Source organism: Silurus meridionalis, chromosome 10 (genome assembly GCF_014805685.1).
Source record: "Silurus meridionalis isolate SWU-2019-XX chromosome 10, ASM1480568v1, whole genome shotgun sequence".
Taxonomy (NCBI): Eukaryota; Metazoa; Chordata; class Actinopteri; order Siluriformes; family Siluridae; genus Silurus; species Silurus meridionalis.
The window spans coordinates 7,868,087-8,012,265 of record NC_060893.1 but is presented as its reverse complement, the minus strand read 5'-3'; the positions used below and the strand labels follow the sequence as shown (position 1 = coordinate 8,012,265).

At 37.3% G+C, this 144,179-nt stretch overlaps 1 protein-coding gene across 1 annotated transcript; it reads left to right on the top strand.

Moving 5' to 3' along the window:
• Positions 1-25,367: 25,367 nt before the first annotated feature.
• On the top strand, positions 25,368-132,313 carry LOC124392509 (A disintegrin and metalloproteinase with thrombospondin motifs 20). The gene is made up of 38 exons (XM_046859613.1): positions 25,368-25,729; positions 25,931-26,298; positions 34,119-34,281; positions 51,106-51,350; positions 52,927-53,010; positions 53,563-53,687; positions 56,447-56,487; positions 58,560-58,665; positions 63,392-63,538; positions 66,792-66,933; positions 67,768-67,872; positions 79,346-79,491; positions 79,752-79,933; positions 82,094-82,230; positions 82,421-82,538; positions 89,517-89,612; positions 91,077-91,243; positions 91,380-91,509; positions 91,653-91,779; positions 92,787-92,997; positions 93,310-93,474; positions 94,557-94,721; positions 95,891-96,010; positions 96,134-96,241; positions 98,327-98,491; positions 98,600-98,863; positions 98,966-99,127; positions 100,160-100,336; positions 111,024-111,191; positions 116,084-116,257; positions 118,096-118,266; positions 126,581-126,790; positions 126,931-127,060; positions 127,885-128,074; positions 128,696-128,829; positions 129,087-129,178; positions 129,274-129,378; positions 129,520-132,313. The coding sequence occupies exons 1-38, from the start codon at positions 25,639-25,641 to the stop codon at positions 129,607-129,609; spliced, it is 5,721 nt and encodes a 1,906-aa protein (XP_046715569.1). The 5' UTR covers positions 25,368-25,638; the 3' UTR covers positions 129,610-132,313.
• Positions 132,314-144,179: the final 11,866 nt, after the last annotated feature.

Sequence of the window (144,179 nt, the reverse complement as noted above, 5' to 3'; positions counted from 1 at the left end):
TTGCCTGGATAGAACGAAACCACTGGAGCAGATAACTGGCCTAAAAGCCCTCAGACATGGTACTTACACATAGCATTCTCTAAAGAGCATGGCGGTTTGCACAACTTAACAATGGCTTTAAAGCTCTCTATCAATGGACTTTCTAGCAAATTTGATCTCCAATTAGTACCTTGCTTTAATCCCTGAGTCTTTTCAGTAAATAATAAAAGCACTTAGGAAAGAGGAGGGAGGCAATGTGTCTTGTTTTTCTGTCCTCAGCTTAAATAGGTTCATCTCTGGAGCTTAAGCTCCTGTTCCTAAATACTGTACTTGTTCAAATGTTCCATAATTGGTCAGTGCAATTCTTTTTACTGATGAGAATTTGGCTAAGAGGTAATACAAGTTTAATTTAGACCTGCTCACAGGATAGGAATTAGAGGAGGAATTAAAACTACACTTAAGGTTATTTCGAAAATGTTTAGCTTTCTATTTGTAAGGGTATGGAAACACTGTTGTATGGTTATAAATAAAACCTTAAGGAGTGACTCTAGGGGACAAGGCCTTGACAATAATCTGTTTTATATCTTTTTGTTCAAAGGTGTATAGACAAATTTGTGTTGCAGGGCCGAGCCTTACAGAGCATCCAGTGCACCAGCATTGCCATTAGATATATACTGGGGCTTCCTGTCAGCAGTCTGAACCTCACAGCTGACATAGATTTCATAAGAATCTGTCAAAAAGAGATGAAGCATTTTGAGACTCAAGAATTGTAAAAAGTAGCCATGACACCTTCCTGTTTTAGTGTCACAATGGTAAAAAGACCTCATGTCATCAATATTAGGGCTGTTAATTGATTAAAATATTTAATTGTGATTAATCACACGATTGTCGCGAGTTAACTCACGATTAATCGCAACTTATTCACACATTTTTATCTGTTGCAAATGTACCTTAAATGAATACCTTATAGGTTTTTTTTATACTCTAATCAACATGGGCATAGACAAATATTAATGCTTTATGCACATGTATGTTTATTATTAGTAAAACCAAAATCAACCTAGAGCATGAAGACAAAATATTCTTGTATATGTTTTAATGTAATTATGGTATATATATATATATATATATATATATATATATATATATATATATATATATATATATATATATATATATATATATTCAGTACACCAAATAGAACCTTTGCTGTTAATGAGGTGATACCGGAGAAACTGTACCTCTTCTAACTTTCATATGGATTGCATAATCAAAGAATATTTATTTTTGATGTGGTTTATTTAAAACTTGACATTTTGAGCTTTCCATTCACATATTTATTATGTCTGTCTGACAAATATTCAGTGAGACTCAGGTTTTTTTTTAATGTGTCTGTGAAGAGAGCTGACAGAGATGGCAGAGAGCGCCCCCCTGTCAGTTTTGCTGGCGCGTTTATCGACCCCAGAGATTTTAGTGCTTGATTTGAGACGCAGTAAAATAAATGTTTACAGATTAAAAATTATTTTGAATAAAATTTAAAAAAGAAATGTTCGCATTGAAGGTTTTAATTTAGCTTCTTTTGTATTAATTATTTATACTTTTAAAATGCGTGCTGCATTAATCACGCGTTAGTAAAATTTGTGCCATTACAATTAATTTGCATTAACGCGTTTTGACAGCCATAATTAACATACTAATTTAAATAATCTATTCATTTTAAATGTTGTTACCCAAAGAATGTATGTCCAGGCTGAACAACCACCATATAGAACACAAGAAGAAAAAGATGATGATGATGATCAGGAATGTCTCTGTTCCCAGTCATGTTTTCATCACAGACTCCCTCTGTCTCATCCATGTTAACCCCATACTTCTTGTTGCCCTCTGCCTTGTTAATTGTTATCTTTGTAAACTAATCTACGTCTGTGGTGTGTGAGAGCCAGAAAATGATACACCAGTGGTAGATTGAAAAAAACGTGTAAAGACAGGAAACGGGTTGATGGGCTGAAAATGGCGAGAAGAAAGAATATACATTTCACAAAATAGAACTCTTGAATAGGACTAAATTAATGAGCCTGGCTTGAAAATATAAGAAGTAGAAAGTAGAGATATTTGTGTAAAAAATGAATTTTAATTTCACTTGATGATGATGCCCTGGCAGGTGGCTAGCGGTAAATCCACCAAAACTGTGTCATTCATAGCCATGATCTAATCACCCACATTGAGTTTCCCTGAATGAGCAGCAGCATGCAGGTTAACTGTGGGCAGTATTGACCCCCAGCCAGACTCTACTATCACAACACCAAGAATTTTCCCTTTCTGCTTCTCTAGTTGTTTCTCTAGATGTAGCTACCAAAACAACAAGGTCATGTTAAGGTTAACAGGGAACTCAATGCACCACACTATTAATGAATACATAAACAAACAATGAAATAATATGTTGTACACTTTCTGTTTAATTACTGCAATGAGCTATGCTCTGGGGCTCTCTTTCTTTTTTCTATTTTTCTTGCTCTCTCTCTCTCTCTCTCTCTCTCTCTCTCTCTCTCTCTCTCTCTCTCTCTCTCTCCAATATCAATGGCTCAATTCTCTAATACTACAGGTAAAATGATGGCTTGAAATTGGCAACGGGGGCTTGAGGTGGGATGTGTAATAAGCCTATACACCTTTGGACCAATAAGACTAAGAATTCAACAGCATCAAGATATTCAAACCTTAATCTAAGTATCATCATCAAACACAGTTCCATAACTGTATACAGTGAATTTTATGTCCTCATACTTCTTACTAGTGATGATGATTTCTCAGAAACACACACCCCCACATAAAAGATACCAAACCTGATCTGGTCACTGACTCTACATCAGACTTTAAATGTCTCATATACAGACCCATGCATGTTTTTGCTTTTGCTCCAGGGTGTGCATGTCTACAGTTTCCATCGCTATAATGGTCTCCACTTAGATTGTTGTTTGTTCAGTTAGATGATGTCTTTGGGCTCTAAAGCATGTATGAAACCAAAGAAGCAAGCCGTTTACATAAACATCCATCTTGAATTGATGAAGATGGATATGGATAGAGATATACAGCCACCTGCAACCCATTTATGCAGATGAAGACAGGGACACGTCAACTTATAACATGCATGTATGATGTATTTGTAGTGTATTTGTACCAATATTTATTTCCTCCCCAAGAGCAGATTGCTTAAAAGATGCTGTATTCACATTAGTCTGTTTCTACATTATACGAAACTATGCATTTTAAAACTTTTTGTAATTAGACTTAATTTATAGAATGACCATGAACAAGTTTATCACTTACACTTACAGCTGCTTTTCTTTCTCCAGATTCCTCTTGAAATAAATAATAATAAAACAAAGACAATAAAACTGTAAAGCCAACCTTTGGTTTGCCTCTGGTACTATGATCAGAGCTGCTTTTATAGACAATTAATCAATGCCTTCTGACCATTCTGACCATTTTGGAATACTAATATTTAATTACATTTTTCTGATGCGTATATGGCTTTACTGAAAGGCAGCAAGCTAAGAAAAAACTTCGCTTCAGACTTCCTACAAGTGTCAAGTTTTGAATTGTTGTTTCATGAGTTCAAATCTCAGCCACACTAAGATGCCAATCCTGGTCCCCTCAGCAAGGCCCTTAACCCCATAGCTGCTCTGTGTATCTGTATCAGTGCTCTGGACATGGGCATCTGACAGATATGAATACTGTAAATGTATATAAGATACAAAATAATTATTTGGTCACTATTTCTATGGCATAGAATCCTCTTATTTCAAATGTGATTTTTCTGTTGTGGTTGTCACATTTTGAGACAAAATCTCTGTCTTTACTTCACGAAACCAACTCAACTAGAGGTGAAAGATGGCTAAACTTACTGCATATATTAAATAGTCTCATCCTGCTGATTTCACTTTCATCATCGTTTTCATCACTCATAAACCTTTGCTAATTTTAGCAATCCTTGCCTCCAAGATGGAGTTAATAGTTATTCCATAACCTAGCTAGATAACTAAAATAGCTATGAGGTATGTGTAAATAAAGATGAATTAGCTTTACTGATGTGTTTAGTGAGACACATTTTGGCATTTTCTCTTTACCAGACGCACACAGTCACACACGTTCTTAAGAATTTCACCCACAGTTCTTCTCCCTCTCCTTTTCTCAATGTTCTGACATCACCGAGTGCTTGCAACCATGGGAAGCCAAGCATGTGAGCTTCCCCAAGTCATTAAGGGCAGGCTTGAAAAGACTGTCACCAGGCAGGAGATAAGCCTACGAGTGCTGAAGTAATAAGTGCCAAATAAAGCCTGCACTGTGAAGAGCCTCCCTGGATACTGAGCCTCGGATTAGAGACAGGCTGAGAAGAAGAGGAAGTCAATGGACCTCCACAAAAATATGAACTGAGAGGGAAGGAGAAAACGGGGGGAAGGGGAGGGTGGTGTAAATGGCTAACTTATCAGTATTCTGGAGCTAGTTGGGTAACCCACTGTGCCCTGGAGGCTGGCTATGGGCTCTGAGACATCTCCAGAATGAAGATCGGGGGTATTATGGGTTTGGCTAAGGCATCAAGGGAAGCACATAGTTCAGTTAGCAGCTCTCAGCATCTGCAAATGGAAATGAATGGAGAAGTGCTAAACTCTGAGGAGAAAATTCCTGGCTTTGTCACAAAGTTGGTAAACTTGGTATAAAAGAGGGTTTTTCTAGCCAGAGAAGAAGAGAAGAAGAAAAAGAGAGAGAGTGTGTGTGTTTGTGTGTGTGTGTGTGTGTGTGTGTGTGTGTGTGTGTGTGTGTGCTGCATCCAGTTGAACCAGTCTTTTTTCCTTCCTGTGGGTTATTATAGATAAGATCATGGTCACCCAGTACAGTGGGGGTGGGAAGGAGGGCTCTTTTCTTCACAAAGTCTTTCCTCAGGGACAGGATACAGTGCTAAATTGTTTCATTAAACCTGGCTGATAAAACAGGATTTGGGCTTTTTTGGGGTATTCCTACTTACTTTAAACGCTCGAACTCTAATTTCAACAATTATGCAATTGTCATTCAAAAGACAATCTTCTTTTTCTAATTACCATAGATTTCATTTAGATAAATGTCACAAGGCTCAGCATTGAGATTCTTTCGTAGGTTTTTGTTTCTTTTATTCATTTCTTTCTTGAACGAATATTTTTTTTACACGCTATAGTACTGTTTTCATTTCTAAATGGTCAGAAGGTTTTCAATTATTTTCTACTGCAGCATGAACTTTCTTTAGATGATTAGTATTTAATTTCATACTAATGTGGGAAAACTGTAAAGAAAAACACAAAACTATATGGTGAGGCTTTCTGCAAAGAGACATTTGTTGAAGTCTTGAATGGCATTTGTTGTATATTGAATTAAGTTTAATTTCTTGAATATTGAATTTATTTGTAGATTTTCATACCAGAAGGTGTGTGTTAATTTTCTAGAGTGTCACAGCTCTGACAGTTGTTCCAGCATAATTTATGGAAATATTCTTGGGTATCAGGGCCTTATAATATTCAGTAAGTTTTCTGACAAAAGATTGTCTTAGAGAGTGAGAGGTTTGCAGTTTCCCATAAAACAGGTTACATGGCAAGTTGCATTCAATTTCTTATTAACTGCAAGGACTGGTGAACACTGTTCAAATACTGTTGGAAGCATAACAGGAACTAAATTTTCTTGTGGATGGTCCACCTACATAACTTGTAAGTATAACACACTGTGATCAAGGTTGGGCAGTATTTATATAGGATTAAGATTTTGTCATTTGTATTTGATAGTGTCGATGAAAATGGCTTTATATTTTGTATCAAAATACTTTTTTTTAGTTTTAAAATACTGTAAAATACTTTTGGTAAGAAGTCTACATGATGACATCATAAAAGTGCCTACTCAGCAGTTTACCCGGACTTGTTGAGATAAGAACAAAAAATCTATCCATATGGAAAAAGGTGGTGAAGGTAAGAAACATGCAGGCTGCCAGCTTTAAAATAGGTGTCCAGTGATTGTTAAATTAATATTTAATTTAAAATATTGTACCCTAATTGACGTAGCTGTTCAGTAGGATCATGATTTTGCATACCATTGCATGAATGACCATGCATTGATGAATGCCTGCACATAATATATTCTAAAACTTATGATTAACAATCAAATGATTGATTAGTTAGAAACTAGTTGATATGAATACAGGTGCCATCAGTTGTCTACTTGTTTGTTATTGAGTCTACATTGTAGTCTATTATGATTTTCGGAACTCAGACCCCATGGACACATCAGCTAATTGGCTCTATGTTTCTATGTTCAAATCAGTTCTAAACATTCACTAATTATTTACCAATAAGTCTTTATCTACAAAATATTATACAGCCAAACCAAATGAAGAGATTCTTCCAGTCATGAGATGAGAACAAGCAAAACACTATATTGCAGTCAATACAGCTTGCGAATAAATTCCATGCTCCCTTGTAAAAGTAAATAAAAAAATATAAAGGTATTTTGTTAGTTTTTTGAAAACAGAAAAATACAGCAGTTTATTTTTATACATAGTGTGGCTACTGTATTTTGTGGTTTATTTTGATGCACTTAAAGTTAAGGTATTTGGTATTTTATTTTAAAATAAATTTTTATGTATCTTTGCCTATCCCTGACTCAAATAACACACTTTAGACTGTGCTGTTAAGAACACACTTCCTATCAGTGTGTATCACATCACCCTGATATGTACTATTTTTGCACAACAGCACATTCCATTAAGTGTTTGTTCTTACTTATGGAAGGAGACTCCAGTGTCAGCGGTAAATCTATTTCTTTAGGCAAAATCAAAAACTAAAACGAAAACAAAAAATTATGAATGATTGGCAAATTACAGTGGTATAAGAAAGAGGTTCTTCAGTGGGATCCACAGAATTCCAAAGTCAAAAGGGGACCATCGACTGCATTTTATTAATAAAATCAAATTCAATGCAATGCAACGCGAAAACATAATATTACCTAAACATCTTCAATGGTGCTTCAGGAAACAGAAACTTGTGACATAAGATTTTTTCAGGGTTTAAAGGGTTCTTCTTTAAAAACTCTTTCTTTATAGTTAATGGATGGCATGCTATAAAAAATGATCAGCAGTCCAGTAATCATTTTTGTTTGGGAAGAACCGAGTTGTTGGTGGTTACTGGATTCAAGAAATAGTTAAGAAATTAGGTCATCCTGTTCAGCACACACTATCTGAACCCATTTCCGATTGCTTCTACACGGCTCCCCCTAATATAAGACACATTGAGTCGTGACATACACAGACATAATTCAAAGCAGACATGTGAGGTCCTTCTCAGGTGGGCCTTAGATATACATCTAAACAAAAGTGAGGGGCTTGAGGCAAGGTACTCCAATCATCTCTTTACAGAGTTACTGTGCTCTGTTACCTGGCCCATGACTCTTATTCACAATCCTTCTGTCGAGGTGTCAGGACTGATTAGTATTGCTAGTGATATAGCTGAGTCACCTTACTCTGGACAAAGTCCTGCTGCCTCCATGTGAAGGGTTTATTTTGTTATAAAAGGAATTCTGGTTAATTTTTTCGGCTGTTACACTAAGACCTAGACATAGAGCTTTGATGGCTTTTGGCATCCAGTTTTTTTCTAAATATCCCCTGCAAGTAGCTGATTTTTTTGGTATTCTTAATAATACTAGCTTATTCACTCGCTACCCAACACTCACCCAAAGCCCTCTGACAGGCATGCAGGTCACTAAAGAGATTTGAGGGTTGAATATATCACTGGTGGTCAGTTGTGTGACACAGTTGGACAGTGTAGACATGATGAATGCAGTTGAATGCAGGGCTCATGGAGCTGTCATTGTAAACAATAACCTGTGGTGGAGTGTGCAAAAACCCCCACCACACTCACACACTCATACTCACACACACAGACACACACTACACTTCTGCACAGCACACACGCCTCCTTCAAGAGTTCCTGTGGGGTTTTTTTCCAGCCACATCCAGGCATCTGTATGCTGCTTCATGGCTCTACATATAGACATGTCCTGGGTTTATCAGATAAAGTGATATATGTGTCTGACTCAAATTCTTCAGCTCTTATTTAGTTGCTGCTGTGATGTCAAGCACTGGATCGCAAATAGTTATTTGTGTCTTTCGGATCGTTTGTTTTTATTAAAACTAGTTAGGCAGATTATTGGTTAATGTTGGTCATTTCTGTAGAACTATTTTTCAAATGTTTTTTTATCAAAACATTGACAAATATAGATTTATAGGGTTTTATCTCCTGTTAATTCTTAACCATGACAGAACTGTTTTATACTAAAGTCATGAAATATTGTTGAAGCCAATAGACCTCATCACATCAAACAATCAATAAGTGCCTAATTCTCCATATTCTTATCAACTTCACTCATTTTGAAACATTTAGAGCAGGCCATATATCTCTAAAACTTCACGGTTGATAATGCAAAGAGGTACTTGATCATAACTGCGATGTAATACATTCAATCAGCAAGCTTTTACAGAGTTGTGCTAGTACCTCACACTATTATCTATCACAGTTATATACAGTATATTTAGCTTGTGTACATATTATTTATTAATACCTAATAATATATGAAACCGAAAAATGTTTCCTGGGCTCTATTTTGTCTTTTTTCCCCTAAAGTAATTTAAATGTGTTTTTGCATTTGCATGTGTTTTCATGTGTACTGTATTTTCACCTATATGTCTGAGCTGTTGCCTCCACACGTCTTTGCTTAGTTAGGGCTAACAGGAAAAAATGCTTGTACAAAACGCCAGAATAGCTGCTGGGTTTGTACGAACAGAATGAACAGATATGAATACCATAAGAAAAATAATTGTACCATTTTCATGGGTTTAAGGCTTTGTGAATATCTCCTCATGAGCTAGATCACGTCCTATGTAACATAAATAATGGACTTCTAATGTTGAGCATGAAAAATAGACTGTCAGTGAAACAAAGGTAAAAACAAACATTTTTATATCCATGAACCTTTACCTCTGTGCTTCAGCATTAGCGATATGGCCACATTAATCTATACTACTCTCTTTTTTTTATCTTGCTCCCACTTTTTCTTGGAAGAAGAACATAATTCACTGCTGTAGGGCCGTGCAATTCTTTGGTGACGAGCTCTCTTAATCCGTCCCAGACTACAGGCGGTGAAATAGAGTTTCAAATTTTTTCCTTCACTCTCAACCCCCTTTCTCTCTTTCTCTCTTTCTTCTTCTCTTTCAAGAGTTAAGGTGAACAGAGTGCAAGTTGAGCTGATGTGCACAGAAGCTCCATGTTGAGACAGCATAGTGGTAGGGGAAGAGGAGAGGAAAACAGAATTGGAGGAGTATGAGGTTGGAAATAAAGACCAATTGGGATAGTCTTATTCAAACCTTAATTTAAGTAGCAGCCACTAATTTTATTGCTTGGAGTAAAACATCTTGAGTGGCCTGCTGTAGAGCTCTGACCTCAACCCTATTGAACACATTTGGGATAAATTGGAACGCCCTACATGACTTGATTCTACATGACCCTTGTTTCTGAATAAACAGAAGTCTCCACAAGAACAATTTAAAATCTAGTAGAACATCTGCCCAGAAGAGTGAAGGTTATTATAACAGCAAATGGGACCTAAATGTGGAATGAGATGTTCAAAAGATTTAACAGCTTAAATAACAGTTTTTTTTTTTCTTCTGATTTTATGTTCAGATTTTTTTCAATTAATCTATCATTGTAAACATTTTTTTTTATCTTGCATAGAACTGACACACAGATAAACATGAACATGCACAGTGGTGCTCCAGTATACTCTGGAGACTGGCTATTGATATAATGTATTCTTGCAGCTGGTGTACAAAAAAAAAAAAAAAAACGGCACTGGAAGAAAGTTCATATCTGTTAAAAATAGTTTAAAAAAGAAAACAGATTTATCACAGGAAGCAATTCGTCATCAAGAAAGAAGGGAAGACTGTAACCAGTTAATATGTCCCTGCTGGGTTGGATTTGGAATTCATCAATCTATAAAGTGTCCAACTTATTACATGTATTGTGCCACTCGCTGAACTTTAACACTTCACCTGGTTTATCATATTTATACTTGTCTGATGAATGATTCAGGCCTATATGAAGAGACACCTTGTCAGTGCAGAGAAGAGATGTTAGACAGAATAATAGAACGAGTGAGATGAGGAATGTCCAACACCTCTCTGTGGATTAACTCTTAAAGTCACACCATTGAACCAGCAGTATGGCCTGCTGTCACTGCTTTACATCACTATACTTTGACATGCAGGGAACAAACACATGTGGAAACTCAACAAATCAAACGAATAGTTCAAGCAAATCAAATAATTAAATAATTAAATAATCATCATCGTTAAATTCATTAAAGCAGAGGGGGCAAACTTTTTTCTGTGAAGAGCCAAAAATCTAACTTGATTACCAAAAGAAAATGTAACTGTAAAACCTGTATATGCTAAATAAAACGAATAAATAATAAAACGAAATAATAAAACGAATGCTGTTCATTGACTTCAGCTCAGCATTCAACACAATCATTCCTCAGCACCTGATCGAGAAGTTGAACCTTCTGGGCCTGAACACCTCCCTCTGTAACTGGATCCTGGACTTCCTGACTGAGAGACCTCAGTCAGTCAGGATCGGGAACAGCATCTCCAGCACCACCACACTGAGCACTGGGGCCCCCAGGGATGTGTGCTCAGCCCACTGCTGTTCACTCTGCTGACTCACGACTGTGTAGCAATGCACAGCTCGAACCACATCATCAAGTTCGCTAATGACACGACCGTGGTGGGTCTAATCAGCAAGAACGACGAGTCAGCATATAGAGAAGAGGTGCAACGGCTAACTGCCTGGTGTGGAGCAAACAACCTGTCTCTGAACGTGGACAAAACGAAAGAGATGGTTGTGGACTTCAGGAGAGCACAGAGCGACCAATCTCCACTGATTATTGATGGATCCTCAGTGGAGATCGTCAAGAGCACCAAATTCCTTGGTGTTCATCTGGCAGACAACCTCACCTGGTCACTTAACACCAGCTCCATCACCAAGAAAGCCCAGCAGCGTCTCTACTTTCTGAGAAGGCTGAGGAAAACCCACCTCCTCCCCCATCCTGTCCATGTTCTACAGAGGGACCATTGAGAGCATCCTGAGCAGCTGCATCACTGCCTGGTTTGGGAACTGCACCGTTTTGGACCGCAAGTCCCTACAGAGGATAGTGAGGACAGCTGAGAATATCATCGGAGTCTCTCTCCCCTCTATCATGGACATATACACTACACGCTGCATCCGCAAAGCACACAGCATTGTGGACGATCACACACACCCCTCACACACACTTTTTACACTCCTACCATCAGGAAAACGGTTCCGAAGCATTCGGGCCGCCACAACAAGACTATGCAACAGTTTCTTTCCACAAGCCATCAGGCTTCTTAATGCACAGAAATGAAACGGAACTCTCACACACACACACACACACACACACACACACACACACACACTCAAATGTGTGTAACGAACTGTAAAATTTTTCCTGGACTTAACACTTAACACACTCATCACTCATCTCAATCCATTCCACCACCATTCATTTATTTATTTATTATTCTCAACTGTATCATACTCTCAACTGCTGTTTTTGCACATTTATCATTATCATTGTATTATACTGTTTACATGCTGTTTTTTGCACCTTCGACTGCTGCTGTATTATTTTGCACTACATTGTACTGTTTATACTCACTTCTGGGATAGTTTTTTTTTTTTTGTATAGTTTTTTACAGTTTTCTTGTACAGTACTGTATAATCAAGTATACAGTAGGTTTACTGGTCGGTGCTATATTGGGTTTTATGTCTTGTCTTGTGTCGTCTGTCTGCACTGTCTGTCTGCACTGTTTGCACCAGGTTGCACTCGATGCACTTTATGTAGCTTGTGTTGTAGCTCTATGTTGTTTTGTTTGTTGTTGTTTAGTGTAGCACCAGGGTTCTGGAGAAACGTTGTCTCATTTTTACTGTGTACTGTGTACCACTGTGTATAGTAGAAATGACAATAAAAGCCTCTTGACTTGACTTGACTTGACTTGTATTTTGTTCTTATTAAATTTAAATTAAAAGTTGTCATACTTCCTCTCATTTATTTCATAATATTTATAACTAACTATCTAACTAAATAACTAAATAATAAATAAGTAATTAAATGAAAAAATAATTAAATGAATAAATATAAAACATAACTCTGTACTATGATAAACTAATGCATTTTTATTTTCTAAGTTTTCTGGTTCAATGAAACTTATAATTAGTACAATACAAACAAAGAAACAATCCTATTTATAGTACATTAAAGTTCAATGCCATTTCTTTTTTACGTTTTCCAAATTGGATTAGTTCAAATTCACTCCTCTTTATTTCTCTACAATTCTCCTCTCTTTTGCAGCTTCAAAATAAAACAAAATATGGTATATTGAATATTTAATTATTAATAAAGATATGCATTAGTGGCTTTTTTTTTGCATCTTCTCATATGGGCCAGATTTGCTTCCATGTTTAAATGCAGATTAATAATCGTGAGGAAACAACATTAGATTCAAGGTTATACATTTTACATGTGATAAATTTTTTGCAATGATTTTGATATTTGTTTTTAGGTTTTTTTTTATAATTTCTTGGGTTTTCTAAACTCAGCATATAGTTTATTTGGTCATTGGAGAAATATATATATATGCTTGTACTACTTAAAATCAGAAAGCTTTTTATTGTAATACTTGGTTGCCAATACTTTGCAGTCACCGATTGCCTGATGTAAACTTCACCAGATGCTTGCTGGGTTTCTTTCCTAGTGATGATTTTTTAAGTCCTTGACTTGTTTGATTAAGGCATTTTTTGCCTTAAAAACATTTTAGGTTGCTTTTAAAAAATGCTCATTATTTGCACTGGGTGAGGTTTATTGCCAGATTTTATAGTTTAGATTTTCTTTTTCTTCCTGTTGTTGAGAATCCTGGTTGTTTACATCTTGTACTTAATCCGATGCATAAACTTTGGTGAAGTCTTCACATGACTATTGACTTTGACACAGATACACGTATCTCCTGATGGGTGGTCTTGATCTGGTCAACAAATTTCTAAAAACTGAAATATAAGAATACCTTTGTATACTCTAGCAGTCTAATTTACCTTTCCTGGAACTACAGTATGAGGCCTAAATCTTTTCCAGTATGACAATGCTTCTGTGCATCACACAAGCTCCATGAAGACATAGTTTGCCAAGGTTAGAGTGGAACCTGAGAGTCCTGCACAGAGCCCTAACCTCAACCTCATTGAACACTGTTTGATGAACTATATCACTGTTTGCATCCCAGACCTCCTTGCTCAATATCACTATGTGACCTCACTAATGCTTTGACTAAAAATTTAATCTCCACTTCTATGATCTCAGTCTTCCCAGAGAGGTTGAAGTTTTTAGAGCTTTTAGAGGGGCTAAATCTGGAATGGGATGCTCACCAAGCACATATGGGTGTGTTTGGGCAGGTGTCCACATACCCCACACTGTACATAGAATGTATGTATAGCATACGGAGTGTATAAATAAGAAGCAATGTGGTTATGTATACTGCACATGAGAAAATTACAGTTAGAAATAGATCTGACCTGCATCTCTATTCTAGCATTGATTAGCATACAGGAGCCAAAATGAGAAAATTGAATCAACTGATCGTGTATCATGAATAAACAGCATGAATAATAACTTAATGATAGCATGTGATTTTGCGGTATTAAGTGTTGCTGTAATTCAGGTATACTGATGTTTTGATTGACCTTGTTCTTTAACAGTTGACAAATATGCAGCTGTCAGCAAGCTGTGTTGACCGAATTATTTGGCCTTGATAATGTTACGCTGTTAAGATCAGATGAGAGAGTCCTGACTGGTCCTTTATAGTCAGTGATGACATTTCAAAAAGACCTTTTGCTCAAGCTTATTTGTTTTCTTGTGTAGAAACTGCTGACAACGAAATTCTTAGGGGTCCCTATTACTCTAATTAAAACTGTACCCAGTTTCTGATCTCTCTATTTATGTCACTGTCCAAAAATAGTGCTACAGTTGTCTCAGCAGAGGACTTAATTTATTAACTACTAGTAGTTACTTTATTAACTAGCGTTTCTCTCTCGTGCTCTTGTAATCGTAAATATAACATAAATCGTAAATGTCAAATATTTTGTATAAGCAGTTTGTGGTAAGTATTGACTTCGAGCATGAGCAGAATAAACTGACTAAGCTGCAGAGACACAAAGCCTTTTTCAGCAAGTTGTTGCATGTCAATGCACTGTCAATCAAAGACACTGGAAAAACGGATGCTTTTTGTGCCTTCCTCTGAATGGAAACACTGACAATGACAGCTACTATGCGACTAGAAAAAAGCAAGATGTATTGCCATTTGTGCCATAAAAAGGAGTATTCAATGTACTTTTCATTAGTGTTTATTTATTACTAAATTAACAAGAGTAAACCTGCTGAGTGTGACTATGATTAATATCATCTAGGTGTTAATTGTACATTATGTATATTCCCAGATGTAACCCAGCCATTAGGGTTGCACGAGCCAGTGCACTCTTAGTGCCGGTCCCAAGCCTGGATAAATGGGGAGGGTTGTGTTAGGAAGGGCATCCAGCATAATGTGCCAAAACAAAATTAGCCAACAGGGTACCGGTAAAAATTGGGCTAATGTTGGCCAAAGGAGGAGAAGGAGAGGAGGAAGACGTCTACAGAGACAGCAGGGAAAAGAGAAGTGTAGGAGAGTGGAGGTTTGGGTTGGTACTTTAAATGTTGGTACTATGACTGGTAAAGGGAGAGAGATAGCTGATATGATGGAGAGGAGAAAGGTAGATATGTTGTATTTTCGGGAGACAAAGTGAGAAACATCGGAGGTAGGTTTAAACTGTTCTATCATGGTGTGGATGAAATAGAAATGGTGTAGGGGTGATTCTAAAGGAGTTTAGTAAGAGTGTAGTGGAGGTGAAGAGAGTTTCTGATACTACTGATGAATGTGAAGCTCAAAGTTGAAGGGGTGATGATAAATGTCATCAGTGCTTATGCTCCACGAGTAGGTTGTGAGATGGAGGAGAAAAAAAAATTCTGGAGTGATTTTAATGAAGTGGTAGAAGGTGAACCTAGAAATGAGAGATTGGTAAATGGGGAAGATTTTAATGACCATGTAGGTGAAGAGAACAGAGATGACGAATAGGTGATAGGTAGATATGGCTTTAAGGAGTAAGAAATGGCAGTGGTGAATTCATATTTTAAGAAGAAGGAGGAGGCAAAGGGTGACATATAAGAGTGGAAAGTTGGTTAAACCAGATGACATACCGGTAGAAGCGTGGAGATGTTTAGGAGAGATTGCACTGCAGTTTTTAACAGAATTGTTTAACAAAATTCTGGAAGGTGAGAGGATGCCTGAGGAATGGAGAAGGAGTGTGCTGGTACCGGTTTTCCGAATATTAGGGCGATGTGCAGACCTGCAGTAACTACAAAGGAATGAAGTTGATCAGTCACACCATGAAGTTATGGAAGAGAGTAGTGGAAGCCAGGCTGAGAGAGGAGGTGACCATAACGTACAACAGGGTGCAGGAGTTGTGGTATTGTATGAGGAAGTCAGGTGTGTCAGAGAAGTATGTGAGGGTGGTGCAGGACATGTATGAGAACAGTGTGACAGCAAAAAAGTGTGCAGTAGGAACGACAGACTGCATCAAGGATTGCCACTGAGCCCTTTCCTGTTTGCAGTGGTGATGGACAGGTTAACGGACGAGGTCAGACAGGTGTCTCTATGGACTATGATGTTTACAGATGATATTGTGATTTGTAGTGAGAGTAGGAAGCAGTTTGAGAAGAGCCTGGAGAGATGAAGGTATGCACTGGAGAGAAGGGGAATGAAAGTCAGTAGGAGTAAGACAGAGTACATGTGTGTGAATGAGAGGGAGCGCAGTGGAGTGGTGCGGTTGCAGGGAGAAGAGGTGGTGAAGGTGGAGGAGTTTAGGTACCTGGGGTCAACAGTGCAGGTAATGGAGAGTGTGTTAGAGAAGTGAAGTCTCTTTCCTTCACATGCAGGCAGGGTGGAGTGGGTGGGAAGAGTGGCAGGAGTGATTTGTGATAGAAGAGTATCTGCAAGAGTGAAAGGGCAAGTTTATAGGACTGTGGTGAGACCTGTGATGTTGTATGGTTTAGAGACAGTGGCATTGAGTAAAAGAAAGGAGGTGAAGCTGGAGGTAGCAGAGCTGAAGATGTTGAGATTATTTCATTGGAAGTGATGAGATTGAACAAGACTAGAAACAAGTTTATTAGAGCAACCGTGCATATAGGACGTTTTGGAAACAAAGTGAGAGAGGTCGAGTTGGCGTTAACATGTGCAGAGGAGGGACATGGGGTATATCGGTAGAAGAATGTTGTGTATGAAGCCACCAGAAATAAGGAAAAGAGGAAGGCCAATGAGGAGGTTTATGGATGTGGTGAGGGAAGACATGTAAGTAGTTGGTTTAAAAGAGGCAGATGTAGAAGACAGGGTGGTATAGAGACAGATGATCCCGCTGTGGCGACCTATAATTGGAGCAGCCGAAAGAGGAAGATGTGTATTCCTAGATGATTAATATATGCAGGTATGAGCTAGAGTATACAAATACTTCTTAACAAAAAAATCATATATGTAGGCTGTAAAAACCTGTATTTATAAGACAGGACTATTTCTTTGTGCTTCCAAGCAGCTGAACACTGCATGTTCATTGCTTTAGTGACAGAAAGACAGAGATATGATGAAGGAGAAAAAAAGCTGTCACTGTTATTATGTTGTCAGCCTGGGAAAACGGAAGAAGTGGACAATGAAGCTTTTTGAAAACTGTGAGAAGGTTCAGATCAAGGCAGTTTGCAATTATGAGGTCATTTTTAAAAAAAAAAGCACAAATTCTGAAATTGACCAAGGAAGCCTGATGATGCAGAGGTTTTTTTTTTTCCGGACTTGTCATCAGATCCTATCAGTCAGTGCAGCTTAAAGCTGACAGCTGGTCATATCTGAGAAAGTGGACAGCTGTCCTAGCAGCAAAGCGAGCACTTACAACATTTACACAACTACTGGAATGCGTAGCTTCCAAAAACGAAATTGCATGCGTTCTTTAAAATCCGGGATACATTTCAATGATCTCTTCCAGCTGTGTGTCTTAAAGTCTTAACCTATTCTAAAATAAATACTATATCATACACAGATATCCAAGATCTGCATCTCTATCCCAAAACCAGGAAGTGATACCAGGTAAGAGAAGAGTAAGCATTTCTTGTGCTTGTGCTGAAAGCTTAGTGTTACAGTGTATTAGTGTGTGTCCCAGGTGAGCCTTGCACTATCAGTTGCCTTGTAAATGTTTCGTAACTGTCATGAGTATGAAGGTGGTGGGCCAATTGGCTGAAAAGAGAACAGCTGCTGCACAGATCCCTCTCTTTCTCGGTGAAACCTGATAAGATACACACATTCATGAAGCTGATATAGCTGGTATGCTGGATAGAGCTTGTTAGTGTAGCCACCACTCTTGCTGCCTGCTACCTGCTGAGATTGCTATTGAATGCTGATGTCATGCTTCTCTACTACTACGTCTATTACTACTACTTTTACAACTTCTACTACTTCATGGTCTAAAAATTATGTATTTTTTGCTGTTTATGGCCATTACAGTCAGGATGCATGCCATTTTGTATGTTCTAAGTACTCCACAAAAGAAAATGATGTCTGGAAACGGATATAAGAACTGACTTGACATATTTCTCAAAAAATGTATGTCTATCTAACATTCAACCTTAAGGAAAGTGACGTACCTTTAGGTCGTTCATGTGTTTTACGCTGAACAAACCACACAATTAGATTATTACAGGTAAAAACATTGTACTACCACATTTATCAAGGAAAATTATTCAGTGAACCCATCTACTTATTTCTGTTGCTTTAAAACAATGTCCATTATTTTAAAATTACTTCACAAATAAAACTAAATTGAATTTTTTAATATTAAGACCCTTTTTGCACACATTGCAACACTAATCAGACAGTGGGACAGTGTCCATAGCTGCTTTGGGACAATGTTCATAATTTTGAAAGCACTATACAAATAAAACTGAATTAAACTAAATTTTGTCATCTTTTTACACACTGTTGAAGTCCTAAGCAGAAATACACATTAATGTGGTAAATGATATTTTTTGAACTAATCACAAGTAAGGAGAGTACTTACCAAAAGTACAGTGATGAGTTAATTGCAAATGTTATAACCATGTTTCTATTTAAAGAATTGCATGCGCAGCAGGATTAAAAAGAAAATGCAAGCATAAGCCCAAGAACTATTATAAGTACACATGGCACACTTTGAATAAAAATTCAACAAGAAGGGCAACTTCAGTGAACAGACCATGCAATTCTGCACAAATCAAAAGAAAAAAAAAGGAAGATGAAAAGATAAAGTCTCTTTTGAAAAGCAGAGTTTTGAGATGCCTGCTTATATTAATTATCAGAATATCGAAAGTTATTTATAAAACATTGTAAAAATCTATTTTAAGGACTGTCATTAAGTTTATGCATGCGAAAAACAGCTTAAAGAACCTGAAAGATTATTGGCATCTAGCAAGAATAGAATGAACAGACGGCGGGGCAGAGACACAAAGCCTCTGTGAATGCTGATCTGTGAGGAACTCTTTCAGCAAGTCACTGCCTGTCAATGCATCTTCAGGCCAAGACAATGGGAAAAAAATAGATGCTTATTTTAAAGCCTTCGTTTGATCTTTCCAAATGGAAACACGGACAATGCAACTAGTCTGCGACTAGAGAAGAGACAAAATTTACAGCTGTAGAAGAAATTGTGTTTTTCCGTTTATAACAATACCAACACTCCAGATTGCATAGTTTCATAGTGTTCTTCTTACACATATACGCCCTACTTTTTATAACCAGTCCATTAAACTTGACTGAAGAGTGAGTGCGAGAATTTGACAGTGTTGCTAAAGCTGCCCACAGGGATAAGCCTGGTGAGGAGAAGGGCAGAACGCTTTAGTGTTTACGAGGCCATGGAATTTGTGATTTAAGGAGCAGAGCTGGTCTGGAAGATGACTAGGTCTTAATCTGGCATGCAAGAACATACAGGTCTCATGATTACATGCTGTGACAGTGATAGCATCTAAGAAATAGAGAAAAGGAAATGGAGTAATGGAGAGAAGACAAAAGAGAAAAGATGACAGGAGACTGGTGATGTCATATCATTAAACCCCACAGTTACCAGCCTTAAGGCTTCTTAATACTGATCTATTTGCTTTTTACCCTTGTGGTGTCTATGTGATTAAATGATTAAAACAGAACCATAGCATGATTAAAAACACTAATTCCATTAGGGGAATGTAATGGAGTAGATGGAGGCAATCCAATATTGACTCAGGAGCATTACTGATTGATTTAATTGAAAAGGTAGTACTTAAAGTGTACCTTCAACAATACTCAAACAGCTGATACTCATCAGAAACTGATTGTGTAACTGTAAGATAACATTGGCACCCAACTATCTGACACTGAGCACCTTCTCTACAGTAGACATTTACCTTGAGCACACATCATCATCAGGGACTCCTCACATCATCATCAGGGACAGAGTCACAAACTGTTTAACCTCCATCCGTCCAGAAGGTGATATAGAAACATTTGACCAGAAGCTGCAGGTTCAGTGTCAGATTTTTTTTTCCAACAATGATCACCCTACTAAACTCATCATTTTGCTCAAGTCATGTAATTTCTGTATAATTATGAATGTATATAACTGTGAATTCATATAATAATTTACATAAATCATGTACGCCTTTTACTGTATATTTATATATCTTATTCTCAACCTATATTGTGTCTTACACACACACACATTACACGTATTTGAAATTTTAGTTTTCACTTGTCGATCTTATGTACCCACATACTCCTACTGTACTTGCTTAACAGCTTGTTGAACATATAGTTATATATTTATTCACATTTGTTTATTTGCACAGTGCTACTATTTGCACTTCTGGTAGATGCTAAACTGCATTTTACATCCATCCATCTATCTATCTATCTATCTATCTATCTATCTATCTATCTATCTATCTATCTATCTATCTATCTATCTATCTATCTATCTATCTATCTATCTATCTATCTATCATCTGTCTGTCTGTCTCTGTCTATCTATCTATCTGTCTGTCTATCTGTCTGTCTGTCTGTATGTCTGTCTGTCTGTCTGTCTATCTATCTATCGTCTGTCTGTCTGTCTGTCTGTCTGTCTGTCTGTCCTAATTTTTTAAAGTTCATGGAAACAAGACGTGACTTTCTTTTTGCTTTTAAATTTTTTGTAAAATAGCAATAAAGAATAGTCAAACTACCATCCTTTATTTGATTAAACTACTCATTTTATTTAATATTCAGAATAAAATAAAACACTCTCTTATAGTTTGTCATGTGTTTTGGAGCATTTCTCGAATCATCCTTAAGATTTGCAAACCAGTAAGTGCATTCTCAAAACAATGTGAACAAACAGCACAACACTTTGGATTTCTTGGAAAAGCCTGAACTTTTCTTAAAATCCTTAGTTCATCTCTCAAAAGTAAGTATTTGTGTCAATGAACATCTCTTTGCCTTTAGAATTAAAAGTCCCTTTGCCATTGTTCACAAGCAAAATCATCAAAATGTTTAGTCATGTTATCAGTATGATGGTGCATACTTTTAGTAATTCTTGATATAAACTACAGTTTGGATTAAAATGGAGTGAAAATGCACAAAATTTGAATTTCTTTTGTACGGCATCTATGAATTTCAGCAGCACAAATTATTTTATTGCATATTTGATTTATATTGATTGCAAGAAACCAGACAGGATTCACACTGTTACTGTACTATACAAGTGTTTGTTCATTTCTTGGTTGTGTATCCATTTTCAGATGTTTTGTATACACTTTCCAATTGAAGGTTCACCTTTGTTCACCTTTGACCTATTGTATAGAACTAGTTGATTATTGGTTGATCTGATGCGTTCACTTCCCTTCATTAGTGACATTCAAGATTCATCTGCACAATTCATCAATTCAAGAAACATTTACCTAAAAAAAGTTTAATATAAAATTGAAGGTTGACAGATGATGACAACTGGTTTAACCATTTTACATTCAATGAACAAATGCTGAGATGTTTTGGGGGTTAAGACTATTTAGGTATTATATCTATCTTATCATAAACAACTGATAATGTAGAAACAGCAGACAATTGTACACAATTCATTAAACAAATCTACTAAAGCATTCACAATTTGACCAAAAGCAACAATAAATAGTTTTTATGATGTGCACAAGTGACTACATGGCATGGAGTTTAAACAACGAGTTTTGAGAATTTCATTTCTGATATAACGAATGCTCCAAAGCAACTGAGAAAAACTGTAAATGTTCAAGGAGAAAATGTACCAACAATGATAGCAATAATAATAACAGTAACAACAACAAATCAGCTTCCCACATATTCCAAAAACATTACTATCAGTTACTGTATGCAGTGTTATTCAGGTTGCTGGATTTAGTTTAGAATAAAGGTGAGGTCAGACCTACATGTCTTGACTGATATATCATTATATCTGCAGGTCCAAAAGAAAGAGAAGAAAAGTGTTTGAACCCTGATGGCCAAGCAGTGCAAGCTGTGGGATGAGAAAAGGGGTTAGTGCTTTAGACCGTAAATCTCTGTACTGTCAGTTGAAAGACTTGTCAGGCTTTTCAGTAGGAATAACTGACCACCTCCTTATGGATGCTCTTTACATGAACATAAGCATATTTCTACCACTGTTGTTCTCAAGGTCCATCAGTTTAAACTAAGAGAAAAGCAACAGTGAGTCTGAAGGAAGGTGCGTGAACATCCAACAGTGCAATAATGCAATTATGTACATCGAAGGATTGTTAAATGTTTCCTTCATCACCACAAATATAATTTATCCAGCAACTGTGGAGTGCTTTCATTTTATTTACTTAATTTTTTAACACAAATTGTACATATTGTACAGAGTATTACAAATCTTTACACTAGGTATTACATATGACTATATATACTACATTTAATATACATTGACTCACATTTGTTGAGAAAAATAACAAGAAGAAGACTGAAGAATCACATGACATTTTTTACACAATCTGTAGAATGAGAGGTCCTTTCATTTTACAGAGGTCAATTTAGTCTGTTCAGAGAAGCCGAAAGAAGAAGAAAAAGAATGTGTCATGTCTACTGACCATGGATTATCATTAGAAAGGAAAAGCAAACACATCAGAGTTTAGAGCTTGACATTTGTCAATAAGTTGAAGATTTATAATGATTTATAATGATTGGAGAGCAGCTTTCAACATTGGAATTTAACTCTGACTTAGCAGACAGGAAAAAGAATCCTCATGTATAAAAACAAAATACTAAATTCAGAACAAATGTGTATATAATTAATTGAATTAACCACTGCGGCTATAAACATTGTAAAGTTGTCACACTAGATCTGTAAACATATTTATTTCCTGGATTTGGCACTTGATTTGTGGAAACAATCTGATCACCTGTCCTTCTACAGTTCTACAGTAGAGGTAGCATGGTTTCATTGAGAACAACAATGAGGTGGTGTGATGTAACCACAGGTGAAAAATAGTTACCCTGAAGTGGCCTATTTTCTCAATAGAAGCACATTCCAAAATATATTATTTGTTATGTTCTGTACCATAGCAATTTGCAAACAGTTTCAATTCTTTTATTATTTAAATGATTCCAATATTCCACTGGCTGCTGAGGCTCACGTTAACACTAAAATTAAAGATGTACACATTTACCCACAGCATTTATTCTTAAATTGAAAACAAGCAACATGTGACCCTCATAGATTCTAAACAATACTGAACAGTGATAGACAAAAATGGCATTAAATTACAGGTTATGAAGCGTGTGTTTGCTAGTTAAATGTTAGAAACCTGAATAGAAAGTTTAAATACACTGTATTGCCAAAAGTTTGCAGACACCTGGTTATAAGTATGGTATGTGTTTTTTGACCATCACATTCCACATTTAGTCACAATTTACGTGAATAATTCCCTCCACTCTTCTGGGAAGATGTTTTACTACATTTTGGAGTGTGTTTATGGAGATTTGTGCATTCAGACAAAAGGGTGTTAGTAAAATCAAGTACTGATGGAGGTGAGGTGAGGTGAGGAGGTGAAGGTGGGGTGCGGTCAGCGCTCACATTCATCCCAAAGGTGTTCAATGGAGTTCAGAGCTCTATAGCAGGAGATCTTCCACTCCAACCCATGCAAAGCACATCTTCATAGAGCTGGCGTTATGCACAGGAGTATTGTCATGCTGAACCAGGTTTGGGTCTCCTTGTTCAAGTGAAGGAAAAATGTCATGCATCCAAAGACCCTATACAACTGCCTTCAGTGATGCAAGAACAGTTTGGGAAAGAAACACAAATGGTTGGGAAAGTTAAGTGTCCCAATACTTTTGTCCATAGTGTATGTGGCAAATAGAAGACTGTGTTCCTAAGTGTCCCATATTTGTTCTGGACAGTCATGAACAGCAATGATAAGCAATTCCATACATAACTGCTCTCAAAAGCAGGCTATGACACTGATTCATTATTAAGAACATCTGCTGGGGTTTTAAATCTCCTAAAGCATCTTTGACCATTTTTTTAATGAAGAGCTCCACATGTGTGAAACTAAGACTGTATTTACAGCCTCTATAGGCATCCTCATTGTTTGGAGACTGCATGATGCTGACTAACAGTGGCCTGAAGGAACCAAAGCTGCAGCAAATACCACAATTAGTTGACAATGGAGCGTTTTCTAAATAATACTGCAGAGATGAGTACAAAAAGGTACACTCTCAGCCTCGGAAGAGAGATTTGGAAAGGAGCAGATATATGTACTGGAAAACTGAGAGCTATTACATATTTTTGGTGGATTTATTATTTCAGAGTTTCCATGCACTAAAAATGATTGTTTTTTCTATATTTATACTGCTTACTTTATTTTTTATGAACGATGTAATAGTGACATGACAATTCAGATGTAAACTTTAGAACCACCCTCTTCCAGTCAATTGAACTGTATCATCTCAAGTTCATCTTATATGTAGAAAACATTATTCCAGACTTGGGAGGCACATTTCTAGAAGAGAAGAGAAGAGAAAAGAAGAGAAGAGAAGAAGAAAAGAAAAGAAAAACAGTATGGAAATGTGCCTCCCAAGTCTGGAATGATGTTTTTCTAGATAAAAGATGAAGATAAACCTGAGATGAGACTTCTTATCTCTTCTCTTCTCTTCTCTTCTTCTCTTCTCTTCTCTTCTCTTCTCTTCTCTGAGATTTTATGATTATACATGCAAATAACCAAAATCCCACAATTTCAGTACTTGTGCTTGAGTGTATGGCAATTTAACCACAGAAGATTATTCTACTCAAAATAAACAAACCAGAAAATTGTATATTACATGCATTATGAAGTTTATAAGATACAAACTCACACGTTGACAGAAGAGAGAATGACCTTAAAAGTAAACTGAAAAGTAGACACTTTAGACTTGTACAAGAAAATTTGTATTTTAAAAAATATATTTTACACTTTGATCAAAACTACGGTGCAGAAATATGGAAACCTTTGATCAGTTTGTAGACTGCAAACCACCAAACCCAGTTTCTGAGCCATCCCCAAATTGTTGGCACAAAGATGAAAGTACTTAGTTGTATAGAATGTCTAAAATGCTATAAATAAACGATTTTATTCAGTGGAATTAAGAGTCCCAACCATGTTTCATCATGGCAGTGTATAAAGTAAGACCCATGAAGACATGTCTTGTCTGGAGTGGAAAAATGTGAGAGTGCACCCCAAATCTCCTTATCTGGCCACATCTCACCAATGCTCTTGATGCTGAATGATCACAGATCCACATGGACATGTTTCAAAATCAAGAGGAAAGCCTTCACAGATGTTACAGCAAAGGCGATTTTGGACATGTACGATCAGGAAGCATATGGCTGTGATGATCAGGTGAAACAGTGTGGCCTGTCAGTTCCTTCTGAGTATTGTATATTGTAAAATGCTGGTGTTTTTGAAGATCCTTGCTTTGTCCAACTTCTTTCAGTCTGCTGCTGAAGAAAAAGTACTAGACGGAGAAGCAGACAACCCGCTGAATTGAGGATGCCCTTGCTGATTGGCTGAGAACTTCTTTGAAGGCGTGACCACGCTCTGAACTCCGAGCAGAGTTTGGAGTGTAGGGGGTGTCTTATGGATGGCCGAGGGAAAGCAGCCGAGTTGGCATCGACCCCTCAACCTAGACCGATCTCGGAAACGCACAACGAGTAAACGCTTGCACTTTTCCCCCACTTTTGCCGGAATCACTTGGCGATGAGGCCAGAGCGCTCGGCAACACTGGAGTTGCAGAAGAAAGCCGAGAATCCCATGAGCCGCTGCTGACAAGACGGGAGAAGGAGAGCAGAAAGCCGGTGGTGGGAAGGAAGGAGGCTGCGGCTTCTGCTTCCCGCAGGATAAACCATGCCGCTGGCAATCTGGCTGCTGGGACTCATATGTCACCTTGCAGGTCTCGCCTGGAGCCTGCACATGCATCGGCTGCACCCAAAGCAAGGTAGATCTGAAACTTGTCAATGAGTGATGCGTAAAAATCAATGTCCAATGAATGAGAAATGTAAGCATGCAAACTAGATTAAACTGTGATCTGTGTCTCTATACTGTGGATCGCTGCAACTGGTCTTTAGTAGACCAGGCTACGTTTACAGGTAACGTCCAGGAGTTGAACGAATGCGCATTTTTTTTTTGCCCCTTTCAGAAAGTTTCGTCAGGCAGTTGTCCGCGTACGAAATAGTAACGCCGGTCAGAGTGAACGATTTCGGCGAGGCGTTTCCGCAGCAAAGGCACTACAGGCGCAGGCGGAGGAGCGCGGAACCGGACCTTGGGGCTTCGGTGGCGGCTGCGGCGGCGCTCCGCTCGCACTACCGCGTCGAGGCGTTCGGCGAGCGCTTCCACCTGAACCTGAGCGCGGACGCAGCCTTCATCGCGCCCTCGTATGGGGTCACGCACCTGGGCGCGCCGCACAGCCGAGGACACGAGCCCGAGGACATGCGACACTGTTTCTTCCAAGGACACGTCAATGGACAACTTGAGCACCGCGCAGTCTTCAGCCTGTGCACCGGCCTGGTGAGTATATAGCGTGTTAACATGGGCTGGCATTGTTACAGACTCACTCTATGATGGCACCAGGTACATCTACCTTCATAATGCATCATAGGGTTCATAGTGTCTCTGCAGTTGATCAATATTATAATGACTTAGACATGGTTTCACAGTAGCACACCAGGTACTGTTACAGTGTTGAAGTGCAATCTCACTTCTCCAAACCCAGCTAAAGTCACTGTCATGTGTTTCCCTCTAAGTCTCTGTTTTTTCTCCCACCTTTTAAAAACAGTTTTCGAACAGAATTGGCTTTGGTAAAATCGACTATAGGCGGGTGCTAATAATGTGGATGTGTGTGTGCATGTTGCCCTGTAATGGACTGGCAAATCATCCAGGGTGTGTCCCCACCCCACGGCCATGTTCCTGGAATAGGCTCTGGATCCTGACCAGGAAAAAGTGTTAACTAAAAAACTCAGAGCAATTATCAATAGTCCAAGTTGTGATCAGAGGTCAGAGTTGGGCTAGTATTCATGATGATAAAGTTCTTATAAAAGGGTGGCATGTGCCATCATCTGCAATCACATGTCTTCCTGTGCATCCATGTGACCACAACTATATGAATCTGTTTTTTTTCATGAGAAACACTCAATCACACAGTGTCTCAGCTGACCGTTTCCGGTCTTGTCATGATGTTGCAGAGTGGAATGCTTTCCTCCTCACGTTTCTCCCAGGCAGTGCATGTGCCAGTAGATCAAGTCTACACTGAACAATCCAGAGTGAATGTTTGCGCTGGTCTTTTGTGCAGAGCTGAAAGGATACAGGGATATGATTAAATAGATACCTAAATACCGGAGATTGGCAGTAGGAAGCAGGTTACTTGTTGTGACTCTGCCAGCTGGCAGTAGTTTGACACTTGTTAGATAAAAATTATCCTGAATATTGCAGTGAAAATAGGCCAAGGCTACCGGATATGTATATTCTTCTGCCTCTAGAAATAATATGTAACATGAAAATATGGGTTGTCAGATATTGGCTTTAGAGAGAAGGCATCAATATGAAAATGTGAATTGTAAGTAATCTGAACAGACCAGAGTGATTTGATGAGTTATCACACTCCAACACTAGGATAGACTGGCATCCCATCTTAAAGGGTGTTCCTGCCTCATGAACCAGAATTCTGCCATGACCCTGACCAGGGTTTGGACCTTGATCTTTAGTCATTTCTCATCACCGTGTGTCATTTTCTCAGTAAAATACATGGCCATATCTGGACACACTTTGACACAACTGATTCTTCTTTTTTTAAAGGCGTCGGTTTGATTGTTTATGGGGAAATCAGATACACACTGAGACTGATACCTTCTGATATTATTTATACACTTCATATATTTTTTGTGAATTTTTTTAGGGTTAGATTTACTCTGATATACTCTGTCTAAATTGTTTAGTCCAGGGTTACTCCAGGAATTTCTCCATTTACCATTCATTTGTGTGTCTTGCTGGATTTAAAATGCCGGTCACTAGCTTTTTGTTAACTGGCACTCTGATGGTTGTACTTTCCCGTTCTTTGATCTAGGCCTTTCTCAGAATGTGCTTGAATGACCAATTTGCATGCACCCATTCGTTAATTAGTTATCTTAGTGAGGGGATTACTCATGCTGAAGAAAGTGGTAAATAGGAACTGTGTGAACTCCCTGTGTGCTACTGGCAGTACCACAGAGGACCCGAGTCATTTAAAGCTGTGAACTTCAATAGGCCATACATCATTCGGCTTTTTTAGAGTTTTAGGACTGGACTCTCAGATAAGCCTTACTGTTCTGGCTGTTGTATTATTTTGAGATTCAAACAGAAGCCTGTGCTGACCTGGATTTGTTGTGATGTTCTGTGTCTGTGCCAAAATATCAGGTTGCCTTGTGTACGCATACTTTACAATATCTGATCTGCACATTTTATGAATGATGCATTTCATTCATCATGTATTTTATTGATGCGGCAACAAAAAAGAATGTGGTTGGAGAGAACTCTGCAGTAAACTGTATTAATTATCTATTAATCGTTCCTCAGAAAGAAAATTGTCAGACTAAGCTGAAATGTTGAACAGTATAGGACAATATACAGTATATATCACAAAGTATACAGCTATTAGCTGATTTGTTTATATTGCTGTCACCTCTACACAGAGGTATTTATAATCTAATGCTTTTTGCCCTGTGAAAAAAAGCATTCCTTTTGGCAATAAGGGGTTTACTGTAAATAGCCTGATTTAGCAATTGCCATTTCTTTATCTGTATTCTCTGGTATTCTTATATGCTACTGTATATTTAAAAAATCTCAGCAGAGAGTAGTGAGGCTGCCATGGAGAAGCTGCATTCAACATTTCATTTCAGCACTCGTTCCTGAACAGCAGCATGAGTAAGCAAAAAGGTCTTTTACCAAGATTCCCCTTTTATCACAAGAGAGTATAAGAAACAATTTAAAGTGAATAATGGTCTTCATTAAACACACTGAAAATCAGTTTTAGATTAGATCCTTGATCTGACAAGACAAAGAGAGGTGTCAGAGATAGGGCTTTTCATTCGCATCTAGACCATAGGCGTTAAAGAAATGCGTTTGCGTTTAAACCTGTAAGAATTGGGGGATTTAAAAAATACAGATTGATCTGCAAGTAACTATAAAAAAGACAAGTAAAAAGAGGTTGAAATTTAAAGATAGTGTGCATATAAATACAAATCAAATCAGAGTGTTGCATCTTTTGTAAAATGACTCTCTTTAAACATATAACTTGATCCATCACCAAGTTTTAGGCAAAGGTAATAAAAAATCAAACCTTGCATACAAAGGTCAGAACATTTAAAAAACCATACTGTTAATTTGGCATTTTGTAATGTTTAATGTACTAAAGAAAATATTCCTACAGTTTAAAGAATAAACTTATATTAACCATATACTTAATCTGATATATGTTTCTTCATATAAAAAATATTTTCTTGAGATAAACTGTGTCTGGTATTAAGATACAGCCTATATTATTATAAATGAACAGTGACATCTTTTATTTATTTATTTTTTATATATTTTTTATAATATTCCATAGTGTTCGAGTTTATTTACAGCCCAAAATATAATTTTCAGCATAAGCCTACATCAAAGTGTCAGACAGTGGAGCTGAACATAATTCTGACCTTCATTAGAAAGGATATTTAGCCTCAAGAAATTGAACCACACCTCTGTTTTCATCACACTCCACTGTATCTGAGTAACATGAAATCTGTAGTTATATCTGACGTTTGAATGCTCATAAGCACAATTGCAGTATTACTATGCGCTTATAACTCATCTCTGAATATGGGCCCTTCTATTTCAAAACACAGCATCTAGAGATTATATAATCACCTAGCTTTCCCAGCAGCATTTCTGTCTCTTTCAAACCACAGATGACAGTACCTGTCTGCACGTTGATTTAATAACCCCGATTACAAGTTGTTTTCTGATGGCCTTGTGTGCAGATGCTCACAGCTATTCAGCAAGGAGATACCCTGTAACTAAAGCCTATAAAAAAAAAAACCTGGCAGTCTCAGTTCTTTCTATTCACTTCTGTTGTAGCAATGAACCAAACCTCTCTAAACCTCTATACCCTACATGAATATGGTGTCTTCTATAACAATAGGTGAGACAGAGAATATCCTGCATAACCTAAGGGGTTTCTGGCTTCAGACCAGAATGACCACAAGATAAGATAGGATCATTTAAGTTACTTTCTTTGCTGTGTAAGAATTCAGCCCATTTGTGACACAAATATGACTAGAGTCAATCTTCGTTTCTTTATGTGCATGTCTCAGTATCCGTGGTGTAGCGTTTTGTCAAAGTGGACGTGTTTTTACAGCACGTGCCTGGTTGAGTTATGTCAACTTTCCATCCCTTAGGCTGTGTCCGGATGTGTTCTGCTGTCAGAATTCCCCTCTTTGCTCTGAGTGGAAATAACCCTCAAAGAGATAGCGCTGAAAGCGACAATATCCTGTTTGAGTGAGCAAATCTAATGAAACACCACCAACACCGGCATGTAAAGAGCGACCTGCCTCTGATACCGTTTCTCTTTTCCGACATGATTATACCTAGCTAATAATTTGATAAAATCTTTCTCGATCAGATCGCTTATGTCACGCTTTGATCAAGAGTCGCAAACCAGAAAAAGAATAGGATGTTTATTAGCCTTGGGAAACAAACAGAAGCTAGGAAGCAGCATGTAGCGGAAAAACGGGTATATTCCTGAAACACAGGTAGTCCAGGGATGATCGCCAGAATGAACCGGACGGTGAGTGACTGCGAACAGGGGCCTTATGAAGGGAGGGTGTAGATTGGAAACAGGTGAAGGTGATTAGTATGAAAGCGAGGTGCTGCGAGTGTACTGAGTGCCGATGGGGGGCGTGGCCGGTGGTTCTCTTACAGCTTACAGCTATCTACATTTTAAACCCACACAACAGACAATTGGTTAACATTAGGTTTTTTATTGCTATAGGAACTGTGTGATTGTAAGAGGTTGTCATTTGTTGGCATGAAGTACACCGTTCCTATTCTTGAGTAAAAGTACACATCGCCTTCTTAAATATGACACCAGTAAGTGTGAAAACATTCATTTTACATTTCTACTTGCGTAAAAATACTAAAGTAATTTCGTTCTGAACAAATACAGAACAAAAAAAAAATTAAAAAATTCACTTGTGACACATGCAAATGTTTTAGTGACATCATTCTGAAAACACAGTGAACAATTTTACTCAATTTCAGACCCAATGTATCATCATTCACCAGGTTTTCATGAAATATAGAAGTGTCAATTATAAAAGTACTGATCTAATAGAAGTATATTTGGAAATGTTAGCAGTTCAGTGTTCCATTTTCCTGCACATCAGTTGTGGTCTGGTGACAGGTGGTCATTTACCACAATTTATGATTTCATTGAATTTATGTTTCAAATGTTTATGTTTTCAAGTGAGGTATTATGTTTTAATATAGTGGACAAAAAATGCCATTTGTTCAAGTGTATTAAGTTTAGTGAAGTAAAAGTTTTTCATAATGAACATACAGATACTTAAAAAACATACTTAAATAGAGAAATGAAGTAAAAATACAGGGGGCGATCAGCTTTAATGGAATTCAGCAGTTAGTTTTATTTCCCTGGTAAACACACATTACATTTAGTAATTAAGTGCTGAGTTTAATCAGGTGTCCCAGTGCAGTAAAAGTGGACAAACTGCAAGTGACTGCATTGGCTGATGTCTGATCTCAACATTTACATTTCCATTTGCGGCATTTAGAAGACGCCCTTCTTTCTCTGATGCCTGTAGAGTGAATCATTCGGATGCTTTCACGTTTTAATCAAACATCTGCTATTTTTCACGTGCCACTTTATGAATATTTTAAAAATATAGCCTTGAGAGATTTATCCCAGTCTTTAGTAATACAACGCAGAACAAAAAATAAATAAAAATTTACTTACGACACATGCAAATAATGTTTTAATTACATCATTCTTAAAGCACAGTGCTAGCCGCAAACTATTTCACATTTCAGAACCATGAATCATTCAACTGTTTTTCATTCATCTTTACTAATGCCTGCTCAGTGTTGCAGTGGATTAAGAGTCTATCCCAGGAACACAATTAGTGTGATGTGGGGATACGTTGTCCATTGTTTGGTCATTGTTGTAATGTGAATACATTTATAGACGTGTACTTGGGATGTGCAGAACGATAGCGATAACCAATGATATGATACATTTAAGATACATATGAAGCATCTACCTATGTGATGCGATATGATTCACCCCATTACAATTGAATTTTAATTAAATTCAACACAGTGCGATTCAATGCAGTACGATACAATGAAAAAAAAAAAGCTATGCAATTCAGTATGTTACAGATAGTTCACTTTTGTTTCTTTGGTTCAGACAGACAGCAAATCATAAATTTACTTAAGTGCTGAGGTGCTGCTGAGAGAACAGTTTAGCGAGGAGAAATATATTTACATATAAAACACATCATTGGTAATTTTCTAAATAATAAATGTATAGTCTAACTACTCATAATTATATATGTAACACTATTATTACACATTATTTGCAAAATGTAAGTATTTCCTTTTTTTTTTTTTTTCCTTTTTTTTTACCAAATCAAGGCTACATTTGATTTGTGATATCTTTGATGGACAAAAAATATGATTTCAGGTGTTCCATCATTTGTTAGAATTTCAGGACTTTCAAGCAATTTGTTCCAATATGTAATGTATAGGGTTGACCCCGTATAGTCGACAATTTAATGCTTTGAAAGGAGGAGCCTGATCCGACTACTATTCTCACATCTTAGCAGAGGATTTATTAAACAAGGATTGTGATATTTTGGTTATATGTCGGTGCTCAGTGTCTGCTTTCCCAAAGAATTAGGTTTTCTCCCTAAGTTAATACACAGCCTATTATGATAATGCTCTAGCTAACAATGTGAAAAGAAAGAAGCTTTATATTTGTAAATAAATAAATAAATGGATAAATACAACCCCCATGACAGATTAAAGTTTCACTTTCCATTATCTGTGACCGACACACAAGCATTTTGAGGTGGTGATTTAAATATTTAACAATGTCTGGGACATATTGTAGAGGTATAATCTGTTCTAATGTATATTCATTTCTGTTTGTTTTTTGGTGCATCGATGTTGTGCTGAGTGCTTTTCTGCAATCACTTATTTGTTATATTTTAGGTTTATTCATCTAAAATGTTTTTCTACATTTTCTCCTATATCTTTGTATGATGTTCTGTACATCGTGGCTTCAAAATCTTATGAGGAATTGTTTTTACTATTGTTTTTCCACATTACCTGTTAATACAACGTGAAAAAAAGTGCAAAATCGGAAAGTTCAAATCTGTCAATCGATTAAAATATTTAATCGCCATTAATCGAACGATTGTCATAAATTAACTTGTGATTAATCCCAGCCTAATTGCACATTTTTATCTGTCCTAAATGTACCTTCAATTAATACTTTTCCAGTTTTTAATACACTAATCAACATGGACATAGACAAAAATGGATGCTTAAGACAAATGTATGTTTATTATTAGTAAAACCATACTTCACTTAAAGCATGAGGACAAAATATTCTTGTAACTGTTTTTATATTACGTAAATCATCAGGACACCAAATGGAACTTTTGCTATGTTTCCACACGGACTGTTTTAATTGCCGGATGTGTGCATAATGGCAGATTTTATATCTTGATTTGAGACTTGGTGCATCAGTAAAACAAATATTTAGTGATTAAAAAAAATTTTTTTTATGGAGTTTATAATATTTTTTTTTTATGTCTGAGTAAAGAAAGGAGGTCATGAATAAATGTCTATTTAGCCTCTTTTATATTTATCTATTTATATATTTAAATAGAAATGGTCAAATAGAAATGTGACCTGCATTAATCTCGCGTTAATAAAAATTTTGCCGTTAAAATGAATTTGCGTTAAAGCGTTATTAAGTTGTTAATTTTGACAGCCCTAATAAAAACGCATGGTCAGTTTCGTCTATCAGTTGAGAGCTAGTTTTGGTTGCTTTATTAGAAAGTTGTTTCTGTGTGCTTAGGGACACTAATAATACGACAGACTTCTTTAAACATCCCTACTAATATTCTATTAACTCAAGGACCACCCTGGATTGTTAAACTTTATTATGTAGTTTCATGTCTCAACAATATTTACATAATTTTTACAAGTTATATATTTAATTTAAAGTATTAATGATTGGTTTCTAAATTGTATGTCGTTATCTAATGTTGCTGTTTCATTTGATCCTGCAGATTGGTACATTTACAACCCGCAGTGGAGAATACTTCCTTGAACCTTTAATGGCAGCTGATGACACGGAGTATGAGGAAGGACACAACAAGCCTCATCTGGTATACAAACACGACAGGAAGAAAAAGCATGATGGCGGTGCATCTGAGCCTTGTGCATCTTCAGGTAATAATCAAAGCGTTCTATACACTGTGCAAAGTATTTCTTCTTCTTCTTCTTCTTATTCAAATTATGCCTTCAGTACCTTTGTTTACTGTATAGTTATGGTGATGGAATTCAGCTTTGGACATTACTTGACATTATGCGTATCCAAAGTTTTGATATAAAAAGTTTGTGGACTGGTTTGTGGGAAGAACTGCATATTTAAGTATATTACATTTTAGCATTTTGGCACGAGTCTTCATGAGGGGATTAAAGCCGGTGAAATTCTTCTTTTACAGAGAAAAAACTGAATCTTAAAGACGTGCATTTTTTGTTTCTTAAGTATTAACACCCAAGCTGAAAATCAACAATATACAACAACCCTGACAGAATAGGAATCTTGCTATAATTACTATCCCACCCAAAGCCTCCAATTTAATTAGACGTTTTATGGCTTAGGTCTTTTGGTGGTGTCAATGCCTTCTTCAGAAAATTGACCCTGCAAAGTTCAATGCAACGAAAAGCCTGAAGGATCCCTGGCGGTCTTCCTAGTGGGCGGCCTTTATGTAGGCTCATATAAATCTTGTGTGTGTCGGTTGCTTGATTTGCTTGTTCTGTGAACTCGCCATTGTACCCAGCTCAGGGTCATTGTGCACGCTGAAACGTAGCGTGGTTTGAATGACTTAAAGGGTGAGGTTGATACCGCCTTAATATCCTTCCTTTTGATTGTAGTAGTCTGTGTGTGGTACAGGCAGTTTGGATTGTCTTTGCCAAGGTTTAAAAAAAAAAAACGTGATTTCTGAATGGAACCATACGGATCCAATTTCTTTACATGTGCTTTTCTTTTGATGAGCTAGAGCTGTGGCTGCTTTGGTGTCAACACACTTCACCTTTTATATGTTTATAAGGTTTTTCTGCAACCTCCATTTTGCATGTAAAGTGTAAAGGCTGAGTGTGGTATAATCCTGAGTGCGTGGAAAGTGTTAAAAGAAAGAGGATGCACACTGCCAAGGACTAAAAAGCAGCTGATACACAATGCAGCAGGATTAAAAGGAATGGGTGCTTACAGTTAAAAGTGTTTCAGGTGGTGGCTCTCATTATCACTATCAGATAACTGGAGTCACTTGGCAGATTTGGAGATAGGCAGTCTTTGAAGAATATTTCATGTTCTTGTTGCTCAGGATGATATTGTCAAAGCAAAAGATCTCACCAGTCACTGTCTGCAGGGACAGTGTAAAGATCTGGCCAGCCACTGTCTGTGTGAACAAAAGCATGTGTTCGGAAAAGATACTGCGAGTGTGGTTGAGAATCGTTGCTTTGCATGGAATGCTGTGATCGCATATGGAAGCGTCCTGCACGTAACTTTGTTGCGCACATTGCCCACTACACCGCCATACACCACTCGTGAGTCAGACGGTATACTGGCTGCATGCACTGCCCAACCTCCTACCAGCAAAAGCTAAATATGGAACGGCCTCACGACTTGTTTTACAGTTTTTCGCAGTTGCTTTGCTTTTCTCAGATCAGAAATACAATTCTCAAACCTGCTTGTTCAACCTCCAAATCATGCAGTTATTTGTGCTCATCATAAAATCGATTTCTCGTTGCATTGAACAAAATGTGAATGCTTTGGTACATTAGTTTAATTGATTGTGTACAATTGTCTGCTTTTCTCCCATTGCCAATTGTTTGTCATGTTGATCAAAATATACTTTTTTTACCTGAATTGTCTTAACCCCCAAAACATCTCGGCATCATTCCATCGCATGTCATTCAATGCTTAATGGTTAAACCAGTTGTCACTACTGTCAAGCTTGTCGTCTTCAGATTTCTGTTAAACTTTTTTGTTGTTTGTAATCATGTCTTGAATTGATGAATTGTGCAGATGAATCTTGAATTTCACTAATAAAGGCGAGTGTACAGCATCAAGATCAACCAATGAGCAACTAGTTCTCTAAAATAGGTCAAAGGTGAATCTTGTGAATCTTCAATTGGAAAAAGAATACAGACAGAGCAAAACACAGAATTACAATTTCTAAAAATTGTTGAACAACCAAGAAATGAACGGACACTATGACAGTACAGTAAAAGTGTGAATCCTGTCTGATCTCTTGCAGTCAATATAAATCAAATATGCAATCAAATAAATAAAGAAATTCACCCTTGTGTATTTTCAATCATAGAAATCCAAGCCGTCGTTTATATCAGGAAATTCTGAAACTGTGCGCCGTCTTACTGACAACACGACAACATTTTGACTCTCTTATATGTGATCAATGAAAAAAGGACTTGTTATTCTGATGGCAATGAGATGCTCAGTGACACAAATACTCACAAATACTGAGGAAAGTACAGGCTTTTGCAAGAAATCCAATGTGTTTGTACAAATTGTTTTGAGAAATGCAAATACTAAGTTTGTGAAATGCTCCAAAGCCACTAAGAGAAACTGTAAACAAGGGAAATTTGTATTTAGTGTCCATTTAATCTGTCTTTAGTTCATGCCAAAACTCTGCATGCCATATTACTGTTTGAGATCATGAGCTCTTTGGAAAGTTGTCAGATAAAAATATTTATCTCATGATGTTTTGTCATGTTACTCTATGTGACGATACTGGAAATGAATTTGCTTAGGTTAAGATTTAACACTCTCACATGATGTACAGAATGTTGTTAGGAGTTTTTTTAGCAGCTGCACAACTCTTGTGGAGAGACGCAGCTTATGTTTCCAGTATTAAAAGTGTAAACTCGTCACTTGCATGTCACTGTGTCCAGTGCGCGTTATACATTCCAGTTCAGGTAACTAATTGTCCCAACTTGTTCTTACATTCAGGAAATTAAGTTTCTATATATTAAGTTTGTAATCTGGCGTACCAGTGTAGATTACATTGCTAGAGACTCAAAGCACTTTTGTGCTAGCTAGCAACTAGCCACTAGCCTGCGATCTCAGCACACAAGTTTGTGGCAGCTTTTCTTAACCACCTGATCGACAAATAATGCTTCAGTCACACTAGACTTTGAAAACAGATAAGTCACTGTTGTAGTAGATGAATGTTATGAAAAGAGAATGGAACGGAGAAACGCAGCGAGCTAACAGGCTTGATTTCAAAAAAGGAAAAAATATGGCTGAAAACAACAACAGTGAATAAACATTTAATCATTTACTGATGTTGTTATTTCCTGCTTTTAGATTTATTGTTTGTTCGCACCGCTTTAATTGAATCCATCACTATGTTGCGAGCGAGCTGTTTGCGCAATGTGATGCTCGCGAGTCACGACAGAACAGACTGTCCTGAAGTTACAAACAAACAGTTTACATAATAGCACTTCGTTAAACTGTACCATGTTCACATGATAAGGATTATACAGTTTCTGCTTACCTGATGTTTCGCCTTCTTCCGTGACACCAGTGTGTTTTCTTTTTACGCGCTTGTGCATCGCTGTGGTACTTCCATACCACACAAGCTTTGCATGCATAAAATGCTCCAATGCCTTGTATGACTTGGAATGCACACTTGTTCCCACTGCCGGTTGACCTGTACTCTTACCTCACGCTAACCCGCAACTTGAGCAGCCCAACTAATCGATTGTCATTCGTTGACAACAAAATTAATTATCGATTTAATCGATTCGTTGTTTCAGCCCTATTGCCATCACATGCTGTATATGACATACATGCTAATGTTAAATATACAATTTGTTTTTGAAAACAGCAACCTCGCAAACCAGGCAGCTTTTTAATGATGATTTTATAGACATTTAGTGCTATGTTTTATAAAACCAGATAGTGCTCTAATCAGTGTTTCCTTCATTTTGTATTTTGTTGAAGAAAATCATCAAAGTCCATGAAACGTGATCTTAGGAAAGTGTTGGCCACACCAAACTTTTTTTTTTACTCTTATTTACTGTATAGCTATGCGAATGGTGGCACCAGAAATGCAAGCTTATTGTGAGAAATATTTGGATTTCGCAGCTCAGTTCAAGTTTAATGTGACCGGTAAAGAAAAAAGAATATGCCAGGATGTGACCTCATCAGAAAATATAGTATGTGGATTGAATTGCTGGTGCATTATTCCAGTTTTTGAAAATGTTTTTACAAACAGCTTTAAAATAACTTAACATTTATAAAGTTGCCTGGTTTGCGGTGTCATGGTGGCTGCCCGTTTGCAGAAGGTATTCAAAGAGATTTTGCATGCTGAATGTATAGTGTGAGTGTGACAGCAGCTGAAAGGAGTGGACACACCCTTCAGCATAGACATGCTTATGAATGGAAGGCAACAGAATGAAAAAATATAGTGTGACTGCAGCCCGAGTTCAACAACCACAAAACAGAAATAAAAAAAAAACCCTGCTTATTGACTTTTGCAGAACAAAGCCTTCCATTTGTTATGTAGCTATGTAGGTTTAAACATACTGTAAAACGACTGCTTGATCCGAATCCAACCGCCTGCTGCACTACACATGCCAGTCAGGGCTCGAGCTGCTGACAAGACCATGTTTGCTAAGTGCATTATTTAGTGTACACAGATGACAGATGATCTTTACAGGGACAGGAACCTGCATGTATATGGAAACACTGACAAAAATCAAACAAAATAAAGTTCAGCGCATGCCTTTCATATATCTTTTTTTCATATATGCAAAGCATAGTCACTTTAAGTTATATAGTATATAATATGTGCCACAGTCTTACACATTAGATGCGAATGTCAGAAGAGTACACTGCAAATAAAAACAAAGATTAAACATTATTACTTGATATATTGTTTTCTTGTTGAATCTATTTATTTGTTTGTAGAATGTTTGCTTAAAATCAGCAAAATGATCATGAAAATTTGTTACAAAAATTGAATGAGTGCAAATGGTTTGATGGTTTAATAACCTATTTCCAGTTCGCAATACTGGTTGCAATAATGATTGCACGACTATTAAAATTAAACAGAAATGGAATTACGAAAAAAGAAAGTCTCTAGAAATAATATATAAATATACTCATTTGCTATACTTTGTACTTTGTGCTACTGCACTACCTTTATCTATTGGTACATTACATTTGAAATAAAACACTTCATTGTTTTGTTTTTTTTTTTTACATAAAATTACCCACAAGTGCCATCTCTCATATTTATTGATATATGTACATATGTATGCATGTATGTACGTATTTATTTATTTTACAATTGAGTTATATGTTACAGCGTTTTAGCATATTCCAGTATTAATACTAAATACCTTAAAATAGTTCTTGTACTAAAATCTTTACTGTGAGTAATTTCGGCACTCGAGTCTGCAGACTGCAGATTCCTCTTCCTTCATCCGTCCTCAGAAGGTTGGTGAGGTGAATAAAAGCTTCCATTGTGAGGGTCAGTAATCTCATGGCCTATGCCTCCATTCTTTATGTTGGCCTTGAAAGAGGAGTTTTGTCTTAAATTGAAGTTGCTCTCCGTCATCTGATTTCTGATAGGACATAGAATAAAATGGAAGAGGAGATGGAGACAGAGAGAAGTGAGGGAAAATTTTGAGAGAGGGGGAGATCTATCAATCAATTGCTTGGAATGATAATGCAGATTTGCTATGAACTTTGCTGCTTCTTCTTCACTGTTATGTCTATATCTTACGTGTGTCTATGTCGTCTTTTCAATTGTTTAAAATGTATTAAATTCCAGTTTAACTTTCAACCCTAAACATGACCACTTGTGACTTGATATTGTTCATGTCATCTAATTGCACTTTGAACAGTGCTCTGCTCAGTGTATATTTGAATATAAGTGTGTACAAATCATTGTACTCAATCTTGTGTTCCAGTCATATATATTATAATAAGAATAAATATACATATTCTATATGGACAAAAGTTTGGTTGTGGTTTGCTAATAGACATTTCTGCTACTTCAGCCACAAAGGTACTAGTAAAGTCAGGATGAGGGGGCCTGGGGTGTAGTCAATGTTCCAGTTTATCCCAAAATGTGCTCAGTAGGGTTGAGGTCAGAGCTTTATAGCAGTCCACTCAAGATCTTTCACTCCAACCAATGTAAACCATATCTTCATGGAGCTGATTTTTGTGCACAGGGGCATTGTCATGATGAAACCGGTTTGGGTCTCCTAGTTCAAGTAAATGGAAATTTTTATTCTACCGAAATTTTTTTAATTTTTATTCTACAAAGACATTCGCATACGCATTAAATAAAATCAGGTGTCTCAATATTTTTATTCATAAAGTGCATCTCTGAAAAGAGGTTGTGGATGTTTCGGTAAAATCGATATTGTTTTCCATTATTGTCAAGCTGTATGTAGACTAATCGAATATTCCCTCAGATTTCATGGTGATCAGAACGAAAAGAAATATGCTGTTTTATATCAACAAGCACTGGTCAATGGTATCTACTTTGTTCTGATAAAATAGGGATTGTCATGGTTTTGGTTAAAATTATATCCCTAACAAATTACACTTGTATGTAAAATGTATAAAATACACGTGACCAGATTTCATTTTCGTTCCTCAAGCCTGGTCTGGATTGGAAAATTGTGCAGGCTCTTGAGATGAGAGCATTACATTTCTACACAGATTACCTGTGTCCTTTAATGGTCTTATCTTTAATAGTCGGCCAACAGAATCTCTGAAATTGCTTATGACGTTTTAACATAAATGTTGTAGTTTGTCTTGACCTCTCTGTCAAGATCTTTACACTCTTTTTCCTTAGAGGACATTTGGTCTAATCACAGTTTGTAGAGTGATCAAAGCTGTAATAAAAAAAATTGTTGTATTATTGTACAAACTAAACATCCTGCACATGTTTAAGTGTATTCCACTTGTTGCTTCAAACAGCCCTGAAAAAGACTCTCACTTAAGCACTTATAATGTATTCTCCAACTTGCGCACACCTGTTTTTTTTCACGTTTTTGTTATGTTAATCTGAGTCCATATTAGCTGTTTGTGATTATTAGCGTAAGGGACACTAAGTTTACTCGCAATAAACTGACTCAAAGCTGGGTGGCCCAGATCGTGTTATTTGATTGTTACACCATTACGGGCTGTTGAGAAGCTGGTGAGATTTTGAGCATGAAGGCGTGATTTTGTCTCACCAATGAATCTTGCTGCATGAAGGTTTAATGAAACATGCAGGTGCCTATCTGTGTGCTCTGGAGAGCACTGTACTCCAAACATAAGAGCAGGATAGGGGTAGGTTGTTCAAAACATGCGGTGTGTAGTGTATGGAGTTAATGAAGGGTGCACAGAATATATGATCCCACACATACATTTTTGAACACTACATGTGCGCACACCACACTCGCTCGCACGCACACACGCACACACACACAGATATATATATAAGGAGACAGAATAAGGGACATCTCCCTTATTCTTAAAGATCGGTACCAGCACACTCTCCATTCCTCAGGCATCCTCTCACCTTCCAGAATCTTGTTGAACAATCTGGTTAAAAACTCCACTGCCGTCTCTCCTAAACATCTCCATGTTTCTACTGGTATGTCATCTGGTCCAACCGACTTTCCACTCTTCATTTTCTTAATCGCTGCTTCAACAAAAGCAGATGCTATTGATCATCAATTTCATATGTAGGTGGAAACACAATCATTAACTGAAACAGAAACAACAATGTAGGAGGCTTAAAACTGGGTGAGGAACAGCCAAACTCTGCTGCTAAAGTGAGTTTGTGGAGGACAGTTCAAGCTATTTTCAAGAAGCATTGTCATGATGAAACCGGTTTGGGTCTCCTAGTTCAAGTAAATGGAAATTTTATTCTACCGAAATTTTTTTAATTTTTATTCTACAAAGACATTCGCATACGCATTAAATAAAATCAGGTGTCTCAATATTTTTATTCATAAAGTGCATCTCTGAAAAGAGGTTGTGGATGTTTCGGTAAAATCGATATTGTTTTCCATTATTGTCAAGCTGTATGTAGACTAATCGAATATTCCCTCAGATTTCATGGTGATCAGAACGAAAAGAAATATGCTGTTTTATATCAACAAGCACTGGTCAATGGTATCTACTTTGTTCTGATAAAATAGGGATTGTCATGGTTTTGGTTAAAATTATATCCCTAACAAATTACACTTGTATGTAAAATGTATAAAATACACGTGACCAGATTTCATTTTCGTTCCTCAAGCCTGGTCTGGATTGGAAAATTGTGCAGGCTCTTGAGATGAGAGCATTACATTTCTACACAGATTACCTGTGTCCTTTAATGGTCTTATCTTTAATAGTCGGCCAACAGAATCTCTGAAATTGCTTATGACGTTTTAACATAAATGTTGTAGTTTGTCTTGACCTCTCTGTCAAGATCTTTACACTCTTTTTCCTTAGAGGACATTTGGTCTAATCACAGTTTGTAGAGTGATCAAAGCTGTAATAAAAAAAATTGTTGTATTATTGTACAAACTAAACATCCTGCACATGTTTAAGTGTATTCCACTTGTTGCTTCAAACAGCCCTGAAAAAGACTCTCACTTAAGCACTTATAATGTATTCTCCAACTTGCGCACACCTGTTTTTTTTCACGTTTTTGTTATGTTAATCTGAGTCCATATTAGCTGTTTGTGATTATTAGCGTAAGGGACACTAAGTTTACTCGCAATAAACTGACTCAAAGCTGGGTGGCCCAGATCGTGTTATTTGATTGTTACACCATTACGGGCTGTTGAGAAGCTGGTGAGATTTTGAGCATGAAGACGTGATTTTGTCTCACCAATGAATCTTGCTGCATGAAGGTTTAATGAAACATGCAGGTGCCTATCTGTGTGCTCTGGAGAGCACTGTACTCCAAACATAAGAGCAGGATAGGGGTAGGTTGTTCAAAACATGCGGTGTGTAGTGTATGGAGTTAATGAAGGGTGCACAGAATATATGATCCCACACATACATTTTTGAACACTACATGTGCGCACACCACACTCGCTCGCACGCACACACGCACACACACACAGATATATATATAAGGAGACAGAATAAGGGACATCTCCTTATTCTTAAAGATCGTACCAGCACACTCTCCATTCCTCAGGCATCCTCTCACCTTCCAGAATCTTGTTGAACAATCTGGTTAAAAACTCCACTGCCGTCTCTCCTAAACATCTCCATGTTTCTACTGGTATGTCATCTGGTCCAACCGACTTTCCACTCTTCATTTTCTTAATCGCTGCTTCAACAAAAGCAGATGCTATTGATCATCAATTTCATATGTAGGTGGAAACACAATCATTAACTGAAACAGAAACAACAATGTAGGAGGCTTAAAACTGGGTGAGGAACAGCCAAACTCTGCTGCTAAAGTGAGTTTGTGGAGGACAGTTCAAGCTATTTTCAAGAAGCATTAAGAAACGAACAATATTGAGGACCGTAGATGCAGTAGTCAGCCAAGCAAACTTAATGCAGCAGATGAAAGACACATCATATTCAACATCAGAATATATCCAGGAGTGCCGGTACAATAATAAGTGTCTTCAGGCAACAGTAAAGCACAAGGGAGTTTCTTTGCAAGTTTGGGGCTGCGTTTCTACAAATGGTGGAGATTTGGTCAGGATTAATGATGACCAAGTGAACCATTAACCTATATATATATATAGCAATGCATATATCAATGTATATATCAACCTATATATATATATATATATATATATATATATATATATATATATATATATATATATATATATATATATATATATATATATATATATAGGTTAATGGTTCACTTGGTCTTCATTCTTTGGGTTTGCTGTTGTGCAAGGCATGGGGCCCCTATGACTGCTCTAGTTTGCATGCTGAAAAGAAAGGAAGTTCCAGTTTCATTAGTCTGTTGAGAGACAATCTTTAAAAAACACTGTCCCCTTTTAAAAAAAAATCCCAATTAAATATAACTCATGAGGGATGTTTACCCCATGTCATGTTAAACTGAAATAATTACATCAATACCTAACAATCCCTCTATGTGTCACGGTAGACGATGGGATTGAAAAATCCTGTGACCAAATCTGTGTCTATTTTTTGCATGGCTGTATGTACTGTCTGGGCATTTTAGATTGACGTCAATGGCAGCGTTTGGTAGGGGAGTTGTCTACTAACCCTGGTGCTGACAAGTGACATGTCTGTACCTGTAACTTGGTTGTCCGAGTGGCCTTGTGGTTTGTGTGTATTTAAATATACTGTATATGTGTATTTATCTGTATACTTAAATATGTATATACAAAGGCTGGGTTAAGTCTAAATGTTCAATGTCTTCTCGCAGTTGATGTCATAACTTCTGAATGTCAAGTTACTAAAATGAATGTTGATAAAAATTGTTTCCTGACTTCAGCTGTGCTGTTTCTGACACCGCTATTACAACTGCAATGCTACACAGCCAGTGAGGTTATTTGTGACCACAAATTTAAAATTAAGGCCATGATATTTGATGTACTATAGCCAATAGTTACTTTTCACAATGTTTGTATGTATATGTATTTTTAAATAAGTGAGATGGCACTGGAACATGGCTATGAGTCATAATAACACTTGTAATGACCTATAAAGACACATTGAAGTTGCTGGTATTGTGACATGAATACCATTAGCCTACGTCAGCTTGTGTCAAACCTCACAGTGAATACGTGTGTGGCCAGATGTATTAAATCACTTCATTGGTTTTGAACACTACTCACGTTTCAGATGACAAATTTAAATAAGTTTTGTAAAATACACAATTATAAAAAGTATTTACAAATGAGAATCATATTTTACGGCTTTAAGACAAACCTTCATGGTTATTAGTAATACAGTCATTGACACTTGATTGACACTGTGATTTAAATGACATCACTCATGTGATCGGACCTAAAAGAATGAATTCACAAAGTGAAATAAAGCTACTTTAAGCAGGCGTGGGTAGGGCTGTCTGCGATTTATATGCTGCGATGTTTTTTCCCCTAAGGCTTCAAATTCAAACTGCAGTTTGCTCAGTATTTTTATCTGTCTAGTCACTGATTGCACTTAATAGTGTCTGATTTTTTTTTTTCGTGTTTGGTTTTTGCTGTCAGTTAAACCACATGAAACCTTGGCATGAACAACTGCTTACTGCAAATTCTTGTCAGTTGAGCTTAGTTTTTTGCATCAAGTCAAAGCAAGCTGATATGACATCAGATTCCCTCACCCAGATCTCAAACTAAACCATTTTAAATCTCTTTTCATCTGGAAGTTGAGTCACATCAACTGTATTTCTATCTGTTTAAATCGAAAAATTTCACTACTCATCCAAGCTTCTTCTTTAGACTGAAGACCTGCTTCTTTAGATAGAAGTCCAGTCAACTCATACATCATACATATGACCACTTCAGTATTAATTTTCTATTAATATAATTATACTGTTTAAAAATTACGCTCATTATGTAATTGATGTCTGGTTATTTATTGTAACTGTGGAGTTTTATTTTAACTTTCTATTCTCATTTATGTTAAACCTAACCCTTTTATTATTATTATTATTAGCGTCTGGATTACATCATTTACAGGCTACCTGTTAATTATTAGCTGTTAATTGACGTTACTGAATAAATATATATGAAAAAAACAACATGTTTTTGGGGTCTTGGTTTTATTTTAAACATTGTATAGCTCTTTTTATCAGTGTCTAGTATCCAGTTATTCTATTTACATATTGCACGATTAGATCCTAGCTTTTCATGCCCTCTGTGGTGTGCTCTCTGCACATACTATAATTGAAGAGGATGTTCCCTGGTTTTATTTAAACTGTATACAGCTTTCCAGGTTTCTTGGTCACAGGTCACATCAACAAAGTTTATACACCACTGGGCAACTTGTCTGTTGCTTTGATTTTGCTCTTTGACTGAGTTTGCTGGTTGTTGTTTATAGTGACTGTGTATAGTGTATAGGAGAGCTGTGTACTCTCACATCAGCGTGAATAAACAGATGCGCAGATGGCTGCGTTTCCACCTCCACGAACCACTCACAGTGCCTGCGTTTCTGCTTGCTCGCATGGACGGGAATAATTACCGAATCAGTGGCACAAGCTTCCAAGCGCAGAAATACTTTGAGCGGTGATTTGCCATGCTGTTTTGGTTTACAAGAGTTTCTGAGCCGAAATTTATGATTATGATGTAAAATCCCTGCCTTTGATTTTATGCTAGATGAAGAAAGCTACTTTAAACTGTAACACTAGCCAAGAATATTCCTTATAGTCTCAATAATGAAATGTAAAAAAACTAACGAACCAGTGTATAATGAAGAACTTAAAAGCGTTGAGAAACAGCTCCTTTTAGACTCAACACTGAAGGTTGTTTTGTAATTGGTATAAAGGTCAATATTTGTGTAAAGAAATGTTTTTAGTTCTCCATTTATAAATGCTATGGGACAGTGTCTTGACCAATTAGTGGTTTGAACTATTGCCACATATTTAACTGATATTAGCCAGATAGAGACAAATATATTTGAGAATATGAGGCAGTACAGAAAGAAAAGTGTATTATACTTGTCACATGTACCTTACAGCACAGTGAAATTCTTGCTTCACATATCCCAGCATTATTAGGAAGCTGGGGTCAGCCATGATACAGTGCCTCTGGAGCAGAGAGGGTTGAGGGCCTTGCTTACGGGCCCAAGAGAGGCAGTTTGGCAATTGGAACCCCAGACCTACCAATCAGTGATTGGAGAAGGACCGATCAGCTGCTCGTTTGCTACGGCCCTCCCAAAAGAGGCCTCCCTGCCAATAAGCAGACTCTGAGCAGGTTGATTGTTGATGCGATCACATCATCTCATGAGTCCTCTGGTCTTCCCCGCTCCCTTGGGGTTCAGAGTTCTCTCCACCTGGAGTGTTTCTGTCTCAAAATCTTGGTCCTCTGGAGTTCCCCTTTCAAGACATATGTAACGATGCGGATTGGTCCACCCCGCTGACCTTTGTGCGGTTCTATAACCTAGACTGCAGGGCCACTCCTGGCCCCTCATTCCTCTTCTAGCTGTGTTGACAGACACACACTAGGCAGGGACTGTCAGTCTGGCATGATTGGACACTCGTTCACAAAGAGTTTCGACGCAGCTCAAGTTCCTGAAAAGGAACGTCTCTAGGTTACGTATGTAACCCTAGTTCCCTAGTTCCTTACAGAAGCTGCCACTGCCCTCACTCATATGCGTGTTATACTCCTGGTCGTGACGTCACCAAACCGGTGACAGCCAGCGTGTTCCCAAAGCGTTTCGTTACTCAAATACATGCAACTCTAATGCATGCATATTTATGATATAATAATACCATTTTTTTTTTTAGATTACAATAAATCTACTATAAGATCATTCACCTTGTATTTTCTTATTTAAAGATCAAAATCTTGTTATTCTTAAGTATATATTCTTCAAAATTATTAATCATTTCATTTTAAAAGAAAAAATCTTATTATAATATTATAATAGGAAATGCTTGGACTGTATCCAAGATATTTTAATTAAGCCGTCATTTTCTGCAGCATAGTTGCGGTTTATATTCAAAGTGATGACTTGCGATTGTGTGTTATAATGGCGAGTGATTTCTTCACTGACAATCTAGTACCCTTGTAAGTTCTTTCTTGTTTTGTTTACTTGCTTTCTATTCTTTTTTTTTTCCTATAACACCTGTTGGACATTGGACCTGGTTGGACCTTTAAAACCCTCTTTGTCATGTATTCCTGGTCGATGAAATTGCTTAAAAAAGAATGAATTTTATGAAATGAGCAAGAAATTGTTCCGACTATGTTTACACTGCCTGTGGTCAGGACTGCTACACCCTGCTTTTCACCTTGTTGTTTTTTAATGTCCCAATGACCGCTACCCTTACTCAAAATATCCAGGCTAATTTTATTTTTAAAAAGATTGAACACTTTTGTGCATGATTTAATGTCTTTTTTCAAATCCGATTGGTCGGAAACACTTGGTGTTAAATCATTTTCTATGCAGGGTTGTGACAGTATATGGAATTAAATTTTTATTTTTTTTTCCCTGTAGTAACAGCTAATATACAGCACTTTTTATAGAATTACCTGCACCTTATGCTATTACTTTATGGAAGGAGTCTCGGGTGTCAATCAGTTTTCTTGGTTGCATGACAAGCTGTGTTAGAGACAGAATGGTCATGGAATGAGTGTTTATATCGTTATATCAGGATACCTCATTCTCTACCTTGCCTCTTTTGCAGATTACTCTATAATTAGTATGTGATGTATATTGAGGTACCTGATCATCACTGAACATTTTTTCCTCATTTTTCTGAACAAAGCATTTTATATTGACTCATTTGCACTGAGCTGGTCTCCACCTATTACCTCATATCTGCACTGATCTTTACTTATACTCTGCACAATGACTATAAATTCAAAGTGAAATTAATCTAGATTTACGGTAAAAAAAAAAAAGAGATCTTTGGCAGGTTGCTGTAAAAATCAGAGGAAATAATCATGCGGCATGATATTTGCTGTTAAATGTAAGGACTTGATGTGTCACACAACATTATTGATCATTTTACACACCTTTTTGCGTTTTATTTCATACTTCATTTATCATAATTGCTAATAAAAAAGTCTTAAAATATCTGACAACAAACTCAACATCATGATGTAGTTCGGTCTGTGGGACTCATGTGCCTGTATGCTCATGTGTGGCACGATGCCAAAATATTACACAATCTGCTTCTGACATAACAGCACATGTATGCACCCATATATCACACTGCACTGGAGCAGAACCAGCTTGCAGACAAAGACCAGAGCACAGAAACGTACTGTACGTTTTATTTATAAATCTATTTGTGGCTCGCTACCAATTTATTTTTCTTCCATCATCCCTGTAAAAACCTGGACATTACAATTATCTCTCAAATGAACTTTTTATTCAGTTTTTACCCATGTTAGTTTTGAGCTTGGGGAAAAGGGACATGGAACAGCTTGTAGAAAAACTCAGTACTTACTGTGCTATATTTTTATTGGAGTATAACATGCAGTATAATCTTATTGGAATATTACTTTGGCAGAATTAAATTGTACTACTACTATAAAAAATATATATATTCTTTTTCAACTGATTTGTTTTCACTCATTATTCGCTTTTGTTATGTTTTTATTGTTGTGTCTTTTGTTGCCTTTTTGTACAGGTCGTTCATGTAAAAGATATCTTCATGAGGTTTATCCTGGCTAAATAAAGGCTACTAACTTATTGAAATGAGGAACGAATACACTCACAGATGGCATATATCTATATCAGAGCCAGCTGTGTCAGTGATAGCAACACTAACTAATGGTTTGCCTGCAGCAGCTGTACACATCAGCTCCAGGAAGAGGTTTTGTAATTCTGCGAAAGCTGTCCAGTATATCCTATTTTTTGTTTGTCCGTGGAATGTTGAATACTGGCCTGAGTTACTGTTCTTCATCCTTCCTAATAGCACTTGAGCTATTCATCTGTCAGCCCCAGTGGCTGTGTTTATAGCCAGGGAAGGCTTGATAGACTTTGATTGGCAGTGCTATTTCACTGGACAGTTCTGAAGTGGCTCATGTAACACTGAAGTGGAAACTTCTGTAAGTGAAACAAGAGAATGTGACCAAACTGACACTATATAAACATGGCTAATGTACTTTTCATCCTTTCAGCTTGCCTTGAGGGTAGCTTCCTCTCTCTCTCTCTCTCTCTCTCTCTCTCTCTCTCTCTCTCTCTCTCTCTCTCTCTCTTTTCTCTCTGTCTTTCTCTCTCTGCATCTCTCTCTATCTCTTTGTAGCTGTCATTGGTAAGGAATCTGGGAATCTGGTGTGTTCTGCTGTCCATGTGCTTCTCATTCCTCAGGCAGAGCGAGTGCAGAAAAGCGAGGGAATGCGATTTCACAGGAGGCACACAAGCTTTGCCAGCGTTTCAACGTGTTAACATTTTTGGTGTCATGACTCTGAACTTCTGAACTGCCATCCATTCATTCATTTTCCGCTATAATAATGCTATACAGAAAAGGTTTCTGATTACATCACTGCTGGAATTAAGGAAAGATCCTTTAAGACCAGGATGATGACAATCATGCAGCATGTCACATGGTACAAAATGAGCAGTACGACAACAGGGAGGCTTTTACATGGTTGATGTAATCATTTACTTCTGCAATTATGAGAAGTGAATTAATGGACTTGCAAAAGCCTAAAGAATCTTAAGCAATTAAACCATTTTTTGTGGCTTTACAGTAATTAGTTTGATAGAAAGCAACTGTGAGAACATTTTATTTTAAATGCTTGCTGCAACAAACAAGAAACACAAATTCCAGACAATATTTTATACACACATAATAAAACTTGTGTGGATATTGACTAAAATGAAAAAGTTTTTATGTTTTCTTATTATTTGGGATGTGCTATCAGCATCAATTGTTGCATCTTAACTGAAGATAAATGAATGGTTGACAATTTCAATAATAATGTGGCTTTATGTGAGTTCTCAGACAAATTGTTTTACAAATGAAACATAAAACGCTACATTGTATGTTATACCTTTCCTTAAAACGAGTAAGTTTGGGAATTATGTCACTGTAAAAGTGTCTTCCCACTTTATTTATAATCAACACTCTGGTTCTCTGGTTGAATACACAGTGTCATAATCTAAACAAGTAAACAGATATTTTATGTTTCTATATAAACTCATTAGGCCAAAGGAAACAGTTAAACATGGTTTCATGTACCACAGTACTGGACTTAATATTAAGCAATTAATTCACTTTCATGCTTTTATACAGTGTGTTACATAATATATGCATATTCTTAAAATAAAAGACTCAAATATAATAACAGAATTTTATCAGACCATCACACATTAAAACATTTATTTTATTTTTTCCCCTACAGATCACATGAAAGAACATTTCCATAGCAATGAAAGCCTTGAAGAAAAGGTTAAGTCAGTATGGAAAAGTTTTGATAAACATCTACCCGGGATAAAACAGCCATCCACAAACCATTCCAGTGGCAGTAGGAGAAAACGCTTCTTGTCTTATCCACGCTTCGTAGAGCTAATGGTCACGGCAGATGCCAAGATGGTGCGGCACCATGGACGCAATCTGGAGCACTACATTCTAACAATCATGTCAGTAGTAAGTAAGACGTTTTTCAAAACTATATTTTACTTTACCAAACTCTATTTGACTGTTGGATTGTTGGGATGGTCAAATGCTCTTTATAGTCACTATTGACATGACTTCAAATGTCAGTTTTCTGTTTTTTTTTTTTTATTTATCATAAGTATTGGGACACTTGACTTTTCCAGGAACAGGTGATAGTTCCTCAAACTGTTGTCACAAATTGGAGGTGCATGGTAATAATGCTATATATATATATATATATATATATATATATATATATATATATATATATATGCTTACCATTCTGTAAAATCTAAAAGTGTGTAAAAACTTTACTCATGGCTCCTAGAGGCTACAGACTGTAGTGTCGTCTGGTGACATGTCAATCTGATGGATGGGGATTTTAAACGAGGTTTTTAGCGTGCTGATGGTGTCATTATGGCACGGTCACTTTCTGAAAAGAGTCTGGAATCACCCCAACCCACCAAAAGCCTTCGTTAATGCCCGACAGTGACTGATATATACCCCCTTTTATTCTTTTCTTTCTTTCCACTCTTTTACCCATTTGTTCCTTTTCTTTCTATTTGTAGTAATGTATTCAACATATTTTAAGGTATTCTGGTTTTGGTTTTACCTCAAAGTTTGTGGCATAAACAGGGATAATAAATTCCAGTCAGGTTTTAGGAGAGGACCAGAAGTAACATACACACTCAATTAGCGACGGGTCCAAAAACTAGTCAGTATCTTGTGTGGCCACTATTTGCCTCACGCATTTTGCCCTATACAGTGAAAACCGGGATTCAACCTTGAAGAAAACACCTCTTCAAAGTGCCAGACGCCATTGAATGTGAGCATTTGCAAACTCAAGTCGGTTACGAAGACGAACTGCAGTAAGGTCCAGACCCCGATGAGGAGGACAAGATGCTTTCTGACAGTTTGAGCAGGAATTCTTTGGTTATGCAAACCGATTGTTGCAGCAGTTCTCCAGGTGGCTGGTCTCAGACAATCTTGGAGGTGAAGATGCTGGATGTGGAGGTCCTGGGCTGGTGTGATTACACGTAGTCTGCAGTTGTAAGGCCGGTTAGATGTACTGCCAAATTCTCTGAAACGCCTTTGGAGACGGCCTATGGTAGAGAAATGAACATTCAATTCAGGGGCAACTGCTCTGGTGGATGTTCCTGCAGTCAGCATGCCAATTGCATGCTCCCACAAAACTTGTGACATCTGTGGCATTGTGCTGTGTGATTAAACTGCACATTTTAGAGTGCCTTTTATTGTGGCCAGCCTAAAGCACACCTGTGCAATAATCATGCTGTCTAATCAGCATCTTGATCTGCCACACGTGTCAGGTGCATGGATTCTCTCAGCAAAGAAGAAGTGCTCACTAACACAGATTTAGACAGATTTGTGAACAATATTTGAGAGAAATAGGCCTTTTGTGTACCTAGAAAAAGTCTTAGATTTTGAGTTCAGCTCATGAAAAATAGGTGCCAAAACAAAAGTGCTGCGTTTATAATTTTGTTCAGTATATTTGTTCTAAAAAATATGGTTGTTTGCATTGTCTCTTTGTGTGTGTCTTTCATTTCAGGTAGCTGCAGTTTACAAAGATCCCAGTGTTGGAAATCTTATCAATATCATGATTGTCAAGCTGATTGTTATTCACAATGAACAGGTACATGAGCTCTAGCACATTTCAACAACAGACATGCCTATTAATTAAGACATCTCATTGTAAAGTATTATAGTATTTCAGTAAAGTGATTTTTGGGCAAGTCATTTAATGACTATGCTGCTTAATACAAATATATCTAAAGTTGTGCATATTTGACCTGTGTTTAAGAAGAGAATATATTTCAGACTGGCTGGTCTGTACATTAGTCATGTGGCAAATGCTATAGAGAGGATAGATAATTGACTAACATATCGCGATCTACTAATATTACGATTGACATATTGTGCATCCCTGGTATAGCTAGATACCATGCAGCATTAATAGAAGGATTAGCTGCACTAAAAATTAAATAAATGATAGAATCTTTGTAATGACACACAGACACAAAATCAGTGATCTCGTATGTCTTTTATTCGGCCTAAAAATCGTTATTATGCAGTGTAACATAGACTTCATAGGAGTTATTTTAATAATTATACTTGTATTAAATACATTTCGAATAAGGAAATGAAAGCTGTGGTTGTTGTTGTGTTGTGGTTGTATCGTTTTTAGGAAGGGCCAAATGTCAACCGCTATGCTGCTGCGACGCTACACAACTTCTGTGTGTGGCAGCAAAGTCAGAATGTTCTAGATGACAGTCATCCTTCTCATCATGACACTGCTCTGCTCATCACCAGGTGTGTAAAATCATGTTATTATAAAATTATTATTGTCAAACTCATTTTCCACACTGAGGTCTGAGGAAATAAAGTTACAGTATGTTGTGCATATATGTACTGTATATACTGTCAATCAATCAATCAATTCAAATATTTGATCGCGATTAATCACATGATTGTGAGTTAACTCACGATTCATCGTAATTTAAGCACACATTTTTGTCTCTCATAAATGTTCCTTAAATTTATACTTATCAAGTTTTTAATACTCTAATCGACAAATATGGATGCTTTATGCAATTGTATGTTTATTGTTAGTGAAACCAAACTCAACATAGAGCATGAACACAAAATATTTTTGTAAATGTTTTAAAGTAATTGTGGTGTTTTAAATTACGTAACTGATCAGAACACCAAATGGAACTTTTGCTATGTTTCCACACGGACAGTTAATCAGGTGATACCGGAAAATCTTCTAACTTACATACAGATTACATAATCAGATAATATTTTTTAACATTTCAAGCTTTCTATACATATATTTATTATGTCTGTAAAGCAAGTATTCACTGAGATTCAGTTTGTTTTATTTATGTGTCTGTGAAGAGAGATGACAGAGATATACAAGATCCTTTCGATATATTACTCTTAAACTGTACAATAAAATAGAGTCATTTACGCAAAGTACATCGGTGCATTTGTCGACCCCAGAGTTGATTGCCAAATGGATGCATCATAACAGATGATGGTGTTAAGACTTGGGCATCAGTAAAACAAATGTTTAGAGATTAAAAGTATTTTTTGGTGGATCTTTAATTTTTTTTATCAGAGTAAAAGAAGGACGGCGTAAACAGATGTGTGTTGCGTTTTGAGTTATATATATATATATATATATATATATATATATATATATATATATATATATATATATATATATATATATATATATATACAGTGAGGAAAATAAGTATTTGAACATCCTGCTATTTTGCAAGTTCTCCCACTTAGAAATCATGGAGGGGTCTGAAATTGTCATCGTAGATGCATGTTCACTGTGAGAGACATAATCTAAAAAAGAAAATCCAGAAATCACAATATATGATTTTTAAACTATTTATTTGTATGATACAGCTGCAAATAAGTATTTGAACACCTGTCTTTCAGCTAGAATTCTGACCCTCAAAGACCTGTTAGTCTGCCTTTAAAATGTCCACCTCCACTACATTTATTATCCTAAATTAGATGCACCTGTTTGAGGTCGTTAGCTGCATAAAGACACCTGTCCACCCCATACAATCAGTAAGAATCCAACTACTAACATGGCCAAGACCAAAGAGCTGTCCAAAGACACTAGAGACAAAATTGTACACCTCCACAAGGCTGGAAAGGGCTACGGGGAAATTGCCAAGCAGCTTGGTGAAAAAAGGTCCACTGTTGGAGCAATCATTAGAAAATGGAAGAAGCTAAACATGACTGTCAATCTCCCTCGGGCTGGGGCTCCATGCAAGATCTCACCTCGTGGGGTCTCAATGATCCTAAGGAAGGTGAGAAATCAGCCCAGAACTACACGGGAGGAGCTGGTCAATGACCTGAAAAGAGCTGGGACCACCGTTCCCAAGGTTACTGTTGGTAATGCACTAAGACGCCATGGTTTGAAAACATGCATGGTACGGAAAGTTCCCCTGCTTAAACCAGCACATGTCCAGGCACGTTTTAAGTTTGCCAAAGACCATTTGGTGACAGAGCAGTCATCGGAGAAAGTCATGTGGTCAGATGAGACCAAAATTCCACTAAACGTGTTTGGAGGAAGAAGAATGATGAGTACCATCCCAAGAACACCATCCCTACTGTGAAGCATGGGGGTGGTAGCATCATGCTTTGGGGGTGTTTTTCTGCACATGGGACAGGGCGACTGCACTGTATTAAAGAGAGGATGACCGGGGCCATGTATTGCGAGATTTTGGGGAACAACCTCCTTCCCTCATTTAGAGCATTGAAGATGGGTCGAGGCTGGGTCTTCCAACATGACAAGGATAGCCAGGATAACCAAGGAGTGGCTCTGTGAGAAGCATATCAAGGTTCTGGCGTGGCCTAGCCAGTCTCCAGACCTAAACCCAATAGAGAATCTTTGGAGGGAGCTCAAACTCCGTGATTTTCAGCAACCCCCCAATGATTTCTAAGTGGGAGAACTTGCAAAATAGCAGGGTGTTCAAATAATTATTTTCCTCACTAAATATATATATATATATATATATATATATATATATATATATATATATATATATATATATATATATATATATATATATATATTAACCTGACAGGATTCTTACATGATTTCAGTCATTTTTATAAACACTAGTTAACGTAAACTAATCAGTCAGGATCTCTCGGGGGATTTTTAAATGTTATCTTTACTATTTATAATCTTCTTTGGTGGTCTAGTGCCTACAGTTCCTGCACTCTCCTTGGCCTGGCCCAGGTTTGATATTCTTTGTGTTTGGAACCAGCCCAAGCCACTTGGGGTTTGCACAAGCCAGTGCACTCTCAGTGCCGGTTCCAAGCCCAGATAATTTGGGTGGATTGCGTTAACAAAGGGCATTTGGTGTAAAGCCTGTGCCAGAACAAATATGCAGAAGACGATCCGTTGTGGTGACCCATTACAGGAGCAGCTGAAAGAAAAAAAAACATGAATGTTCACAATCATCACTGTTAGTGTTTTCTAGCATTGCCCTGTGTTTGACTATGTTAACCCTATATTTTTTGTGTTCATACAGGGAAGATATCTGTCGGGAAAAAGACAAGTGTGACACATTAGGTAAGGTTTACTCTTTTTTTCTTTTACTATGTTAAACAGAGGTCCACAGTAAGAAAACTACACCATATTTCACATCTAGGCCTACCTGCATATGCTATGAGAAGAAACAACCATACAGCTGTCTTTGGATAGTATGAGCACACTGCTGGTAATGAAATGAAAGTCTTTAGCAACCCATTTTCTTCGGATTCATGAGAACCATTACAGAAAACAAACTTAAGTTTCTGTTCTTGCTGTTTAAACTAAAGAGTGACTTGCTATTGGTTTCTTTCTACATTTACAGCAAATAGCAGACGCCCTTATCCAGTACGGAGTACAAAAGTGCTTAGAGTCTCTATCAATAAATAAATCAACACGGGTTCAATAGTTTGCCGATTTACAATTCCATCAACCTAAACTCTGCTGTGAGAAATTATAGCCATCTTTCTTTTTAAACAAAGACATAAAACAAGCAGGGAAAAAGGTGCTAGTTTAAATGTTCATTATTTTTATGTCAAGTCAAGAGGCTTTTATTGTCATTTCTACTATACACAGTGGTACACAGTACACAGTAAAAACGAGACAACGTTTCTCCAGAACCCTGGTGCTACACTAAACAACAACAAACAAAACAACATAGAGCTACAACACAAGCTACATAAAGTGCATCGAGTGCAACCTAGTGCAAACAGTGCAGACAGACAGTGCAGACAGACAACAGAAGACAAGACACAAAACCCAATATAGCACCGACCAGTAAACCTACTGTATACTTGATTATACAGTACTGTACGAAAAGACTGTAAAAACCATACAAACTAAAAACTATATCCCAGAAGTGAGTGTAAACATAACTATGTGTTTCAAGAAGAGGGTTTTATATTCATAATTGTAATATTTCAGATATCACAAATGCAACAGATAATATTGTTTTGTCAGTTAAATCCTTGTAGGTTGACAAGTAGAGACAAAATCCTCAAATCCAACAGCGTCATGAAATAAAAATGACCAAACACTAACAAATCATCAAGTGAAAACTGTCTGGGTTGATAAACAGAGTGGGCTTGCCATTTTCCTTTCGATTTATGTTGTGACAGTAAAAAAAAAAAAAATTTAAACAAAAAAAATTAACTTTAAGAATTGTTTGGCCATGCTTTTTTTTATCACACTGAAATAGTAGGCAATTTATGCCTAGGATCTTATGATATACTATCTACAAGTTTCAGGACATAGGATTGATTTGGAAAGTAAAAATGGCATATTTGGCATATTTAAATAACACAAGTGGCATATTTAAGGTTTTGCCCTGGTGATTCATAGAGTGTGCTGAAGTACAGAAGCAAAACCACACAACGTAAAGCCTCCACTACACTCTTAGTATTGATTACATTTCTGCATATGTGCAATCAGGAATAACAGATCCTCATCTATTCAACCACTTGTACTTAATTTGATGTTTTGAAATTATATTACTACTGAATAGTAAGATTGAAAGTTTTACAGCATACCCTTTGCACAATTCACAAGGGTCATGTATGAGTGTTGACACAAGTTTCTCATAGCATGATAAGGAATTAATTACACTATACATTGACAGCTGGTTAGAATCAGTGAGATGTATAGGCTTTTCACTCATGACATTGTAAGATGTCTGCATTTCAGTGACCTTGTCCAGGAATGCCTTATGTCCACAACTACAACCATGACAGAAAACTGTTGAAAGAAGAAAGTTAGCATATAGCTTTATATTTGTATTTATTTTATTTTATTATTAGTTCACATTGATTCTCTCGTGGGAGCAGCTTTGTTGGTCTATTTGGCTCAGTGCCTGACAGGAGATATTATGATGAAATATGTATTGCATATAAATGACAAAATAATGAGACTTTCTCCATGAGAGCAGGTGTAACAGTGAGGGTCGGTTATCTTTCACTGTTCTGTTCATTGACGGATGTAAATATCTTGAAGTTTTTAAATTTGCTGTAATTGAACTAAAGCTGAAAATAATGGGACACCGTGTAACATAATGGATATGAGTGTACAGGTCTGATTGTGGGTGTGTGTGTGTGTGTGTGTGTGTGTTCTCTGTATAGGCCTGGCAGAGCTGGGTACAATGTGCGACCCATACCGGAGCTGCTCCATCAGCGAGGAGAACGGTCTGAGCTCCTCCTTCACCATCGCCCATGAGCTGGGCCATGTGTAAGTTTCGGCCCCCTGAGGGAACCTCCTAGCTGAAAGTGCTCCCTTATATCGCACAAAAGCTCTCTTATCCCCCTCACAGGGGCACACACAGGTGCAAAGCATAATAAAACCAGTGCATGTTTAATAACAGGCCAGTCTTAATACCCTCTCTGTATTCTGACCTCTTGTCTTCTCTACTGCACCTAGCATGGTTCAGTTCATTAGACTGAAATTTTCCTCCCAAGGGTAGAGTGTTAAGGGCAGATTTTTGTATATTGATATGGATACAGTTCTCTTTGCTGTGTGAAGTTCTGTGCCCTAACTAAACATGACACCGTCTATATAAATATTCTTTGCTACGAACATCAAGAAAAAGTGCAGACTCTGCCATGATATACATGGTTTCCACAGGGTCTTAAAAAGTCAAAAAAAGTCTAACATTTAAAAATTTAAATTTTAGGCCTTAAAAGTTTAAAATTTGTTTTAGCTCTTAAATAATTCAAAACAAGTCTTAATTTTCCAATGTCCATGTACCGCTACCTCCAATGCTCATGGAAATGCTCCCACAGCACTTTAGAATGTTTTTGTTTGTTAATTTCTTTGGTGTTTTAGTGTTTTCTTTCCCTACTCCAAATCTAATTACAACTGTATTGGAAAATTTTCAAATCTGTATTACAACTATAAATGAGATCAACATACAACAGCTAATCAGTTTTCTGTTATTTGCACAAATCTTTTTTGGATTTTACTGCAGACGTAAAATTTAGATTTTAACTATGTACCATTGACATTAAAAGGATTGCACTGAAAGCCCTGTACCGAAAAATGTCGGTACAAATACATGTACCGTTACATCCCTAAGTTCTATTGAACAGCACATGGTTCAGTCTTTAGCTCGAAAAAGAACGTCATGTCACAGCATACCATGTAATTACCATGTGTGGAGTGTGTTGTGATAACATTGGCCTCCTGTGGGGTCTGTTTTCACAATATGTGACTATCACCACATGTGCGAATGTATGGCGTGGGGCTTATGAATAAAGCCATTGTGGACAGATGAGTGGCTCTTAACATATGACTCAATCACTCAAAAGCTGTTATGCTTAATACTCTCCAGCACACCCACTCTTCATAAGTGAATAGGAATGGCAAAAATTCAGGCCAGAGTTGATAAATGGAGCAATTTCTAACGACTTCATTGGTCCTTGTCACAAATCAGTGCCACCGAACTGCTCTCTTGTACTTTTGTCAGGTTTTTCCCAATTTGATTTTTTTCAAAAAGGAAGCTTGAGTTAACATTTCTAATCCAATTTCGAGAAATGTAAATGAAATACTCTTACATTCTTAATAAGAGATGGGTATAAGTAAACTGAGAAATTCTAGGTCCAATTGGTAATGGCCTCTCAGGATCATTCTAATTGGGCACTTGTAGACAAAATATATTTGTCTTTGTCGTATACTATCAACTGTACGCATACAATCGCTTACCTAAAGGTTCACTAATCAAGGACACCAGCCTGTAAAGTAACACTAATCTAATTTAGAAGATTAGTGACCATTAGAAGCTGATGGCCAGATGTTTCTAAGCTGATTGTGTCTTTTCCAGGTGGATTTCATGCTACTTTGTGACTGACAAAAAAGGTTTGGCTTAGATGTGAACCAAATTAAAAACAGACAAATTCAGCTAAAAACGTCATTCTTCACTGTAGTTTTCAAACCTTTTCAAAAACATATCTCATCCACACTGAAAAATGTCTGAAAATGTGTACATCCCTGTGCTGTGCATGTGTAAAAATGTGTAAAAAAATTCAGGTGTTCATTTCTGGCATTCCATCTTTTTAAATTTATGCAATTACTAGTATTTTTTTTGTCCTTTTTTTAAAAAAGGCAGACTGTAAGACAGTAATCTTCAACAGTGCGATCAATATGGATAGCAGGCGAAGCAGTTGAGTGCATTGACCACTGTCTTGTTTGTTTTGAGTTGAATGGGTCACACAACTGTAACCACATAACTTAAAGAAGGACTTCGTATTTGAATATCGCTTTTACAATGCAAAAATGCCATTTTAAAATGTATCCACTTAGGAGAGGTTTTTCACTGTCAGACAGAAAAAAGCTAAAAATGGGTTCTTAAATTCACTTGGATTAATGTGCACTTAGCCTTCACATTCAATGTGGAAAGACACACAGTGATCTCTTCCCCCTCATATGTGTGCATTTAAAGGAGGATCAATTATTATTTAGCTTTTTTCTTTAGTCCTGAGCTTTTTTTTATTTAGCATTTAGCATTTAGCATTTTTCTACCAGTTATGCACAGTTTCTACACTTCATTGTAGATGTTCAACTTGGTGTGCTCCACCAAGTGTTTTCTCGGTCTCAGGCCCAGTTTTCATAATGTGCTACAGCTGCATTCAACAGAATGTTAAAATCAGACCCTGAAAATTAACTTGAAATGCAGATCATTGGGGGCCACTTGAGTTCTTCAGCTACAGTCTTGGCAAATTCTGTGTTCATGAATATCACTTTGTGCAAAGGGATATTTTCATACTGGAGCAGGATCAGGCTCCAAAAGTTTAGGGAGGGTCAATATATGGTGTCATACCAGATGTCCACAAAATTTTTGTCCTATACAGTATTTAATAGAACACGTTTTTCAGTTTTTTTTATTTTTTATTTTGTATCTAATGGGTAAACTTTAATAAAAAAAGAAAGAAAGAAAGAAAGAATATAGAAAGGAAATTATGTGTAATAAGCGTACAAGTGGCAGTGTTCACTGCAAAGCACTAGCAACAGGTCAAATTAAGGTGTATTAAACATGCCAATAAAAAGGTACTAAATGACCCTTTCTATTAGACCCTCTGATTCAGCTTTGTACAGCTGCGCTCTATCAGATTGGTATTTATGCTATTTAAAAAAAAACCTTCACTCCACACATGTGCTGCAGTGTAGACGTGAGTTTGGCCGAATGTTTTATATCAAGTAAAAGGTGAACTGACGTCTAAATGACACTGAGCCATGACGTTCCTCTACTGCAAAAGAACCTCATAAAAACGTTCTCAATCTTAGCCTGCCATTTTGAGAAGCCACTAGAGGCTCTAAAAAGAACTATGAAAATAATATGCTCTGAAATTAATATGCTTTTTATCACTAAAGCCAGATGCACACGAAAACTCCTCCATTATACACACAATGCTATTGAAATAACTCGAGTAACTGGGAGTTAAATTTAACCTCTTCATTATTTTTTATAATGCTTTTTAATATGGAATATTGGTTGTTAAAACTAATTGTTCACCAATGAGGAAGCACAGTATATGTATGTAGTATACTACGTTTGCCTGCTATGCAAAACTTAAAATATTTGTACAATTTTGATGTGTCACTAATGTAAGATCGAAAAATCGTAAGTCAAACCATTGTAGAGGACCAACTTGAGGACCATCTTTACTTACCGTATTTTTCGGATTATAAGCCGCTACTTTTCCCCCACACTTTGAACCCTGCGGCTTGAACAATGAAGCGGCTAATAAATGGATTTTTCCTGGGTTTTTCCCGGTTTCAAAAGCTTCAAGCCAAAAAACTGAGCCCCATAACATTAGACCAATGAAATTGCCGAACGGGTTCAGGTGAACCAATAAATCTCTTTATATTAAATCGCCCTCCCACTGAATCGGCCCGCACCACATCATAAATATGGATGAGGTTCCCCTGACGTTTGACCTGCCGCTCACTCGGACTGGCAACAGGAAATGCAAATCATTCGTCACGCTGAAAACAACCGGGCATTAAAAAATGCACGACGATGCCAAAAGATAAACTCCCGAGAGAAATTATTGTGAAAGGAAGGAGGAAGACAGTGAACAATGACTTTCTTGGTAGGCTACTGTTTAGATAAAAGCCGTATAACAGACACTGTCTTTCGTTAAAGCCTGTGTAAAGTTCATTAGTATCAGTGTAGACAGGTGCAGCTTATTTATGTTCAAAATAAAAATCTTTGTCAAATTCAGTGGGTGCGGCTTATATATGGATGCCATTAATAGTCCGAATTTACGGTATATCTTTTTAAATGAATGTTTGAGTGTGTATATGCAATTGTGCAGCTGGAATTTTGGGTGCCTTAATGAACACCACACAACTGTGTTTTTTCCATTTTAAGTGACCTTGATCAATAGAGTATTCAGTAAGGCTTCTCTTGAACTTCCACTACAGTTTCTGCTCACAAGCTGACATTGCAATACGCCCAAAAACATTTGGGGTTTTACACTTGTCATACTGTGAATAATTTTTTTATATCACTTGACTGCTAATCTGAAACGACTGCAACAGTTAACTATTACTTCACATGACATATTGAGACCATTCATCACTTTCTCTTCTGGTGGTCTTCCACTTAAAGCCACAGAGCAAAACACCAGCATTTAAGTAACACCTACTCCTTGTGCTTAATTCCAGATGGGTTTAACCGAACCTTGTGATTTGGCTTGGACTTGAGATTTATATTGACACAGAAACTTTTGGTAACTGGAGAGACTTATAATTGTGTAAAGAATTTTGACAAAACAGTGGGTAAACTCCATTATGCTTTCAAAATGAGAGACAAGGTTATGGATGGGTGGTGATATACCAAAAACCTCAGTATGCCTTGACGATGACATAAATCTTAAATCCTAAATCCTTTCTGTCAATTTTGAACTCGTTATGATTAAATACTTTGAATAACCGTGTGTGTGTGTGTATGTTTCAGCTTCAACATGCCTCATGACAACCACCCAAAGTGCCGGGAAGCAGGAATGAAACATCAGTATCATGTCATGGCCCCAACTCTGAACTACGACACCAGCCCCTGGTCTTGGTCCAAGTGCAGCCAAAAGTACATCACAGAGTTTCTAGAGTAGGTGTCAGCATTTTTCTTTACTTCTCAACAACTCTCAAGTGTCCTTACACTCCATATTTACCCTTTGGTGCATTAGTTTCACAATACAAAGCTTTATATGGCTTATACTGATTGACAAATTGATTGATTGTCTCTTAATCTCAATCTCTCTCTCTCTCTCTCTCTCTCTCTCTCTCTCTCTCTCTCTCTCTCTCTCTCTCTCTCCCTCCCTCCCTTCATATTACTCTCCCTCCCACTCCATATCACACATTCGGGTCACACTAATTTCATCTTATTTTGGCTTTTTTGTCTTGTTTGACCCACTGTACTGCCTGCCTCTCTGTCCTTTTTCCTATCTTCCTTTTTTTGTCATTGTCTTCTTTTCTGTTTCTCTCTTCTCTTTCTGAAAAACTGGACAAACAGTCATTTAGTCGTCAGCATGCTTTGTCCCTCAGCAACGGTGTCCCTGGGCAACGGTCCATTCAGGGCTTCCAAAGTGGAGCAGCTAGCAGTGGCCCCAGTTGAAGGGTTTCCCTTTAAGATGGGAAATGTCAGTTAAAATTAGATTCCTGCTGCATGCGACTCTTTGATCTGCTCTCTAGCGCAAAACTCGGCACAAAAGGCCGTCTTGTTGACGAGGGCTCGCTTGCAGCGGTGAAGGTTGAGGATGCGGGGTGAACTTTCCATCCGATACAATCTACTGCATTCTGTTCTTACCCTTCACAAATAAAAAAATGAAATACTTTGGACAGAATGCACTACGGCTTGGGATGCATGACGAGTCTTTTTCCATATAGGGTATTGAGGCATTTCTTTTTTCGACTCCTCACTTATGACGCTAAAATTCTAAATGTCAGTAGTGATGTTTTTTTCTGTGCTGGGTGTCAGAAAAAATCCGATTTGCTTAACAATGGTGGTATTTTACAAACACAGAGTTGAGAGCTGGCTGTAGAGCCCTTGTCCTAGTGCTTCGAGGTTGGTGGGAATGATGGAAACAAAGCCCACTGCTTGTGCACTCTGCCAAGGCAACAATACACAGCATTGATCAGTGCTACACTTTGCAAGAGGCAATGTGCATAAGTACATCAGTGTTTTGACTGCCCATTCTGCTTTAAGAGCTCTCTAGCCCTTAACGCTCTCCCATCAGGAGACAAACGACGGCACACATGAAGTAAAGTGTGCACACACACACTCACAAACACACACACACACACACACACACACACACACACAGACACACAAAGGCACTTGCACACAGTCTGCCAATGAAAGACAAACATACACACACTCTATACATATATACACACACATACACACACACACACACATACACACATTCAAGGAACACATCAAAACACTTCAGAAGAATAGACTTTCCTCAGCTATGGTTTATGTATGGAATTTATTAATCATCACAGTTCTGTCTAAAGAAATCAGAAGAGTGGCATTACTCGTTTATTTATTTAGGTTTTCTGCAGATAATTTTTGTTCTCCTGTGTCCAAAAGAAAAGCCTTTCTTTCTTTCTTTCTTTCTTTCTTTCTTTCTTTCTTTCTTTCTTTCTTTCTTTCTTTCTTTCTTTCTTTCTTTCCTTTCTTCCTTCTTTTTTGCCCCACAGTTATTGTTGTGCACACTGATATTAAATCCACATAATTTCTACCAAATGGCAGTCCATGTAGCTGGGGGCGAAACTTCGAGGATTAAACAGGCACTTGGACTCATGTGCAGTAATTAATCACTTGGCTGGTCTTTTATTTGGACACCATCTTCAGAGTCAGCCCAATTAGCTCTATTTGCGAGGCATTAATCTTTCCTTTTAGAGTACAAGTAAAAGAGACGGTCAGTGCATTTGTCTGATTATTGAGTTCTGTTGTTGAGTAATAGCTGAGCCAGGCCAGAAGTACAAAATATCAGACATTAGAAGACAATCCTCATGTTTTTGGCCAAAATCCAGTCAACTAAGAACTCAATGATTAATCACTCGTGAATTTGATTTATTTATCTGGTTTTTCACAAATGCAGTCTAGTTATTGTATTTTGTGCTTAAACTATTAATCATCAATATGTCACATAACACAGGGCACATCATCCTAGTTTGTTTTCTCGGCATACAGACCCTTTACTCAAACCGAAAAAGTAATTGCAAGTCATTTATTAATAAATAAACTGATTTTAGAAAATTCTCCCCAGACATAACCAGGTGTAGATGTAGATCTATCCCAGGCCTTGGCCTGCTTCCGGTCTTGATAATATCTTGCATCGAAACCCAAAATCCTATGTGCTCTATAAATTAAATTTATTCAGTAGTCATGCTGATTTGAATGAGTCCCAAAATAAATTGTATTATATGATATACTGCAGTCCAAGTGCTAAAAGGTATTTTTTCTTCATCCTCTTCTAAAACTTGTCTATTTTTCTCCCAAACAATGAATTCCCCAAAGCAAACATTTTAACCACTCTCATCCCCCCTATGCTCCACCCCCAGTGATAAGAGAAATACCGCTTACATTTTGTCGGCCTGAAACAGCTTCAGCACAGCTTCAGAGGATCAGCTGGGCCTGGATGAAACAGGTGTTTAGTCCCCTCTTAGTGGACAAATTGCATGAGCAGTGTCGACATGTCTTCTAATCGCACATCAAACTACTATTGTGGTTTCTTTTTCTCTCTTGGCAAAGTTTGACAGAGAGGACAGGATCACAGAGCAGGCTCTTTCCAGGGTCATTTGCTGTGTTTGTACTCAATGACTCTAATAAAATTGCATTGAAAGGCTTATTCACGGCATAAATCCTGCAGCTGAGTGTAGTGCACTGGCGAACATGTTTCTAACAGCTGTTCATTTGTGACCTTCCTGTGTTCAAAGGTTGGGTGTGGTGAACAGGCTGGATGTCACCAGAGAGTAGGCTGTGCTGCAGGATCTCTGTAATGAAATTAGACTTTTGGCAGGTGTGCATGTGTGCTGCTAAATCCCTACATTTTGCAGATTGGAAAATAACCACTACGGTGCTGATGGAGTGGGATTTTTCTCACGCCGACACACAACCTCTGCACTGTTCATGAGAGATTTAATAAAGACAGGTCGTTTAGTGGCTAAAGCAGGTAGCTGAACAGACCACCCACTGCTAGCCAGATTATTTTAAGATTGTGTTACGAGGTAAAGATTGGATTCTACAAAGTTATTTAAAATAGCAAGTTATGCAAAATAGGCAAGAATAAAGCACAGCAACACACATTACCTAATACATAATGTTGTTTTTCTTTGCTTTTTCCTCCCAGTACTGGTTATGGGGAATGTTTGTTGGATGAACCAGTTGGCAGGTCCTACGACCTCCCTGTCAAGCTCCCGGGTCAAGTCTACAACGCCAATCGGCAGTGTGAACTCATGTTTGGACCAGGCTCCCAAGTCTGCCCATTCATGGTAAACCTTCATAATTAAACATGACTAGAGACTTAATAAATTATTTATAATTTATTATATTTATTTATTTATTAAGATACTGCACTGTTGTCTGTCTAGCAAGCAGCAATTTCATAACAAACTTACTGTTCTTATGGGTATCATATAAAACTTTAGAGCTTCCTGCATTAAATCATTGGCTTTAGGGGTTTCTAGTACTGTTTGAAAGATATGGCCCCGAATCTGTAGTAATAAAGGTACCGTTTGATGCGGTCACTACGAGGTCATGGTGTTATTTGTTGAGCCTGATAGATTGTGTAATCATTACGTAATCGTGGAGGGTCCTGATGAGTTATTTAGGCAGATTCATTTGCTAATGATAAGCGTGACTCCTTCAACACATGTTTTGGAGTTGCATCATCTCTAAGTACTTGAGCAGGTCATAAATTTTCATTATCCAATCAAAGGTAATTTAAGTGATCTGAAAGCCTGCATATTAAAATCTATTATACAGCCTTGAGGGATTGCACTGAGGTCACAGCATAAATCAGAGAGAATCCTCTTGTGGTTTCATAAGAAAATGACATCACTTGAGAACTAACAGGATTCTAATACAGTATATATATATATATATATATATATATATATATATATATATATATATATATATATATATATATATATATATATATATATATATATATATATACACATACATATATATACACTGTATTATATATATACTGTATTATATATCATGTAGAATGGTCATTTTGAGGTAAAAAATATCGTTAAAACATTTATAAATTAAAATGTTATTGTGTTCCTTTTTTTGCCGTTCTATCCTTGTCACAGAGACAATGTAAAAGGCTCTGGTGCACCAGCTCTGAAGGGGACCACAAAGGCTGCCGCACACAGCACATGCCCCTGGCTGATGGAACTGAATGTGGACATGGCATGGTGAGTCTCTTCGCCTAATAATTTAGTTTTGCTATTTTTGTCTGTCGGTCACTGGTGCATCACATGGAAATGTCAACCCCGTAGACAAACGTAATATGAGCTTCCAGTGGTATTTGGCCTTGAAACACATTCATGCTCAGTGATTAAAAGACCCATTTTTAGATTCCCGTGCAACATGGATGATGTCTAGGTGTGTGTTTCCTGTCACCAAAAACATGAAATCCCGAGCAAATTTGCATTACTCTAGAAAAAAGAAACATTTCTTTGTTTATTATATGTGAAAATAGGAAAGCGTGACTTTGTGGTTGCCACCTGTAAATAAATGACTGTGTAGGTAAATAAGGTCTTGTGTGTCACGTTACATTAGCGTCTGCACTCACAGCAAGGCTTCCCTTGTTGTCCTCCTCCACCTGTGTGATGTTATGATAATTAGCCACATTTTGTGACATTCAAACAACACTAAAGGAGTAATTGAGGGACTGGGAAAAAGGGATTTTTTTTAAAGAGGAGGGCATTTGAGCCTTTGAAACAGGATGCTATCCAACTCTCAGTCAAGTTACCTTCTTCTGAACCCATGACCCTTAAATCTCTTTAAGATGTGGGTAAGTGGGTCACTGGTCAGGGAGCTCTGGGCTCAGAGTAGATTTCACACAAAAGACCCACATTTTGATTCAGGTTCAGTAAAGAGAGAGGTATAGAAAAAAACCCTGTGGGGGTCCCTAGTCCTTTTACATATTCTTTTCCCCCTGCATAAGAAAACTTTAGAACCAGATGGTGGGAATATGTTTGCAGTAACAAGGCACAAGGGCAGTCATAGTCTCGTACCACGTAGAGAGGCAGAGGTATTACTACACTTGAGGGCAGGAAAGTTAACCAGAATGGCTGGTACATTAATCCAACTAAAACAACCGCAGTGTCAATGTCATGGGATTTTCATGTACTTGGAAACCCTTCACTTGTTCTCATTAACTGCCGAACTGTCATGCAGCGAGAGTACGTGCTGATGTGAATCATTTGTTGGTTGCCTCTGCCATGTTGCCATGAAGACTGCAAGTTGTGTTGATTAAAACCATAGGAGCATGAAGGGGTTTGTCTCTGTGTTAAACTTGATATCATTATACATTAGTGAAACGAGCCCCTGGCATGACGCTTTGCTGTTAGTATTGTACCTATTGAACCTTTAACATTTGACTGGCTGTCTACAGAAAGCGCAAGAACTGCACTTTGAACACAGCATCTTGATTGCTTTGGTTAGTCCAGACCACTAGCGCAGTGGTTTGCTAGTTCACAACAATAGAACGACACAGTGGCATAAAGAGTCTTTTTTTTTCTTGTTTTTTTTTTTTAACACGTCATGACACCTGCACCTTTGTTTGTGGTGCTGAGGGTTTGGTGTCATCTCCATACTGAGCACTTTGAAGTGGAAGGGAGTTGAAAGAGTAGGGGCTCTCGGTCACAGCTCACCTGTCTCTTTAGAGTGCTTTTATGTGGGGAAGAAGAAGTCAGGGAGGCCACTTAAAAATCTACTTCTTATTTCGGCTCACTCTAGACATCTCCTAAATGTTATGACAAAGTTTCTAAAATGACATGGATATATTTATGCTTCTTCTACTTTGCATTTATAATATTACAAGTAAATATAATGTACTTACCTCATCTTTTTGATTTTCAATCATTTCTGAGACAGCTCCTTTTTTTTTTTTAGTCTTACCTCTGGTTTCTTTCATTTCCCTACAACTCCCTGGCTGGGTGCTAGAGTGAATAATGTGGTCACATGACCCTGGGGGTCCATCTATCATCTGGTTCAGTGAGCCTTGCTCTAAAGCGGGCACACCATCACTGGTTATCTCTAAACAGCTCTACAGTTCTCTTCTAACGAGAACCAAGGCAGAGTGGAGGAGTTCAGCACAGCCCGTATAGTCCTTGCTGTCTGAGTACACCACACATGACTCTACACATAAAGAGGCCTGGATTTCAATAGCATAAATAATGTAGTTGGGTAAATTGTTTGAACCTTGATCTCTTTTTCATGAAGGTTTGATAGAGAAAATACCACAACAAACATCATAAAAAACCAATGAGCTATACATTCCTTGTATTTATTTTGGATAATACAGTCCAAAAAAGGTTGAACATCCTATAGTGTAACATCAAATCCTATTTTAAAATAAGGAAAGAATATGAGACTATTGTAAATCTGACTATAAAAACAAACTCAAAGACAAAGGAGAGAAAGGTATAAAAAAAAAAACCAAAAAGTTTTTATTTTAAAGAGTTATTTAGACTACCTAAGCAGTTATTTACAATACCTAAAACGCTAATAATATGTGTGGAGGCCAGAAAAAACATTAACATGATGACATGACATCGGATGCTACAACAGATTTTCCTAAACTGAAAATGAGTGTGTATCATGTATACACCTCAGATGTAAAGATTGGTTACCACCAAGGCGTTTCTTTTTAGATTTTTTAGGCAAGGATAAGGATTTTATGCACTTTTGTTATTATTCTATTGCGATAAAATTATTTCTGTTATCGCAATAGAATAATAATAAAAGTGCATAAACGATGTAATAAATAAATAAATGTATATATATATATATATATATATATATATATATATATATATATATATATATATATATATATATACATTTATTTATTTTTGTATATATTTAAATATACAAAATATATAGATAGATAGATATTTTTATATAATTTGTATTTAATTTGATTGTATTAACATTTTATATTTCATTATTTATTTCTTTTTTTTTATCTATTTATTACATCTTTTATGCACTTTTATTATTGTTCTATTACAATAACATCTGCTGGGTTTTTTAAAACTAAAACATATACACTGTACAACGACATACTGTAAATTGGAGCAAGAAAAAAAAGAGCCTATAAATATTAATAGTAGAAAATATATGGCCTGTATGCTTGGTTAGCTCAGGGTTCAGCCAACAATGACGTTCAACCTCAAGGTTTAATTGGGTTCTGTATTTTTGCACTCTAGAACTTTTATTATCTGTCATATATTTCTGTAAGACATTGCACAGGGTGAGTTGCATGTTAAAATTGCTTTCTATGATCTAAAGTATTTGCAATTGTTAAAAAACATGTAAAAGGGTGATTTACTGCTTGTAGCCTTGGGTGAAGTGGTTGAAAAAAGAAGAGAGGAAAAAAAAAAACCTGCCTGTTAACTTGTTACTGTTTTTAATTGCGTTTGTGATGCGTGCCTCGTTTTAATCTTCCCAAAACATTTGACAAGCCGTTTTCTGTCAAAGCAGCACATAGGAAGGCATTGTGCCTGATTCAAGATTAAACTGAGGGGAATGCTCACGTTCCCTGTAGTCTGCCCTCGTCTCACACAATTAGTGCGAGATAGAGAAGTCTTGCAAAAAAGTCAGGTGAAAGAGAATTTGCTGGCACTGGCTCGCCGACTTGGCCAACTGCTCTGGCAGTTCTCGTTGAGTCAATTCGACTCTCTGGCTCGATACACCGCCACGATATCATCTTGCTCCCTGACCTGCCTGCGCTTCCATGAAGAGGCCCGAAAGGATTCGATTCAACAAATGAATTGTTGTTTTGGTCGCCATTCTCCCGAGCTTGCCAAGCAATCAAGTGAAGACAATTTGAGTGTTTTTTCTTAGGGCATTTTACTGTTAGCCATGTTGGTATTGAGAAGCAACACTGAAATTCAGGTATTAATCTTATGTGGGTTGAATTCTGCAGGTTCACAAGACTGTGGCTGATCTGTTGCTTATATTTCACAGCTCAATGGTCTTTTGTGAGTGTTGAAAAACACTCTGATGTATGAGAAAAAAAAACTACAAGCATAAGCATTAGCTTAGTAACATCTGTGTTTGGATGAGTGTACGCCTTAGTTCCTGTGAATGATGTAACATCTCTGTGCAGGTATCTTCTGCTCTACTGGCTTGTGTTGAAGGCTACAGACTGTTATTAAGAACTAAAATGACTGCTTTGGACACATCAGCTGTTCCATTCACCTACACACATCCACACACACACACACACACACACACACACACACACACTCACTTACACTCACACATACACACACCCACATGCTTGTTTATATGCCAGTGTTTTGCAGGCTGCAGGGAGCAACTGTAGCGTTCTATTTATGTCAGTAATATTTTAACATAAAACGTTTAAACAATGGACTTTGCCCTAAAGCAGCTTTACAGAGATAAAGAGGTTACATTTTCAGAATTCGGCAGATGCCCTTATCGAGAGCGACCTACAATTATCTCAATTGCACTACTTTTTGAACTCATGACCTTTGGATCCATTTCCTTAAACACTATAAGTTACCACCTTCCCAGGTTATAAAGTTGGAAAGTATAAGTTTAGTGCTTAAAAGTTTGTTCCTTGTTTGTGTATCCCTAATGAGCAAACCTGTGGTAAGGGAAAAACTCCCTTGAGGAAGAAAACTTAAGAGGAGTCAGACTTGAAAGGCAACCCATCCTCATCTGGGGGACACTGAATGTCCTTTTCATTATAGTTATTCATCATTGTTAAGGTGTACTGTTCAGTGATGGATGCTTAAATGCAGAGCTGTTCATGTTGAGTTGCTCAGGAACTTCATGGATCTTTAGGCTGTTCATACGGAACCATCCTCAGCTACACAGAGTGGTCTCTAACCGAAGAGAAATGTATCCAGCGGTAAGGCTTCAGGATGAATCAGGCAGATCCGAAGTGAGGAAAGGGACAGGAACACTGGTCACTGGTACCTCAGGAGAGAGAGAGAGAGAGAGAGAGAGAGAGAGAGAGAGAGAGAGAGAGAGAGAGAGGGATACAGTGGTATTTAGTGGTACACGTTGTGTGTGTGTATGTGTGTGTGTTGCATTAGCTGGTTGTGCAAATTGAAGCCTGCTGCAGCCCTGCTGAACTCTAACCCTGACCTGTGAGAAAGCCAACATGAAAGCCAACACAATGTCTTATGGAAATGCCTGTGTGAAAATGAGAGAGTAGAACATTTTCAAATCATTCAGTCAGTCATGTCATTCCTACGACATGCTAGTTTCTTGTTTTTTTTTGTTGTTGTTTTTTTGGACAGCAAAATGATGTGCTGGGAAAAGCGGCTTCCTTGCAATTACAGGGCAACAAGTAACCACAAAGCAGAACACTTCAGCAGATGCTAGCAGCAAAGTCAGAACTGTTTGGAGTTTGTTGCTGGCAAGTCCTTGTAGGCTTTAGTCACACACACACACACACACACACACACACACACACACACACAAACGCACACCTACGCATGTACAAACACACACAAACACAGCATGTGTGCATTTCTTTGAGCTGTGGCGGACATGGATTATTAAGTCTAGCAAATTTAGTTGTTGTGACATTATTGCAGATAGATGCAGACTGAGTAAGAGACTGTGTGTGTGTGTGTGTGTGTGTGTGTGTGTGTGTGTGTGTGTGTGTGTGTGTGTGTGTGTGTGTGTGTGTGTGTGTGTTCACGCATGTAAAACCTGCCAACAGCTGGGCTGGTTATTTCGTGAGATTTTGTCTAGTAAGGCCAAATCTTGACATTTTTGTCAGTACATAGTGACCTACAGGGGGTCATTGTACTACCTCCCTTCTTTCTTTTCTTTTTTTTATCCTTTCTTCTTGATTTTCTTTTTAACAATTTTTTTACACTAATTGGAACTGGTGAAATGGTCCAAGAGGCTTTTATTGTGAGAAAAATAGCACCGCTTACACCTCTTTTTCATCTCTTCTCTTTCTCCTCTGAGCTCTTTTCAAGCTCGCTTTCCACCGAACCACCTTTTCAGGCTAAAGAAAGGTGTTGTAAACATGAAATAGCAGCAGGGAAGGGAATGCCTTAAAGGCTTAGGCTGGTCTCAGACTATGTGGCTGTGACAGGCGGCTGGTCCTTCAGTCTGACAGCTTTCAAGGCTCACAAGGGCCTCACTGGTGGTCCTGAACTATACACACACTCATACACAATGGACCAGAACACACACACACGCACACACAACACACAAACATAGAAGGCTTGAGCTGCTTGCAGTTATTGTTCTGTTTTAGATGGGAAAATGCCCAGTGTATAGAAAGTGAATATTTGGTTTTTGTGGGTTTTACATATATGCAAACTGTCTCACTGACAATGCATTATAAGGACAAAAGTATTGTGACACCTGGCATTTCCAGCCATTTGTGGCTTTTCCTCAAACTGTTACCACAAAGCTATGTCTTTGGAAGCAGTACCATTCGATTTTCCTCTCAGTTGAACTAGAAGACCTAAACCTGTTCCAGCATGACAGTGCCCATGTGTACAAAGCCAGCTCGATGAAGATATGCTGTACATAGGTTGAAGTGGAAGATCTTGAGTGGCCTACTATAGAGCCCTGATCTCAACCCAATAGAAATTCTTTGGGATAAATTAAAACGTGGACTGATCCCTGGGCCTTGTCACCTCACCTACATTATTACCTGACTTTACTAACACCCTCGTGGATGAATGAGCACAAATCTCCAAAAGCACACTGCAAACAGCAAATGAGGACTAAATGTAGAATAAGATGTTTATAAAGCACCTACACATCTTATGGCAGGTCTCAAAAAACATTTATCTTTTAACTTTTATTTATATAGTGTGTTTTTATTTATACTTACATTTGCATTATAATTATAATTATTACTGTTTTTAAAAACCTATTTTGCTTCTGTAGGTGGTTTCAAAGCATGTAGCTGTATGAGGTGACCTGCATGTAGACAGTGGATTCCTGAAAATAAATAACTTCTGCTTGGAGGAAAATATTAAGAACAATATATACATATTTTTTTTTGTGCTTTGTGTGTGTGTGTGAGTGTGTGTGTGTGTGTGTGTGTGTGTGTGTGTGTGTGTGTGTGTGTGTGTGTGTGTGAGTTGGTGTGTGCTTAGAAAGGGATATGTGTGTTTGCGATTGCACAAAAATGTAAAGCCCTCAGGTTAACTGGACTACGTGACTTATCATAGGAAACATGTTAATGGTTTCTGTACTTTGTACTGAACAGAACTAAAATATACTAAAGATACTAAAAGGTAAAAAAAAAAAAATTGTTTCTCTTATAGTTGATTTTTGATTTTCACTTTTTCTTCACACATTTACATTCAGAACAGATTTCAATATAATGACTCAGATTTAATAGGATTTACTAATTGAAGATATTACAACATATAATCCGGGACTGAGTATAAGCCTTTTATTTTATTTAATGTTATTTAATAAAATAAATTACTTTAATTGAAATCTTCACTTGAACTTTACTTTTACATTTACATATATTACATTTACTTATATATATATATATATATATATATATATATATATATATATATATATATATATATATATATATATGTAGTTACTTATAATTGGTCTATGCTTATTTTAATCCCACTGAGTGTGTGTGTGTGTGTGTGTGTGTGTGTGTGTGTGTGTGTGTCTGTTTTCACACATGTTGGTAAAGGCCTTTGTTGTCCTGATGTGAAAGAGGAAATGCAGGATGATAGTCTGCATTATATGAGCTTATATAACATTAGGTTTTCGAACCACCTGTGGATCAGGAACTATTAAATGTTGATGAAAAGCTTGTTAAAGGAATAAAAAGTGCACTTCCACTCGCTATTCGTACTGCATTACAGAGAAACAATTGCATTCATTATGTTGAACCGCAAAGCGAGTAACACCTGCTTGACATTTACAGTAAGGCATTTACTCCATCATTATTTCATCGAGACTGTCTCATCTAATCTATGTCACACACTAGAACAACGCCTTAGCCTGAGGCTGTGGTGACCTAACGTTAACAAGCGCTATGGCTAATAAGATAAATACTTACATCACAGTATATACACCACAGCAGTCATATATATATATACTGTATATGTTTGGTTTAAAGGATGGTAATGAGAATATAAACCACTTATTAAAGAAGCACGCTGCAATAGATTGCAACTCTAAATGTAGAATTTGAAAGGTTGGCATATGAGCATTTTATGTTTTCCTTTGGCCATGTTTGTGTGAGAGAGTGTGTGTGTTTTGTGCATGGAGAAAGGTTTGATCCACTTCAGTAAGATCCACTTTGCAGCGACTCTGAAGTTGTAGCTGTGTAATTCCTTTATTCAGAGTCCCTGCAAAGTGGATCTTACTAAAGTGAACATTTAATTTACTTTGCAGCAACTTTGAATAAAGGAATTACACAGCTACAACTTCAGAGTCGCTGCAAAGTGGATCTTACTGAAGTTGTAGCTCTGTAATTCCTTTATTCAGAGTCATGTACCAGTCTGACCCTCAGGTCCTCTTGGAAAACCAGGACTCCAGAAGTTCAGGGGAGTCATTATACACAGCCACAGGAAGAATAGACACTGTAAAACTGTGCTGTTTGCAGAAACAGGAAGTGTGGAACTCTGGCCTTACAGCATAGCGTGAATATGTTGCATTCAAAGCCTGATGTTTGGGCAAGTTTGAGGTGGTCTACATATTCTTAGTCTTTTTTCTCACAGAATTACAGTTCCCAACTTTTAATTTTGCCTGAAAGAAATTTCTCTTGTGTATTTGCTCAAGTCAAGTCATATATCCTTTTATCTTTTTAACCACATTAAATACAGTACAGTGTGAAACAAAACAATGTTCCTCTATGACCATGGTGCTACGTGGGATAACTTTAAACAACACAGGACTACATAAAATGCACATGTGCAAACATCTATGCTAAATAAAAAATAAATAAAACCTCACACACAATACAGTACAGATAAGATCAGTAGCGCAGTGACACTCGAATATTCCGCAGCTTTTATACTGTAACAATAAGGAATGATTAGAGTACCAGTATGTCTTGCTGTGTAGTGTTTCCCAAACTTTCAAAATGAACTAAACAATAAAATACAGTACTTTTTCAAGCGTTCTTTCTGGTGCCCATGTTCCATCAAGTTAATTATGTTAATGCAAAACCATAAATTATTCTTTATCAAATTGTAATCTCTATTTTATATATATATATATATATATATATATATATATATATATATATATATATATATATATATATATATATATTCGATATTAATTAATAATACACACTATATGTGTACACCTGACCAGATGTGCTTTTTAAACATTTAGTCCCTATTTTCTGTTTTAATAACCTTCACTCTTCTGAGAAAATGTTAGAATTAGTATTTTGCTGGTGGAGACTTGTGCTCATTTAACTAAAAGAGCGTTAGTAAAGTCAATAAAGGAAATAACGTAGGTTTGAGGAGATCTGAGGTGCAGCCCACATTCCAATTTATCCCTAAGGTGTTCAGTATGGTTGAGGTCAGAGCTCTTTAACAGACCACTCAAGATCTTTTATTCCAAACCATATACAACTTATCTTTATGGAGCTGATATTGTGCACAGAGGCATTGTCAGACTAGAACAGTTTTGGGTCTCCTAGTGGAAGTAAAATAAAAATTCAATGCCACCACATCCAAAAACTTGTTATAATTGAGTTCTTTCGATGTTGTGGTACCGTTTACATTTTGGGCATTTAGCAAACACTGACTTACAATTATCTCATTTAAACTACTGAGCAGGTGAGCAGTGGCAGCTTGGTGGTGCTGGGATTTGAACTCATGACCTGATCAGGAGTCTAACATCTGAGCTAACCCTTCATATTACTAGACTTTTGTCCATATAGTGTATATTTTTTATAAAGGATTAATGAAAAAGTTTAATAAAAATGTCATTACTCTTCACTTGAGATTTGAATAAATAGGTTGTTATTGTTGTGTTTTTTTCTTTTAAGTATAAGGAGGAAATCTTTTGTTTAGAGAACAAACATACTTTACAGAATCCATGGCTAGGTTTCAAATGCTATAGTTTTGCTTTTCTAGACGATAATTTATAGCACATTGTATACTACTGTTTGCTCAGTGCTTAAAGCTATTATATCATCCTATGAATGAGCTAGTCATAAACATTCATGTACAGCCATAACAGTGTCTATTTCTCTTTACTTTCCAGCGTGATTATGTGATTTAGGTGGAAGCAATGAGACAATGTATAGAGAAAGGAGCAGAGATTGTTATAAAGACAGAAACGAGAGGGAAGCAGGAAATTGGAGACCGTAATGAGCTCTGTCACCGTGTTATCTTCCCTCTTAGGGTTTCTCTATCAGGTCATGTGTGCGCTCCTGCTGTGCCTGCTTTTGTGCAAGTGGTGGGTCTATGCTGGGGCAACCTGGTGAGACAGACGCCGTGCTGTCCTGCTCTGAAAGGAGCTCATCGCCAGCGCTACCTCAGCACCCTGGATTCAGTTACGGCCTATGAAAAGGCAGTCATGTTCACTCAGATAGTGCTTGCTGGGATTGTAACTCACCCTCACTGCGTTCTTGCACTGGTCACACAAGCCAAGAGTCCATGATGTGCTTTACCTTAAAACTAACCCTGTTCCTACAAAATGCAAAGAGAAATAGCTTGCTTGTGCAGAACTAGCCTAGCATCAAGGGAAATATTTACTCAGGTGTTATTAAGAGGCAGGAAGCTTTTACATTTAGGGACATCACTAGATAGTTATCGTGGTCCCCTGGTGGTCTAGTGGTTAGGATGCGGCGCTCTCACCGATCCCCGGTCAGGGAACCAACCCCAGCCACTCTTAGTGCCGGTCCCAAGCACGGATAAATGGGAGGGTTATGCTTATATATATATATATATATATATATATATATATATATATATATATATATATATATATATATATATATATATTAGAAAGCTGAGGCCATAGCACAGGGTCAGCCATGATACAGCACTGATGGAATAGAGAAGTTAAAGGGCCTTGCTCGAGGGCCCAACAGTGTGTCAAAGTTGTGGTACTTGAACCCTCAAACTACCGATCAGTAAACTAGAGCCTTAACCTTTAAGCTCCCACTTCCCATAAAGAAGAATCCTGACTTGTGAGACAGGAAAGAGAAAAGATATAGCGAAAGAGAGACAGCGAGAAATTTTATCTCCATGAACTCATAAAGTTATCATTATTAGCCACATGAACATTTCATTTCAATACAATACATTTTGACTTTTGTGAACCTAAATCTTTTCACCAGCCCTGTTCACCCTGATTTCAACCATCTGCACATATAGTCGTGGTTAACCACTTGCCTTGTATTATTCTCACAGCTTGGTCTGAGTTAGGAACCATTCCACCTGCATAAATAATAGACGGATTATCGTCTGCTGGGGTTTACTTTTCAGATAAAGTTTTAAGTATAAACATTGGATTAGAAACACAGACTACACTTTGTGTGCCTTTAAAACTGTCAGAGATGTCGATGGTTTTACTTTGACACACAGTCTACATGATATTGGATATCCGAAAACTTTGATGCGGATTATTTTCAACCACCATATGACTTGTTTTAACCTGGGTGTGTGTGTGTGTGTGTGTGTGTGTGTGTGTGTGTAGCACTGCAGGCATGGTATGTGTGTGAACAGAGAGATGGAGACGAGGCCGGTGCATGGTGAATGGGGACCGTGGGGACCCTACAGTGTGTGTTCCAGGAGCTGTGGTGGCGGTACACGCAGCACATCTAGAGACTGCAACAGACCTGAGTAAGGCTTTAGAGAGAATCTACAGTTACAATGGACACAAATCTCAATCAGTCCAAATGTGAACTTTTACTCTAAACCAAGATGTTCTGGAGATGTTTATAAGCTTTAAGAGGACATTGGACCTTGTACATTTTATGCCATTTAATTTCAGCAAATGGCTTCTGAAGTCATAGCCCTTTTTATGATTTGTTTTTGATCCTGTCACATATAAGAACGTGTGTGTGTGTGTGTGTGTGTGTGTGTGTGTGTGCATGTAATAGGCCAAGAAACGGTGGGCGTTTCTGTGTGGGACGGCGTATGAAATTCCGCTCCTGTAACACCGAGCCGTGTCCAAGGGGCTGGAAAGACTTTAGAGAAGAGCAATGCTCGCAGTTTGATGGCAAACATTTTAACATCAGTGGCCTGCCTTCCAGCGTCCGATGGGTTCCCAAATACAGTGGAAGTGAGTATTTCAGCTCCACAACCCTCACATATATAATGAAATTTTAGCTGAATACAATTTTGTTTATATACTGTCTTTTATCACAAAGTAGCTTTATAGCAATCCTGATGTAGATGTTATATCCCCAATAGCAAACCAGAGGTGACAGTAGTAAGAATAAACCCCTGAGGTGATGTAAGAAACAGACTTTCGGAAAGCCCTTTCTAAAAAAGTCAACTCATTCTCTCCTGGGTGACACCAGAGAATAGAATTACTAATCATTAGTTTTACTACACTTCTGAACAAAAAAAATTAATATGGGTCAAGCTAAAAATTGCCAAAAATATATAAATGATATTATAACAAATAATGTGTCAAAGAATGAAACAAATGCACTTCTGAGATTTCCTATGCCACCATTTGCTTGTTTACTTTTGCTGTAATGAACCGTTCGGTGGGGGCAGGGAAAAATCATAATAATCATGAAAATGATTAAAAGCTTTGATGTAAAATTGAATATGTCAACATTAAATGGAACAAAATGAATAAGTTACTTCACCTATTTTTTTGATTCTTACAAATTCCATGAATAGTGATTTATTAATATCATTTAAAGCTTAAAGTTTCTGCCTTGTTTTGTCCAGGAGTGTGAGTCAAATGATGTTTTATCAAAGCAGATTGTAAATAAGAATAAAATGAGCACAGAACAGTCTTAATGATTACTACAATATTGCTTATGTATGTACTTAAATAAATACAGAACAGAAATACAGTTTATTAAGTACTTTATGCATTGAGATATTCTGAATATTCTAATATATTATAATGCATTATATGATAACATTTGCAGATCATTTTGGGGAATTGGAAAACTTTGGGACATCCAGTTTGTGTAGTATTTACTTCTCAATTCTGTACAACTTTGAATATTAGATTATTTCAAAAACCTTCACAGTGATCTGGGCAGATCAAGCCTAGGAGTTTATTACTCTAATTGACCATTATAATTTACATTCACATTTACATTTGCGGAATTTAGCAGACGCCCTTATCCAGAGCGACGTGTCCATTATAATGTTCTGTAATGTTGTTTATATCAACTACAGCATATTGTATAACTCTATAGCTCGAGAAGCAGAACTACATTTGATGTGCTTTATAAAAAATCTGATTGGAAACTGTATACACTGCTATGCAGGAGTCTCTGTAGCCCCTAAGAAGTGATTTTTCCAAGAAAAAAACCTTGCCCTGACAGGCCATTGCTCTCTTTTCCTGCCTCACACCTCGTACTGTAATGACTGTTTATTTAGCAAGGTTCTACTTATACTTAGTACTTCCTCAGTGTTCGCTTCAAACACACACATGCACATTTGTTTTTTGCAAGAGTGGAGTAAAACAAAGTCACACACCCTTGCTCCTTTCACACTGACTCTGTTATTTGTTCTTGGCCTCGGGGCTAAATGGTTCAGGTAGCTTTCTAAGCACATTTAGTTGATAGGTTTTCTTTAAAAGGTGTAAACTGTAGCACATGTTACCAGTGTTCATACCAGCATATTGTGTAAAGGGACACACATGACTTTTTATTTACCTCTGAATGCGTTGTGTTGAATGTTTGTCTGGTCGGCGAATTCCTTCATAATTGTGCTGGCCTTCATAGCCGCTACGTGTGTTTGGCAGCATAAGGCTAGCTGGATGAGATCAAGGCGAATTATTTCAGGCAGTTTCCCTATACACACTTTATAGAAATAGGCTGACAGATATTTAGACCCAGAAAAGTCTTTGAATACAGATTGTACACTTTCCATATAAAAACAGTGTCAATAATATATGTAATATTCCCGTTTATATAGTGTTCTGCTAGGTTCATTTAATATACAAAGCTTTGGTCTTTCCATATGAGTTAGTTGAGGATTTTTATTTTGGTGAATGTTTAAAATCTTATAGTTTTTTTGAGTTGCTTTTTATTTTCAGGTACTGTTAGTGTAAAGTCTAACAGGTACATTGCATTTCACTGTCATTGCATACTAACTATCTATAATATCTGTCTGTCTGTCTGTCTGTCTGTCTGTCTGTCTGTCTGTCTGTCTGTCTATCTATCTATTAATCAGATAAAATTCACATGTAAATGAATTGTGCATGGTTTGATTGTTGCTTACAATAGAATGTATCCATTATTTGTAGTCCTCATGAAGGATCGATGTAAGCTGTTCTGTCGTGTTGCTGGGACAATGTCCTACTACCAGCTGCACGATCGAGTGGTTGATGGAACTCCTTGTGGTCCTGACACTTATGACATCTGCGTTCAAGGACTTTGCAGGGTACTGTACATGTGTGTGTATGTATGTGTGTGTGTGTGTGTGTGTGTGTGTGTGTGTGTGTGTGTGTGTGTGTGTGTGTATATATATATATATATATATATATATATATATATATTTATATACTGGTTGTTTTGAAGTTTGAAGAGAGTTTTTTTTACAGTAATCATATGTATGTTTTATTGTCCTACAGCAAGCGGGTTGTGATCATGTTTTAAACTCCAAGGCCAGGAATGATAAGTGTGGAGTGTGTGGAGGGGACAACTCGTCCTGTAGGACTGTTGCTGGGACTTTCAATAATGCACAATATGGTAAGATTTCACTGGGGAAGTTGGTGAATTGCTTTTATAAATGGGTTATAAAAGTACAAAACGGAGGTTGAATCTGAGTTTTTGTCTAGTGACCACAAAGATGTGGTCTGAATTTTTGCCATTTGAGATGATTTGTTATTTTTACAAAATAAAAAATTCTGTAACTCTACATATTATTTTTACCTACATGCACAATACATCACCCGTCCCTGATTTAAATTAGGATAGACCCCAGTCCTTTGAAGCTTTATCTGCAGCCATTGTTACGTCTTGTGTCTCAAAATCAAAGGACAAGAATGTGACTGTTTTGCAGCATTAAAAAAAACCCTAAATCATTCACACTACTGGGATGTATGTATGATGTAAATGATGAGATATACCTATCTGCTTTCTGTTCTCTACTTTATCTTTCATGATCTGCTTTACTAACATCTATACATAGTAGATTCGTTTTTTTGCAATTGAACAGTGCTTTAAAATTGTATTTTATAATTTAGGATGCAGGATATGTAAAAAGGTCTTGCAGCACAACAATGTGTAGTAAGTGTATACTACATTGTTACACATTCCACTAGACTCTTAATATTCACACACGTCTATGGCATTTAATCTGTTGCGGTTTGTTGTTATATCTATACTATATAAATGTAGGGATTGTATAAATGCCAGGGTGGAGTAGTCCTCTAGTGACCTAGCAGAAGAAAGAATCCAGGGAATTTACCAATACCAATGATGGACCTTTGGTGCCTGATTTAATTTGGCCAGGCCAATTACTGTGGTCAAGGCCTCCCATACAGTCCTATTGTTCAGAAGTGATTTGAGGTAGACCACAGGAATCCTAGAGCTTTGACTAGGAGTGTGTTCCTCTTTCTGTTGCAAATCCATGTTTGTATTCTGGGCTCAGTGTTCAGTCTAATTCTCTTGTGAACTGCCTGAGGCAGAGTCCACTGTTTCTGATCTCAGGTCAGCTTGTGTGGAAAATCTGTGGTCTACACTGGTGCTTTCTAACCGATTTGTGGCTGTAAGTTAGTGTGTGTGTGTGTGTGTGTGTGTGTGTGTGTGTGTGTGTGTGGCGTTAGTGTAGGTAGTTTGGGATTAAGCCAGCCGTCTCAGATTTTTTAGACTGATGTATGTGTAGATGGGTTTTCCCTCTGTGGGAGATTTAGAGAGACACTCTGTCCATAGCAAATAAGAAAGGGCATCACTATCGCTTCAGGAAAATTCTCAGTTTTAGAGCGAGATACAATAGAGCTCTACTGATCTACTTGACTACAGAAAGTGTCTTATTAAGGTGTGAACCACCTTGGCATTTTTTCTCTTAGACATATCTCTTGGACATTAATGATGATGAGATAAATGTAAACGTTAAATAAGTGAGAAACCATTTCTTATTCTCATAAATTTTAAATTCATAAACTGAATAGATTTATAGAGGGTTATAAAGGACGATAAAGTGGAAGAGGAAAAATCCTATATCAGTGCTGCCATCTATGGACGTAACTATCCCGTAACATCAACATTAACATCTCTTCTCTTCTCTTCTCTTCTCTTCTCTTCTCTTCTCTTCTCTTCTCTTCTCTTCTCTTCTCTTCTCTTCTTCTCTTCTCTTCTCTTCTTCTCTCTTCTCTCTCTTCTCTTCTCTTCTCTTCTCTTCTTCTCTCTTCTCTTCTCTCTCTTCTCTCTTCTCTTCTCTTTTCTTCTCTTCTCTTTTCTTTTCTTCTACACTACACTACACTACACTACACTACTCTAAGTACATTACACTACATTACATTACACTACTCTACACTGCACCACACTACACTACACCACACCACACCACACCACATTACACTACTCACACTGCACTGCACCACACTACACACACTACACTACACACTACACTACACCACTCTACACCACATTACACCACACTACACCACATTACACTACACTACTCTACACACTACATTACACCACTCTACACTGCACCACACTACACACTACTCTACACTCACATTACACTACACTCACTACACTACACTACACTACATTACACTACATTACACTACACTACTCTACACTACTCTTCATTACATTACACCACTCTACACCACTCTTCACTACACTACTCTACACCACATTACACTACACTACTCTACACTACTCTTCATTACATTACACCACTCTACACTACTCTTCACTACACTACTCTACACTACATTACACCACACCACACCACATTACACTACACTACTCTACACTACATTACACTACTCTGCACTGCACTACACTACACTACTCTACACTACACTACATTACACTACACTACTCTACACTACATTACACTACATTACACTACACTACTCTACACTACTCTTCATTACATTACACTACACTACTCTACACTACATTACACTACTCTACACACTACACTACACTACACTACACTACACTCTACACTACACTACATTACACTACACTACTCTACACTACATTACACTACATTACACTACACTACACTACACTACTCTACACTACTCTTCACTACACTACTCTACACTACATTACACTACACTACACTACATTACACTACACTACTCTACACTACATTACACTACACTACATTACACTATACTACTCTACACTACATTACACTACACTACATTACACCACACTACTCTACACTACATTACACTACACTACACCACTCTACACCACACTACACTCACACTACACTACACACCACACTACTCTACACTACACTACACTACATTACTCTACACTACACCACACTACATTACACTACACTACACTACACTACACCACACTACACCACACTACTCACACCACACCACACTACATTACTCTACACTACACTACATTACACTACACCACACCACACTACACCACTCTACACTACACACTACATTACACTACATTACACTACACCACACTACACTACTCTAAGTACACTACACTACATTACATTACACTACACTACACCACTCTACACCACATTACACTACACTACACCACACTACTCTACACACTACACTACACCACATTACACCACACTACACTACTCTACACTACACTACACTACTCTACACTTGATTACACTAAACTACACTACACACCACACTACTCTACACTACTCTTCACTACACTACACTGCACTACTCTACACTACTCTACACACTACACTACACTACACCACACTACTCACACTACACCACACCACACCACACTACTCACACTACACCACACCACACTACTCTACACTACACCACATTACACTTAACTACTCTACACTACATTACACCACACTACTCTACATTACACTACATTACACCACACTACACTACTCTAAGTACACTACACTACTACACTACATTACACTACTCTACACTACATTACACCACACCACACTACTCTACACCACTCTACACTACACCACACCACACTACTCTACACCACACCACACTACTCTACACTTGATTACATTAAACTACACTACACTACACTATACTACAATACTATACTCTTGACTGCACTAAACTACACTACTCTACACTACTCTACACTACACTACACCACACTACACTACTCTACACTCTACACTACACCACATTACACTACACTACTCTGCACCACACTGCACCACACCACTCACACTACACTACACTACACTACTCTACACTACACACACTACACTACTCTCTACACTACTCTACACTACACTACATTACACTACACTACTCTGCACTACACTGCACTACACTACTCTACACTACTCTGCACTACACTGCACTACACTACTCTACACTACACTACACTACACTACATTACACTCACACTACTCTACACTACACCACATTACACTACACTACACTACACTACTCTTCACTAGACTACACTACTCTACACTACACCACTCTACACCACACTACACTACACTACACTACACTACACTACTCTACACTACACTGCACACACTACACTACACTACTACACTACACTACACACTACACCACACTACACTACACCACTCTACACCACACCACTCTACACCACTCACACCACACCACTCTCACACTACACTACACTACACCACTCCACACCACACCACTCACACCACACCACTACACCACACCACTCTACACTACACTCTACACCACACTACACTACCTCTACACTACACCACTCACACTACACCACACCACACTACTCTACACTACTCTACTCTACACTACTCTACACTACACCACTCTACACTACACCACTCTACACTACACTACCACACCACACCACACTACTCTACACCACACTCACACTACTCTACACACTACTCTACACCACACTCTACACCACTCACACTACACCACTCTCACACCACACTACACTCACACTACACCACACTCACACCACTCTACACACTACACTACACACACTACACTACACACTACACCACACCACACCACTCTACACTACACTACACTACTCTACACCACACTACACTGCACTACACTACACTACACTACACTACTATACTCTTGACTGCACTAAACTGTACTACTCTACACTACACTGCACTACTCTACACTGCACACACTACACTACACTACTCTACACTCTACACTACACTACACTACACTACACTGCTACACTACACTACACCACACTACTCTCCACTACACCACATTACACTTAACTACTCTACACTACATTACACTACACTACTCTACACTACACATTACACTACATTACACTACACTACACTACACTACTCTAAGTACACTACACTACACATTACACTACACTACACTACACTACACTACACTACACTACACTACTCTACACTACACTACACTACACTACACTACACTACTCTACACTACACTACACTACTCTACACACTACACTACACTCTACACTACACTACACACTACTCTACACTTGACTACACTGCACTACACTGCACTACACTACTACACTACTCTACTCTACACTACACCACTACACTACACTACTCTACACTACTCTGCACTACACTGCACTGCACTACACTACACTCACTCTACACTACACTACTCTCACACTACACTACATTACACTTAACTACTCTACACTACATTACACTACACTACTCTACATCACACCACATTACACTACACTACACTACTCTAAGTACACTACACTACATTACATTACACTACTCTACACTACATTACACTACACTACACTACTCTACACTACTCTACACTACACTACACTACACTACTCTACACTACACTACACTACTCTACACTTGATTACAATAAACTACACTACACTACACTACACTACAATACTATACTCTTGACTGCACTAAACTACACTACTCTACACTACACTACTCTACACTACACGACACTACACTACACTACTCTACACTACTCTACACTACACTACATTACACTACACTACTCTGCACTACACTGCACTACACTACTCTACACTACTCTACACTACACTACTACACTACACCACACTACACACTCTACACTACTCACACCACTCTACACTACACCACACTACACCACACCACTACACTACACCACACTACACCACACCACTCTACACTACTCTACACTACACCACTCACACCACACCACTACACTACACTACTCTACACCACTCTACACTACACCACATTACACTACACTACACTACTCTGCACCACACTGCACCACACCACTCTACACCACTCTGCACCACACTGCACCACACTACTCTACACTCACACCACACCACATTACTCTACACTACTCTACACTACACCACATTACACTACACCACTACACTACACTACACTACACTACTCTTCACTAGACTACACTACTCTACACTACACTCCTCTGCAATACACTGCACTACACTACACTACACTACACTACTCTACACTTGACTACACTGCACTACACTGCACTACACTACACTCTACACTACTCTTCACTAGACTACACTACTCTACACTTGACTACACTAAACTACACCACGCTACTCTACTCTACACCACTCTACACTACTCTACACTACTCTACACTGCACTACACTACTCTACTCTACACCACACTACTCTACACTACACTACACCACACCACTCTACACTACACTACACCACACCACTCTACACTACTACACTACTCTACTCTACACTACTCTCTACACTACACTACACTACACCACTCTACACTACACTACTCTACTCTACACCACTCTACACTACACCACTCTACACTACACACACTACACTACTCTACACTACTCTACTCTACACTACTCTACTCTACACTACACTACACTACACTACACTACACTACTCTACACTACTCTACACTACACTACACTACACTACACTACACTACACTACACCACTCTACACCACTACACTACACTACACTACACACTACACTACTCTACTCTACACTACTCTACACTACACTACACCACACTCACACCACTCTACACTACTACACTACTCTACACTACACTACTCTACACTACACACTACACTACACTACACTAAACTACACTACGCTACTCTACTCTACTCTACTCAACTCTCCTGCTTTGGAAGACTGCTTTGGAATACTTGTGGGAAATTACAGGATAACCCAAACTTCTAGGCCATAATTACTTCTGCTTTTCTTTTTCCCCTTCTTGTTTTTTGTGTTTGTGGGTGGGCATTGACTTATGTGGGAAAGCAAAGGGGTTTTTTTTTTTATTCTTGATTTTTATTCTTTGCGTTCCTTCCTGTGTTTACTTTTCCATGTGTGACATTTAAAGCCTAAAAGGTGTCTTCAGTTTTCCAGAACTAGGCCATGCAGCATATTGAAGCTATTAACTCAAGGTGTGATGGAAAGTGAAAAACAACTGTCACTTCTCTTTTTAAGGTTGTTGAAAATTAATTTCCTCTTGGTTTTCCCCCCTATGATTTTTTGTTACAATCTCTAGGTTATAACGTTGTGGTACGAATCCCAGCTGGTGCAACCAACATTGATGTCCGGCAGTTTAGCTATTCAGGAACTCCTGAAGATGATAACTACCTCGGTAGGTCTTACCATGTGTGAAAGTGGCATTCATGATTTTTAAACGTATTTAATATTTCTGCAACTTATTCTACAACTTTATTTATATATTTCTGCAAATTGATTATTTAACATCATCAGTGATGTATAAAAACTGAATACAGTCGGACATTCTCTCTCTCTCTCTCTCTCTCTCTCTCTCTCTCTTTATTTATATATATATATATATATATATATATATATATATATATATATATATATAAATATAAATATCTATATATAGGTTTGTTTTTTTGTTTTTACGATGTTTACAATGGTTCAACTTTTCAATCTTTTGATGACAATAGTGTTAAGACAAAATTGTCAATTTTAAGTTTCACATTCAGCATTCTTTAAGACTCCTGGGAAGGCTAGGCCAGTGGTCCCCAACCCCCGGGCTGCAGATCGGCACTGGTCCGTGGGTCAGTTGATACATAAATGAACAAAACAACAACACAGTGGATTCACGTTTATTATTATATTTAGAAAATACCAGTTTTTATGCCATTTGTATCATTTTATCTGCCACATATTGTCCGACATTAAACCGGTCCGTGGCGCAAAAAAGGTTGGGACCACTGGGCTAGGCCATGTCCCCATATTTTCAATTTACGATGGGGTCATCAGATTCCATTTCCATCGTAAGTCAGGGACTACCTGTACATATATATCAGTGGATTGTCCCTTAATTTTTGATATTATTTAAGTCAAATGAAATAGTTGTCAGATGTGGAACAGAGAGGAACAAATAAATAAAACACCACTTTTAAAACTAGCCTTATTACACAAAAGTGTTTTATTACTATATACATTTTTAATTCATGTTTCTTTAAATGATATTGCACTACATCTGTATCAGCTAATGCTCTATTATAACGTTATTATGACCAACAAATATGAAAGGGTAGCATTTTGTTGGCAGGTTGGTTGAGTGAGCAGTTTCAGAGGTTGTGTGGCTTAATTTATTGTATGTGCAGAGTATTTCTTCACAAAGTCATAGCGATTTCAGGGAAAAGCAGGACGAAGGGAAAGCAACCGGAGTGTCAGAGACAGAGCGGGAAAGATAAATGAGGGGCAGAGAGATGTAATTAGAGACAGATGGGAGGGAAGTGGTTGATGGAGGACTATTATACGGTGTGAAAGTAAATGAATGTGTTAAGAAGAGAGTAACATTTGCTTAAACCTTCTCACACCGTAGCAGGGGCTGACTCTAAAGTGTGATTAGTCAAACAAACACTGGTGCACACATGCACACTTTTAAAAATACATGAGTAAGGCAGTATATTTACACACATACACACACTTACTCAAAACCTATGATTCAAGAAAGGTACAGTGTTTATAGATGGTATTGGCATTTACTGTGTATTTCTAATTATCTTGAGTGCAGTTAATTAAGGGTTATTTTCGTTATCCTAAACATTTCATATTGCTCTTTATTTCCCAGCTCTTTCTGACAGCCAGTCAAACTTCCTGCTGAATGGAAACTTTGTGGTGTCCATGTTTAAAAGGGAAATCTCCTTAAAAGGAACGCCGATCGAGTACAGTGGCTCGAACACCACAGAGGAGCGCATTAATTGCACTGAGCGCATGGAAGAAGAGCTCATTCTACAGGTTAGTATTAAACCTTTGACTCCGACACAGATGTGATCTAGCCAGAGGGATGACACTTTTCAAACTTTACATATACATTTAGGTACCCTCTTTGTGAGTTCATAAATTCTGATCCTGATATTTTGAACTTTTTTAGGTATTGTGTGTGGGGAACCTCTATAGTCCTGATGTGCGTTATTCATTTAACATTCCTATAGAGGAGCACCAGGAGCAGTTTGTGTGGGACCCCTCAGGCCCTTGGCAGGAGTGCAGCCGCATGTGCCAAGGTATCAAGTATCACTTGATATGATAGAAACTATTTGGATCTCCACCTAATGAAAAGTTCAAAATCAAGCTTCAGTCCTTCCGCTTCTCAACATCTATACGCTAGATTTAAAAAATAAATGTTTATGTGTGTGTGCTACAACAGGAGAGCGTCGGAGAAAAGCAATGTGTGTGCGTAAGAGTGACCGCCTGGTGGTGTCAGATCAGAGGTGTGAGCATCTTCCTCAACCAAGGGGTGTTACAGAGAACTGCAATATAGACTGTGAACTTAGGTACACATTCACACACAAGTAGCACACAATCACTGATCTCTTGAAAAACTGACTGTGAATAAATATACAGGATATTATTCAATGTTTTTCAGTTTAACCATTCCCCATTGCATCTGTTTGTAGGGATCTGACTATTAGAAAGGGTAATACAGTTTAGCACATTTGAAATAAAAGAGTTTACATAAATGGTTCCCTGGTGGTCTAGTGGTTAGGATGCGGCGTTCTCAACGCTGCGGCCTGGGTTCGATCCCCGGTCAGGGAACCAACCCCAGCCATTAGGGTTGCACAAGCCTTAGTGCCGGTTCCAAGCCTGGATAAATGGGGAGGGTTGCATTAGGAAGGGCATCCAGCATAAAAACATGTGCCAAAACAAACATGCGGATGGTCCGCTGTGGCGACCCCTAATGGGAGAAGCCGAAAGAACTTTTTTACATAATAAATAAATAAAAGCCTATGGACGTTACAGAATTTTAAAACTAAACAATCAAAATAGTGCCACTTCATTACACACAATCATAGATGCTACTATAGTCATTGTAAAAATAAAAAAGTTTTAGAATGAGACGCATTTAAAAAAAAAGTCTTGTCTTAATTCGTTTTATTGAAATATTCAAATCCTGGAGAACTTTAATAGTAATTCTGGGATGGAGTAGTCTCAATTCCAAAAGTTCAGCATATTTAGACTCGAGTTATACAAATGGGTTTCATTTTCCATATTTAGAGAATAAACATAACTAATGGGTTTTATTCAGTTCAGTCTGTTGCAGCTGTCTAGGTAATGATAGAGTTATGACTAGAGTTATTCTCCTCTAAAAATAAGATTCTTCATCCAGTTAAATGTGTCGATATTCTTCTCCGTTTTAACTGCATATGCAAAAGTTGCAGTAGATGTATATTAGATCAAAAAATTTCGAAATGGTTGCACACGTCAAGAAATACACTTTTTTTCCTTTGCTTATTTTACAGACTCTATTTTTCTGTCTTAAACAACTAACCTTTATGTTTAGGTGGCATGTGACTGGTAAGAGTGAGTGCTCCACAAAATGTGGGCCTGGGTATCGTACTCTGGAGGTGCTATGCATGCGCTATAGTCGATCGAAGAGAGGAAGTGAAAGAGTAGAATCCCGAGCGTGTGCAGATCTGGAAAAACCTCAGAGCCGTGAGCCCTGTCATGGAGACTGTCTTCTCAAGAACTGGCAATACAGTGCCTGGTCTCAGGTGAGCTGCTTCTAGCTTCTTCACTTAGTAGATTCTGAATTAGTGAAGTCTTATTCTATAATTCTTGAGTTAAGTACTCTACCTAGAGGTTGCATGTACAGGACCACAAAGCATCTGATCATGAAGGGTGTTTTTTCGAAATACTATGCGTATGTTTTTGGAAAAATCTCTTTTAGTCACAGTGAAAATTATTTTTGAAGATAAAAAGATTAAATGTTTTCAGCAATGGCCCTTGTGTAAATGTAAGCTATATTCAGTGACAATAAGTACCATTGCGGTATTATACTAGCTAATGTAAAATTGCACTTGTAGTGTTCTAAAAGCTGTGGGCGAGGCACTCGTACACGTGACTCCTACTGCATGAACAATCTCGGCCGCAGACTGGCGGAGCGCGAGTGCAGCGTGTACCAGAGAGTCGTCTCTGAACCCTGTAACGACACGCCATGTCCTGACTGGTCCATCAGCGAATGGACAGAGGTAGGCTTTATATTCACACTATCATGGTGTCTTGATATGCTAGGAATAAAGCATGGTAGAGAGTGCTGATATGAAAAAATGTTAATAATAAAAACAACAATAATAAGAAGAAGAATTATTATTATTTTTATTATTATAAATGTCATTATCTTTTGTTGTGATGATGATGATGATCATATTGATTTTTATTATTAAATCATCATTAGCAGGGGTTGTGTGATGTTGCAGAGCACCAAATTCAAAGTTGATTGTTGTTCTAACTATCTGTTGTTCTGTCTATCTCAAACACAGTTAATGTTATTAATTAAACAATTAATTCCCTCACCAGCCTGTTTTCTTTCTTTCTTCCTAAGTCTCATAGGACAAATGAATTGCTTTGCTAACATTGAACTACATGTTTTATACAGCTTTACCTCTAAATGTTAGAAAGTCCTAACACAGGTGACGCCTTCCAAAAATGACAAACGTTTCTATAAGGAAACGTTTGTCATTTGAACTGTTGAACAAGATTGAACTAGATTTTAGTTTAGTGAGTGTGCTTGTGTAGATTTGTGCTCATTCATCCACAAGGGCATTAGTAAAGTCAGGTACTGATGTAGGTGAGGTGAGGAGACCTGGGGTGCAGTCAGTGTTCCATTTCATCCCAAAGGTGTTCAACAGGGTTGAGGTGAGGCCTCTATCACAGGCCACTTAAGATCTTCCACTTCATGTAATAATGTAAATCTTCATGGAGCTGGCTTTGTGCACAGGAACATTTGTCATGTTGGAACAGGTTTGGATCTTCTAGTTTAAATGAAGGAAAAATATAATGCTAACACATCCAAGTTTGTGGCAACAGTTTGGTAAAGAACCACATATGGTTGGAAAAGTCAAGGAGAATTTCCTTGTTGCTGTTATTTCTTTCAAACTTGAGAGTTTACATACAGTTTGTTTCCCGAAATCTGCTTGAAAATCCTTTAATTTGAAACATTTCTATAACATTTTTGCACAATATTCAAATATATTTCATATGTATGTAAGCATTTATTACATGCTTAATAAACCCATACACTTTATGCATCTCTCTTCGGTTGTCTGTGTAGTGCACAGTGACGTGTGGGAAGGGGGTGAGGCGCAGACAGGTGTCCTGTGTTTTGGCAGAGGAGAGGCTCAGTGATGAGCTCTGTGATCCCAACCCCAAACCCCGCACCATAAGCAGCTGTGTGCACTCAGAGTGCGCTTCCTGGCAGGTCGGCGCCTGGAGCACAGTGAGTGTGTGTGTGTGTGTGTGTGTGTGTGTGTGTGTGTGTGTGTGTGTGTGTGTGTGAAGTGCGACTGGTTCAGAGGAAATGAAGGTCTAGACAGAGCAGCTCATAACTCAATACACCATCAGATTTCCCCACATGTATCCTTTCAGATAGCACACACACACACACACACACACACACACACACACACACACAAAGACGCACACCTCAAACTATCCATGTGATAAAATTCAGGACTGACATTTTCTCAGACCACACACACACTTGTCAAGCCATTTTGCTTAGCATGCCTTCATCATTACTTTCATTGTAGTGTATTCCATTCAAAAGGCTTTTTACATGTTTTGCTTTATAAGTTTTTCAAGGAGTTTTATAATCAGGAGACAATAAACAAATTCTATAGCCACCCATGGCTAACCCTGCTCTCTTGTTAGAAATGGCAGTAAAAAAAACCTCCTTTTGCAGCCATCTGTGAGCTCATATAAAATGCACTTTACTTTTATGTCTTTAAGGCTGATGGATGTCTTATATGTCTTAAATATAAAACAATTTGGACAATTGAAAATGTTTAAAAGCAAGCATTGCGACGATCTAGCACATATCAGAAATTCACTTCGTATATTCACCGAATTCCATAATACACAACGAATGGTATGTGTATGAAGCTTATGCATGTGTAATCAAAATTTGCTAGCCAAATAAACACATGCTGGAGCACTTCCTCTCAGCCTTTTAAACACTTAACATGTCTTATGTCAAGGCAGACATTGGTCATATGTCAGAGAGAGGGAGTGTGTGTGTGTGTGTGTGTGTGTGTGTGTGTGTGTGTGTGTGTGTGTGTGTGTGTGTATGTGTATGTGTGTGAGTGTGGGATGAGGTACATCTGGTCTAAATGCTAAATGATTTCCAGAGTATTAGCGTTTCAATATAGTGTTATTCTTTGCTAAATCTTTTACCGTTTCAATCACATCCCGGTTGTTTTGCGAAATTGCTAATATTTTGTTTTCCAAGGCATGATTGCATTTATTGGTTGGGTGGTCTCTGTGTTAAATGTAGCATAATAAGAGGCAGTGTATAAAACATGTATTGAGCCTCTAAGGGAGAGCGTTCTAACATCTGACTTTTGGCTATTAGTTTGACTTGTAAGAAATAACAATCTTCATATGCAGTGTTCTGTGACCTGTGGCCACGGATACCAAATGAGAGCGGTGAGATGTGTGTCTGGGGCTTACGACAACACTATGGACGACCGAGAGTGTAACGCAGCGTCGAGACCACTGGATCGCAAGGTACACAATAACAATCACAACTCACACACACACACACACAGGCAGAAGGTACATTTATTCTTGTCATACTAAGTTTTGTGTGTGTGTGTGTGTGTGTGTGTGTGTGTGTGTGTGTGTGTGTAGGAATGTGATTTGCCAGCATGTCCTCAAACATCACCAGCATCCATCACACCACGACCTGCAGCATCTGGACACCTACATGCCCAGTGGAGATTTGGGTCCTGGACTACAGTGAGTAAGACACAATAACACTAAAAGTACCACACATACATACACTTTGAATTGGTGTCTGTTAAATAAATACATTGAAATCGTCAAATAATTTCCAGACACAGGTATTGGATTTCAATTCTATGTTTGGATTTAAGAATTTTCTTGAGCTCCTGCACACATCAGAAAGAGACTGTGTGGTCCATCAGGAAAAACATTAACCCATTTCCCCTTGCCTTGTGGTAATGAAGGTTGTTACTGAAAAGACCGTGGGTTTACAAACTGTGAGTTCTGAGAATACTTTAGCTAATGTGTAAGCCTCTGTTTAATACACCGCTCTGTTTTCTTCCAATCTAAATCTAATTTTAAACCATACCCTGTCAACACTCCTAAATTCCTCAGACTGTTAATGCTTTCATCCTGACAATATTGTAATAAACAAAACTTTGCTGTGCTGTAGTAGTACTGTAAATAGTAGTTTTTTCTTTTCAATATTTTTCCATCATTAAGTATGAAATAACCTTAAATGCTGTTTGTTGTATGTGCCAGTGTTATACAGGTAGTCCCCCAGGTATGATGGTTCGACTTATGATTTTCCAATCTTACGATGACGATAGCAATACGACATAATTGTAACAATATTGAAAGTTTCGCATGGCAGGCAAAACTAGCATATGCGGTATGATATGCTGTGAGATCGACAGAGTTCGGTGTTGGAGCACATATCTTTTCTGCGTTTTTGGTGCTTCAAAGCCCAGTTTTAGCTCTTGACGCTCTCCTTTTTATCGGCATCGGCAGACACTGAAACAGAGTGCACTGATTAGTCCCATCAGCTACAGGTGTGCTCTTTACGTTCGTTTCGTCCACACGCCGACTGTTTTACTAAATTTTAAATGTTACTAGCTGTTAAATTATTAACATATTACAGTACACTAACTACTGATCACTAATCTTTGAGACTCCCAGGTAGGCTAGGCCATGTCTAGACTTTTCAAGCTATGAAGAGGTTCATCGAGTCAAGGACTACCTGTAATTTAAAATTTATTGAATTTTACTGACTACACCACAGCACTAATATTTTCCAATACCCATATCTTTAATATCACCCAATATGACACCATGTGGCACCACATAAGATGACCGTCTAAAATGATCATACTGTCTACTACTCTACAGGAAGTATTCTACCAGCCATTAAAATGACCACATTTACAAAGAATGCACTGTAAAACATTTACAATCATTTATTGGCAGCAGACTTTCCTGTAAATGGCTGTAAAAAATATTTACAGTAAAGTTACTATAATATCTTATATAATATAAACTAAGTCATCAATCAGAACATCACATTTGCTTATTTGGCTGATTTGGCTGATGCTTTACAATACAGTTGTGGCAGGTTTCAAATAGCATTGGGTTATGGGTCTTGTTTAATGCGCCAATCATGGTGTTAACCAAACTTTAACCACTGAGCCATCACAACTATTTTTTTTCAACAGATTTGAGCTTTTACTAGCATATAATGTTAAACCCAGGTTTGATAAAAAGCAGACACCCCTGTCAAAAATGTTAGCTTTCCAAATATCTCTTCTGGTCTCTTCTGGTGTCTTTTCAGTGTAACTAAATACACCGTTTTAATTGCCCTATTACATACAGTCCAACCCGATAAAATAATAAAATGGTATTTTGCTTGGCATTTTTTATGGTGTTTATAAAAAATGTGACCATGTTTTTTATATAAGAAGAACTGCAATTCTAGTACACTGCATTTTCATACTTTATTATATTATTACATGAAAATGTTTCCAGTTTAAATTAAGGCAAGCCCTTAAAGCACAAATGAATTTAAATATCGGTGTGTAGCTTTACCATAAAAATAAATCACATTATCAAAGCATTTCAGATCAGAAAGCTTTCTTTCTTTCTTTCTTTCTTTCTTTCTTTCTTTCTTTCTTTCTTTCTTTCTTTCTTTCTTTCTTTCTTTCTTTCTTTCTTTCCTTTTTTCTTAAGAATTTTAATGAGTTTTTTGTGTGTTTGTGTGTGTGTGTGTGTGTGTGTGTGTGTCTGTGTGTGTGTGCGTGTGTGTGTGCACATGTGTGTGTCCAGTGTTCTGTCTCCTGTGGGAAGGGAGAGAGGGCACGGTATGTCAGCTGCAGAGACTCTCAAGGAAGAATAGCTGATGAGGCTTACTGCGCCCATCTTCCTCGACCTCCAGAAACATCAGCTTGCTTCAGCCCCTGTGGCCAGTGGAGGGAGGGAGAATGGTCACCTGTGTGTATTACTCACTCTCTCATGCATGCATTCATCGGCATCTAATTATCACTTTCCTTTGCAAATATACAATAATGTTCCTGTCTTCCACCTCTTTCCCCTCTGCAGTGCTCTGTGTCATGTGGTGTGGGTCGTACGACTCGCCAGGTGGTGTGTATGAACTACAACCAGCAGTTGGATGAGTCTTTTTGCCACCTAGATGAGAAGCCCAGCTCGGAGCAGGAGTGTGCTGCAGCCCCATGTCCCTCTGTCTACCAGCTCTGGCCCAATAACCAGCCCTACTTTCCCCATGACCCTCGCAGCCATCCAGGGCACAGTAGCTGGAATGTTCCCTCAGCAGACCACCAGTGGAGGACTGGGCCCTGGGGATCAGTATGTATCTTTTTATTTCTTATATACTAACACATTGTTGGCAGCAGATTTGCATCTTGTTTTAATGAACAATCTATTCGGTATGTATTTGCCCCGTCATAGTGTTCCAGTACGTGTGAGGGGGGCTTTCAGAGGAGAGTGGTGGTATGCCAGGACTCAGAGGGCCGCAGCATGAATTACTGTGATGAGAGAGTCAAGCCTAATGAGTCGAAGAGCTGTGACTCAGGTCCTTGTCCTCTGTGGAACTACGGCATATGGGGAGAGGTGAGCTTGTCCTGAATGAATTTTGAATATATGCATTATTTAATTTCCTAGCTATAAGTCTTTAGTATTAGGTAAATTTTAAGCTATTAGGGCTGTTTTTTCGTGTTGAACCTTTGGCTAATCTGTTTTAGTGTCCTTATTTAATTAAGATGTATATTTGTTTTCATTCATGTATAAAATTATTTCTGAATAAAATCTATGTCTTTATTTGAAAAAGAAGAAAACCCTTCGAATTAGCTTTAGCACCTAGGATTCCTGTACATATGGAAGTATGTATGAACAAAGTGTGTACTCCAGACCATGAGATTCATATATGCTTTCTGAACAACCCATTTCATGCTTAGTGCTAGTTTTCTGTTTTAAAACCTCCACTCTTTTGGAAAGATGTTTCACCAGATTTTGGAGTGTGCTTGTTGAGATTTGAGCTTATTCACCCACAAGGGTGTCAAGTCAGTTGCTGATGTAGGTGAGGTGAGGAGGCCTGGGGTGCAGTCAGTGTTTAAATTCATCCCAAAGTTGTTTAAGAGGGTTGAGGTCAGAGATCTGTAGCAGGCCACTTAAGATCTTCCACTCCAACCCATGTAAACCATATCTTCATGGAGCTGACTTGTTTAAGTTTAAGGAAGAACCACATATGACTGACTATGGTTCAGTATAACTAAAGCCTGTTCTAACATAGCAACAACAATTAACTAGAAAATTCTGTAAACAGAGTAAAGATGAATCCCTTTATTTGCTCCATTATTGTTTTGTGCTCTGCGGGAAAACAAGTACATGTGGAACGATTTAAATGCTGATATTGATCTTCAAAACAAACATTACGCCAAAGACACGACAGCTCCATAAAAGCATGATTTAACTGAAGGCTAATTGGAAATGAAGGCAATTTGGCAGGGCTCTTGATTTATCAGAAAGAGGTTTAAAAGCACTTTCACACATGTGGTATAATGTTTGTAATTGTGTTTACATTATTTTCTGTTATAATTGACCACGATCGCTTTCTGAAACTCCCGCCTCACATTCCCCTCTCAGTGTAGCCTGTCATGTGGTGGCGGTCAGCGAACCCGGCTAGTAGTGTGCCAGCGTCCGAATGGCCAGAGGCTGAACGAGCACAACTGCGACATGCTCGATAAACCTCCCGACGTAGAGCGGTGCAACATGCAGCTATGCCCCGGCAGCGCTTCCTGGCACAGGCGACAATGGAAGCCGGTATGATAGTATTCTTTTTTCCTATATACTCTTCTTTTTCTCTCTCTCTCTTATTTGCCAGGGGCTCTCATTCACTGTACTTCTTCAAGCTGAGTTCACTGATGTCTTTCTGCACTATGAAAAGTGTGATTTTATTTTCATCATCTCTGCATTATTGAAGCAGCCATCGCTCAAATGCTGTAAATTCAGCTGGGTTTCTCTTATTGTTGAGCCACAATTCAGTACAACTGTGATTTGTTGTTGTGATTAAGATGTAAGGGGGCGGTTTGCTCCTGACTGTTTTTTTTTTTTTTTTTTAAGTGTTTTAGAAAGCACAACAAGATAGTGAACTTTTTCAGGGTGACATTTAAAACCCAGCATGCTGCATCTCCAGTGGCAATAAACACAGGGCTTGGTATTAGAATCTAGCTCTAGGTGCCCTCCCAAGCAGCCATAATGCTGATTAATCAGAAACAAAAGCGCAGCTCCCCACCGGGCATCGCATCATTACAAACACATGGAGCTAGTCTGCTAGGGCCAAAAACGCTAGCTTTAAGAGATCAGACCTGTGTTGTCTGACAACACTGATTATTTGATTTTGCAGTATGTGATATTTATTTACAGTGATGTATTGTGAAGTGGAATTCGTTCGTGGTGTAACGTGTATTCAAAGAACGCAAAGTGTATATTTGTGCATAAGAGTTTTAATATGTTGTTTATCGACTTACAACAAATAATTATTGTATATTGTATGTGTATCTTTGTACAGTGAATGTTTTATGTATTCATCGAACCACTGATAATATTTAATTTCTTTTTTACTGGTGCTGACCAACTTGCGAAACAATCTAAGAAAAAAAAAAAAACACATGTACAGGATATTTTTTTCCCTGTTTTACAAAAACAATGTATTAAAAATGCTTAGTAATAGTATGTAGCATAATAAAGTACCTCAACATCAGGGACAAAAAATTTTTTATACATTCTTTGTTTTGCAAAATGTTCCTCATTAAACAATACTGACTGAGAAACTGACCTTTAAAATGACCAAAACCTAATATGCACTTAATGATTCAGTCTATAGACCAGCTTGCTCAGCTGTAGCAGTAAAAGCTGGGTTTAAATTTCTGAAGTATTATTTCAGTAATATTCAGTTAAATTTGTTAAATAAAAATTATTACAAAAAAAAGAATTAAATATATTTTAAATATTAAACGATAGTCATTTTGGACAGCATAAGCAATATGGTACTACTTTTTGTTATTCTAATATTAGTGTGACCAGAAATCGGAAAAGCATTCCATCTTATTGTATTTTTTTAATCAATGATCAGGATTATTTAATTAATGCTTATTTAATAATGCACTTCATTAAAAATGCATAAATTTTTTGTAATTATTGTATAGCCATTGATTAGGAGTACAACTAACCTAAAGATCTCTAATAGTAAGCAGATAACTTACAATTCACCAGACATCTGTCGAGGTTACATATCATCTTCATGATTGTTTTTTTTTGTTTGTTTTGTTTGTTTTTTTGGTGCTCGATTAGAACTAGAGGAATTTTCCCTGTTTGTATGAACACAAGTACCTCTCGCAGTAAGGTTTTGGGCATTTGATGATGTTAGACTGGCCGTTTTTCTGAAGGATTTATTTTAAGAGACTAATTTATTTGTTTACAGACACACAGAACACAGAGAACTTCAGATGTAATGTGATTTTATGTGCCTTCTTCTAATGTTTTTTTTTTTTTTCATTAATCTCAAACACCTGTTTAAATCTTGGCAGTTTTTATGTGATAAACAGTTTACACTTGTTCTTTTCTTGCATCAGGGTTATAGCTGGAGAGCCAAAAAACGATATAAAAGTAGAAGTCCAATAGATTTTAAATCAAATTGCTCAAAATTATGAAAATGTTTAATAACCAAATTGTATATAAAAACCTGTGCTCTTGTCATATTGATGCATTCCTTTAAGAAAATATAAAATAAATCAAATAAAATATAATGTTTATTTAATATATCTTTTGCATAAAAGTGCTCACAACAAATGTCGCATGTCATCAGCTGATTTGCAAATGAATACAGCAGCAATCAAATTTCACTTTTTAGGATGCAACCCAGATACAAGCCAGATGAAAAGACCAGGTGTAAACATCACCCTTGTCTGTTTCCTGTTTTATTTTCTTCAATCTATTGACTTTTCTAACCTACAAAAAACAACAACCAAATAATTATGATCTAGAAATCCAAACTTCACTGTCCAACTGTTGGTGGCATTCTTTGTTTATTGTATCAAGCAAATCTGCTCCTCACGATGGGCTCCAAATTCTGCTCTCAGGTGTGTTTGTTCACAGCTGATATACTTTGGTAAATTGTTCTACTCCACAATCTTTTATGTTTACATGTAGTTTCCTTTTAAAAACAAAATTAAAATTTAATTACAGTGATATGACTTGTTTTGTCTTAGTATCTTGACATCAAGTACATTATGTTATAAACATTTTTAATGGATGATGTATTGGGTTTTTGTGCAGTATCTCAAAACTATCAAGGCCATCCTGGTGCTTGTTAATTAAATGTTACCAGAGATAATAATCAACTGGAAAATATTTCTAGGAATTTAGTATATTTTGCAAAAAAAAGTCAACTAATGTTTGTTTTTTTAACCCTTTTGACTTGTAAAATAAAACAAAGAAAATTATCTACAAATCATCATTACGACCATTGGTTTTGTTCATCTGGTTGTGATTATGGTAATTTAGTCTTCAAAAATGTGTTTGGCCAGAGACTTATAAGCACATATTGCTTTCACTAGAGTTACATCACAGTTAAAATTATAATTGCTATTAATCAGTGTTGGCAAAGCACAAAGAAATGTAGAAAATATCAAAACTTGGCTGTACATCCTATAAGCTGTTGTTTTCCAGTGTACAAGAAAAATGTGGAAGGGCAGCTCAGTTCAATCATATTAGGTTTAAATAGATATTGTAAGCATATCATTAATAATAAATGACTATTCATTGCAATGTTGCCCTCACATATCGTGATTGTGTGTTAGTTCTGCAGTTCTGTATTGCTGGAAGTTTGAAGTATTTAAACAAGTGACATTTTTGGTTTGTCAGAAATCAAGACCAGATAAAATGTGAATAAAACATATTGGATTATTTATCTAATTTAATTATTTATCTTTATTTTAATAAGTCATTCAACACATTCTGTCATACCTGAGCGTTTTATAAAAAGCAGTGTAAGCAGTGGACTTTAAGAGCTTGGTGATGTGTGGTGTCTTGGGAAAACACTCCACATGGCCAAATTTATTACAGTTATATTATATATAGTTAAGTATTTACTGTATGTAATATATATATATATATATATATATATATATATATATATATATATATATATATATATATAGAATATTTGTATAGTTTTTACACTATAGATTGTCCTTCTATAATATAGGTTTTGCTTGTATAACAGTATGTATCTCAAACAGAAAAAATAGACTGACGACTAAATATTGATTCGACTTGTGTTTATTACACTATTGTGCGTATCTGTTACCTGTGGCTTTGACTGCGTAAGAAAAAACTGTAGCCAGCACAATTTTATACATCCTTAAGCAAACTGGCTTCGTTCTCTGTGTAATAGTCTATTCAAGAACTAGTCTTTTGGCATTTCAGCCACAGCTGTAGCTAATAAGTTTTTCCAGACCTCCTAACTATGTATAATATATTATATTATGTCTAATATAATTAATTTCAGGATTCAGAAATATGCACTATATGACAATAGGCCTATGTAAAGGTGGAAATGTCAGTGCTATAACATTGGTGCTGTTTTTCTTTTAGTTGCTAATAAATCCCCTCATTTATCAGTGGAACTATTTGCCTAAATCAGCAGTATGTTTATACAGGTGCAGTTCATAGACTTTTGCAGTTCATAGATTTTCTAAAAGCCTGTGTCACTTTTAATGGCCTTGTTAGGATTTGGTTTCGGCATTGATTGCTATTTGAAGATACATAACATACATAAGTTACACTTACCTTGGAAACAGATCATTCACGTTGATTGGTGTCTGTTTTGTTAGTCAGATAAAAATAAAATAGAAATAGGAAAAGGTGGCTTGTGCTAAACACTTTAGTCTAATTTTAATAATAGTACAGGGCTTCTGATTTTAAGAATTACAAATGATAACTATTACAAAATCATTATTATTATTTTGTAATAGTTATTATTTGTAATTCTAAAAATCAGAAGCCCTGTACGTGGGAGAAATGGAAAACAAAAGCTGTCCTGTTGTAACAGTCTGTCCTGTTGTAACATGTCACATCTGTGAGCTTGGGATGAAGTGCAAAATGACAAACAGCAATTTTCATGTTTGGATATACATATTAGAATTTACAGTTTAATACCTTTAGTTTGTTAAACTGTAAATTCTAATAAGTATATCCAAACATGAAAATTGCTGTTTGTCATGTTGCACTTTATCCCAAGCTTACAGATGCAACATGTTACAACAAGACATACTGTATAGCTTTTGTTTTCCATTTCCCCTTGGACCAAACAGTAAGAAGCACATTATTATAGGGTTTCGACTTCAGATCTTTTAATTTTCTAACACTGCTTGGGACACAGTACTTAATCTTAAGGTCACAGGACTACAGGTTATGCTTAGAAGTGTGCAGTAAAGTATCTTGTAAAAAAAAATGTAATAAATCAGTCACACACACACCAGTCTTTATTTCTTTATAAGTCATATAAAGAGGAAATTGTACTGATTCTCTACACAATGAACAAAGAAATAAATTTAAACAATCAACAGTGCAAAAGCAAAACACTGCAAAAATATCTCTCTCCCTTTACTTGGAAAAATGGGAAAGTAGAAAATAAAATTCACAATAAATTCTGCAACTAAAAAAATGTCAGTTATGTAATGAGGCTTTAAAAAAGGAGCAGTCAAAAATCTAACAAGTAGAATTATATTTTAACTTGGAGATATTAGAATGGACTTTTTAGAATGGACCTATTTAGCAGCATGACAGTGTGTTCAAACATTCAAAGACAATTGGTCTTTATTATTCCACTTCTTGTTTAGCTATTTCATGAATAAAACACACATTAGGTTTACCACCCTAAATTCAATTCCTTTTTTTATAAATGATGTTTGACAGCATTTATTCATCTTTAACTACATAGCTATTTGTTTCATTCACTATTGTCATGCTGCTGGTTAGTTCTTTTCATCACTTACACTATAGCAGCTGTAAATTGTTGTTCCAATAATCTGTCTTCTTCTTTTGATTGGAGTTTATATGACAAAAAGAAACATATCATGTCGTTACAAGGAAACACCATCCTGAAACCTTTCTCTTGGTGGCAAACCTTCAGGAGAAGTTTGACACTGAAGACTTCTTCCAGCAATAGATCCAATTTTAAAGAATTGATTCATTATATCAATTATTACACTTAAAAAAAGAAGCCTGTTTATTGTGCTCAAATATTCATAAATACTTCTAAGCAACCAGGAGGGAGTATTCAAAACTTCTGTGATAGTTATTCAAGTCGAAAATAAGTTTTCAAGACTTTATGTCTTTGCATAGCATCTTTAGTTGTGATGAAGGAATTTTGCACAGTCTTCTTTCCATTATTTGTTCTATGCTCCACAATTACCTGCCTGGTCTGTTTTTACTTGAACTGTGTGTGAAGTGACTACTGCTGGTGCACAGATGGGAAGGAAATACCAACATGTCTCTGTCTGAGACAGTTCTTCACAGAGATCCAAACCTGCTTCAGTGCATCATTAAAAAATATGCCATTTGGTCTGCACTGTAGTTTACATAAATCACATGTAAAAAGTCAGTGACAGTAACAAGTTAATGCATTTTGCATCGTGCATCAGAAAATCATTACCACAAACCCAACAAAAAAAAGATTTTCTGTTTAAATGTCAGGACTTAACAGTTACTCTATTTTGGCAGGAATATGCATATAAACTCAATATGTTATTTATTCATTGTGTAAATCTGGAAAAAAAAAATAACATTTTAATCTTTATTTTCAACATGTAATTTCACTTACCTCTAATTACCTCTTAGGTCATATCACATGTAAGCCATGACATATAGCCAAAGACCAGTGAGGCTAAGATAATGCACTATCCTAATAAAAAGGTGATGAATAGCATCCCTATGTCATGTGTTTATAAATTCTTAGCTTGAAGGAACGTTTTAATGAGACACTTGAAGCAGGTGTCAGACTTCAGAAAGTTTTAGAGCAGAACAGAAACATCTGTGCTGTTTTATAGATGCTATGGTTTGGCTGAGGAACCACTTACCTGAGATATTCCTTAATCATGGAGCAGCTTCGAAATAGAGTAACTATGGGGTTGTGTTTGTTAATAAGACTTGTTTTGTTACTGTGCTTTAGCTCAGCATCTTTTCCTGATTGGAAAAAATGTATCACCAGGGGGCCACTTGCATCACGAGGCGTGAAGGGTGTACCAGGAAGTGGGCTTTATGTTTTAATGCACTTACTTTTTGGAACAGGCATGTAGTTGATGGTCTTTGCTGCAAACAGCTGTTGGTTAACTAGCTAAAATGTGAACTAGCTACTGTAGACAGCAAAGTTTGGTGCAATCCATAGAATAGAGAGTTAGCAAAAAATCCAATTTGAACATAGCAAACCACAAAAACAACAGACAAGACCCTGATGTTCAATTATTTGCATACTCTGTGTCAACTGTCAATCACATGTATGTTACTCTGCCCTGTGATGCAGCAAGAGCAGCACTTTGAAATCATGTCCTATTTTTTTGAAAGGTATAGTATTTAATTCTCCCCAGTTTGTCTTCAAATACCTGATTGTTTAACGATGATACCTGATCATATATATTTATAATCAGCTTCAGTTTTAAAATGTATCTAAGCTATTTTCTTAAATGCCTCAATATTTGATCGATCTGGTGACAACAAAACTTTGATCTACCAATCTTTGCGCTAAAGCACTGAGATGCATATGGATGTTGACAAGAGACTGCGATGAAAGCAGTATTGTAACATATCCTGAAATCAAGCTTTGAACAATAACATTACGGCCTTTCGGAAAAATAAACAGGGTATGGAATAGTGTGGTGGCAATGAATCATGCTTTATTGAAGTCTGGAAACAGTTTGTCATACTTTGTCTGTCAGTTCTGTATATTATACCATAAATCCTTGGGGAAAGTAAAAGAGGGATCAGAAACCAGCTTCTTATCTTTTAGATCTGTCTCTGGCTCATAATACACCTTAAAAATACACCTCTAGTAACAGTATGTCCAATATTATTTTTATGAACTGTAAGTAGGGAATGTGTTTGAATGGTCACTTTAATCATGCCAACAGGGCTACAAGTATTTGTCCTTGCAGGATGTTGTTGAATGTCAACACAGTGCTGAAGAGTTTTGTGTATTAGGTTGGCTTAGTTCTATTGGAAGAGAAGCTCCTGAGTGAACATATGGTTTGGCATAGTTTATAAAGCAGTTCCAGATTCCAGTTCCTTTTCACTTGTTTCTTGGAAGCACTTGTCAGTGTTATATTTTGAATTCTACACATATATATATATATATATATATATATATATATATATATATATATATATATATATATATATATATATATAGTTGGATTTTTCTCATCTGTCTAGCTCTGATTTGGGGAGAGTTGAAAATAATTGCATATAAAATTAAGAAAACCATTCCAAACACACAATTAGTTGCCACAAGTTATATACCTGAGACACTACAGCACATCTGCTCGACTCTTACCAGCAGTTGTCATGTTACTGTTCCTAGTTTCTCCTGCAAAAAAAATGCACCCACATGGAATTAGTATCAATCATAGGGCATAGGGTAATATTGTACCTTAGCACATTCAGATTGTTGGCTTTCAAATGTTTTGCCTTTTGGTTATTGGTGTAACTGCTTATAAGAGTGCATGTTGCACAACCGTTCATCAACAACTGGAAAGTTTTATTTTTAGCTAAAGCATATAGAATAGTCTTGAAAATAAATAAATGAAATAAAAAAGTCATTTTAGAAATGCGACACAAAAACTTTCCGAAATTCAACACATTTATTTGAGCTGACTTGTGAGCTAGTGTATCTCACATCTCAGAAACCACTATAAGATTACTGTTAGTTATATAAAAATATCTTTATACACTGTATTTGCAGTATGTAAATAAAAAAAAAATGTAGCTATCTGATTGATTGCTAGCGACTTGTTTTTACATTTCACATATTTCTGAATATGACTTTTCACTCACTTCTAGTAATCACTTCATAGCCACAGATGACTGCTATGTATTTTCTAAAATGTATTTAAAAAATATTTCTGAAAAATAGAAACCAGATAAAATAACTTTCTAGAATTAAAAAGTTATCCCATAGCTATAGCTATCTAAAAATTCCAGATTCTCTTTGGCACCTTGTGAAAAAATCTTTGAATGGCCATGTACACCTCCCAAGTGTACATTTACTATAGAATTCCTTCATTACTATATTATAGTGTGTCTTAATACAGGTAGCATATGCAGTTACTTTCATTGCGTTCACTTTAAGCGCTTTTATTACGACAATGTTATCAGGATAATATTGCTATGATGGGGTGTGTAAACAAATTGCTGTACGCTGTAGGAGTTTCTGCTTTCCACATGTTTGGCTATTTCTTGCTATTTGCTATTTTTTTCCCCCCTGTGCATAGTGAATAGTATTCAGCCTAAGCACGCATTCATTCGAGATTTTTGTCTTTCTAGGACTGCTGCCCAAATTTAAACTAAAGCAGAAATCTTCAGATCAACAGAAGATATTAATTATCACCAAAGATCAAACTTGATTGCAGTCGTACTTTTCAGGGTAGTGGGTTCACTTCTTCAAGCAGTATATTTTGATAGTGACCAAAGACAAAGGGACCTATATCGGCTTTCCCATTACATCTTCTCTCGCTCACGATTTTATAATATTTACAGCTACAGCTTTAAAGAAACCTTTGAATTGTATTTGATTACAGGAAGCTGAATGCTTATTCCCATTTCTTTTCCCCCGAATTATATTTTCTAAACATTTTTGTCTCAGTTGAACTCTTGAAACAATACCTATTAATTTCATGAGTTGAGTATTTAAAGACAAGAGTCATTAAGAGACTTTTCGTTTAATGTAGCGGCAGTACACACTAGTTTGATTCCAGCAAAGTTTTCTAGTAAAACAATGCACTTCTATTAATAAATACTGAAGCAAATGTCTACTATAAAAAAAATACAAAACATATAATCAATAGTTTCAGGTAAATCATAAAGTAAGATCATAGAGTAACTGTTGAAAGTTTTTTTATATCGCGTACCAAAATCACTAATAAACATTTTTTTGTCTAGATTCAAATCTCACTTACTGTAAAGGTAGACCTCTGAGATTCCATTTTTCTTTCTTGTTTTCACATTAGCAGCATGCGTCAGATCTCTTTCACTTCCATCTCTGCTTAAGTGATTTTGATGAATGCAGAAGAATAGCTCTCTACCTTGCACTCCGTCCACTCTCTATCATAACTGTCATAAGTCTGCTTCCCAGCTCCGTATGGCAGTGGCAAATTCCATCTCTCCTCCCTCTCGCTCTTTTTCTTTTCTCCTCTTTCACTCGGTTACAGCCGTGAGGAGGGGCTTACACCTTCTGTTCCCACCCTACATATTTTCATATTTTTTCCAGTCTGTTTCTGTGGTGAGAGGAGTAAAGGCGCATAATCATGTTAGCAGTGCTCCTACCTGCATGTTTAGGATCAGGCTCTTTACATAGTACACTTTGATGTCCTCCTAGCAAACATAAGCCCTGTGTTTAACATGCCTCTGTAATTGCCATGTTTGTGATGGAGGTGTGTGTGTGTGTGTCTCGGATAGTATCGCAGGCTACCCTGTGTGTTCTTTTAAGGTTTAATTGGTACCATTGTAGCTTTTATTGTTGCTTGTTCACAAAATTGTTTCCCCATGTTATCCTTTTGTTACCTTATGTTGTTTTAAACGTATAACTAATTTCTGTCTCATAATAAAAATAGATTAGTCCACTGACCACTGGCATGTCGTGGAACATTTTCTTTAACCTGGTATTTTGCATTTGAGATTAATTTAATGTAATTTTCGAAGTTTATAAATATGCTAAGTGGGTAAGTATAAGGTGATACTCTACTTGTGTAGCGTTTAGAGTAACTTTTAGCCTGGATAAATACACCAAACTGCTCTGTAATTAACATCTCTACTAATAAACATAGAATAAAAAAAGGATTTTCATTTACATTCTCAGGAAAATGGCTTGAAGCTTCTTCTTGCGTTTTTTTCAATGCATCATGTATTTTTTTTTTCCTTGAGAAACATGCCTTGTATGCTTTGCCCATGTTTATTGAAACCAGATGATTGTATACACTGAGGTTTTTAAAGCTTTGCACTCACCTCGTCTTTCCCATGGGCGTGCACAGTTGACTTTAAACCCTCTGTATACTGTACATTCATTTAGTATATTGTGGAAACATGGATTAAATATTAAGTCTAAGTAAGAAAGACATTGTCTTTTTTTTCTCTCCTGCAAAATATTAGCATTTATTGGAAAGTGCATTCTTTTAAATAAATTGTTTGAAGACTATGTGCTGGTTTTTATATGTTATATCTGTGTCATCCACTGCAGTGTTCTGTGACTTGTGGCAAGGGGACCATCCAGAGAGAAGTAGTCTGTGTTTTCCATAACCAGACTGAAACTGAAGAACAACACTGTGCACATCTTCCCCGACCCAAGACACGCAAACTTTGCAGGGCAGGGCCGTGTCCCAACTGGAAAACTAACAAGTGGCAAGCGGTATGCATGATGTAAAAGTTACTTTATTAAAATCGTGTGCATTTTCTACTACAAAATATCAAGTGAAACATTTTTTAAACGATAAAAGATGTTTGAATTGTTTCATGATTGAAGATGATATACAATGCAGAAAACACATACTTTAGGTACACACTATTATGTAATAGAAGCAGAGGCAGATAATATTTATTAAAAGGCACAAAAGTACAACCCCAATTCCAAATGGGACACTGTAAAGCTGAGGAAATGTACCATTTTAAGGAAAAATAAGGTAAATTAGAATTACATGGCTGCAACACGTCTCAAAAAAGCAGGGCAATAAAGTCTGGAAAAGTGAGTGTTATTAAATTTAAACAGTTGAAGAAACATTTTGCAATAAATTAGGTTAATTGATAACAGGGATAGTGTTCTCTTCGATTAGAGACCACTCTGTGCAGCTTGGGACAGTTTGTCATCAACGCCTTGGGTGGTTCCATGAAATTCCGGAGTAAGAACGAGAGCTTTGAGGATGGATTAAACTGTAGTAAATGTCAACAGACTGCTACATTGACTCAGGAATACAGTTTGCAGTCTGATCACTATCACTGCACCCCGCAACATTGTATATCTGCTATAAATGGATATTTGGGATGGGTTCCCTCTTAAGTCTGGTTCCTCTCAAGGTTTCTTCCTTATGCCATCTCAGGGAGTTTTTCCTTGCCACAGTCGCCACCGGCTCACTCATCAGGGACAAACTTACACTTATAAAGAACATATTCACTTTTAATTACCACGTTATCTGTGTAAAGCTGCTTTGAGACAATGTTCATTGTTAAAAAGCTATACAAATAAAAATTAATTGAATTGAATTGAATAACAGGTCAGTAAGATGATTGGGTATAAATAGTGTATCCTAGAGAGGCAGAGTCTCTCAGAAGTTACGATGGGCAGACCTTCAACAATCTGTGAAAGACTGTCTACAAATTGTGGAACAATTTCAGAATAATTTTCCTCAACAAAAAAATTGCACAACAGTTGAATATCTCATAATTTACAGTACATAAATCATCAAAAGTTTAAAAGAATCTGGAGAAATCTTTGTGCACAAGGGCCAAGGGCGAAAATCTATATCGGATTCCATTACAAATAAGTTGATGCTTCTTTGCCTACTATACATTTGCCATGAATTCTCGTTCATGAAGTGTTTGAAAGTGTCTCCTTTCGAAATTTACATAGGGCTTTGAGAGGCATATTTTATTAAATACATCTTTTAGGAAGCATCAGGTAGTGTTGTCTCACCATTCCAGGCTCTTCAGTTTCTTTCTGACCTCAGCATACTGTATGCATGTTTTCCAATTTCGCCATATGCCTCCTCTAGATTCTACCACTTGTTAAAAACATGTCAATAGGTGGATCTGCACTGCTCAATTGTCATTAGTGAATTGACATGTGAATGTTTGTGTGCCTAGATGAATTGGTGTCCCATCAAGGGTGTATTGATGGCTCACAGACAGGTCAACACATGCGTTAGTGAATGTTTTAGGAACAGACGTCTAGTAGAGCTCAGATGTAGACATGCAGATGTTCCCCATTATTTGCAGTGTTCTGTATTTTTCACATTTTATTTTAATGCTGGAAATGCAGCCCATTTCTAAGTGACTTGATTCCAGACTGCTAAGCTCTGATTAGATAGAAGTCCATGTGTTTCAAATCAGGCTTGAATATAGCATGAACTTGATTGTTTCTGTTTCAAAGATTGTACAGGTCTTGTGGCACAGGATAGAGAGTAATCAAATTGTAAAAAGGATCAATATTAGCAAACATGATTTCCTCAAGCCCTGTGACTACAGTCTCAAAATCTATGCGGGGGATCTATACATATGTTTATACTAAGAAGGCTCTGTGAGTGTGTATGTGTGTGTACGTGGAAGGGAGGAAAGAAAAAGGTTACAGTCCTGTTGGAGCCGACCACACACTGGAAACCTTTGCTCACATCTTGCAGTCCATAAGGGGTGACATACTTGCAGAGTATACTGTCACATCAAGGCAGGACACACACACCACACACAAACACATATACACAGCTGGTGATCCACAAACAAAGACAATCCCAAATTTATCACCAACCTAAACCACTTAAACCTCTCTCACGCTATTCATCAAGGTATACTTTGGAATGAAACGGTGTGTGTACGTGAGTAAAACAAGTGCCATCCCAGGGACTTATTTCCTGCTGTTCTGCAAGTTCAACCTGAGGCCAGATATAAACAAAGTCTTGTCTGGAACTAGTTACAGAAGCAGGTTTGAGTGTGGAGTGGTCACTGCCATTCTACTTAAGCTCGCAAGTACCACGCAACCTTAAAGAATAAGCATGAAATCTCCTTGGTGGTGCTGAGACAGGTTCAGAGCCAGGCTCCCAGTTCCAGTGGTGCTAGCCTTTACTTCCCCTGAGAGTGACCATACCGCTGTCGTCTGGAAGCAATCAGCTGTCGTTCCATCCCACCATGAAATCATGAAATCCACAACTAGTGCATAAAGACATAGTTTATATCCTAACATTCTTGCCTGTGACTGACTATAGAAGCCTGTGTTCAGGATTTAGATGTTTTTTCTGAATCCTGCAAGATTCCTAGAAGTCTGCTGGATATAGCTTTTTTGCATGCTGTCTAGGGAATTTAGTTTTGTATTGGTGCATATATACATATGGTGGTATGTTTAGGAGCTTTGGGGAGCTTTTGGAAAGTGTCTGCCTGCAGCCAGTAATGCGCCATGACATCTGAAGATGGGAATAATTGTCTGCTCATCATCTTCTGATTAAAGGCAAACCCAGCCAAAGCTTATACATTGTTTGAGCCATATATTGTACAGACCTCCAGAAGATAAGGACATTATATCTAGACTTGTGAGTAAAGACTGAACATTCAAAAAGAAATATAAAAAAAAAACTGTGATTCAAAAAACATTAATGTTAGTATCATGGATTTGAGGAATAAAAACTAAAATCAGAAAGAATCAGTATTTTGCTATGAAAACAACCAAAATGTAATTTTCTCCAACTGTTCTGAAAGAGAAACATTGATTTAACATATGTTACTAGTAATATTCCTCATTTGTTTTTGTTCCATATTTATGTCAAATCTCTGAAAATCCCATAATGGGAGTAACGTTATTTTATAACACCACGTCCTGTAGAATGTCTTTTAATGTGTCATTTTATATTTAAAACTTATGACATTTGGCAGAAGTCCTTATCCAGAATGACTTACTGTGCCTTATAGTCTCCATTAATAAATACACAACAGGATGTAAAGTGACATTGCTTTAGTTTACTTTTTAGAGCAAGAAACAATCGGAATAAACATATTCGTTACATTAAATGCCATTATGTTGAAGTTTGCATTGTTGTATAAGGAAAATAAGGAATAAAATGTTTAGCTAGCTAGTCCAGAATACAGATCCAATTCTGACTAGCTACTCATGTTTGTAGTTTAAACAAAAAGCCTTGATTGATCTGACATTTAAAATGAACACGGACATGAAATAAAGCTTATAATCAATTTAAATTGAAATACCAAATCTTTGCAATTTAATTTATTTATTTTTAATTTTTTTGCAAAAGTAGTCTGGAACCAAAAGTATATCTCAACAAGCTTTATTCCATACTGTAGATCAGTGGTCCCCAATCTCCGGTCCATTGGTAACGGGCTGCACAGAAAGAATACATAACTTACATTATTTCCGTTTTATTTATTAAACTTTGTTTTATTTAGAAAAATTACCGTATTCTCTCCACCACATCTGTCTATGACTCACTCTTGATGCATGTCATGATGCCTCGGTCACATGTCTTACCTCCATCCGCTACCTTCTTAAAGGTGCTGCTCCGGCCGCTAACACATAATACATTACCGCTAAATTCCAACCCCAAGCTAGCAAAATGAACAAACAACAACACAGTGGTTTTACGTTTATTATTATATTTAAAAAATACCAGTTTTTTTTGCCGGTCATATCATTTTATTTTGTTGTATTTATCCGCCACTCCTTAAAGGCCGGTCTGTGAAAGTTTTGTCTGACATTAAACCGGTCCGTGGCGCAAAAAAGATTGGGGACCGCTGCTGTAGACAATATGTTTTAATGTCTTTTTTATTATATTAAACCTAAAGAAGAATAAATTTTATTCTACTGCTAAGGCCTGTGTTATAGCCATTTCCATATTACTTCATATTTAGATTGCCAGTTTTCATCTCCTGATCAGATGCCAGGCTTATGTCAAATTTGAACCCACATCAGTTGTTTTATACCCATACCAAATCCTGTTTCAACTACAAAGTCAGTTGTGACAAAGAGCACACGTCATGACACGCTGAACAAGATAAGTGAAGGAAGTAAGAAAGCACCGAGCACAGTTAGCTGTCCTTTGTTTGCTTTGATCCTTGCCACATATTTTGGGCAAGAGAAGAAATGATGTTCAGAAAAAAGGAGCATCAAACAGTTTGCCTTGATAGGATCTGGTTCTATAGATTTTCTTGGCTCATGCAGACAGTATATAATGAATTAAAATAGAAATGTTTGCATCAGCTTTGTATTTGGCTTGACAGTGTTGAGACATAATAACGGTGTGGAGCAGGTGCTGAAGACAAAACAATACCAGTTTAGAGCAATTAGTTTTTTCATGACATAAAAGCAAAGACAATACTGGACATGGCTTTCAAAATGTAGTCTTCAGCTAATATTTAAATCAGATACACCATCTTACATTTATTATTGTGAATATTTTGCATGATATTAATGAGATTTTTCCCAGGTTTATTAAACATTTAGTACATTTCATTTTGATGTTATATTAAAGTCATCAAACGACATTTAAATCGTTTAATATATTACAATATTTTGTGTTTTTGTGTTTATAGTGCACAGTCACTTGTGGGGTCGGGATGCAGAAACGGGACGTGTATTGTAGGTTGAAAGGCAAAGGTCGTGTACAGGAAGACTTGTGTGATGCTCATCTCCGACCCAGCAGTTTGCAGCAGTGTTTGTCCCCTGAGTGTCACATTTATAGCTGGTCAGTGAGTGAGTGGCAGGAGGTGAGTTTTTGCCTTTCAATGGTCTCTTCTGTAAAATCAAATTCTAACTCAAATTTTATTTGTCACATACAGGGTATCGTACAGGGCTTCGTACAGGGTATCACATGCAGTGAAATGCTTTTTTGACTGTTCAACATTTAAACATTAAAAAAGGAAGAATATAGGGATTAAAAAAAAGTAAATAAAGAAATAAAAAAGTATAAAGTATAGAAAAATATATGTATGTACACATATCTAGAAAGGGATAAATGCGTATGGCAGATATTGACAGAGTAGTGATTAAAGTTTTGAGTGTGATTGTCCTTAATGTGTCATTACTTGATTTTCTTTTAAATTTAGTCCCTTCACTGAACCAATCCAATTTGCATAAACACATTTTTTGGGGAATTATGTTGTTTATCGTTACACACACACAGTAAGCATGAGGCATTATCTTAAAGATGACCCTCATTTCCCACACTTTCTGATTCATCATCTGTTTTTACTGCTTTGGATGTGACATTCAAGTCAAGTAAAGTACAAACCGCATCTGAACGAGAAAAGATTTTATGGGACCTCAAAGCCATTGCTATAGATTTTTACATTAGTTTATAAAGTATATATTTTTTTAAATCACACCACCTAAAGGATATGATAATGATTATCACATGATCTTATCAGCTGTTGAAGAAATACACACTTCTTAAGGAGGCTCTATTAGAAAAAAGATTCCTCACTCATAGTTTGGACAGGCTAAGAAAACGTCTCCAGGTTACATATGTAACCATGGGTACCTGAGGGAACCATGTGAGCGGTTCAGCTGACGTAAATCTAGAACAGGACGCAACCCCACGTCCTTTTTGGGAACTATAAAGTACCGGCTGTAGAATCTGAACTCTCTGTCTGATGGAGTGTCTACCTCTTGTTTCATGACCAAAGCCTGTTCGGGTCACACCAGAGTGGGACACACCCCGATATACCAGGGCGGACGAGACTGGCTGTAAATAACAAAATGTGGGAAAAGTGAAGCGCTGTGAATACTTTCCGGATGCACTGTATGATGACTGATGGCAATGATGGCTTATGAATACTATCTTTTCTGCCATACTCCTATAAAATGTTAAGCGCAGAACCATTTAGAATGTTAGATAGACACTTGTAATGGTGCAGGAGGCTTTTAGTTTAGCACAACACTGCTCCTTGTGGTCACTCCTGCCATGACTTTGCTTTGACCCTTCCCCCCCCTTTTTTATATATATACATTGTAACTTCTTCTTCTTTCGGCTTATCCCATTAGGGGTCGCTACAGCGGATCATCCGTATCCATAACCACCCCCCACCCCTCTACATCTGCCTCGTTTAAACCAACTACCTACATGTCTTCCCTCACCACATCTATAAACCTCCTCCTTGGCCTTCGTCTTTTCCTCCTTCCTGGTGGCTCCATCCTCCGCATTCTTCTATTGATATACCCCATGTCCCTCCTCTGCACATGTCCAAACCATCTCAATCTAGCCTCCCTCACCCTGTCTCCAAAACGTCCTACATGTCTCTCTAATAATCTTTCTAATCCTCATCCTCGTCACTCCCAATAAAAATCTTCAGCTCTGCCACCTCCAGCTCCGCCTCCTTTCTTTTAGTTTCTAAACCTGTAACTAATTTTGTGATAGTGTTTTAATCTAAACCAGCTTCTGTAGCACAAATTCAGTCGCTGAGACTTCTCAACTATGAAGAAAATACCAAACATAGAAACGCTTTTAACTATTTAGGATGCATTTTGAATTCTCATTTACCAGAAAAATATTGTATAATTTTTAAAAGAAAAATAAATGTTAACCCTCTCTCATTTGTGTGTCCAGTGTAACGCTACATGTGGGGAAGGTATAAGACATAGGACAGTCCAGTGTGTGCGTGGAGTGAAGAATCCTGTCCCTGAGAGTCTCTGTGAGCCCTCAAGCAGACCTGAACTTTATCAGACTTGCACTAGTGCCCCCTGTCAGTATGTGTGGGTAACTGCATCATGGTCACAGGTAACATATTCATATTACTCTTGCATTTAAAATATATTGATGCAGCCACAGGTCAATCATAAGCCTGAGACCGGTAGTGAACAAAGTACACAAACCTTAATATAAAGAATAGATACACTAAGTAAAATATTATTCTTGTAAAAGTGCTCCCTTTAAATATAAAATTGAATAAAAGTATTTGTATGTACTTAAGTATCCAAAGTATTATGATTTATTATGGCTATAAGCAGAGGTGGGAAGTAATGGAGTACAAATACTTCGTTACTGTACTTAAGTAGATTTTTCTGGTATCAGTACTTTACTCCACTATTTATTTTTCAGACAACTTTTTACTTTTACTCATTACATTTTTACACAAATATCTGTACTTTTTACTTCTTACATTTTTAAAACAGACTCATTACTTTAGTTTTAATCCATTGATTTGGTGAAATATAATTTTTTTATTTTCACTGCGCGTCGATTTCAGCCGAACAACCGATTTCCTGTTACTGCGCGTTCAATCCACTGGTGTATAAAGTATGGACTCTCACTCACCACAGAAGGCAGTAAGAAGTTTGGGGTTAATGTGGATGAGACAGAGGGAGTCAGTGATGTAAACATGACTGAGAACAGACACATTCCTGATCATCATCATCTTTTCTCTGCTTGTGTTCTATATGTGGATCTTCAGCCTGCACACATTCATTAGGTAACAAAATTTTTAATTAGTTTTGTATTTATATATATATATATATTTGCTTCAAATATATATATATATGGCTGTCAAAATGTAAATTATTTTAAACGGCATGAAATTTTTTCCTTTCATTACTTAGATATAAAAAAAAATAAATAATTAACTCCAGATAAAAATATTTTTAATCAGTAAACTTTTGTTTTATTTCTGAGTCTCAAATCAAACACCAAAATCCGCCATGATTCTCAAAATTAACCCTCTGGGTGGCGTTTTGTGGGTTTTTCCCTCATAATGGCGACACAAACTTAAATTACTGTCTTTATTGATCGTACAGATAAAAACAATACATCATTTAAATCTGTAAAATGTCTATAATTTTATATATATATATATATATATATATATATATATATATATATATATATATATATAAAATGGTTCGATTCTTACCTCTAGTTTCATATTGAACATTATAAGAAGTTTTTAAAAACAGAACAATGAAGGATCATTAAAATTGGTTGCTGGTAAATCATGGTATATCAGTGGTGCAGGTGTTGGAGATGTGGTTCTTGTACCTGAGTCACTTCTCATAGACTTCGAGTTACTGAGAGAATGTACAGGAAGGAAAATTTTTGACCCTCTACCATCATGAGCTAAGAGAAAACACTGGTCTCCTAACTATAGAAAAGCCAAGAGTCCAATAAGCAAAGGCTTGTTTGCCTCTCCTGTGTTGGTGTAACGGTCAGTGAAGTGGTCGCTGCTATCTGACTCACCCGGTTTGATTCCTACCCCTTAGATTTCCTTTAAATTGTTTAAAATAAAAAGTTTTTAAAAAGAACCAGAACAGGTCCTAAAAATCAGGTTCTTGCAGGAGATCCTGTGGCTCAATTGGAAGAGCTTTACCTCTGGGTTGAGAGGTTGCCGGTTCAAATCCCGGCCAGGGCTCAAAGTTAAGAGTGTGGAAGGTTCCGGTGGCCGTAGTAATGAAGGTGTCAGAAATGGCTGCGTGGAAGGTTGGATGTGGTTTCGGAGGGCGTATCCTGGAGCAGGGGGACAATATCCGGGCATCTGCCCCCCCGGTGTCTGAGTAGCTGAAAAGAGGGGGTTATGAAGCAAAAATGTTCAAAAAAGTATCGACTTAGTTTTGCATATATAAGGAAAAATTCTGCCAAAAACCTATCACCCTTACTTTTTCTGAGGCTGTGAAGCAGCAGGTCTTCACAGCCTTTGTTTACAGTCAACTACCTCATTGCTCACCAGACACTACCTTCCACACAGCTTACCCAGTGTGGGGACAAGCCAGATTCGAACCAGCAACCTCTGAGCGTAGAGGCAAGGCTTTTATCACAAAGCCATCAAGTCCCACAACACACCTTCTTTTTTTGGGGGGTTTATCGTTTGTTTCAGGCTTCAAAGCAAAAAATTCAGACCAGACAGAAACACCGAAAGCAGGATTCGAACCCTGAACCCCACCAACAGCGAAACACCAGTCTTAACGCACTGAACCATCGGGAAGGACCGGCTGTGACAAATGTTTAGAGCAGGTCTATCTTTTCTTTCAAACCATCAACACAAGAATATAATGCTAAAGACAGAAATAGGAAGCAAACCCATGACGTGACTAGCAGGGACAAAGCAGGATTTGAACCATGAATCACACCATTATCGAGGTACCAGCATTAACCCACTGAACTATCAGGACAGACAAGCTGTGAAGTTTGTTTAGAGCAGGTCTATCTTTCTTTTTAACCCATCAAAACAAGAACATGAAGATGTAGGAATCAGGAATTTAACCTACCTCATGACTAGCAGACAGAAAGCCAGGTTTGAACCCTGCCCACCAACATTAGCAAAGTACCAGCCTTAACCCACTAAGCCATGAGAAAAAAACAGGATGGGAAGCTTGATTAGAGCAGGTCTATCATTCTTTTCAAACCATCAACACAAGAATTTAACGGTAAAGAAAGATGAAGGGAGCAAATACAGATGTAAGTAGCACAAGTTGAACCCACATTGTAAATAACAGGAAGAAAGCAGGATTCGAACCAAGATCCCCACCACCAGCGAGATACCAACCTTAACCCATTGAACCATTGGTGAGGACAGGCTAGGAAGCTTGTTTAGAGCAGGTCTATCTTTCTTTTCAACCCATTAAAAACAAAAATATATCGCTAAAGAAAGATGTAGGAAGTGAATCATGATCGTGACTGGCAGACAGAAAGCAGGATTCGAACCCTGAACCCCACCAAAAGCAAGAAACCTGATTTAACCCACGGAACCATAAGGGAAGACAGGCCAGGAAGGTTGTTTAGAGCAGGTCTATCTACCTTTAAACCATCAACACAAGAATATAAAGCTAAAGAAAGATTTAGGAACCAGGAACATAACCTACATCCCAACTAGCAGGCAGAAAGCAGGATTCAAACCCAGATCCTCACCATCAGCGAGGCACCAGCCTTAACCCACTCAACCATGGAAGAGATCAGACTTGGAAGCATGTTTAGATGAGGCAAAAGCCTTAAACCACTGATCGACCACTGCTGAAAAGCATGTGTGCTTTTTAGAGGGTTCATACTTTGTTTCATGCCAGCGCAGTAAGAAAGAAGGCATGTAGGACTGGCTTTGAAACCTTACCACCAGCGTGGACTATATTAAGGACCATGTTCAAGCACAAGCCTTAACCCACTGAGCTACCACAGAAGTGCCTTTTATTTGGTGGAGTTATCTTTCATTAAAGACCAGGAAATCAAGAAATTAATCAAACACAGAATTGAAATGTTTTCAGAGGGGACAAGGTCCAGAAGTTTTATTTACCAACACAGCAACCAGCTCGACCAGGAATCAAACTCATCCTTGTGGGGATACTGACATTAACCCACTAGGCTATCACATCCATCTATCTATCTATCTATCTATCTATCTATCTATCTATCTATCTATCTATCTATCTATCTATCTATCTATCTATCTATCTATCTATCTATCTATCTATCTATCTATCTATCTATCTATCTATATATGATGTGAGGTCCAGTTAACAGCTAAAACAGGTAGCAGTAATAACTACTTTTTACTTAAGTACATGTCAGAGCCAAGACTTCTTTACTTTCACTTAAGTAAAAAGGTATAATCAGTATTTTAACTTTTACCCGAGTATTTTAAAACATGAGTATCTGTACCTCTACTTAAGTAAAGGATGTGTGTACTTTTGCCACCTCTGGCTATAAGGTTATTATTTTATATATATAATAGTCATATTATAATTTTGCCCATAAGACTCTGTGCTTAATCAACTTACTTTATGTGAAAAGACTCTAATGTAAGAATACCAATCTATTAATATATTACAATTTATAAGTCAAACACTGATTAATATTAATTATAATTATTATGAGCCCAAAACATTCTTTTTAACTACTTAAAAAACTAAATAAATGCACAAATAAGGCCACGGATGTTAGGGCAAGTTACAGTCAGGAGTTTTTTTCCATGATTTATTCCTCTCAAAATGTTTTGTTTGAACTGTATGTTGGTGCAGTAGATATCACCAAGCAAAACAAGCTCAACACAGAGCACGAGCTCTACCATGATTGGTGGCTTGCTGCATGCTTGACTAGTTTTTATCCGCTCATCAGAAGTGGCAAAAGTACACACATCCTTTACTTAAGTAGAAGTACAGATCCTCATGTTTTAAAATACTCGGGTAAAAGTTGAAGTACTGATTATACTTTTTTACTTAAGTGAAAGTAAAGACGTTTTGGCTCAAACATGTACTTAAGTAAAAAGTAGTTATTACTGCTACCTGTTTTAGCTGTTAACTGGACCTCACATCATAGATAGATAGATAGATGTGATAGCCTAGTGGGTTAATGTCAGTATCCCCACAAGGATGAGTTTGAGAGTTTGATTCCTGGTCGAGCTGGTTGCTGTGTTGGTAAATAAAACTTCTGGACCTTGTCCACTCTGAAAACATTTCAATTCTGTGTTGGATTAATTTCTTGATTTCCTGGTCTTTAATGAAAGATAACTCCACCAAAAAAAAAATAAATAAATAAATAAATAAATAAAGGCACTTCTGTGGTAGCTCAGTGGGTTAAGGCTTGTGCCTGAACATGGTCCTTAATATAGTATATATATATATATTTTTGTTTTTAATGGGTTGAAAAGAAAGATAGACCTGCTCTAAACAAGCTTCCTAGCCTGTCCTCACCGATGGTTCAATGGGTTAACGTTGGTGTCTCGCTAGTGGTAGGGATCATGGTTCGAATCCTGCTATTTTCCTGCTATTTACAATGTGGGTTTAACTTGTGCTACTTCCATCTGTATTCGCTTCCTACATCTTTCTTTAGCGTTAAATTCTTGTGTTGATGGTTTGAAAAGAAAGATAGACCTGCTCTTATCAAGCGTCCTATCCTGTTTTTTTCTGATGGCTTAGTGGATTAAGGCTGGTACTTTGCTAATGTTGGTGGTCAGGGTTTAAACCTGACTTTCTGTCTGCTAGTCATGAGGTAGGTTAAATTCCTGATCTTCATATTTTTGTTTTGATGGGTTAAAAAGAAAGCTAGACCTGCTCTAAACAAACTTCCCAGCTTGTCCTTCCTGATAGTTCAGTGGGTTAATGCTGGTTCCTTGCTAATGGCATGAATCAGGGTTCGAGTCCTGCTTTGTCCCTGCTAGTCATGTTACCTGTTTGCTTCCTAAGCCTGTCTTTAGCATTATATTCTTGTGTTGATGGTTTGAAAGAAAAGATAGACCTGCTCTAACAATTAGCACAGCCTGTCCTTCCTGATGGTTCAGTGGGTTAAGACTGGCATTTTGCTGTTGGTGTGGTTCAGGGTTCGAATCCTGCTTTCTGTGTTTCTTTCTGGTCTGAATTTCTTGCTTTGAAGCATGAAACGAAGGATAAACCCCCCAAAAAAAGAAGGTGAGTTGTGGGACTTGATGGCTTTGTAGTAAAAGCCTTGCCTCTGAGCTCAGAGGTTGCTGGTTCAAATCTGGCTTGTCCCCACGCTGGGTAAGTTCTGTGGAAATTAGTGTGTGGTGAGCAATGGAGTGGGTGACTGTGAACAAAGGCTGTGAAGACCTGCTGGGTTATAGCCTCAGGAAAAAAAAAAAAAAAAAAAAAGTGAGGGTGGTAGTTTTGCATTTAGGGGGGAGGTGAGAATTTTTTTTTGGGCCAGGAGCCTAAATTGATACTTTTTTGCTTTATAACCCCCTGTTTTCAGCTTCTCAGATGCCAAGGGGGCAATATCCAGGCATCTGCCCCCCTGGCATCTGAGAAGCTGAAAACAGGGGGTTATAAAGCAAAAAAGGTTCAGGATACGCCCTCTGAAACCATCCACATCCAAACTTCCATGCAGCCATTTCTGACACCTTCCTTACTACGGTCACCGGAACCTTGCACACGCTTAATTTTGAGCCCTGGCTGGGGTTTGAACCAGCAACCTCTCAATCCAGAGGTAAAGCTCTTCCAATTGAGCCACAGGATCTCCTGCAAAGACCTGATTTTTAGGACCTTTTATAAAACTTTTTAAACAATTTAACAGATAGCTAAGCGTTAGGAATTGAACCGGGTGAGGCAGATAGCAGAGGCCGCATAACTAACCACTACACTACCAGAGGGGAGGCAAACAAGGGTTTGCTTATTGGACTATTGGCTCTTCTATAGTTAGAAGACCACTGTTTTCTCTTAGATCATGATGGTAGAGGGTCAAAACTTCTCTTTCCTGTACATTCTCTCAGTAACTCAAAGTCTATGAGAAGTGACTCAGGTACAAGAACCACATCCACAACACCTGCACCACTGATATACCATGATTTACCAGCAACCAATTTTAATGATCTTTTATTGTTCTGTTTTTAAAAACTTCTTATAATGTTCAATATGAAACTAGAGGTAAGAATCAAACCAGGAAAGTCTTTCATCATAGATCGCTAATGGCATTACTTTCAAAACTCAAAACTTTGTTAGACATGTAAATAAGCAGGAAAGACAGAGACAAAGACAAAGAGACACAGAGACACAGACACAGCTTTAGAAAGAGTGAGAAACTTTCTGTACCTGAGAGCGACTCTTAATGATCTCATTTACTAAATGAGCAGTAGTGAGTTAAGGGCTTGCTCAGGTGCCCAAAACTGGCAGCTTGGAGGTGTTAAACATGTATCATATTTACAGCATGTGATTATATATGTAAGCATATGTACAGTGATTAAATATAAAGGCTATAACAGTGCAGAGACGTGTGGACATCATTAAGAGCCTTTGCTATGTTTCCACATGGACAGAAAATGCCGGAGAAAATGCACCTCTTCAAGTCAAGTCATATATAATATATAAAATTATAGACATTTTACAGATTTGAATGATGTATTGTTTTTATCTGTACGATCAATAAAGACAGTAATTTAAGTTTGTGTCGCCATTATGAGGGAAAAACCCACAAAACGCCACCCAGAGGGTAAATTGTGTAAAACATGGCGGATTTGGTGTTTGATTTAAGACTTGGCGCAGAAATAAAAGAAAAGTTTACTGACTAAAAATATTTTTATCTGGAGTTTATTTATTCATTTTATATCTAAGAAAGGACGTCGTGGATAAACGTATTTTTTGCCGAAGGTTTTAATTGCACCTCTTTTTTATTTAGTTATTTATTTATGTATTTACATTTTCTATAAAAATGGTAAAACAGAAATGCGCGCTGAATTGATAGCGCGTTAATAAAATTTAGTGCCGTTTAAAATAATTTTAATTTTGACAGCCAAATATATATATATATATATATATATATATATATATATATATATATATATATATATATATATATACACAAAACTAATTAAAATGTTGTTACCTAATGAATGTGTGCAGGCTGAAGATCCACATATAGAACACAAGCAGAGAAAAGATGATGATGATCAGGAATGTGTCTGTTCTCAGTCATGTTTACATCACTGACTCCCTCTGTCTCATCCACATTAACCCCAAACTTCTTACTGCCTTCTCTGCCGGCTGATGCTTAGCTCCATAAACTAGTCTACATCTGTGCTGAGTGAAAGACAGGACTTTATACACCAGTGGATTGAAAAAGACGCGCAGTAACAGGAAATCGGTTGTTCGGCTGAAATCGGCGCACAGTGAAAATAAAAAATATTTCACCAAATCAATGGATTAAAACTAAAGTAACGAGTCTGTTTTGAAAATGTAAGAAGTAGAAAGTACAGATATTTGTGTAAAAATGTAATGAGTAAAAGTAAAAAGTTGTCTGAAAAATAAATAGTGGAGTAAAGTACTGATACCAGAAAAATCTACTTAAGTACAGTAACGAAGTATTTGTACTCCGTTACTTCCCACCTCTGCCGCTCATAAATAAAAAGTAACGACTGATTTAGCAAAAGGTAGTAAAAAGTAAGATATTTGACTTTAAAATGTAGTGAAGTTAAAGTAAAAGTCTCCCCAAATGGAAATACTTCAGTAAAGTACAGATACACAAAAAAGCTACTCAAATACAGTAAGTAATTACATTTACGTCGTTAAAGTCCACAACTGCTTGAGAGTAACTATTTAAATATGAGTAGACAAAGAGGGATTTGCCACTTAGTTGCACTGATGATGCATATTATATTTGTGTGTTTCAGTGTTCTGTGAGTTGTGGAGCAGGTTACCAGCAGAGGATGGTGTCATGCTCTGCAGTTCCTTTTGTTCCCAACCTGCAGGTGTTTGGTGGTCAGTCTTATACCCAGGCTTTGCCTTCCAAATGCCCACAGTCTCCTCCACCAAACACCCAACCATGCCAGCTCCCAGCATGTGTACTGCCTGTGTACTGGAAAGTTGGTCCATGGAGCAAGGTGTGTGAGTGTATCTGCTTATCCTCTATGCTCTCTATGCTGTATGTATTTTACAAATCTTTGTAGTTTAAAGTTTGCCTGCACTGCCATGCCATTTCTACATTGTTTTCTTCAATTTTTCTGTTACGTTTCGTTCACAGTGTTCTCAGACATGCGGTGCTGGAGTGATGCAGAGGACAGTCGAGTGTCTCACCGATAAACATCTTCCCTCTCAAAACTGCTCATTATCCAGCCGACCTCATTCCCAGGCAGCTTGCAGACAGAGACAATGTTAGTATTATAAAATTCTTAGTAGATATCTTAAAACATTAACATGAATATTAATTTTATAGACATTCTTCTGAAATATTGCTGTATATGTGTGTTTGTATGCGTGTGTGTGTGAGTGTGTGGGTGGGGGGGTGTATGTGTTAGAGTGTGTGTGTCAGTTTCTTGGACGTCCACCACCTTAATATCTCAGCTCCAGTCTTTCACACATGGCTTCACTCTGCATTGCCTGTGGCTGTTGCTCATACACATATGCTTTATGATAATATTTAATTGTCTTTACAGAACTGGATTTGATTCTTCTTAGTGAAAAAATAAAAAATAAAATGTTAAGTCTGGATTGAAGTGAGGATTTTGATATACATCTTAGTTTAAAGTTATTTTATCCTTCAAGCAATAAATATCCAGGTCTTCATTATGAAGGACGGCTTTTAAAACCAGCTGATGTATGCTTTTCGATCAGTATGCCTCAGTATTACCTCATGTTGACCCTAACAGAGAGAACATTGGGTGCCAAGGACTTTTAGGTTTCTTTTCTGACTTTCATATGCTCTGGCACGTAGCTAGAGATTTCTGCTGCACATTTTCCTGCCAAGTCAGGCTTTGGGAGTTCTGCATTTGTGTATTACTGCCAATCGGTGATTCCAAGGACACGTTTTCAATCCACATGGAAATGACTTTATGCAAAAGAATAAGCTGGTTTTAGTGCAGCATTATGTAAAACACAGAGACTCATACATTGGGTGTAGATTTTCTTCTCCGTTTCCATTTTTGTAGTTTAAAATTTTCTTTGCTGTGCTTTTTGAGGTTACATTTGTTTGTTTTAGGTGAAATGGCCTCCAATTGCAGGGAACTACAGATGAGAGAAGGCATTCAAAAAGATGGTGAACATCATCTCCGAGTTAAATCAAGAGTCCTTCAGATTTATTGTGCAGAAATGCAAACAAGCTTTCCAAAGGAGTATGTGACCCTACGCAGTGGCCACACTGACAATTACTCAGAGGTGTATGGATACAGGTAAGTTTCTTCACAATCATATTTGAGTAAGTTAAGAAATTATTGAATGCTATGCTTTTGCTTCCCTATGAAACAAAAAAGTATGTAGAAAAAAAAAACAAATACACAGATAAGGTACTAAATGTGTGACTGAATGACTGATGTGCTGAATAGGTGAAATGAAAGGAGGGAAGAAGGATAGGAAGAAAGAAAGAAAGAAAGAAAGAAAGAAAGAAAGAAAGAAAGAAAGAAAGAAAGAAAGAAAGAAAGAAAGAAAGAAAGAAAGAAGGAAACTGTAATACAGAATGGCAGAGGTTTAAATAAATGACTGAATATAAGACAGTCTGAATAAGTGACTTAATTAAACAAAAAATGTATGAATGAGTAACTGAAAAAAGATTAACTGGATGTTTAAGGGAATTAATAAATAAATGAAGAACTAAATGATAGTGTAAATGAATGAATGAATGAATGAGTGACATGAATGAACAAATGATTGAAGAACTGAATGACAGTGTAAATGAATGAATGTAATTGAATGACTGACTTGAATGAAGAACAGAATGACAAAGTGGCTTTGTTTGAATTAATTAATTTTTATAATGATTCTTACACCGTTCTTTGTTTTTGTTTGTCTTCTAGACTGAATAACCCATTCGAGTGTCCGCATAATGGTAGCAGACGTCAGGACTGTGCTTGCAGAAATGACTATCCTGCAGTGGGCTACACTCTGTACCACAGAGTAAGAATGGACCTTAGCACCATGCGAATAATCAGTAAGTCTGCTGTACTGTAAATGGATACCTGATGCTACATTTGAAATGCATTTAGCTGGACAACACAGAGCTTTATAGTCTTTAATAAAATTCAGTGCAAAGAAAATGTATATGCTCTTCAAATCATCTCCATCCTTCTTTCCTGAAGCTTGTATTATGAGACATGATCTCACTGTAATGGGATTTAGCTGTACCAGCAGGCACTTCTCATGTGTTATGTTTAACCAGCTTGTGCTCTTTTGTATTGTTTAACACAGCCACAGATGCACAGTTTTCTAAAACTCTCCTTGGCCACCCTGTTCCCTTTGGTAGTGCCGGTGACTGTTATAGTGCTGCCAGATGCCCACAGGTAGGGATCTGAACTGCCACAACCACTGCTGCCTGAATAGGCACAACAACTGTAAAGGAACGGTAAAAAATACTAACTGTCTTATTGTTGATCAGGGTCAGTTCAGCATCAATCTCACTGGGACAGGACTGAAAGTGGCTGAATTGACTAAATGGGTGCCTCAAGGCAACTATGTCTCAGTCAAAGTCCATCGATCGGAGGTAAGGCCTTTGATTCTAATTAATAAAATTTGACTCAATAATACAATTTAGTCCCATAGTAATATAAGATGCACCTTTAGCCTGATAAGGCAATATTTATGTGCATCATTTTACTTAACTTGTTAAGTATCTTCCTGCCAGGATGGAACACGAATCTACGGGCGCTGTGGAGGTTTCTGTGGAAAGTGTCTTCCTCATCCTCATACTGGTCTCCTTGTGCAAGTCCAGTGAAAGACTGTCAAATCATGTCTGCAGGTGCGCAGATTAAAATTTCCACCAGGGGCGTATTTCGTGAAAAACGATCACATTACACTGAGCTGCACGAACTCACGTGAACAATGGTTGATCTATAAAATGTATTTAACATGCATATGACCACTGGTGGTTACCTTGTTGGTGCACTGAGGCTTTATGTCTCTTCTTAATGGGAAATGTCCTGTTACTCTGGTTAATGATCATAACTGTAGTGAGTTACAGCTGAAGTTTTCCCTTCATTATCACCAAAAGAAATGTCACATCCATACACAAACACAGCATCTGTGCTGGGTCAGAACTACACACAGGACATGTGAAAATTAGTAACAGTATATAACATGCACAGTATATATCAAATCTCAATATTGTTATATATTGGGCCTGTCTGTTTTTCCACATGAGACAGTAGACGGTATTTCCAACGTTGTTCTTCAGTTTGGTCACAAATTAATCAAGTTTCTTCAAAACCTAAACAACAACCAGCACTCTGACTGATAAAGTTGACTGATATAATTAAAGAGTATCAAAAAAGCTGTGAAAAAGTGTTATTGGAGCTTTAACATTTAACATTAGTACACACATACTGTAAAACAGACTCATTCCTCCATTGGGTGGGTTTGTAACAATATTTGTAACCTCTCTTGTCTTACTTGGTATAGGACACGTTCACCTCATACCACACAAGTATTTATTCCTAACCAGGGAAAATAGTGGAAATGTAGTTATTCAGTATGCAAATACACTGATTATAGTAAGAATTCTAAACAAGGCTAAGCCTAAAGCACTAGTAAAATGAATAGTGTTTCTATAATAGTGTTTGATCCTAACTGAACAATGTTTTCTTTTACATTCACAATCACAGAAGTATGTGATCTAAAAGCTTGACATTTGTACACTTGCAATATGTATATGATAAACTTCATACGCAATCATTTGGGCAGTGTCTGCTCCAAAAGGGATTTTTTTTTTTGATGATCGTGGAACATTTTAGCTCCAAAGGCTTAGCCAGGAGTAAAAAAAAGGAACTACTGAATGATTGTCCCCTCAATTAATGTGCAACAGCACTGACTGAAGGGAGGTAGGTAGATTTTTGATTAAAAAAAAGTAATATTTTTTCATGAAACATATTTTTAAAAGAGAAGAACCTGAAAACAGCAGATCGCTAAATCTTAAAATTGTGAGAATTAAGGATCTCATCGACCAACATGAGCGTTCACATTATCCTGATGAGCGTTCAAAGTTAGGCTTCGTAATTATAATCATACCGTACCTTAAAGCTTTGTTTCAAAGCCAGTCGCAAAGCACTGCAAAGAACTGTGAAGTAACTATAAATCAAGTTTATTGCTGTGTATATAGCCAAGAAAGTGAATAACCTGTGGGGTAAAATAATTATTAAAGAATTTTTTTTTTATAGCTAAAGAAGACACCAGGGTTGTTTTTAGAATGTTGCAAATAGAGTATGTTATTTTTACCAATTGCAATTTGAGGTATATTACAATGTGATTGGCCGTTGTAAAACTGGAAAAACTACAATCAATTGTTCCATTCTTTTATTCAATCAATAAAGTCATTTATTTAGCCAAGTATATGTGTTTCAGATGCAGATCGGCCGTTATAACCTGTGATAGATTAACAATCTGACCCTACCTCCTGCAAAGTTGGTTATTCAAAATATGGTCGTTTTTTTTTCAATTTGTTTATGTATTCGTTTGTTTGTTTGTTTGTTTTGCTATTTATGTATGACGGTATTTATATTGTAATGATGTCTGTAGATATGTACATTGTGTTGTCGCTATGACTACTACCAATGGCAAAACCTTAGTTTTCAGTGTTACAGGAATGGCATTACTTGTTAGTAAGCGATTAACTTTCGAAAAATAAGTATTAAATTGCTGGTGCTTTTTTTTTTTTTACTACTGAAATTACCTCTACAATTAGGTCGAAAATAAGAGGTCTAGAGGTTCTTATTATTATCTACATAACAGAGACTTTGTGGTACATGTAATTTCATGCTTAGGTGTGATGTTGGCCTGTTAGTTAAGTGCGTTGCACCACATGTAACAGCTGCCACTTTTGCCTTTGATGTTAGAAGCAACCAGGAGCGATTTGGAAACAACCTGATCTGGCACTCTATACTTAGACTAAAGTCTTCACTTGTGGGTGCATGTACACCAATCAAGGGACTTTCACACATCATCTCAGTTCATTTTCATTTAAAAGAGCAGCAGTCTTATATAAATCTATGAGCAGCTAACATTACATTGGTTATTGTTGTTTTGACAGGCAACTGAACTCCGAGGTCTGTATCAGAAATAAAACAATTACGAGATGCACAATGTGCCAAGAAATGTGTAGAAACGTGTCACTTCTGTATTCATAAAATAATAGTTTGAAATGGTACACTTTTTTTAAAAAACATGTATACTTGAAATGCAAATAATGAATAGTCATTATGTCTAGGTACAAATGATGAAATCAAAAAACGGGCCCATTGGCCATGTATTATCCAAAGATGTTTTACAGAGGCCATTTTTTTTTTTTATCTGTATGATTGGTGTGGATTTTTTTATAATAAAATCATGAATTATGCTATGGTGCTATGTTTAGTAGTAAGAAAGGATATGTGATCAATCCTGTAAGACATGCCACTGTACTAACTCTAATTTAAAAGAGCAATAAAAATGAATTAAGTTGAATTACCTGTTTTGTTGTTGACTATTACGCTGGTATGCTTAAAAACATTAGAAAAGAAATAATACAAGTCTACATCTGCTCTATAACAGTACACTCACTCATCCAGTTAGATATGGTATAGTGCAAGAAATAAGTTAAAGTCATATGTCATATTGTGTCACAATACAATAACTGTCTCTCTGATCTTCATCTAGTCACAGCTTTCAGTTCAGTCAACATACATCATCTGGAATGTATTCACAGCGCGTCAGTTTTTCCACGTTTTATGTTACAGCCTTATTCCAAAATGGATTCAATTCAATATTTTCTTCAAAATTCTACAAACAATACTCCATAATGAAAACGTGAAAGAATAGATTTGCACAATCTCCGTGTCGCTTGTCTTGGAGCGGAGCATGCTAGATCGGTTCCCAAAAGAATCGGCTGCGCAGATTGCATGCGAGCGCTCTGCTCTCGAAAAACACTGAAGAGGGTGCTACCGTTCCTCATGGTCCAAGCGTTTGAGGACCTGACAACCAGCATTCTGCGGTTGGTCTGCGGCAATCTGATCGGTTGGTTTTGGCGATTTCTTCCCTATGCTATGAGCGCTCAGCTCTGCCTCTCTTCCTCTGAGAGGGGGATGGAGCTGAGCAAATCCTCAGAGACAACCCCTCACCCAGACCCCTTTGAGGAACTATTAGAGGCAGTGACCCATGCCAAACCATGCTAGATAGAGATAGATTGGCTGACCGATAAGCAGCAAGCTCGCCCATCCAGTAAGCTTTATGAGCACCCGTATCACAGCCTCCATGCCGTGTCTGCCCCCTTCTTTTTGAGCCTTCACACCGAGGTGTCCAGGTCTTGGGCGAAGCCTTATTTGGCCCGCCCCTTTAAAAAATAAATGTGTTTATGGGACCATCTCTCGAGTCGTAGAGACGCTGGCTAGCTATCTCTCCCATAAAAACCCCGGCACTGCCCGCCAAGTCCCTTCAAACTACCTCGGCGCTGGTTCGAAAGGCTTAAGCCTCAGCAGGCCAAGCCGCAGGCTGTTTGCACACCATAGCTGTGCTGCAGGCCTATCAGTCTGACCTGCCACAAAAGCTAGACTTGGGAGACACATCGGGCGGTCAGGAAGCCAGAGCTTCACTGTGCGACAGACTTAGTTTTCAGGTCATTTAAAGAGAATGCTAGGGCCATTGGGCATGCGGTATTGCTTAAAGAATTTTGAAGAAAATAATGAATTTAATCTATTTTGGAATAAAGCTGTAGCATAATATGTGGAAAAAGTGAAACGCTGTGAATACTTTCCGGATGCATTTTACACAACGTAGTTCTAGTGACATGATCAAGGAGTCAAAAGACATTATTCTACCATTGTTCATAAAACTGGTCTGGCTATTGTCTAAAAGTTTCCGTCCTGACATCAGTCAGGGATGCTCTGATTAGGCTCAAACTCAGACTGAGCAGTCTGAGAAACATTGCCCCAGGGGGAACACTGACCCTTTGCCTTATGACTGATTTAGTGCTTCAGAAAGGGCATGTTTTACATTAGTCTGGCAAAACATTGTTCTTGCATTGTATTGTTAGCTTCGGGGACAGATTTTGAATTCAAAAATTATGCAGGATTTACAAAGTAGTCCTAAAATAGGTCATGGCCAGACTGTAGTTATCCTGACCCTATGCTTTTTATTAGCTACTATTTATTTGCTACAGTTCAAAGGCTATTTAATAAAAATAAATGTTTGAATTGATTAGTTTTGTTGGTGACATTTTAATGGTACACTTGCATTTTTCTAGTTTTTATATGTTTTTTTATAATGTTATTTTTTATGATGTTATAATTAATTAATAAACAAGGAAAAACTTTTTTTACACCATAGTGCAAGTGAATTTAATAATCTGAACCGTTAGGTGTTGATTAATTTGCTATAATAGCATTTTTTAAGCTTTATACGATGTACACTATTATACTATTATAATGTATTCATTTTAAAATATTGCAGTTTTACAGTAACAACTCATTCACAGGTATGTAAATGGTGAACACACATAATTTGCACATAATGTAAATAGTAAGATGATTTCTTCTCCCAGACTAAAACCTCATGCATATCATGATGTCAGCATGGAGCTGATGTTAGAGTTGAAGACAATCTTTACTGTAGCAACATTGCTGTAATAAACCCGAAATGCATTGTATTGAGTCATGAGGTACCTCATGAATGTTTAAAAAATCAGTTCAGAAACTATTGAGTTTAGTATATTTAATCAAAAAGATGTATTTGCCAAAAAATAAAAAAATAAATAATCCCCTACATGTTACTATACTTAGAGTTATTTAGGCCTCTTATCTAAAAACGAAATTCCAAATTAAAGGCACGACTTAATTTGACATCAGCTCAAATAGTATAATTATCACTGTGTATTCAAAGATTACTCTAGCATTCAAAAATCTTATTTAGAAACTTTCAATAAGTGTTAAATTTGCAGCATGGTGGGAAGTGTTACACATTTCCACACTGTGTCTGACATTGTAACTGTTCTCTACTATACAGTACGTTCATACACACTGTAATCTTAGTACTGACCAGCAGATGGAGACAGTGAACAACACATGATATAGTACAATACACACACACACACACACACACACACACACACACACACACACACACACACACACATACACACACACAAAATCTCTCTCTAATATAAATATATATATATATATATATATATATATATATATATATATATATATATATATATATATATATATATATATAATATTATGTGGTATGTTCCATATCAGAGGACAAGGAGCATGACTGTTTTACTGATTGGTTGACAATGTGTGACATATTTGAGCAGCAAGTCAATGTTATAAAAAGATAAGTGTTAACAGTCACCATAAGCTGCATGGAGATGGACTGCATAAGGCATAAGGTGTAAGTGTTGCATTACACGCCTTAAGCTGCATCCGAAAACAGCTGCAGATGGCACGTGAAGATTCCAGCCAAGAGGCCAAGAGGCGCTTGAAATCCACAGAGCAGGGGTCTCTGAACTGATGGAAGAACTGAGGCCTGTCTTTTGCTTTAGAGCTTTCCTGAGTGCTCCGAAAAAACTGCAGATGCTCTGCACATGTGCTATGTTCTGAGTTAACACCAAAGATAGAAGATAGGGTTTCTTTTTTGAGGAAGATGGAGTAGGAGTGTGGAGTCACAACCTTTTTCTCAGGATGTAAGACCAAGGTGGGGGTGGGGTGGGGGCTGGATCATATGACAAGCCTGACTTGAACATACTTTATATGATTTATGTGGGGACAGTGCATGATTTGGATTTTTAAACATTTCCACCTTTCCAGCAATGAGTATATGGCACTGCAATAGAACAGGCATTGGAGATCAGTTACTTTTTAAACATGTGAAGCGCAATATGAATGTCTCTGTGCAACTGAGTATGATTATGGTATGATATTTATACGTTTGAGAACTATTGTGGATAGAAACATAGTAGAAATTTTTGAACTTGGTGATTCAATAGATAAGCTCTGGGGTTTTTTTTGTTTTGTTGGTGTTTTCAGTAAATGATAACACAATAACTGCCTTTTGCAACAGAACTCTATGTTTATGTATAAATAAATTGATATTGTAAGAATAAGTAAACATAATTGTCTATTGTGGACACTGCCAGAAGTGACGCAAAGTGTCTGGAAAGACTCAGAGGGAGTTGATAGAGTCATGAGGGTGTTTCCCCAGCAAAAAGACTCATTATTTTTAATGGCTTAACACTCCAGTGGAGTGAGCCTCTCTGAACCCTTCAGCTCCATGTTTCGGATGACGTCACTGGCGCTTACTTACGCCTGTATAAGCAGAATGATGCCTTTGTGTTAGTAAAATTAATAAGAGCAGCATGAACACACACACACACACACACACACACACACACACACACACACACACACACACACACACACACCAAATTGTTAATCACAACCCCTGTATCTGAGTGTTGATATGTTGCCATGTCTTTGCACCTCTTTTATATTGTCTCTATCTTAAGTGGTTGCAGGACACTTCAGGTGTGTTTAAAGAAAGATAGAAACAATCTAAGCCACTGTTCTCCACTGGTGTTAACAGTGATAAAAACATTCATAGGCATCAAAACATCAAAAGAGTTTCTCATCACAAACTAGCACAATACACAAAACATTCTGCAGCACGATACACCAAACAGCTTTAATGTCTGAAATGAAAAGCCAAAAGCAAGATAAATATGTGGAGCGAAGAACTGGTAGATCTGGTTACCAAAGAAGAATGCTTGCAAAACCCATCTTTATTTGGTTGCAAATGTTCGTTATATAATTGTAAAAAACAACTGTGTTTGCATCTGGAAACACTTGTATTTTTGGGTTCAAAACCTTTGCATGTTTAACAGCCAGTAGGGGGCTCTATTGCTACAGTGACCACATTGCTTCATTTCAAAGGACTCACTACAAAAAGAAAAGTTTGATGTATAAGAAACTATTCATCTGTCACTTTTGTGAAAACGTCTTATGGTGCTAATCAATCTATTCTTGCACTCGGTTATAGACGTGGCTGTAGTGCACATATAGCAAATTGTATCTAGCTCATTCGGAGAGTTACAAACTACTGATGAGATAAATTGTAAACTAGCTAGAAAAACACTGAAAACTACAAACTGTTCCTAACCATAAATGATGATCCAAGATTTGTAACAGGATTTAGAACAAGGATTTACATGCACCAAGATAAACAAAAGTAAACTCTGGCTGCTTACAACAACCAGATGAGACGTGGCATCGATGTAGTCTATTTAATCAGTTATAAAAAAAAAATTGCTAAGAGATTTTTTTGCAAATGTACCTAGATCAAACACACTTCCTGCTGTGATTCAGTTTTTTTGTGTAAGAGTGGATTTTAAGGGAATACAGCAATTTTATTTTCTTTGTCTGATAATCCTTTTAATGTTTTTTATACTTTTTAGTGGACCTTAAAGAAGCTTCAAATAATTGATGCTATAATTGACCCATAAAGAACATGCAAATAAAGTTTTGTTAACATTATGAGGCCATTATAGGGCTGTATTTACTTTTTATGTGTTTTCATCTTTTTTTTGTTTTTCGCCAGTGGGATTCCTGTCATATTTGTACTAAGAATAAAAATGGCAAAAGGGCCTCATAGCCATCTGGCTGCCACTCTCACTTACCTTCACAGTTTATTTTTTGAATCGAATGTTTTCCTCAGCCTGGCGTCAAACTTTAAGAAGTCCGACTTTTAAATCTCAAACCATTGCAAAAGTGCAGAAATCATTTCCTGTGCCTTTCCTGCAGTCCAGCACTGATGCTTTCATACAAATGCTTATCCTCTGTACTTTTGCCATGCCATACTGCACAGGAATGTGAAGCACTAGTTGAGTGCAGCTGTATTTTGACAACATGATTGGCACGCTGCTTTGCTTTGGCCAGGGCCATGTTGAGTGAAATGCCAGCCACAGATCCTGGGAAAAAAGCCGGTTCAGCTAAAACACGCTAATGGATGTGATTCAGTCAGAAACCCAATTGCTTTGTTAAAACTAATCATTATGTTTCTCAAATTTTATTAATGCTTAAGTATGTATCAATGTGATTAATAAATATGCCAAAGAAAGTATGAAAAGGGGGGGGCGGGGATCTTACATGGAAATTATACAGAGATTGTTAGGAATGAATGAAAGGATGGCTGGATGGTAGGTTGGATTGACGGATGGATGGTTGGATGGACGGATGGATGGATGGATGGATGGATGGATGGATGGATAGATGGACGGATGGATGGATGGACGGATGGACGGATGGATGGATGGATGGATGGATGGATGGATGAATGGATGGATGGATGAATGAATTAAATGTGTTTCCACTTTGGGTGTATTTAGATGTGATAGATAAGGATACGTGACTTATGCTTATACATGCCTCTCTGTTGAACACCAAAAAACAAGTATGGGACATTTCGAGAAGCTATCAAACACATTTTAGGGCAAACTGACACAGACACAAACAGAGCATGCACATAAAGTAATCTGCTCAGTACCGAAAAAAACCCTACCTGCTATACCAAATTGTCACCACTATGCTAAAGTCTTCTGGTTAAAATTTGTTTGTTAGACAGTTTGTGTTAGAGTGTATTAGAAGCACCAATCCACTGTGTAGCCTATCAGGAGTTTAAGAAAACCCTTGTGGGTGAAGCTCTCTTTTGAAGCTGATTGTGTAGCTGTTTGTGTAGCTGCCAAGACTGTGCAAAGCTTTATAAACTTTCTTTCGGCTTCTCCCGTTAGGGGTGGCTGGGGTTGGTTCCCTGACCGGGGATCGAACCCGGGCCACAGCGGTGAGAGCGCCACATCCAAACCACTAGACCACCAGGGAACCATTGTGCAAAGCTTTATAATACGGTTAAAAATGTTAAATAAAAATATTTTTCATTTGTTTAACACTTTGGGAACTAATTTCTGGTCAGTGATTTCAGTATAATTCTATTTGTGTTGTGTCATCAATCATGTCTATTATCATTCTTATTGTAGTGTAGTAGAAATCTAGTAAAGGATCAAGGGACTGTTTCTTTAAACAGGTAAATACAAACCTTTGGATTACTTCATACACACATGGTCAGTCACACCAGGCAGGGCCATTTGGAAAACAAAGACTGATATTAGATTGTTAGAAATGAGAAAGATTGAACTTGAACTAGATGCTGCTTAATTTATATTCGGTAAACATTTTATTACATTACAGACACTCACAACCCGATTAACATTTAACATTTACCTCATTACAAGTAAACAGCTAAGGGTTAAGAGCCTTGATCAAGAGCCCAGCAGTGGTGCTGGGATTTGAGCTCACAATCTTCTAATTAGCAGTCTAACACCTGATCCACTTGAGCTACCATTTTCCCCTTTTTGCGCTTTATTGTGATTAGGGTGGCAGTGGATTTGAATTCTGTCCATTGGGCATGAGGTGGAAATGTATTACAATACTAAATTAGGCACCAGTTCATTGCTTGTTAAAAAATTTGTTTAGAAAAACCTGATGATCCACTTATTTAATCTACTTGTTTAATAGATGATTGTCCATGCATTATTTTTATTTTTTTATATGTATTATATCTCGTGGACATTAAGTATTTACTTGTGTTTCAAGTGGAATCTAATTGTTCATGCATACGTCACTCTTTTGAAATACTTAACCTAATGTTTTGCATTTACTTTAAAGATGTCAAGCAAATTGCAGCTCTACTGCCAAAAGCGAAACAGATTACAGCTCTTGAGAGCAAGTACTTGTCTTTCCTGACTGGCTTCAGTCGTTTTTTAAGTGTTTGTTTCCCTTCTCTTCATTATTTTGGCTCCATGGTGATTTCCTCAGCACTGTTGGTGGAGGTACACAAGAGAAGGCAGGGAGTCTATGGCCACACAGGGAGCGATCTGATCACCGTGTTGATGTTTCTGTCAGATAACTGTCTCAGAGTCATAGCAATGCCATGTCTCATCCCTCAAAAACAAGCCCTTTACACCTCTCTCATCTTATTCTATTGTCCCTAAACTACTTCTGCTACGCTGTCATGCCTTTCTGAATGTTCCTGCACAATGAACTACTGAACGGCTCTTTTTCATGAGCTTTTAGTCTCGAACAAAAGCTCAAAAAATATCAAAATTATCTGTCATACACCTTCTGTAAAAGCTATCAGAGGGATCTTAAACAGCTTTGCACTAAAAAGTCAAAGCAATGAACCCAAAAAAAGGAGTGCTGTAGGGGTAATGTGTGGGGCACTGGGCTTTGCTGTGTAGATGCTAATTTTTAGTTGGCAAGCATTTTCTAATAAGCAGGGAATGTTACGCAAATGCTTGATCTCTCTCTATAAAATGTCAGAGAATGCTTATTAGCGCAAGAGGTAGAACTTATCGTGAATGATTTATATCAGATGCATGGCTTCAAATAGACAATTTGAACGGAGCTGCTTTTATTAAAGACCACAGGGCCTGTAGAAAATGATAGCTCTGCACATTTGTTTACTGAGCCTTTGTCATAATCTCTACCGGAGGTGTGTTTGTTCAGGTCTTTTTTTCCCCCATAATGGGAATTTCGACTGGAATTTTTGGGTCGTCGGGCAAAATTATAGCGCATTAAAGTTCTGCACCTGGAATTCAAGCAATCATGGGATCAGAAAGAACACATTACATTCTATTACGCACAACGAACAGATCCCGGAATAGTTTCTTAAAACACGAGTTTGGTATGGGATGGAAGGTTTTTGCTACATCTAGTTTTTGCTTTATTTTTTTTTTATAAAAAAACAGGCAAAACCAGGTTCACATTGGCATGGATGATAAAAGAAAGAAAGAAAAGAGCAACAACATCAATTCATTTGTGACTGCTTGACTTATTGCACAAACAGCCTTGAGGGTAACCCAATATTTTTTCTGATTACAAGAGAAATGTTGTTGCAGGACACACAAATGAAGCTATTCTTTTCATAATGAATCATAATGCAGAAAAACTAATACAAAATTAAAAATAATTCTACTGGAGAGTCTGCATATTACAAAAGTTATAGTGACAAGCCAGTGGACTAAGGATTATTGGTCATCACCTAGAAATTCATGCTAAATGTCATTTCTCTATCATTGTTTTCACTTAGAAACTGTTAATGCCGATTAGTCTCTTGCTCAGTCAAACATTTTTTGTATCCTTCATGTTCCCACATGTGGCTAATGCATTATGTATGAATTGGATTCCCTTCGTATCACAACACTTTCCCCTTGATCTGGTTTCGACAAAGTGTTCCTTTGTTTTCTCAACCTCTGTCTTTTTCATGGGATCAGCCTCCATCTCTGAGCAGCTGTGAAGGGATTAAAATTAAATTATGGGAATATTTGTTCTGTACACTGTCAATAGGGTCAGCACATTGATTCTGTCCATCCTTTCTTCCTCTCCAAACTTCTGATTTTAATTTCCTGGATACACGATACAGCATGAAAGTGCTTTATGCATGCATTCCTTGCAACAGGGCCTTGCCAGATTTCAAGCAATCTCGCTGCTGGAAAGATGGTGCTTTCTGGATGATCTGAAATAGCACAGTCACAGAGATCCTTAAGGCCATTGGCCAGCGGTTTCTTCCTTTGAGCTCTGCTCGTTTTCTGACAGTTGCTACAAAAATACACTAAAGTGTAATTCAAGAGAACCCTTGAAATACATTATATTGTTCATAATTTGACACTTTTGTCTATCATATTTTGGCCGGTTCTTTTTTCAACCAGGAGTGCACACTTACAAAAGACATATGTTCATTCTCTGAAAAATCAAGTATCAAACAAATGTTCAATGCTACCATAAAAAAATATATATATTTTTGAAGCTGCAAAACAATCTTGTAAAAGCTGTATTATCTATGGGATTCCAAGAAAATACAACATTTAGCGACAACATCTTTTTTGTATCTGATTATTTCTTTGATCCTCCCATTCTCCAGCTCTGCTGATGCCCAAACATTCCACCTCTAATATCCAAACAGCACTTAAAAACAGGAAGCAGGGTGAAGCGATCACGTTCAGCCAAGTCTGGAATGTGAGTTTCCATGAATCAATTATTTTCAGTGCTCTCCCAGTATCAGACACTGTTTGTCGGCCTCTGGAAAACGTGAAAAATCTGTAGAAATATCAAGCCATGGTTGTCATGGATTCGTAAAGGTCTTGGATGCAGCTATGGTTTGTTCTGTCGTGTCTTTGTTGGCCGGTCACCGTACTTGTTCCTACAGAATGAATGAGACACGGCTGTGAGAGCTGAAGGAGGTTCTGCTCAGAGGAGAAAAAGAAAAGGCAATTGTTTTAAAAATGTTGTTGCCTTCCAAACTCAGCCAGGCAAGACCAAAAACACACCATCAGCCAGACGAGCTCTGATTGGTGACCATGAGGAATTAGTCTGTATGGTACCATTTTCTTTTCGACAGAATAATGTGGTGAATAGGCCTATGTGCAAATAAACAAACGTAATGTTTCTTTCAGTTTGTCACTGTTTCAGTCTCAATGTTGTGTTGACTGATATTTCATAGCAGTGTGACGATGACAGGTAGAGAGTTTTGCTGTGTAGCAAGGCATAGCTTCAGAATAAAGCACTCATTGTGTTTCTACAGTAGCAACTAATGCACAGAAACTTCCTTTAAATTCATACCATTTAATATAGAATGCAAAAATAAGCTTAAACCTAGATTATTTATTAAAGAAAAATAGATACTGCATTAGCATTAAACGCTGTACATTTCTGTAGAAGCAATGTTAATATAGCATTTATAAAAGGAACTCCAGTGTCAGCACTTTGTTACAGTTACATTTTTCCTTCAAGAGAAAGATAAAAGAAGAATGTTAGGTTATACTGTATTATATACACTCCAGGGCAAAAAAATGTGTAGACCCATTTGTACTTCTTGAACAGTGTACTGAACATCTGAACATCTTTTCTACATTTAAATATTGTGTCTCTCAATGAGCTATAACCTCCACTCTTCTGAGAAGGCTTTTTACACTAGCTTTTGGAGCATGACTTTGAGGAATTGTTCATTTAGCCACAGGCAATGGTGTTGGATGAGAAGGCTTGGGATGCGGTTCCAGTGCATCCCACAGGTGTTCAGTAGCCTGAGTTCAGAACATTTGAGTTCTTCCACTCTAACCTGTGCAAATCATGTCATCATGGACCTCTTATACGGGTATTGTTATGCTGGAACATGCTGAGCTCCTTAGTTTCAGTAAGGGGAAATTTTAAAACAGACATCCTGTACAGTAGTTTGGGGAAGACCAGACTTATCAGGCATCCATGAACATTTGGTCATGTAGTGTAGCTGCAATATACTTTATTAATCCAACAGGAAGATTATTATTTCTTTACATATCCCAGCGATAAAGGGAGCTTGGGTCAGAGTACAGGGTCAGCCATGATACAGTGCCCCTGCAGCATAGAGTTTTAAGGGTCTTACTCAAGGGCCAAGCTTGGCAATACCAGGGCTTGAACTTTCCAAACAGTAGCACAGTGCCTTAATCACTGAGCTACCACCTTCCCATATATGTTTGTTATATATATATATATATATATATATATATATATATATATATATATATATATATATATATATATATATATATATTTTTTTTTTTTTTTTTTTAAAGAGATGTGTAATCATCAGAGGCAAGTTAACATTGTGTGGGTAGAATAAACCAACTTAGTTAGAAAATTAAATAGCCTGACAGGATTATAGCATCAGAGCAGCCAGACGTTGATTACTACAGAACTAAAAGTACATTTCGATCACTCTTTCTACTTATATACAAATAAAACTTTAACTCTCCTGCCAACTAAAGCTTGTTGTGTTGGATAGCTTATAGATATTGTAAAGCTATATAAAATGTTTTGAGTTTAGAGCAGTTATGTCTAATCACAACACAGTATAAGCTTGCATAAATACAATGAACAACTATGCTTGAAGGTTTCTTCATAATGAACAAGAAAGATTATGGAGGCAGTGGTGACCTTCAGCTTAACAATTTGCTATTGGCCCTGCTACTCTCTTTAAAATGGTCCTAGAGTTTCCAAAATGTAATTTCCTGACTCGAGTGATTTATTACTTTTACATCAGCCTGATGGATTGTGCTGTTGGCACAACAACATTCATGAAGAGCTCATTAGAGAGCGTGATTTAAAAAAAAAATGAACAAGGTAGAGTAACCGTTCATAGAAAACAGAGAAGGGGTCAAATTCCCTCAATCTAAAGTCAGCCTGGTGGTTAATGGGTGGAGGATACCTAGGCAATGTGGCTTGTTTCCAAGAAATC

Bases quoted from the DNA above. Each gene is read 5' to 3' on its own strand.
- LOC124392509 (XM_046859613.1), top strand. From the start codon at position 25,639: ATGCCGCTGGCAATCTGGCTGCTGGGACTCATATGTCACCTTGCAGGT. The intron at 51,351-52,926 runs GTAAGTAAGACG...CTTTCATTTCAG, and splicing joins TTCTAACAATCATGTCAGTA to GTAGCTGCAGTTTACAAAGA. The intron at 118,267-126,580 runs GTAACATATTCA...TGTGTGTTTCAG, and splicing joins TAACTGCATCATGGTCACAG to TGTTCTGTGAGTTGTGGAGC.